The sequence below is a fragment of the Macaca fascicularis genome, chromosome 14 (assembly GCF_037993035.2).
Source record: "Macaca fascicularis isolate 582-1 chromosome 14, T2T-MFA8v1.1".
Classification (NCBI taxonomy): domain Eukaryota; kingdom Metazoa; phylum Chordata; class Mammalia; order Primates; family Cercopithecidae; genus Macaca; species Macaca fascicularis.
The window spans coordinates 16,016,641-16,131,136 of NC_088388.1; the positions used below are offsets into that span (position 1 = coordinate 16,016,641).

The 114,496-nt window shown below is 48.6% G+C and overlaps 4 protein-coding genes and 1 pseudogene across 34 annotated transcripts; 4 read left to right on the forward strand and 1 right to left on the reverse strand.

Annotated features, from left to right (window-relative positions):
* The first annotated feature begins 21,560 nt into the window (after positions 1–21,560).
* LOC102135330 (small ribosomal subunit protein eS4, X isoform-like) lies at positions 21,561–22,349 on the forward strand (annotated as a pseudogene).
* An 8,077-nt stretch (positions 22,350–30,426) lies between these two features.
* Positions 30,427–48,148, forward strand: UBE2L6 (ubiquitin conjugating enzyme E2 L6). 3 transcript variants are annotated; one of them, XM_015434702.4, is made up of 4 exons: positions 30,427–30,901; positions 39,024–39,119; positions 45,186–45,372; positions 47,307–48,148. In XM_015434702.4, exons 3-4 carry the CDS (start codon positions 45,261–45,263, stop codon positions 47,456–47,458), a joined length of 264 nt encoding a protein of 87 aa, XP_015290188.1. In that variant the 5' UTR covers positions 30,427–30,901; positions 39,024–39,119; positions 45,186–45,260; the 3' UTR covers positions 47,459–48,148. The 3 variants fall into 3 exon arrangements, with proteins under 3 accessions (XP_015290188.1, XP_005577909.1, XP_073869698.1); XM_005577852.5 differs by lacking the exon at positions 30,427–30,901 and adding an exon at positions 31,058–31,157; XM_074013597.1 differs by lacking the exon at positions 30,427–30,901 and adding an exon at positions 32,449–32,940.
* Positions 47,935–62,234, reverse strand: SMTNL1 (smoothelin like 1). 5 transcript variants are annotated; one of them, XM_074013596.1, is made up of 9 exons: positions 62,189–62,234; positions 56,491–57,209; positions 56,090–56,222; positions 55,927–55,978; positions 53,789–53,944; positions 53,474–53,588; positions 53,169–53,320; positions 49,666–49,814; positions 47,935–48,216 (listed from the first exon to the last, which is right to left on the reverse strand). In XM_074013596.1, the coding sequence occupies exons 2-8, from the start codon at positions 57,205–57,207 to the stop codon at positions 49,670–49,672; spliced, it is 1,470 nt and encodes a 489-aa protein (XP_073869697.1). In that variant the 5' UTR covers positions 57,208–57,209; positions 62,189–62,234; the 3' UTR covers positions 47,935–48,216; positions 49,666–49,669. The 5 variants fall into 5 exon arrangements, with proteins under 5 accessions (XP_073869697.1, XP_073869696.1, XP_005577907.3 ...); XM_074013595.1 differs by having other exon boundaries at positions 56,482–57,209; XM_005577850.5 differs by having other exon boundaries at positions 56,470–57,209.
* Positions 62,235–66,958: 4,724 nt separating this feature from the next.
* TIMM10 (translocase of inner mitochondrial membrane 10) lies at positions 66,959–69,561 on the forward strand. 2 transcript variants are annotated; one of them, XM_005577854.5, is made up of 3 exons: positions 66,959–67,067; positions 67,432–67,607; positions 69,123–69,561. In XM_005577854.5, the coding sequence occupies exons 2-3, from the start codon at positions 67,537–67,539 to the stop codon at positions 69,322–69,324; spliced, it is 273 nt and encodes a 90-aa protein (XP_005577911.1). In that variant the 5' UTR covers positions 66,959–67,067; positions 67,432–67,536; the 3' UTR covers positions 69,325–69,561. The 2 variants fall into 2 exon arrangements, with proteins under 2 accessions (XP_005577911.1, XP_005577910.1); XM_005577853.5 differs by having other exon boundaries at positions 67,492–67,607.
* A 12,599-nt stretch (positions 69,562–82,160) lies between these two features.
* On the forward strand, positions 82,161–113,217 carry SLC43A1 (solute carrier family 43 member 1). 24 transcript variants are annotated; one of them, XR_012423211.1, is made up of 17 exons: positions 82,161–82,456; positions 82,670–82,801; positions 83,775–83,941; positions 97,442–97,619; positions 97,728–97,783; positions 97,916–97,992; positions 100,899–100,991; positions 102,611–102,744; positions 104,635–104,813; positions 106,608–106,754; positions 106,844–106,882; positions 107,116–107,254; positions 108,679–108,820; positions 109,081–109,154; positions 110,471–110,530; positions 110,864–110,987; positions 112,489–112,812. XR_012423211.1 is itself a non-coding variant. In XM_045371865.3 (16 exons), exons 2-16 carry the CDS (start codon positions 82,767–82,769, stop codon positions 112,633–112,635), a joined length of 1,731 nt encoding a protein of 576 aa, XP_045227800.2. In that variant the 5' UTR covers positions 82,161–82,456; positions 82,670–82,766; the 3' UTR covers positions 112,636–113,217. The 24 variants fall into 24 exon arrangements, 19 of the variants coding, with proteins under 19 accessions (XP_045227800.2, XP_065384249.1, XP_045227802.2 ...); XR_012423213.1 differs by lacking the exon at positions 100,899–100,991; XR_012423212.1 differs by lacking the exon at positions 82,670–82,801.
* The last annotated feature ends 1,279 nt before the right edge of the window (positions 113,218–114,496 follow it).

Below are 114,496 nucleotides of genomic sequence, written 5' to 3' on the forward strand. Positions count from 1 at the left end.
GTGGGTCTACCTCCTTCAGCGGTCTATAATAGCTCTCTGGCCAAAGCCATTCTTGCACTCTGGACATTTAAAGGATGTCTGCTTTGTGAAGTCTCCCCTGCCTGCTGAAGCTGGAGCTGAAACTGACTTAATCAGGATGTTTGCAGAATTTCTCCCTAGTGTGGGTGTTGAGATATTCAATCACAGTAAGATTGTGAATTCAGTCCTCTTCCCACTGGGAGCAGGTCTAGGATTTCTCTGTAGCAAGGACTTTTCCTTCTGGTGACTGAGGAGAGTTGAACCCACAGAAGCCCTCTTCCCTCATGTTGTAGGTGCACATGGCTTCTCTCCCCCGTGAATTTCCTGATGTTGAATGAGGTTCAAGTTATCACTAAAGCTCTTCCTACTCAGAGCATTTTAATCAGGTTTTTTTCCTAGGTGAGTCCTCTAATACTGAAGGTACAAGTTGCTGTGGCTGAATTGTCTCCCATTATAGAGTGTGAAAAACTAAACATCTTTAGTTTTCCTTCTTAAGAAAAATTTTTTGACTGGACGTGGTGGCTCATGCCTGTAATCCCAGCACTTTGGTGGCTGAGGTGGGTGGATCACTTGAGGTCAGGAGTTCGAGATCAGCCTGGTCAACATAGCAAAACCCCGTCTCTACTAAAGATACAAAAATTAGCCAGGCATGGTGGTGTACTCCTGTAGTCCCAGCTACTTGGGAGCCTGAGGTGGGAAGATTGCTTGAACCCAGGAGGTGGAGGTTGCAGTGGGCTGAGATCGCGCCACTGCACTCCAGCCTGGGCGACAGAGTGAGGCTGTCTCAAAAAAACGAAAAAGAAAAGAAAAATTATCCAAAACTTTGAAACAGGGCAAAATAATTCTGAGAAATCAGGGTCACTCCATTCTTGGAACACAGAAAATGGTTGGAGGGATTATTTTTTCAACTCTCCCACAGATAGTACACAACTAGCACCATTCTAGTTTCAGAGGAGAGAAGTTGATTGATTATCAACAAAGAATGCGCTGGGCATTAGGGCTCAGTCCTTTCTTTGGAATCTTGGTTGATAAATGCCATTCTAGAAGAATAGAATTTTCTTTTTCTTATTTTTCTAGATTAGCTCTCAGAGTCTGTAATGTCAGATGTTGACCTATCAAACATGGATAAGATGCAAAGGGTCTTTGTATGGTAGAGATGTGAATGAGATAATAATGATAATCCCAAAGGTAATGGTCTTGATGCAGGGCAGGTGAGCCCCAAAATGGGGCTTAGCCGGTGAGGGCTCTTAGCTTTGCCCAGGGAAGAATTCAAGGACAAGCCAGAGGTAGAAGAAAACAGTTTTATTGAAGAGGCAGTGTTATAGCTCGGTGACTGTTCCTGCAAAGGAGGGCTACTCTGTAGGCAGAGAATAGCAGCAGCTCAGGGCAGTTTTGCAGTCGTATTTATACCCACTTTCCATTATATGCAGATTAAAAAGCAGTTTAGGGCAGGGCGCAGTGGCTCACGCCTATAATCCCAGCACTTTGGGAGGCCGAGTTGGGTGAATCACCTGAGGTCAGGAGTTTGAGACCAGCCTGGCCAACATGGAGAAACCCCTTCGCTACTAAAAATACAAAAAATTAACTGGGTGTGGTGGCAGGCTCCTGCAATCCTAGCTATTCGGGAGGCTGAGACTGTAGAATCGCTTGAAACCGGAAGGTGGAGGTTGCAGTGAGCCGAGATCGCACTATTGCACTCCAGCCTGGGCAACAAGAGCGAATCTCTGTCTCTAAAAAACAAACAAGCAAACAAAAAACAAAACAAAATATAAAAAACAAAAAGTTTATGCAGAAATTTCTAGAGAAGGGAAAGGAACTTTTGGATCATCAGGTCATTGCCATGGAACGGGGAAGTGACTCCCAGGTGTTTCCATGGCAATGGTAAACTGACATGGCAGACTGGCTGGCAAATCTTGTGGAAAACTGCTTCTGCCCCAGCCCTGTTTTAGCTAGTCCTCAATCTGGTTGGTATCTGAGCCCCACCTCCGGAGTCGAGTCCTACCTCCTATTGCCTGCAGGGCAATAGCCAGTTTTGTAGCTAACTTAGCTGTGTTATTCCAGCACGCACGCGCGCGCGCACACACCGGTTTCTCAAATCATTCTTTGAACCAACTTTGTCATCCTGACAGTTACCTTGTGAAGGTTCTCATTGTGTATTTGTGTGAGAATGACGTTTCTACCATTTTGAGAATTATATGGTGGCACACCCTTTTGTGAGGCTGTTGATGCTTTGTAAGTAAGAACAGACCATGGGCTGAACTTTGTCCCTTATTTCCTACAAATACAGTAGTGTTCTCTGGAGAAGGGCACAGGTTTGGCAGCCATGAGTGAGGGAGCTGTGGGGGGTTACTGTTCCCACTGTATCCCCAACCACTTCACCGATTCCCTTTCTCACCAGCCCTGACTCATTCACGTGGGCTGTTTCCTGCCCAACTCTCCAGGGACTGGACCTTCCCGGGAACCTCACTAGAGAGTCCTCATGCACAGTACCCTTCTACTAACGACCCTCTTCTCTTCCTCTTCCCTTCAGTCTTTAACTGGTATGAGGAGGTGGATGGGGATCAGAGATGAAGACAGGGATAAGATTCAAACAAGTGTTGAGACACAAACCCCCTAAACCCAACTCACACCCTATTTGCAGACCCTGGCAGGCCTAGGAGTACAAAACTTTTTCGGGTAGAGTAGATACATTTGATGACTACTCACAGATATTCTAAATTGGTTCATTCAATCATTTTTCTAAAGATACCTAAAATTATTCTTTTCCTGGGTGCGGTGGCTCATGCCTGTAATCCCAGCACTTTGGGAGGCTGAGACGGGGATTGTTTGAGCCCAGGAGTTTGAGACCAGCCTGGACAACATGGCAAAACCTTGTTTCCACAAAAAATAAAAAAATTAGCCAGGCTCAGTGGCGCATGTCTGCAGTCCCAGCTACTCAAGAGGCTGAGGTGGGAGGATTGCTTGAGCCTAGGAGTTCGAGGCTGGAGTGAGCCGTGATCACACCGTTGCACTCCAGCCTGGGCGACAGAACGAGACCCTGTCTAAAATAAAATTAAATAATTCTTTCAAAGTTATCACTACAATGTCATATATTTGCTTTGTTAAACTTTTCTGGCCGGGCATGGTGGCTCATGCCTGTAATCTCAGCACTTTGGGAGACCAAGGCAGATAGATCACCTAAGGTCAGGAGTTCGAGACCAGCCTGGCCAACATAGTGAAACCCCATCTCTACTAAAAATACAAAAATTAGATGGGCCTGGCGACACATGCCTATAATCCCAGGTACGTGGGAGGCTGAGGCAGGAGAATAGCTTGAACCCAGGAAGTGGAGGTTGCAGTGAGCCGAGATCATGACATTGCACTCCAGCCTGGGCAACAAGAGCAAAACTCCATCTAAAAAAACAAAACAAAACAAAACAAAACTTTTCTAACAACTTGGACACTTACAAAATTAAAAGTTACCACAGACAAAACTGCTGTTAATAATTCTGAGATTATGCTTTTAGATTTGCCTCTCTATTTATAAAATCATATATACTTCACCTCTCCCCACACACATAATTATTACTCTTCCATAATTTCTTTTCTGTGTTTTGAGACGGGAGTCTTCCTCTGTCGCCCCGGCTGGAGTGCAGTGGCGTGATCTCGGCTTACTTCAAGCTCTGCTTCCCGGGTTCACACCATTCTCCTGCCTCAGCCTCTGGAGTAGCTGGGACGACAGGCACCGGTCACCACGCCCGGCTAATTTTTTTTGTATTTTTAGTAGACAGGGGGTTTCACCACGTTAGCTAGGATGAGTCTCAATCTCCTGACCTAGTGAGCCATCCGCCTCGGCCTCCCAAAGTGCTGGGATTACAGGCGTGAGCCACTACGCCCGGCCTAATTTATTTTCTTAATTAAGTAGCATGGACATTGTTCCATGTCATTGCAGGCAGCTCTATCTCATTCTTTCTTACAACTGCATGGTATTCCATTGTACGGATGTATTACAAACTATTTCTTTGATCTCACCCTGAGAGAGACATTTGGATTGATTCCCAAACCAATCCCCTTAACTGCATGCTGGTTCCAGAAGTTTCCCTCTCGCTTACTGTCTTTTCCACTCTTGCACAGCAGCTTACCTGCTTTCTCTGCCACCTTTCTATTTCTAACCTTTGTTTCCAATTCTCCGTTGCCAGCTCTGTAATGGAAACACCAGGTTTGGACTATTGACTCAGCTGTGAATTTGGCTCCACTCAGATTGTGGTCTCTTGCTTTGACCTGCTGTTTCTGCTTCCATGCACCTCTCCTGAGGGTAAAAATGCCTGCCCCACTTCCAGAAAAGCCAAAATTCGCCCCGCACTCCTCAATGCCTGATGAGGAACAGGGGGCCACCCTCCTTGCTCTGCCCGACTTGAACATGAAGGCCCCATGGTCACTTCTCCAGTTACAGACTTTTCTTTGTTTCAACCTGTAAAATGGAACTACTCTTGCCCTACAAACCATGTATGTACCACTTTATCTAAATATTTATGTGCCTCCAATGGTAATGTTTTCAGATAGAAGAGTGGCTATATTCCCCACAACCCGTAGCATTATATGTGATTAGATGCAGTGCAAAAAGGTGAAAGGGTGTGTGTCTTTTTATTTTTGTTTTATTTATTTTTATTTTTTGAGATAGAGTCTCACTCTGTCACCCAGGCTGGAGCGCAGTGACACGATTTCGACTCACTGCAACCTCCGCCTCCCAGGTTCAAGCGATTCTCCTGCCTCAGCCTCCCAAATAGCTGGGATTATAGGCTCCTGCCACCATGCTTGGCTAATTTTTTTTGTATTTTTGGTAGAGATGAAGTTTCACCATGTTGGCCAGGCTGGTCTCAAAGTCCAGACTTCAAATGATCCACCCTCCTCGGCCTCCCAAAGTGCTGGGATTACAGGCGTGAGCCACCGTGTCCAGCCTGATTTAGGAATTCTTTCCTTCTTCTCTCCTTTCCTCCTCCTTTCCTCTCTCCCTCTCCCCTTGTATTAGTTTATTTTTGCACTGCTAATACATATCCAAGACTGGGTAAATTTTTCTTTTTGTTTTGAGATTGAATCTTGTTCTGTCACCCAGGCTGGAGTGCAGTGGCATGATCACGGCTCACTGCCTCACTGCCTCACTGCAACCTCCATCTCCTGGGTTCAATTGATTCTTCTGCCTCAGTCTCCCTAGTAGCTGGGACTACAGATGTGTTTCATTATGCCCGGCTAATTTTATATTTTTAGTAGAGATGGGGTTTCACCATTTTGGCCAGGCTGTTCTCAAACTCCTGACCTCAGGTGTTTCACAAGACTGGGTAATTTATAAAGGAAAGAGGTTTAATTGACTCACAGCTCCACATGGCTGGGGAGGCCTCACAATCATGGGGGGAGGCCTCACGATCATGGTGGAAGGCGAATAAGGAATAAAGTCATGTCTTACATGGTGGCAGGCAAGAGAGCTTGTGCAGGGGAACTCCCATTTATAAAACCATGAGCTCTCATGAGACTTATTCACCATCATGAAAACAGCGTGGGGGAAACTGTAGATTCAATTATCTCCACCTGGCCCCACCCTTGACACATGGGGATTATTACAATGCAAGGTGAGATTTGGGTGGGGATATAGCCAAACTCTATGATCCCTCCTCCTTTTCCTTTCCCCTTCCCTTTCCCCTTCCCTTCCCTTTCCTTCTCTTTCCCCTTCCCTGCCCTTCTCTTTCCCCTTTCCTTCCCTTCCCCTTCCCTTTCCCTTCCCTTCCCTTTCTTTTTTTTTTTTTTTTTTTGAGACAGAGTCTCACTCTGTCGCCCAGGCTGGAGTGCAGTGGCCAGATCTCAGCTCACTGCAAGCTCCGCCTCCCGGGTTCACACCATTCTCCTGCCTCAGCCTCCCGAGTAGCTGGGAATACAGGCGCCCACCGCCTCACCTGGCTTAGTTTTTTGTATTTTTTGGTAGAGACGGGGTTTCACCGCGTTAGCCAGGATGGTCTCGATCTCCTGACCTCGTGATCTGCCCGTCTCGGCCTCCCAAAGTGCCGGGATTACAGGCTTGAGCCACCGCGCCCGGCCTTCCCTTCCCTTTCTCCTTCCCTTCCCCTTCCCTTTCCCTTCCCTTTCCCTTCCCCTCCCTTTCCCTTCCCCTTCCCCTCCCTTTCCCTTTCCCTTCCCCTCCCTTTCCCTTTCCCTTCCCCCTTCCCCTTCCCTTCCCCCTTTCCCTTCCCTTCCCTTTTCCTTCCCTTCCCCCTTTCCATTCCCTTCCCCTTCCCCTTCCCTTCTTCTTTCCCTTCCCTTCCCTTTCCTTTCCCCTTCCCTTCCCCTTCCCTTTCCCTTCCCTTCCCCTTCCCCTTCCCTTTCCCTTCCCTTCCCCTTCCCTTTCCCTTCCCTTCCCTTCCCCTTCCCTTCCCTTCCCCTTCCCTTTCCCCTTCCCTTTCCCCTTCCCTTCCCTTCCTTTTCCTTCAGAGGGTCTCACTCTGTTGCCCAGGCTGGAGTGTAGTGGTGTGATCATAGCTCACTGCAACCTTAAAGTCCTGGGCTCAAGTCACCCTTCTGCCTCAGCCAGGTAGCTGAGACTACAGGTGCTCACCATCGCACCTGAAAATTTTTGAAAAATTTTTTTGTAGAGATGAAATCTCACTGTTGCCCAAGCTAGTCTCAAACTCCTGAGCTCAAACCTTCCTCCTGCCTTGGCCTCCCAAAGCATTGGGATTACAAGCATGAGCTGCCACACCTAGCCACTTCTTTCTGATTACAAACTTTTGGTCAGTTATATATTTTGTAAATATAATCTATCGTATGTCAATCTATTCCATTCTATTAATACCGTATTTTGAAAAACAAAAATTACTCATTATAATAAGATCAAATTTATCACTCTTCTCCTTTATGGTTAGTATGACTTTGCATTGCATCATAAAACTTTCCCATCTATTCATACACCTACTCAGCCATTTGTGCTGTAACTGAGTCAGGAATCCCCTCCAGGGGAAGGACCACATCTCAATTTGCTGTGTTGAAACTGCAACTATTTTGTGTGCACCTAAAGAGTGATGATCTAAGTCAGAACCTTTTGTGAACACCACTCTGGAAGCTTTACCTCCAAGGAGAAATGGGGCACCTGCCTCAGCTCAGAGACTTGACTCCACAGTCACCTTGTCTGGGTCTTGCAGTGTGTATTAACAGGACCACTTACCTGTCAGTGCCGTTTGTTGAAATAAAGATGGTTACTGAAAAAAATACCCCAAGTCTTTCCCATCTATGATCAAAAATGTGTTCTCTTATCATGTAAGCTTTTTTGGCCTTTCACATTCAGATTTACAATTCACCTGACACTGATTTTTTTGGTGTGGCGTAAAGTAGGAGTATAACTTTATGTTTTAATAGGTGAATATCAGCCGGGCACGGTGGCTCACTCCTGTAATCCCAGCACTTTGGGAGGCCAAGGTGGGCAGATCACGAGGTCAGGAGATCGAGAGCATCCTGGCTAACACAGTGAAACCCCCTCTCTACTAAAAATACAAAAAAATTAGCCGGGTGTGGTGGTGTGTGCCTGTAGTCCCAGCTACTCAGGAGGCTGAGGCAAGATAATTGTGTGAACCTGGGAGGCGGAGCTTGCAGTGAGCCAAGATCGCGCCACTGTACTCCAGCCTGGGTGACAGAGCAACGCTCCGTCTCAAAAAAAAAAAAAAAAAAGTCCAGGCACGGTGGCTCATGCCTGTAATCCCAGCACTTTGGGAGGCTGAGGCAGATGGATTATCTGAATTCAGGAGTTCGAGACCAGCCTGACCAACATGATGAAACCTTGTCTCTACTAAAAATACAAAATTAGCCAGGTGTGGTGGTACATGCCTGTAATCCCAGCTACTTGAGAGCCTGAGGCAGGAGAATCACTTGAACCAGGGAGGTGGAGGTTGCAGTGAGGTGAGATTGCACCATTGCACTCCAGCCTGGGCCACAAGAGCGAAACTCCATCTCAAAAACAACAACAACAACAACAAAAAATTGTGACAGCACCATGTTTAAGTTCTGATATTCAGTAGATCAAGTCCTCACATTTTATTCTCCTTCAAGAAGATCTCTGCTATTCTTGATCCCTGAATTTCCATATATGCTTAGAATCAGCTTACCAGGTTCCACGAAATAAAAGGCAAAAATATGTTGGGATTTTGACTGGCATTACCTTACATCTATAGATCATTTCGGGGGTGAATTGACATCTTTGTAATAGTAAGTCTTCTAATCCATGAACATGTTATAGCTTTCCAACTATTTGGATCTTCCTTAATGTTTCTCTGCTGGGATTACAGGTGGGAGCCACCGCGCCCGGCCTGTTTCTCAATACAGTTGTTGATGTGTTTAGGCTTTGTGTCCCCACCCAAGTCTCATCTTGAATTGTAATCCTCACAATCCCCATAATCCCCACGTGTCAAAGGACAGACCAGGTGAAAGTAATTGAATCATGGGAGAAGTTTCCCACATGCTGTTCTCCTGATAGTGAGTGAGTTCTCACCAGATCTGATGGTTTTATAAGGGGCTCTTCCCTCTTTGCCAGCACTTCTTCCTGCCACCTTGTGAAGAGGGTGCCTTGCTTCCCCTTCACCTTCTGCCATGATTGTAAGTTTCCTGAGGCCTCCCCAGCCATGCACAACTGTGAGTCAACTAAACCTCTTTCCTTTCGAAATTACCCAGTCTTCAGCAGTTCTTTACAGCAGTGTGAAAACAGACTAATACAGTTATATAGTTTGCTCTGAAGATGTATTCCACCTATTTTTGTTTATTTTATTCCCAGGATCTTGATTTTTTTTTTTCTGCTATTGAACACTGTGTATATTTTAGTTCAGTTTATATCATTAAAAAATCATTTTTGTGGCAGGGCACAGTGGCTCATGCCTGTAATCCCAGCACTTTGGGAGGCCGAGGCGGGCAGATCATGAGGTCAGGAGTTTGCGACTAGCCTGGCCAACATGGTGAAACCTCGTTTCTGCTAAAAATACAAAAATTAGCCAGGCATGGTGGTGTGTGCCTGTTATCCCAGCTACTCAGGAGTCTGAGGAAGGAAAATTGCTTGAACCTGGGAGGCAGAGGTTGCAGTGAACTGAGATCATGCCACTGCACTCCAGCCTGGGCAACAGAGCAAGACTCCGTCTCAAAAAAAAAAAAAGTAATAATTTTTGGGCCTTGTTTTCTCTCTGCTTTATGTAACAAGGCCTAGTTTTATCACTGGCCTAAAAGTCTCAGATTTTGTATTTACTTTTCAGTTCCAGGTTCCTTGAACTTGATTGGGTTTAGGTCTTTAATCTTTGGTCCTAATTTGAACCCTTTATCTCCACCTCAGGTCACCATAGGAGGTGGTAGAAGTTGAATTAGCCTCTCACCCAGAGGGACCAGAAGAGATTGATCTTTCCCTACATCCAGCCCATCATCAGACCTTTTGGTAGTATTTTCAAAATGTATCCTGAATCCACTCAGTTCTCTCCATCGTTGGGGCCACAACCCCAATCTAGCCACAACCATCTCTCCACCTGGGCCACTGAATAGCCTCCTGCCTGGTTTCCATGTTTCCACTCTATCCCTTCCAGATATTCTTCAATCCACAGACAGAATTATAATAACTAATATAATATATTATAACCAATATAAATTGGTTTTCCGTGGGAGATCATTTTTTTTTTTTTTGGAGACAGGGTCTCGATCAATTGCCCAGGCTGGAGTGCAGTCGCACAATCTCAGCTCACTGCAACTTCCGCCTCCTGGGTTCAAGCAATTCTCATACCTCAGCCTCCCAAGTAGCTGGGATTACAGATGCTCACCACCATGCCAGGCTAATTTTTTATTTTTTATTTTTATTTTTTAGTAGAGATGGGGTTGGCGAGGCTGGTCTCAAACTCCCGACTTCAGGTGATCCACCCACCTCAGCCTCCCAAAGTGCCGGGATTACAGGTGAGCTAATGCACCCAGCCAGGAGACCATTCTTATGATAAGTCATTTATGAGGCTTTCTCTTCACTCTTGTAATAAAATCTAAACTTTTGACCCTGGCCTACAAGACTAGGTCCAAGTTGACCTCTGCCTCCCTGTCCAACCTCTGCCTGTATTACTCAACTCCTCTTATTACATCTAGTGCCTGGCCTTCTGAAAGTTTCTAGAATACCTGTATTAGTCCTTTCTCACATTGCTATAAAGAACTGCTTGAGACTGGGTAATTTATAAAGAAAAGAGGTTTAATTGACTCACAGTTCCACAGGCTGTACAGGAGGCATTGACTGGGGAGGCCTCAAAAAACCTACAATCATGGCAGAAGGGCGAAGGGGAGGCAATCGTGTCTTCACATTGCAGCAGGAGAGAGAGCAAGTGAAGGGGGAAGTACCACACACTTTTAAACCATCAGATCTCATGAGAACTCACTAACTATCATAGAACAGCAAGGGGGAAATCTGCCTCTGTGATCCAATCACTTCTCACCAGGTCCCTCCCCCAACACTGGGGATTATATTCAACAGGAGATTAGGGTGGAGACACAGAGTCAAAGCATATCATTCTGTCCCGACCCCTCCCAAATGTCATGTCCTTCTCATAGTTCAAAACACAATCATGTCTTCCCAATGGTCCCCCAAAGTCTTAACTCATTCCAGCATTAACTCATTCCAGCATTAACTCAAATGTCCAAGTCCTCTGCAGGGGTTGAGAGAATTCAAATAAAAAAACAAAACAAAACAAAAAAGTCTAAGTTCAAAGTCTCATCTGAGGCAAGTCAAGTCCTTTCCACCTATGAGCCTGTAAAATCAAAAACAAGTTAGTTACTTCCAAGATACAATGGGGGTACAGGCATTGGGTAAATGCTTCCATTCCAGATGAGAGAAATTGGCCAAAACAAAGAGGCTATAGGCCTCAGGCACATCCAAAATCCAGCAGGCAGTTATTAAATCGTAAAGCTCCAAAATAATCTCCTTTGACTCCATGTCTCACTTCCAGGGCATGCTGAAGCAAGGGGTGGGCTCCTAAGGCCTTTGGCAGCTCCACCCCTGTGGCCCTGCAGGGTACAGCTCCCGTGGCTGCTTTCACGGGCTGATGTTGAGTGCCTGTGGCTTTTCTAGGCGCACAGTGCAAGCTGTTGGTGGGTCTACCATTCTGGAGTCTGGAGGATGGTGGTCTTCTTCTTACAGCTCCACTAGGCAGTGACCTAGTGGGGACTCTGTGTAAGGGCTCCAATTCCACATTTCCCCTCCACACTACCCTAGTAGAGGATCTCCAGGAGGGCTGTGTCCCTACAGAAGACTTCTGCCTGGATGCCAGGCATTTCCATACATCCTCTGAAATCTAAGTGGAGGTTCCCAAACTGCAACTCTTGCCTTCTGCGCATCCACAGGCCCAACATGACATGGAAGCTGCCAAGGCTTGGGGCTTGCAACCCTCTGAAGCAATTGCCTGAGCTAAAGCCCTTCATGGCAGAAGGGCAAAAGGGAGGCCAGCCTGTTTTCATATGGTGGCAGGAGAGAAAGCTAGACAAGAGGGAAGTGCCACACACTTTCAAACTATCAGATCTTGTGAGAACTTACTCACTATCATGAGACCAGCAAGGGGGAATTCTGCCCCCATGATCCAATCACCTCCCACCAGGTCCCTCCCTCAACATAGAGGATTACAATTCGACATGAGATTTGGGTAGGGACACAGAGTCAAACCATATCAATACCTTTGCTGTTCTCTCTGACAGGACTGCTCTTTCAGCAACTTTCTTTCTTTCTTTTTTTTTTTTTGAGACAGGGTCTCCTCTGTCCCCCAGGTTGGAGTGCAGTGGCCCCACCTAGGCTCACTGCAACCTCTACTTCCCAGGCTCAAGCAATCCTCCCACCTCAGGCCACTGAGTAGCTGGGACTACAGGTGTGTGCCCTCATGCCTGGCTAACTTTAAAATTTTTTGTAGAGCTGGGGTTTCACCATGTTGCCCAGGCTGCTCTCAAACTCCTGAGCTCAAGCAATACACCCGCCTCAGCCTCTCAAAGTGTTGGGATTACAGGCGTGAGCCACTGTGCCAGTGGGCACTCTGTGTGGGGGCTCCAACCCCACATTTCCCCTCCACAGTTTGGCATCTTTAAAAGTTTCTCTGCAGATAAACCTTTCTGACAACCCTCCTTATTCTCTACTATCATGTCTCTTTGGTTTTCCAAATCACATTGATCACAAGAGGGACAATCGTTTCATTTGCTCATTTGCTCTTTGCTGGATTATTGTCCTCTTTTCTGTCTTATTTACCATTGTATCTTTGGCACATGGTACTGTGCTTACCATCTAGAAAGTACATGCACACATACACACACACACACACACACACACACACACGCACACACACACACATATATTAGACAGGGTCTCTGTCACCCAGGCTGTAGGGCAATGGTGCGATCTCAGCTCACTGCAGCCTCAACTTCCCAGGCTCAAATGATCCTCCCACCTCAGCCTTCTGAGTAGCTGGGACTACAGGCACACACCACCACACCTGGCTAATATTTGTATTCTTTCTTGAGACGAGGTTTCGCCATGTTGCCCAGACTGGTCTCAAACTCCTGACCTCAAGTGATCCGTCCACCTTGGCCTCCCAAAGTGCTGGAATTACAGGCATGAGTCTCTGCGCCTGCCCTATAAGATATTTCATAAATGTTTGTTAAATGAATGTATACACCTTGCCTAAGCCAGAAGACAGAAGTTGGAGCACAGGGATCCCTGACAAAGGCCACAAGAAATCTTTCAAGAATCTCAAGTGATTGTGCATAATGATTAGTAATGATGACATGTATGTCTGGGAGAGGGGATGGGTGAATTAATTGAGAATCAACCCAGCACAAAAAAAGTTCCTCACCTAGTCAGAGGCCACTTGAGAGGCCCATCTGTTGGCCCCCTAACAATTCCATCTTTCTAATATGTCTCCCTCCTTCATCTGAGTAAGTGAAAGGAAGAAGAATACCAAAAAACAGGAAGAGTGGGGTGTTAGAAGAAGCAGACTGTGCACACTGGTGCCACCTGCTAACTTCTGCTGTGGCTGGGGGCTACTGTGGGGCACTCATGGGGATGTCCATTGTGGTTCAGGGTCAGAATTCTTGCCTGCCTTGTGGGAGGCTCAGATTCCATTTCTGGTCTATGCAACTTCCTTTCAGCCCACCAGCTGGCACACAGCAGAAACTCAATAGATATTTGTTGAATGATTGAATGAGCAAGGTCCTTTGATATTGGCTATCAAGGACACAGATTAAATGGTCCAACTCTGCCTTCTAGCAGTTATTTTCTCCTATACACTATCCATTTCTACAGCCTCTTCTAGCAGCTGCTGCCAGGAGACTGGTGGTGCTTGTTACCTCCTCTAGGTAACTGATAAGAAAAAGAAAAAGAGAGAAGAGACACAAAGATATTGCGTGGAGATGGGGATGGAGCGGGGAGAGCAGGACCTCCCCCAAATTCCAGAGAAACAGCTGCGCCAAGAGAATATTAACACTTCAGGTTGAAGGCATGTTTTGGACTCCACGGCCCCCACCCCAGTGTACTTCAGTCATCCGATCATTGTAACTTCTCGTCTTGGGTTATTTTCATTTTCCACACCAGTTTATCACATAGATACAGAAAACGTAAACACGTGAGTTGCCTACATTTATGTGAGTGCTACAACAAAATGATCTTTTGGCAAAAATTCCTTTAAAAACCACCATGACACACAGAGCCAGACCGATGCTTTCTCTCCAGCCCCCAGTTGTATTCCATCATGGCTTAACCTCATCCCAGGTTTACTTGCTCAGTTTAGTGTTCATTTAGGATTCCAACCTGGCTGGGTCTTTTCATGTAGTCAGAAGCTTCGTAGGGCCTTTCTGGGTTCTGCTTCAGGCTGCAGAACAGCTTAGACTAGTGGCAAAGCTCTTAACTCACAGGACTTTTTCCTCTGTCCGCATTTTCAAAGAGGACACTTTCATCTCCCACTGCCATTCTAATTTGCCATCCAGATAGCTGACCTGGAAAGCTGACCCGGAAATCGCACCCATTGGTGGATTCCAGCTCTCCCGCTAGGCCTCTGGACTTTTTCTTCAGCCTCTTCTCTGTTAGGTTAAAATAGAAGAGTAGGCGAGAACGGGGCGGGGATGCGGAGGTCAGGGGCCCTGCTTTCTACCTCAGGGGTGTGTCCTCTGATCAGGACGTGGTTACCTGGGTGACAGGAGTCAGTCTTCAGGCCTTTGAAGAAGCCCCCTAGTTTGAATGCTAATTTACACTTCAAAGCTCCCTCATTTTTTTCTTTTTCTTTTTTTTAACAAGGTGAGTCAGCTTGGATTTAAAGGAACTTTGTCCTTTGTTGGCCTTCGAATGGTTTTAAAGCGTGTTCTGATGGGAGCAAAACCCAATTCTGAAGTAGTTTTCTTCGAGGGTCCTCCGGGAAGCCTACTGCCTAGGCCCTAGGTCTTGGCAAGGGCAGGCTGTGGGGTAACTTGGGAGCTTCCCGCATCACCGTGGGGTTGGTCCCTGCCTGCTAGGGAGGGATCGTCTCATTCCCAGGAATGTGCTCGGGGAGCTGCAAAGTGTCCTGAAGTGTTCGGACACCCTAGGAATTTCTGTCGCGCCTCCACTAGGTATTATATCGCTAGACCTCAGTCTCTTCTCCTCTGTAAAATGAAGGGCTTTCATTTTTGCCATATTATTACTACCCCTTGTACTATTATTGAGTTTCCTGTTGTTTAATGGACTCATTTTTGTTTACTTGAATACACATACAAAGGAAACGATGTCTCCTCTATAAACGGAGAACTGGCAGCACTCTTCATAAATAGAATAGATCAGGGCCAACCAGGCACAGGACCTTGAGTCTATTAGCTTTTTGGGGACCAATGGAAATGTTTTAATTGTAATTTCTTTTCAAATTAGGAGGAAAAAAATAAATATAATAGCAATGCATAAATAATAAGGCCTGGTGCCGTGGCTCACACCTGTAATCCCAGCACTTTGGGAGGCCAAGAGCATGGATCACTTAAGCTCAGGAGTTTGGGTTCAGCCTGGCCAACATGGTGAAACCCTGTCTCTACTAAAAATACAAAAATTAGCCAGACATTGTGGTGGGCGCCTGTAATCCCAGCTAGTCAGGAGGCTGAGGCACGAGAATTGCTTGAACGTGAAGGTTGCAGTGAGCCAAGATCACGCCGCTGCACTCCAGCCTGGGCAACAGAGTGAGACCTTGTCTCAAAAAATAATAATAATAATAATAAAATAAAATAAAAATAAGGCCAGGCATGGTGGCTCACGCCTGTAATCCTAGCACTTTGGGAGGCTGAGGCGGGTGGATCACTTGAAGTCAGGAGTTCAAAACCAGCCTGGCCAACATGGTGAAGCCCCGTCGCTACTAAAAATACAAAAAATTAGCCGGGCGTGGTAGTGGACACCTGTAATCCCAGCTACTCGGGAGGCTGAGGCAGGAGAATAGCTTGAACCCAGGAGGCGGAGGTTGCAGTGAGCTGAGATCGCACCACTGTACTCCAGCCTGGGTGACAGAGTGAAACTCTCTCTAAAATAATAATAATAATAATAATGATGAATCTAGCCAGGATTATATTCTTATTTATACCAATGCAATCATAAGATATAATTTTAAATAATTTTTTTGGCTGGGCACAGTGGCTTATGCCTGTAATCCCAGCAGTTTGGGAGGCCAAGGCGGGCCGATCACCTGAGGTCAGGAGTTTGAGACTGGCCTGGCCAACACGGTGAAACCTCATCTCTACTAAAAATATAAAAATTAGCTGGGCATGGTGATGCGCACCTGTAACCTCAGCTACTCAGTGTAGGAGGCCGAGGCAGGAGAATCGCTTGAACCCAGGAGGCAGAGGTTGCAGCAAGCCGAGATCACGCCACTGCACTCCAGCCTGGCTGACAGAGTGAGACTCCAGCTCAAAAAAAAAATTTTTAGGCAGGAGTCTCACTCTGTTGCCCAGGCTGGAGTGCAGTAGCATAAGTAGCATAATCACAGCTTACTGCACCCTCGACCTCCTGGGCTCAAGCAATCCTCTTGCCTCAGCCTCCTGAGTAGCTGGGACTACAGGTACATGCCACCACACATAGTTCATTTTTAATTTTTTTTTTTTTTTTTTTTTTTTTAGAGATGGGGTCTCACTATGGAGAAAGAGATTCACCAAGGCAAAAATGCTTAGGGCCCATGACAGTCCAAATGCAGCCCTGGAATGAATGAAACTGTAAAATAAACGAAGCGAAAACAGAATGGTGTTACTAAATTCTAGCTGATTCTGCCTGCTGACATCCCTGTAGTAAAGCCTCCTCCTTCTGTGTTAAAAATGGAGTTAGCATGTGTTAGCTATTAAAGAATGAAGAGCGTTAAACTGACACTTAGTCCTTGAGAAATCAAAGAGGATCAAAAGAAACTGAAAAAGAAAAAAATGTTCTCAATCTGTGATTTTTGTTGTTGTTGTTGTTATTTAATACCACCTAAAATCGCTTGACAGGCCTTTGGCGGATCCATCCTGTACTTGGGAGACACTGGATTTGATGATGATGACAATGACAGTTATGTCTATTATATGATTGTGGTCCAGGTTTGATGTGAGTGTTTACTATATGCCAGCCCCCGGGCTGGAAAATTTAATATGCAAATCTCATTTTTTCCTCACAGTGACATTGGAAACAAGGTATCATTATCTCCACTTAACGAATAAACTACAGTTTAAAGAGGTGAAGTAATTTGCCCAAAGTCACTTAGAAAATGTCAGACCTTTAGGGCTCAGTGCGATGGCTCACGCTTGTAATCCCAGCACTTTGGGAGACCAAGGCAGGTGGATCACCTGAGGTTAGGAGATCGAGACCAGCCTGGACAACATGGTGAAACCCTGTCTCTGCTAAAAATACAAAAATTAGCCGGGCGTGGTGGTGGGTGCCTGTAATCCCAGTTACTTGGGAGGCTGAGGCAGTAGAATCCCTTGAATCTGGGAGGCAGAGGTTGCAGTGAGCCGAGATTGCCCACTGCACTCCAGCCTGGGCAACAAGAGGGAAACTCTGTCTCCCACCAAAAAAGAAAGAAAATGTCAGAGCCTTAAATCCAACTTTGGCTGACCTTAAATCCCATATTTTTACTCACTAGGTTATGGTTCCTATTTTTAGTTCCCTCTATTTAACTAGTTTTATTTTTAATTAATTCTTTGAAAAAAAGAATATAAAAATTGTACTTGTTTATAGTTTTGAATGGATACTTATTCTATTGAAAATTTCTATTCAAATTTTTGACGGGCACGGTGGCTTACACCTATAATCCCAGCATTTTAGGAGGCCGAGGCAGGTGGACCACTTGAGATTAGGAGTTTGAGACCAACCTGGCCAACGTGGTGAAACCCTGTCTCTACTAAAAATACAAAAATTAGCTAGGTGTAGTGGCATGAGCCTGTAGTCCCAGCTACTCGGGAGGCTGAGGTAGGAGAATTACTTGAATTGCTTGAATCTGGGAGGCGGAGGTTGCAGTGAGCTGAGATGGCGCCACTGCCTTCCAGCCTGGGCAACAGAGCGAGACTCCTTCTCAAAAAAAAAAAAGAAAAGAAAAGAAAAGAAATTTTCTATTTAAATTTTGTAGTATGAAAAATTTAATGTGCAAAACAGTGGAAAGTAAGTCTCCTTTCTACTCCATCCCTAGACCCCTGGTTTCCTTCTTCAAACTGATAAATCACTCTTATCCATTTCTTAAGCATCCTTGCAAGTTAGACTATAATTGTTCAAAGATAAGTTTCAGAAAAAGGTAAAATAATGACTCTCATATAGATACAATACGAACACTTGTTAAAGACTTCATTCTACTCTTTTATCAATGAGAGAACCAGACAAATGTTAGAATCAAAGAGATGTTAGAATCAAAAGAGATTCTGAAAACAGACACATTTATAGATCAAGAGCATTGAGATGAATACATAAATAAAGGCAAATTGGTTCTTCCATGGGGTGAGGGGAAGTAAGTCAATGAAGCCTCCGTAATAACTTAAAGACAGTGAAAGGCAGACATGAAAGGATACACTGTATGTAGACAAAATTGTTTTCCTCCCAAATCGATAACCACTCTATCAGGTGTTTAGGTACCTTTCCAGGTTAGTCTCTAACATGCCAACATAAATATATTGTAGGAGTTTTTTTTTTTTTTTTTTTTTTTTGAGACGGAGTCTCACGCTGTTGCCCAGGCTGGAGTGCAGTGGCGCGATCTCGGCTCACTGCAAGCTCCGCCTCCTCGGTTCACGCCATTCTCCCGCCTCAGCCTCCTGAGTAGCTGGCACTACAGGCGCCTGCCACCGCGCCCAGCTAATTTTTTGTATTTTTAGTAGAGACGGGGTTTCACTGTGGTCTCGATCTCCTGACCTTGTGATCCGCCCGCCTCGGCCTCCCAAAGTGCTGGGATTACAGGCTTGAGCCACTGCGCCCGGCCTGTAGGAGTTTTTTATTTTGTTGTTGTGGTTTGTTTTTTTGAGATGGACTCTCGCTCTGTCGCCAGGCTGGAGTGCAGTGGGGCAATCTCGCCTCACAGCAACCTCTACCTCCTGGGTCCCAGTTCAAGCAATTCTCCTACCTCAGCCTCCTGAGTAGCTGGGATTACAGGCGCACACCACCACACCCAGCTAATTTTTGTATTTTTAGTAGAGATGGGGTTTCACCATGTTGGCCAGGCTGGTCTTGAACTCCTGAACTCATGATCTGCCCGCCTTGGCCTCCCAAAGTGCTGAGATTACAAGTGTGAGCCACCGTGCCTGGCCTTGCTTAGTTTTCTGAAACAAGGTCCTGCTCTGTCACCCAGGCTGGAGTACAGTGACACGATTACAGCAGACTGCAGCCTCGACTTGCCAGGATCAAGTGATCCTCTCACCTCAGCCTCTCAAATAGCTGGGATTATAGGCACGTGCCACTATACCTGGCTAATTTTTAAATTTTTTTTAGAGACAGGGTCTCACTATGTAGCCTAGGCTGGTCTGGAACTCCTGGCCTCAAGCAATCCTCCTGCCTCGACCTCTCAAAGTGCTGGGATTATAGGTACGAGCCATTGTGCCCAGCCTATGCTGCTGTCTTTGAACACACAGGTATGGTGCCATGCCATCTACAGTGTCTGAAAAGCCTTCCCCCTCATTTATTAATATATTTCTTGACTTTTTTTAGGAAGTCTCTAAGATTCTCTCCAACTCTGTAATTGAGCCTCCCCCAACCCAGACAGAGCTGTGAAAAAAGATGTTTATAGCCAGGCACGGTGGCCTGCATTTGTAGTCCCAGTTACCCTGGAGGCTAAGGCAGGAAGATTGCTTGAGGTCAAGAGTTCAAGGCTGTAGGGTGCTCTGGTTATGCCTGTGTGCCTGTGAATAGCTGCTGCATGCCAACCTGGGCAACACAGTGAGACCCCACCTCAAAAAAAAAAAGTTTGTCTGATTCAGGGGTGGTAGATGACAATAGTTCTCCCCCATGAAGTACCTGAGAGAGACCTGAGCAGCGACCGGCCACTGCCACACCTTCTAGGACAGGTGCACAACTGTGCCTGCAAAGGCCACAGATGTCGTGGAGCATAAGAAACCCTGACCCTAAGGAAAGGAAAGAATCAGAGGTAGGAGGTTAACAAGTGAAAAGAGACTCCAGAACACCTGTTACCTTACAAGGCCAAATGGCTAAAAAAAAAAAAACAAAAAAAACAAAAAAACAGGTGATGCTGGCTAGGCCAGGAAAAATAGGAGGTGATAAAGACTGTGGCATACAGGGGTACGCATTCCTGGTGTAGAGTGGCAGCCCTGCTGAGCTCCAGCCAAGGACTACCCTGAGGGAATGTTGGCCCTGTATTGCCAAGAGCCTCATGGTTTTCTTTTCTTTTTTTTTTTTTGAGACAGAATTTTGATCTGTCCTCCAGGCTGGTGTGCAGTGGCACAATCATGGCTCACTGCAGCGTCCAACTCCTGGGCTCAAGCAATCCTCCTACCTCAGCCTCCCAAGTAGCTAGAAATATAGGCATGTGCCTCCATGCCTGGCTAATTTTTTTTTTTAGTTTTATAGAGACAGGTCTCCCTATATTACCCAGGCTGATCTCGAACTCCTAGCCTCGAGTCATCTTCCCACCTTGGCCTCCCAAAGCACTGGGAATATTTTTTGAGATTGGCATGAACCACCACGCCTGGACTTAATTTTTCAAGAGAAACCAGAAATAAATATTTTACTTTCTTTTAAAAAACGTTTTTCTTTTTAGGATAGCAAAGAAATAGACATTTTAATGCAAAAATTTTTTGGGTTAAAAAGAGAGAATCTTTATATTTAATTGAAATAGGTTTTTGTTTTTTGTTTTTTTTTGAGACAGAGTCTCACTGTCTCGCTCAACACGATTTCTGCTCACTGCAACCTCCACCTCCTAGGCTTAAGCGACTCTCCTGCCTCAGCCTCCTGAGTAGTTGGAATTACAGTCATGCGCCACTATTGCCCGGCTAACTTTTGTATTTGTAGTAGAGACAGGGTTTCACCATGTTGGTCAGGCTGGTCTCGAACGTCTGACCTTAAATAATCCATCCACCTTTGCCTCTCAAAGTGCTGGGATTACAGGTGTGAGCCACCGTGCCTGACTGAAACGTTATCCATTTTTAAAGAGGTAGTTCATTCACCTTATTCACAAAATGAAAGGAAATAGGGTATAAAGTAAAAAATCCCCTCTATCTCCTCCAACCTGATCACCGTGTTACCCTCTCCAGAGATCATCACTGTCACCAGTATCTTGTATTCTTCCAGAAATGTTCTAAACATATGAGGCAAATGTTATTTTTCCTTTATTCACACAGATTATAACATACTTTTCACAGGATACTATATTTTGTCTTTTCCCCTTAAAATTTATCTTAGCCTTCTCTATCAATATATAAACAACTTCCTTATTCTTGCTTACAGCTGCCTGATATTTATTTATTTTTATTTTATTTTAAAAAATAGAAAAAAGTAAAAATAAAATAAATAGACATGGGATCTCACTATGTTGCTCAAGCTGGCCTTGAATTCCTGGACTCAAGGGATCCTCCTGCGTTGGACTCCCAAAGTGCTGGGATTACAGGCTTGAGCCACCGCTGGCATGCCTGATATTTCTTTGCATGAATGTACCATAATTATTTAGCCAGATCCCTTTTGATAGACATAGAGATTGCTTCCAAAGTTTTGCTATGATAAACAAGCCTATATTTATAGTATTTCACACATTGATAATATATCCATTGGATAAAATGCTTAGAGGCAAAACTGATAGGCCAAAGGAATTCATATTTATGATTTTGATAGATACTGACAATTTACTCATCATAGAGATTGTACACATTTACATTTCTTTTCTTTTCTTTCTTCTTTTCTTTTCTTTTTTTTTTTTGAGACAGAGTCTGGCTCTGTCACCCAGGCTGGAGTGCAATAGCGCAATCTCATTTACATTTCTATCAGGAATATATGAGAGTGACTGTGTTCCCACGCTCTCCCAAAGATATGCATTATCAAACTTAAAGAAAAATTCTTTTTTTTTCTTTCCATGCCTAATGCAGCCACGGCTCGTGGTCCCAAGAAGCATCTGAACCAGACAGCAACTCCAAAACATTGGATGCTGCATAAATTGACCAGTGTGTTTGCTCCTTGTCTATCCACCGGTCCCCACAAGTTGAGAGAGTGTCTCCCCTTCATCATTTTCCTAAGAAACAGACTTAAGTATGCCCTGACAGGAGATGAAGTAAAGATTTGCATGTAGCGGTTCATTAAGATCGATGGCAAGGTCTGAACTGATATAACCTACCCTGCTGGATTCATGGATGTCATCAGCATTGACAAGATGGGAGAGAATTTCTCTCTGATCTATGACACCAAGGGTTGCTTTGCTGTATATCATATTACACCTGAGGAGGCCAAATACAAGTGGCGCAAAGTGAGAAAAATCTTTGTGGACACCAAAGTAATCCCTCATCTGGACGCTCAGGATGCTCGCACCATCTGCTACCCTGGTCCCCTCATCAAGGTGAATGATACCATTCAGATTGATTTGGAGACTGGCAAGATTACTGATTTCATCAAGTTCGACACTGGTAACCTGCATATGGTGACTGGAGGTGCTAACCTGGGAAGAATTGGTGTGATCACCAACAGAGAGAGGCACCCTGGATCTTTTGACGTGGTTCATGTGAAAGATGCCAGTGGCAACAGCTTTGTCACTCGACTTTCCAACATTTTTGTTATTGGCAAGGGCAACAAACCATGAATTTCTCTTCCCCGAGGAAAGGGTATCCGCCTCACCATTGCAGAAGAGAGAGCCAAGAGACTGGCGGCCAAACAGAGCAGTGGGTGAAATGGTCCCTGGGTGACATGTTAGATCTTTGTACGTAATTAAAAATAATGTGGCATGATTAATTAATTTTTTTTGTCAATATGGTGAAAAATGGTACTTTGGTGTGTTTTTCATGTGTATTTCTCCTATTATGAGCATAGATGATGATCTTTTCACACGTTTAGGAACAATTCATATGTTCTTTTCATTGAATTATCTTTTACATGCTTTGTCTTCTTTTTTTTTTTTTTTTTTTTTTTTTTGAGACGGAGTCTTCTCTATTGTCCAGGCTGGAGTGCAGTGGCTTGATCTCAGCTCAGTGCAACCTCTGCCCCCTGGGTTCAAGCAATTCTCCTGCCTCAGCCTCCCAAGTAGCTGGGACTACAAGCATGTGCTACCACAGCCAGCTAATTTTTGTATTTTTAGTAGAGATAGAGTTTCGCCACGTTGACCAGGCTGGTCTTGAACTCCTGACCTCAGGTGATCTGCCCACCTCGGCCTCCCAAAGTGCTGGGATTACAGGCGCGAGCCAACACACCTGCCCCCCCCCTTTTTTTTGAGACAGAATCTCGCTCTGTCTCCAGGCTGGAGTGCAGTGGTGTGATTTCAGCTCACTGCCAACCTCTGCCTTCCGGGTTCAAGCAATTCCCCTGCCTCAGTTTCCTGAGTAGGTGGGACTACAGAAATGCACCACCACACCCAGTTAATTTTCGTATTTTTAGTAGAGACGGGGTTTTGCCATGCTGGCCAGGCTGGTCTCAAACTCCTGACCTCAGACGATCCACCCACCTTGGCCTCCCAAGAGCTGTTGATATTTTTATCCATTTGTAGGTGCTCTTTATATATTAGGGAGATTAATCCTTTGCTGCTTGGAATAAGTTTCCTAGATTGGTACTTCGGTTGCTTTTTTTTTTTTTTTTTTTGAGATATGGTTTCACTTTGTCACTGAGGCTAGAGTTAGGTGGCATGATCATGGCTCACTGCAGTCTCAACCTTCCAGGCTCAAACGATCCTCCCATGTCAGCCTCCAGAATAGCTAGGACTACAGGCATGCACCACTGCTCATGGCTAATTTTTTTTTTTTCTTTTTGAGATGGAGTCTCACTCTGTTGCCCAGACTGGAATGCAGAGGCATGATCTCGGCTCACTGCAACCTCTGCCTCCTGGGTTCAAGCAAGTCTCGTGCCTCAGCCTCTTGAGTAGCTGGGATTACAGGCATGTTACAGGCATGTGCCAGCACGCCCGGCTAATTTTTGTATTTTTAGTAGCGACGGGGTTTCACCGTGTGGCCCAGGCTGGTCTTGAACTCCTGACCTCAAGAGATCCACCCACCTCCGCCTCCCAAAGTGCTGGGATTACAAGCATAAGCCACTGCACCTGGCCAAATTTTTGAAAGAAATTTTTGTAGAGCTAGGATTACAAGCATGAGCCACCATACCTGACCAGTTCTCTCATTTCTAAAAATGTTGCATTGATGGGGTTCAGGATATGCTACTCTAATATGACCAGAATATGTCATCCCAAAATACGCTTCTATCACTGGAAACTCTCATGAAGGGAAAAAGCAGGGACTCAAATCTGCATAACAAATCTTACCCTTGTTTATGGTGTTTTTCCTGGCCACCTCACTTTTCTTCTTTGCTTCAGCAGGCAAGAGTATTTAGGGCACCTCTTGGAGATTTACTCATTTCCCTCAGTATCTCCCATGTATCCATAAAGTGTATATGTTGATAAACTTGTTTTTCTCTTAATCTGTCTTTTGTTACAGGGGTCTGTCCCAACTAAGAACGATGAAGGGTAGTGAAAAAGGTATTTTTGTTCCCCTATGACATCATATTTTAAAACATGTATAAGCCACAAAAAGCCTACAAAATCAAACTTGTTTCTGAGCCAGCAGTTTGCCACCTGTACTTGCTAGTCATAGGAAAATGGATTGGAAAACCAAGGTAGGGAGGCTATAAATTGCATGGGCCGGAGTCATGCAGCTGTGACCATGGCGCTCACCATATCCTGGTTCAGGACAAGGGGATGCTTCCTGAATACCAACTGTCCCTGATGGCAATCCAGCAGTGAGGTGGAACCCCGCTGCTCCCACCAAATGGCCCAGTTTGGAAAAATTCATGGATGAGACTGAGGCTGAGCCTGTTGAGAAGAACCTGTGGAGCAGTAAGTAGACCAGGACTGTTTCCCTGAGTTCTAATCCGTGGCCTGGGGCAAGGCATTTCCCCTATCTGGGCACCTGTTTTCTTATCCCACCCGGTGGGATGTGGTGGGGAGTGGTTATATAACACTGCAGTTGACCCTTGAACACGAGCTCGAACTGCGCAGGTCCAATTACAGGTAGATTTCCTTCTGCCTCTGCCACTCCTGAGACTGCAAGACCAACCCCTCTTCTTCCTCCTCCTCCTGAGCCTTCTCAGCATGAAGACAACAAACATGGAAAAACGTTATGATGATCCACTTCCACTTAGTGAATAGTAAATATATTTCCTCTTCCCTACGATTTCCTTAATAACATTTTCTTTTCTCCAGCTTACTTTAAGAACACAGTATATAATCTCTGTAACATACAAAATATATGTCAATCAACTTTATGTTCTCAGTAAGGCTTCTGTTCAACAGTAGGCTATTAGTAGTTAAGTTCTGGGGGTGTGAAAAGTTATCTGTGGATTTTCAACTGAGCACGGGGGTCAATGCCCCTAACCCCCGCATTGTTCAAGCGTCAAGTGTAAATGATCTCAAAGTTCCCTTCCAGTTCTGAGATTAAGGGGGGCTAATTTTAATGACCTGGGACAGCCACATTTTAGAACACTTCTATCACTGGATATTTTCTGCTTAACGAAAACAACTTATACATGCACATCACTTTCCTGGAATCAAAGTCTTCCAGGTAAAACCACATGAAGTAGACAGGGCAGAGATTCTCACTTCTTTTTTTTTTTTTTTTTTTTTTTTTTTGAGACAGAGTTTTACTCTTGTTGCCCAAGTGTGAGTGAAATGGCACAATATTGGCTCGCTGCAACCTCCACCTCCTGGGTTCAAGCAATTCTCCTGCCTCAGCCTCCCAAGTAGCTAGGACTACAGGTACATGCTCCCATACCAGGCTAATTTTTTTGTATTTTTAGTAGAAACAGGGTTTCACTATGTTGGCCAGGCTGGTCTCAAACTCTTGCCCTCAGATGATCTGCCTGCCTTGGCCTCCCAAAGTGCTGGGATTACAGGTGTGAGCCAACATGCCCGGCCTTCTCATCCTCATTTTTAACATGAAAAACTTAAGGCCCAGACAGATGTGGCAGTTAATAAGCAAGAAGTCAGTAGTTCTGGGTTTAAGTTCCATCTTAGAGAGTGAACAGCTGTGTGACCTTGGGCCAGTAGTCACCTAGCCTCCGTTTCTTTACCTATAAAATGGAGACAAGGCTGGGTACAGTGGCTCATGCCTGTAATCCCAGCACTTTGGGAGGCCAAGGCAGGAGGATCAATCGAGTCCAGGGGTTTGAGACCAGCCTGAGCAACACGGTGAAACTCTGTCTCTACAAAAATACAAAAATTAGCCAGGCATAGTGGTACATGCCTGTAGTCCCAGCTACTTGGGGGACTGAGCTGGAAGGATCGCTTAAGCCTGCAAGGTTGAGGCTGTGGAGAGTAATGATCATGTCACTGCACTCCAGCCTCGGTGACAGAGTGAGATTCTGTTTCAAAAAAAAAAAAAAAAAAAAAAAAAAATCTGGTAACAATAAAATAACCTATTTTAGGAAGTTAGAGAGAAAATTAAGCAAGCATTATTGAATGGATCAATTATGATACTGCATGTCAAGCACTTAGCACAAACCTATGTTATGGAATAAATGTTTGTGTCCCTCAAAATTCACATGTTGAAGCTGTAACCTCCAGTGTGGTTGTATTTGGACATGGGGCCTCTGAAGAGTAATTAAGATTAAATGAAGTAATCAGGGTGGGGCCCTGATCGGACAGAATTCGTGTCCATGTGAGAAGAGACACTGGAGAGCTCACTTTCTCTAATACCCACATTGCCTGCACAAGCACCTGAGGAAAGGCCACGTGAGGACATAGCAAGAAGGCAGCTGTTTGCAAGCTGGGAAGAGAGCCCTCATCAGAAATCAACTCAGTTGGAATCTTAATCTTGGACTTCCAGCCTCCAGAACTGTGAGAAAATAAAACCTGTTGTTAAAGCCATTTGGCCTGTGGTATTTTGTGATAGCAGCCCAAGCTGCTAATACATCCTTGCACATCCAATATACATTAGCTATTGTTGTTATCTGTTGTTACTGATACTTCTCATGTCCAAAGTCCCACAACAAGGAAGTCAGTGAGTGGCTGAGGGCCCAGCTGAGGAAGCAGGTCCTTCACTCATCAGGCCATCTTCCTGCTCTTGTGGCAGGAATCCCCCCAGTCCCCTCCTGGGACTCCCTGTCTCCATGATTGCCTCTATCCATCCCTCCACCTCAACCACAAGGGCAGGGCTTATGGTACAGGAGGGGTGTGTGTGTGTGTGTGTGTGTGTGTGTGTGTGAGACTAACCCAGAGGAAGGGGGGCTGTGGGGTAAGCAGGAGAAGGTTCCTTTCCTGATCAAAAGAAGCAGGAAATTCTCTTCTGTTTCTGGTTCCTGGGAACAACTTCTTCTTCTTCTTCTTCTTCTTTTTCTTTTCTTTTCTTTTTTTTTTTTTTTTTTGAGACAGAGTTTCACTCTTGTTGCCCAGGCTGGAGTGTAATGACTCGATCTCGGCTCACTGCAACCTCCACCTCCCAGGTTCAAGCGATTCTTCTGCCTCAGTCTCCCGAGTAGCTGGGATCACAGGCATGCGCCACTACACCTGGTTAATTTTGTATTTTTAGTAGAGACAGGGGTTTCTCCATGTTGGTCAGGCTGGTCTTGAACTCCCGACCTCAGGTGATCCACCTGCTTTGGCCTCCCAAAGAGCTGGGATTATAGGCATGAACCATTGCGCCCAGCCCGGGAACTTCTTTAAGCTCTAGGAAGATAGGGATTGCTGGGGTAGTTCTGAGATTAACCGTCCCTAGTCCAAATAGGAACAAGCCCAAGGAATGGGCATGGAAGGAAATCAACTGATCCTTCCTGATCCAAATTCTTCCCTTGAAGATGCACTGCAGGTTTTTGGAGACATTTGAAAAACCTGAACCGGCCGGGCGCGGTGGCTCAAGCCTGTAATCCCAGCACTTTGGGAGGCCGAGACGGGCGGATCACGAGGTCAGGAGATCGAGACCATCCTGGCGAACACGGTGAAACCCCGCCTCTACTAAAAAATACAAAAAACTAGCCGGACAATGTGGCGGGAGCCTGTAGTCCCAGCTACTTGGGAGGCTGAGGCAGGAGAATGGCGTAAACCCGGGGGGCGGAGCTTGCAGTGAGCTGAGATCCGGCCACTGCACTCCAGCCTAGGCGACAGAGCGAGACTCCGTCTCAAAAAAAAAAAGAAAAACCTGAACCTCTTGCCCAGAACTCTAGAGGCATTATAAACAGATTACATACTTTCGCACCTTCAAGGTGTCTCCTAACATATACCATCTCATTTTATCCTCATAAGAGACTGGCAAGCCTTACAGTTGGCAGAGCTCAGTCTTGGAAGAGACGTACCTTATATGTGCATGTCACTTAAGAGGCCTTTCTCCCACCTTTTGTCATCACACAGATGGGTGTCTTTTCCTCTCAATGGTGAAGACGAGCCAGCCTAACCCATGCCTGAGTCCCATAGAGTACCCCATACAGGGCCTTGTGTAAGTAGGTGCTCAATAAATTTTGTAGATGGATGGATAAATGCCAGTGACTAGATCAGAGAGAAGTAAAACAGGTATTGGAGTTTTGGCCTATTGGAGAGGATAGTGTTGCCATTGTTCTAAGGAAGCAAGCTCAGGTATCTGTTCCTATAGCCTGGAACATCCACTCCTGCGCAGGCACCTGACATCATTTTAATCTTTATTATGTTATCATTATTATAACTGTCACTTATTGTCCACCGTTCAAAGTTAAAGTTCTTTGCAAATATCAAATCATTGTTCCTCACATCCACTATTAGGAGTTCCATTTAACAGATGAGGAAATGGAGGTACAGACTAGTTAAGTAATTTGCCCAAGGTTATTTAGCCAAAAATAGTGGAGCTGGGATTCAAACCTGATTGTTTATATCCTGGCCTTACGATTTTCTCTTTTTATCTTTTTGAGACGGAGTTTCGCTCTTGTTGCCCAGGCTGGAGTGCAATGGCGCGGTCTCGGCTCACACCTCCCGGGTTCAAGTGATTCTCCTGCCTCAGCCTCCCCAGTAGCTGGGATTACAGGCGCACGCCACTACGCCCGGGTAATTTTTGTATTTTTATTAGAGACGAGGTATCGCCATGTTAGCCAGGCTGGTCTCCAGCTCCTGACCTCAGGTAATCCGCCCGCCTCGGCCTCCCAAAGTGCGGGGATTATAGGCGCGAACCACCACGCCCGACCTTGGACTTAACAATTTTCAAAGTTCCTCCACTTCCCTCAGCTGAGCCTCACAATGGTCCTGGGAAGTAGACAGGAGTTTCCACGGACCACCCAAGGCCATACTGCACGTGGGAGCAGATGTGGAGCTAGAACCCAGGTCTCCCTGGGGCTTGTTCTGACACACAAAGGTCTGCATTGTGAAAGGACATGAAAGTCACACCTGCGGGGACTTAGGACCCAGCTAAATCCATGGCTGTGAATTCATCTCGGGATGCAGAGTTCCTGTAAGAAAAGAAAAGAAAAGAAGCAAAGAAAAGAAAAGAAAAGAAAAGAAAAGAAAAGAAAAGAAAAGAAAAGAAAAGGAGAGCTAGGACGCGTGGACAGACGCTTTTGCTCCAGTTTCCATAGACACTGCCCCATTGGCTCATGCTGTTCCCTCCTGTTAGAACATCTTCATCCCACGCTCTTACTCTTGCTGACTCATCATGTTTCACAATACACTTGAATTTTTCTCTCTTCCAGGAAACCTCTGCCCTTCTCTGAAGAGGGAAAAAGTGACCCTCCTCATACTCCCAGAGTACCAGGTGATTCTCTACAGCATTATCATTAAAAATCAGGGGCTGCATTCTCTCCCTCTGTCCCAGTAGTCGGGGAGCTCCTCAGGGGTGAGGACTCCCCTTCCTCATCCTGGTGTTTCCTATTGGCAATGCCTGCCACTCAGTAGTAGGTGCTTGTTGACTAAGACTATTGATCACAGGCAGGTTTGAATGTCTTTGTTCCCTCATCTCTACCCCTGTTAAGGGATTACGGAGCGTCCTATTCATTTCGGGCATATAGAAGATGCTGTTAAAGTTTATTGAATTGAATGTAACAATCATTCTGCAAAATCTGAGCAGAGAAGTCATTAGGTTTCAAAATACTTAGATAAAAACATTAAGGTGGCTCACGCCTGTAATTCCAACACTTCGGGAGGCCGAGGCAGGCGGATTACTTGAAACCATAAGCTCGAGACCCTGACTACTAAAAATACAAAAATGAGCCGGTCGTGGTGGCGCGCGCCTGTAAATCTCAGCTACTCAGGAGGCTGAGGCACGAGAACAGCTTGAACCGGGAGGCAGAGGTTGCAGTGAGCCGATATCGCCACTGAACTCCAGCCAGGGTGACAGCGAAACTCTGTCAGAAAAACAGGAAACAAAAAACCTGTGAGGTACTGAGACCACAAACTAGTGCTCAAAATATAGCTATTTCCTTTCTTGTCTGGACTAAAGCGGGGTAGGGAAGGGTGAGAAGGAGGGGATCGGCCCTCCCAACAAGTCTCATCCTCCCCAGATGCTGCTCGGTGCTCAGGGGCTGCAAGTACTCTGTCTTTGCACAGAGGAGTGGGGACTCCAGCTGTGCATGGGGGCGCACACTAGGCCCATAGCTTGATAATGGACCAGATGTAAAGTAAGGGAGGCGAAGCAGACGCTCTCTTGGAAAGGAGGCTCCTGAGTCCGTCTTGGGGCTTCCCCCAGCCAACTGTTTCCCAAATCAGTATACAGTAGGCACTTGGTAAATACTAAGCCTAGTAAAGGACTGAATGATGGTAGACCGAACCCCCAAAGCAAAAGAGAAAGGGTCCAACAGCGCCTCCTTGAGGTGCTCTGCCCCAAGCCACTGGGAGAAACGTTGCAGCCCGCGCCGAACGCCGGACAGCATAAAGGATTCCCGACCGCCGGGCAGCGGTGCTTGGAGGGCACAGGTCTACGCCGTCCCTCACGCAGTTTCGGAGAAGGAGCGCTGGGCCCATGGAGGGAAGGCGGCAGGCTCGGCGGCTGCGGATGCTCGCTGGGGCAGGGGCTCAGGGCGGAGGTCTGATGGTGGAGGCCACCGAGAACTGTCACGGAGCCGCGTCCGCACAGCGAGCCTCCCTTATTCATTCAGGGCGAGTGTGTATTTGGGGCGGCGCGCGGGGGTGCTGACCAAGACCGGAGAGCTCCCGGCGCGGCCGCCGGCGGAGCGAAGGCTAGAACCCCTATGAGCGCCCCCCAGCGCCCCTGAGCGCTCCCTGCCGGTGCACGACGCCCCCAGCGGGAGGCAGGGATCAGCAGAGCCTCGCGCCCCGAGGCCCGCCCCCGTCTCCCTACAAGGACCGTGAGTCCCGGGTCCGAGCCCTCCGCGCGGGGATCGGGCGGTTGCCCGGCGCGTTGTCCCTCGGCGGCCTTCTGGCCCCGCCAGCGCGGATGCCGGGAGGTCCACGCTGCGACCGCGGGAGGAGGGGTGGGCGGGGCTGCCGGGGGTGGGGGCCCCGGGGCGGGGCGCGCTGTTTGGCGTGTAGGTGCTCGGTCCTGCTGGAGGACGCCAGTGGCACACACTCGGTCCCGAGATGGCGAGCATACGAGTGGCTAAGGTAACCGCGTATAGGATGACCCCTTTCTCTTGGCTCCCCTCGCCCCGCGCATTCCCTCCTCTCTCCATCCCCTCCGCGGCTCTCCGAGCACATTCATTTATTTGTCTGGGCATCAGAGCTGGCTGAATCCCTGTCCTTCCCGCGCTCTACTCAGAGGAGGACTGGCCTGCAAGAGTGGCCAGAGCTAGAGTTTTGGGGGTTTGGGGGCCTCCGCTTGAGCCGTTTGCGTGGTGAAGATGAGCTAGCTCCTCCAAAACTGGTTTCAATTTCGCTTTTCCTGCCTGAGACTTGTGATAATAACTGGGTGCATCTCCAGTGCAGGAAAGGTCCTTGGCATCTTGGTGCCAGGCATTCTGCTACTGCTTGTGGTGGGTTATGAACACAGATGACCAGGATGAAGTCCTTGCCTTGGAATAAGCCCATGGCCCATCCCATAATTTGATGCCTGTATTACTAGAGTCCTGAGAAACACGGAATGCTGATTAGAATTTGGGGCAAAGTTCCCTGGGTATTCTCTGGAGGCAAGATGCGGAGGTGGACCTGGAAGGCCTCCTGGAGTAGGTGGCTTGCATTCGTGAGTTCTACAAGTGTTGAATGCCTACACGTGCTGGCCCTGTTCTAGGAGGTGGGGGTGGGGCGGGCAGAGATGAACACAAATCCGGCCCTTGTTGAATTTTATTCCTATCAGGGACACAATTTGAAATAAGATCTGGAAGGATGCGGAGGGGGCAGTTCCCTCCAGAAGGTGGGAAAACCCAGGGTGTTTGGAGATGGATTAGGGAGGAAGGTGATCCTGGTGAAGTGAGTATGGCACCGCAAGTCTCTCAGAAGTGCCCCTTCCAGTCTGCAGGGTGGAAGGGCAGGCTCTAGGCGAGGAAGAGGGTGCCTGCTACCCACAGCCTCTGAGAAGAAAATGGCCTCAGACTGGGACGCCCAGAGCAGGCTTGGCCTAGATCCTAAATCTGGAGGTTGGCAGCAAAATGAGTCAGAGGGTCTTTCCAGCCAAGGGGAAGAGAGATGGGAGCCAGAATTTACTGCACTGGAACCATTACATGCCAAACAGTGTACATGGTTCTTTCATCTAATTCTCACAGCAGTTCTGTGAGATAAGTAATATATACCTGCATTTTACAAATGAGGAAATTGAGGCGCAGAGAAAATAACTTGCTTGTCCAGAGTCTTTCAGTAAGGAACAATGGGACTGGACTATGAAGCCAGGTCTACAGGCCTCCAGCCTGCAGGCTCTTTCAATGGCCTTTCTACTTTCATTTTCTGTTCTGGTTAGTCAGGTGATTTCCTATTAGGCAGTAGGAAAGAACTGTGTGTTTTAAGTTGGGTTTCAACTTCCTCAGGCTTTGGGAAAGTTTTGGCAGAACTCACCCTAAATAGATAAAGTCCAAGTGTGCCCAGTTATAGTAAAGTCAGGGAAATGTTTATTCCAGTTCTTCTCTGGTCAGCCTTGGGCTTTGTTCTTGCCAAACAGTCACAGATGATAGAGAAACTCTTAGGAGTACAGGTGCTTCTAGTTTGGGGTAAAGATAAATGAGGGCCCATTGACTCTGGGTGGGAGGCACCAGAAGCAGCTTATTGGTTGAACAGAGATGGAAGGTAGACTGAGAGAGAGGAGGGGGGCATGGGATGTGTTTATATTATATGCTGGGGGTGGGGAGAAGGCAGAGAAAGTTCAAATGGTCCCCAGTGGTAAAGGACCCCTCCTCAACTGTGGACTGGGTTTGGAGAGCTTCCGTTTCTCAACATCATCACTGCTGACATTTTGGGTCAGGTAACTCTTATGTATCTGTTGTATGTTTTTAGATTTGAGGTTACTGCAAGGTTTATAAATAATATCTTATAACCCGTTATTTTAAACTAATGACAAGTTAACACTGATTGCATAAACAAACAAGCAAAATGAAACCTAATAAAGGCCAGGTGTGGTGTCTCACTCCTGTAATATCAGCACTTTGAGAGGCTGAGGTTGGCGGATTGCTTGAGCCCAGGAGTTTTGAGACCAGCCTGGGTAGTACGGGTGGATTGCATGAGCCCAGGAGTTCCAGACCAGCTTGGGTAACACAGCCAAACGCCATCTCTACAAAACGTACCAAAATTAGCTGGGCATGGTAGCATACTGCTGTAGTCCCAGCTACTTGGGAGGCTGAGGTGGCAGGATCACCTGAGCCCAGGAGGTTGAGGCTTCAGTGAGCTGTGATTGTGCCACTGGGCTCTAGTCTGGGTGACAGAGTGAGTGTCTAAAAAAAAAAAAAAAAAACCAAAAACCAAAACAAAAACCTAATACAAACTGTACACTTTAACTTCGTCTTTCTGCTTTTTAACTTGTTCTTTCTTTTCTTTCTTTTTCTTTCTTTCTTTCTCTTTCTTTCTTTCCTTCCTTCCTTCCTTCCTGCCTTCCTTCCTTCTTTCTTTCTCTCCTCTCTCTCCTCTCTCTCCTTCTCTCTCTTTCTCTCTCTCCTCCTCTCTTTCTCTTCCTCTTTTCTCTCTTTCTTTCTCTCCCTCTCCTCTCCTTTCTTTCACAGAGTTTCACTCTTGTTGCCCAGGCTGGTGTCCGCCTCCCAGGTTCAAACAATTCTCCTACCTCAGCCTCCCAAGTAGCTGGGATTATAGATGCCCGCCACCACGCCCAGCTAATTTTTGTATTTTAGTAGCGATGGGGTTTCACTATGTTAGCCAGGCTGGTCTTGAACTCCTGACCTTAGGTGATCCACCGGCTTCAGCCTCCCAAAGTGCTGGGATTACAGGCGTAGCCACTGTGCCCAGCCCTAATCTGTTTTTCTGTGCACTTACTATTACCAGTGAGTTTTGTACCTTCAGATAATTTCTTTTCTTTTCTTTTCTTTTTTCTTTCTTTTTTTTTTTTTTTTGTTTGAGACAGAGTTTCCCTCTTGTTGCCCAGGCTGGAGTGCAATAGTGCAATCTCGGCTCACCACAACCCCCACCTCCCGGGTTCAAGTGATTCTCCTGCCTCAGACTCCTGAGTAGCTGGGATTATAGGCATGCACCACCACGCCTGGCTAATTTTGTATTTTTAGTAGAGATGGGGTTTCGCCATGTTGTCCAGGCTGATCTCGAACTCCTGACCTCAGGTGATCCACCCGCCTCACCCTCCTAAAGTGCTGGGATTACAGATGTGAGCCACCCGGCCTGGCCCAGATGATTTTTTATTGTTCATTAAATTTTTAAAAAAATTTCTGATTGGCCGGGCGCGGTGGCGCAAGCCTGTAGTCCCAGCACTTTGGGAGGCCGAGACGGACGGATCACGAGGTCAGAAGATCGAGACCATCCTGGTTAACACGGTGAAACCCCGTCTCTACTAAAAATACAAAAAACTAGCCGGGCGAGGTGGCGGGCGCCTGTAGTCCCAGCTACTCGGGAGGCTGAGGCAGGAGAATGGCGGGAACCCGGGAGGCGGAGCTTGCAGTGAGCTGAGATCCAGCCACTGCACTCCAGCCTGGGCGACAGAGCGAGACTCCGTCTCAAAAAAAAAAAAAAAAAAAATTTCTGATTGATAGGCCGGGCGCGGGGCTCACGCCTGTAATCCCAGCACTTTGGGAGGCCGAGGCAGGTGGATCACGAGGTCAGGAGATCGAGACCATCCTGGCTAACACGGTGAAACCCTGTCTCTACTAAAAATGCAAAAAATTAGCTGGGCGTGGTGGTGGGCGCCTGTAGTCCCGGCTACTCGGAGGCTGAGGCAGGAGAATGGCGTGAACCCAGGAGGCGGAGCTTGCAGTGAGCCAAGATCCTGCCACTGCACTCCAGCCTGGGCGACAAAGCGAGACTCCGTCTCAAAAAAAAAAAAAAAAAAAAAAAAGAAAAGAAATTTCTGATTGAAGAACTCCTTTTTAGCATTTCTTATAGGACAGGTCTGATGTTGATGACATCTCTCAGCTTTTGTTTGTCTGGGAAAGTCTTTATTGCTCCTTCATGTTTGACGGATATTTTCACTGGATACACTATTCTATGGTAGAAGTTTTTTCCCTCAGTCATAGTTTATTTAAATATGTCATACCACTCTCCCTTGGCCTGTAAGATTTCCACTGAAAAGTCTGCTGCCAGACATATTGGAACTCCACTGTGTGTTGTTTATTTTCTCTTGCTGCTGTTAGGACCCTTTCTTTATCCCTGACCTCTGGGAGATTGATTATTAAATGTCTTTGAGGTAGTCTTCTTTGGGTTAAGTCTGCTTGGTGTTCTATAATCTTCTCATATTTGGATATTGATATCTTTCTCTAGATTGGGGAAGTTCTCTGTTACTATCCGTTTCAATAAACTTTCTAGCCCTGTCTCTCTCCCTACCTCCTATTTAAGGCCAGTAACTCTTAGATTTGCCCTTTTGAGGCCCTTGTCTAGATCCTGCAGGCATACTTCATTCTTTGTTTATTCTTCTTCTTTTTTTTTTTTTTTTGAGACGGAGTCTCGCTCTGTCACCCAGGCTGGAGTGCAGTGGAGCGATCTTGGCTCACTGCAAGCTCCACCTTCTGGGTTCACGCCATTCTCCTGCCTCAGCCTCCTGAGTAGCTGGGACTACAGGTGCCCACCACCACGCCCAGCTAATTTTTTTTTTTTTTTTTTGTATTTTTAGTAGAGATGGGGTTTCACCGTGTTAGCCAGAATGGTCTCGATCTCCTGACCTCGTGATCCGCCAACCTTGGCCTCCCAAAGTCTTTGTTTATTCTTTTATTTTTTTGCTTCATCTGACTGTATTTTCAAATACCCTGTCTTTAAACACTCTAATTCTTCTGCTTGATCAATTCTGCTATTAAAAGGCTCTGATGCATTTTAGTATGTTAATTGCATTTTTTTCCTTTCTTTTTTTTTTTTTTTTTGAGACAGAGTTTCGCTCTTGTTGCCCAGATTAGAGTGAAATGGTGTGATCTCGGCTCACTGCAACCTCTGCCTCTCCAATTCTCCTGCCTCAGCCTCCCAAGTATCTGGGATTACAGGCATGCGCCACCATGCCCGGCTAATTTTTGTATTTTTAGTAGAAATGGGGGTTTCACCATGTTGGCCAGGCTGGTCTTGAACTCCTGACCTCAGGTGATCTGCCCGCCTCGGCCTCCCAAAGTGCTGGTATTACAGGCGTGAGCCACTGCACCCGGCCTCAATTGCATTTTTTGACTCCGGAATTTCTGCTTGATTCTTTTTAATTATTTCAATTTTTTTGTTAAATTTGTTGATGGGATTCTGAATTCCTTCTCTGTGGAGGAAATATTTAATTTCTTTGAGTTTGCTCAAAACAGGTATTTTGATTTCTGTGTCTGAAAGGTCACGTATCTCTGTTTCTCTGGACTTGGCCCTTGTGCCTTATTTAGTTCGTTTGGTGAGGCTGTGTTTTCCTGGATCGTCTTGAAGCTTGTGGATGTTTGTTGGTGTCTGGGCACTGAGGAGTTAGGTATTTATTATAGTCTTTGTAGTCTGGGCCCGTTTGTACTCATCCTTCTTGGGAAGGCTTTCTAGGTATTCGAAGGGCTTGGCTCTTGTGATCTAATTTTTGGTCACTGCAGCCATGTCTACATTAGGGGGCACTCTAAGCCTAGTAACACTGTAGTTCTTGCAGACTCTTGGAGGGCACTACCTTGGTGGTTTTGGATAACATCAGGAAGAATTCTCTGGATTACCAGGTAGAGACTCTCATTTTCTTCCCTTACTTTCTCCCAAACAAATGGAGTCTTACTGTGCTCCCTGGAGCTGGGTGAGGTGTGACACAAGCGTCCCCATGGTCACTAGAACTGGGACTGCACTAGGTCAGGCCTGAAGCCAACACAACACTGGGTTTTGCCCAAGGCCCGCTGTAATCACTACCTGGCTATGCCCTATGTTCGCTCAAGGCCCTAGGGCTCTACAATCAGCAGGTGGTGAAGCCAGTCAGGGTTTTTGTCCTTCCCTTTAGGGCAGTTAGCTCGCTGCTGGGCCCCAGATAGGTCCACGGTTACTGTCCACGGGCCAGGGCCTGCAGTCGGAAACCTTAGAAATTTACCTGGTGCTCTGTTCTACTGCAACTAAGCTGGCACCGAAACCACAGAACACAGTCCTTCCCACTCTTCCCTCTCCTTTCCCCAGATATGGGAGTCTCTCCCCTTGTCCACCACCACCATGGGTCTATGAGGAGTACTGTCAGGGTACTAGTGCTGATGTTCGCCTAAGGCCCAAAGGCCCTTCAGTCAGCTTGTGATGAATGTGATCAGGCCTGAGACTCACCCTGCAGGTCAGCGGTCTCCCCTCTTGTTGGGCCTGATAATGCTTTGTTAGGATGTTTATCAGCATCTCTGGCCTCTACCCACTCTCCCAATTTGTGCAAACGGAAAAATGTTCCCAGATATTACCAAATGTCGCTAGTTAGATAAAATTGCCACTGGTTGAGAACCACTGGTTTGTACCAATTCATTGTTCCAGAGAAATGTGACCTGCCCTTGAGTGTCTTTTTATCTTCCCCAAAAAGAAAAGGCCTGTAGTCCCACAAGATGGACCCTAAAAGAGGGGCAGCATTCCTTTGTCAAATACATTTAAGAAGTACTGCATGCTGTGGGCCCACATCTTGGTCAATCACCATATACAATAGCATATTAAAGGCTAGGGAAGTTCTACAGTGAAGAAATCTCTTTAGCCTAGATTTCCTGTACTTGACCTTGGAACGCTTTTCCTGTACTACCTATTAACCTTCTGCAGGACATACTGTACACATTTGCCCCATCTGGGCCCTCTACCCTGGTGCTTCTCCCCTTCTCTGCATGGATTCCTGCTCATTCTGCATGGCCCAGCTCACAGAGTGTACCCTCTATGAAGCCTTCTTTCTCCCCTCTCATCTCCCTCCCTACTGTATATCCATACACATTCACATAATCACATCCATGTTTCGTCCATTACTCTACTGAAATTCTTGAGGACTGGGTCCTGTCTCAGTTACATGCCAGTAGAGAATGCTCAGTGATAGCAGTTGGGAGAATTCAAAAGGGATATTCAGGTGCTTGGGCCACAGTTCTGGGAAGGTGAGTCACTCCTTGCCCCCTTGTTTCCCTGCTTGGAGTTCTTCTCTGCTGTGGTCTTCTGGAGTCATTTCCTTTCTCCAGCCCTGATCTGGCAGAGTTTGAAGCAGTGGGGTCCTGTCTGCTGTAGATGCTCAGTAGATGCTTATGGAAGGAAGAAAGGAAGAGAGGCAGGGAATTAGAACCTAGTGACTTTTTAGGAAGAAGGCTAGAGAGCAGAGGTTAAGTACCCTGCTTTCAAGAGAAAAGCCTCCTAAGAGCACTTACTCTCAAGTTTTAATATCTGGGAGAAGTGATCTATTTTTCCCTGCACTGAGTACCTAGGTGTACCAGAGTTGTGGTGAGGCCACAGTTAGAAAATTCACTTAAAGCACCAGCACTGGCTGGGCGCGGTGGCCCACGCCTGTAATCCCAGCACTTTGGGAGGCCAAGGCGGTGGATCATGAGGTCAGGAGATCGAGACCATCCTGGCTAACATGGTGAAACCCTGTCGCTACTAAAAATATAAAAAATTAGCCAGGCGTGGTGGTGCGCGCCTGTAGTCCCAGCTACTCAGGAGGCTGAGACAGGAGAATGGCGTGAACCTGGGAGGAGGAGGTTGCAGTGAGCCGAGATTGTGCCACTCTACTCCAGCCTCAGCGACAGAGCGAGACTCCATCTCAAAAAAAAAAAAGAAAAAAGAAAAAGTTCCAACACTGTGCCTGATACATACTAAGTGCTCAGTAAATGCAGGCTCTGACTTTACCGGCTTCTGCCCCTAAGATGGCCAGTTTTGGACTTGGGACAGCTTGCTGCTGGGACAGGGGGAGGGGGCTGAAATAGGGAGGACTAGGTCAACTGCCCACTCAACTTGTGTCCCCTGCAGGAGCTGGAGGATCTTCAGAAGAAGCCTCCCCCATACCTGCGGAACCTGTCCAGCAGTGATGCCAATGTCCTGGTGTGGCACGCTCTCCTCCTACCTGTGAGTATCCATGGGGACTGTGGCTTTGGATTGGGGACAGCTTAGGCCAGGGACATGGGCAGGGAGGGTTAGGACTAGGCAAGAATTTTCCCTGCCTTGGGATCCTTTTACTGGACGTTATCATTGCTGGAGGGGTCCTCTCTCTGAACTGATTGCTTCTGAGATCCAGATACTTCTGAGGTTCATCTTCCGATAAAGATGCCAAAGGACTTTTGGACTTAGTAGGAGACCCCTTCCTTAAATCAGTAGCCACCAAGCCCACCACAGAACTTCAGGAGACAAACAGCATCAAAAAGAAGAAGAAATAAAGATCTCTTGGACCTTTGTCAAGGGGTAGGGATAAACTTCCAGGCTCCCACCATTGGTAGAATTTGCTCCCGCGAACTTAAATTGTATTTTGTTTTTCTTTAGTCTTATTTCAGAAAATTGTTACATATGAAAACACAAATGCTCATTTCTACTGTTCTTATTTTTCTCTGTTTATTATTTGGTATTTTTTTGATAAAGTCTCTCTGAAAGCAGTATTCCAAAATAGTTATCAGAGTACAGATCTCTCTTTTTTTCATCCGATTATTAGTGACTAAAGATACTTTGAGAAATTAATCTACACTTTTCGTTACTTGGAAATAAAATTGAAGACATTGAACTTTTGGTTAGTCAAAGCTCTTTGGAATGTCAAGGGAATAATTCATCTTATTATTTAGGATTTGGACTTTTTTTTTTTTTTTTTTTGAGACAGAGTCTCACTGTGTCACCCAGGCTGGAGTGCAGTGGTACGATGTTGGTTCCCTGCAACTTCCACTTCCCGGGTTCAAGCGATTCTCCTGCCTCAGCCTCCTGAGTAGCTGCGACTACAGGCACGTGTCACTATGCCTGGCTAATTTTTGTATTTTTAGTGGAGACAGGGTTTTGCCATGTTGGCCAGGCTGGTCTCAAACTCCTGGCCTCAAGTGATCTGCCCACCTCGGCCTCCCAAAGTGCTGGGATTACAGGTGTGAGCCACCGCACCCAGCAGGGTTTACTTTTTATTGACAATGCAATGGCCTAGGTTGTGTCATCTTCTCTTTAAACTAAACTGTAGTCCAGAAAAGTAGAGAAAGGCCTGAGTCAGGTCACCGTAGGAATCTGTCAAGTCCCTTGGATTACTGTGTTGAAGCAATCCACTTACCTGGCTTAGAGTGAGCACACCTGTTCTAGACCTCAGGTGCCAGGAGAAGATGCTCAAAGGAGCTCCAGGAACTGATTATATCTCCAAGGAGACCAACTTTGAGATGATGAAAGTAAAGCGGGGGTGATAGGAAAACCTAGGAAAGGTCTCGTTTAGCAGAATACTATGAAATCAGAGGACCTCAATGGTTGGCAAGACCAAGGTGGTTAAGTGTGCCCCAGGAACTGGCCACAGACCTTCCACCCATATAGGTGTCCTGAAGAAACATGATACTTGGGAGGAATCCCAGAACTGGAGAACCAAAGCTTGATGTAAGTCATCAGCTAACCTGAAGGTTCCTGATGAGGCCATAAAGGAGGGGATGGTTGACTGGCAGAGGAAGGAGAACCAGGAAAGGTCTTTTGGAATAGCAGAGAAATTCCTCCTCAAAGACTCGGTCTCAGTTTATGTGTTCACCAAAGTGGCCCCACTTGTCACATCTTGGTCATGAAAGGTTTCAGCTCGATGAGCCTTTTGAAGCTGATAGTAAGAATTCTCATTCCTTGAGAGTCTCCTGTGGACCAAGTGCTGTTTTAAGCACACGACATATGAGGTCATATTGAATCTTCTCAACCGTCCAATGAGGAAGGTTGTCTTCCTCTTAAAATTGCGGAGATAGAAACCAAGGAGGTTAAGTAACTGGTCTGTGGTCACTCAGAGTAAGGTAGCAGGAGTGGAATTCAGCAGACTCCAAGGTCTTCTCTTTTAACCACTCCATGAAAAACGAATAGTTTTCAAAATTTTTTCAAAAGTAGCAGGCTGGGCACGGTGACTCACACCTGTAATCCCAGCACTTTGAGAGGCTGAGGTGGGTGGATCACCAGGGGTCAGAAGTTTGAGACCAGCCTGGCCAACATGGCTAAACCTTGTCTCTAGTAAAAATACAAAAATTAGCTGGGCATGGTTGTGGGCACCTATAATCCCAGCTACTCAGGAGGCTGAGGCATGAGAATCTCTTGAACCTGGGAGGCGGAGGTTGCAGTGAGCTGAGAATGGGCCATCGCACTCCAGCCTGGATGACAAGAGTGAAACTCTGTCTCAAAAAAGCAACAACAAAAAGTAGCAGAATACTTTATTTAACCTAGAACTTAGAAGGTAGTAGGACTTTCTCAATTGACTGTAAGATACAGTATGGAATCCTCTGGTCCAACTTCTTCATTTTACAAACACGGAAACTTATCCTCAGAGAAAGCTTAGTCACACAGCAAGCCTGAGGCAGAGCTGGGACAGGTCCCCAGAGCTCTCAGCTCCATGACTCTGCTACCTCCTTCCTCTGTTAAGACCTACAAAGCCCAGAAAGAAGCCCTTTCAGGCAGGACACACTGATACTCCTGTCTTAGTCCATTTGTGTTGCTGTAAAGGAATACCTAAGGCTGCATAATATATAGAGAAAGGTTTATTTGGGTCAAGCTTCTGCAGGCTGTACAAGAAGCATGGCGCCAGGTGCAGTGGCTCATCCCAAAATCCCAGCACTTTGGGAGGCCGAGGCAGGTGGATCACCTGAGGCCAGGAGTTCAAGACCAGCCTGACCAACATGGAGAAACCCCGTCTCTACTAAAAATACAAAATTAGCCAGCCATGGTGGTGCATGCCTGTAATCCCACCTAGTTAGGAGGCTGAGGCAGGAGAATCGCTTGCACCCGGAGGCAGAGGTTGTGGTGAGCTGAGATCATGCCATTGCACTCCAGCCTGGGCAACGAGAATGAAACTCCATCTCAAAAAAAAAAAAAAAGAAGCATGGCACCAGCATCTGCTTCTGGTGAGGCCTCAGGAAGCTTCCACTCATGGTGGAAGGCAAATGGAAGCCACATGTACAGATCACATGGCAAGAGTGAGAGAGAGAGAGAGAGAGAGCAGGTGCCAGGATCTTCTAAACAACCAGCTTTTTCAGTAAGTAATAGAGTAAGAACTCTCTTATTACTGTGAGGATGGCACTGAGCCATTCATGAGGGATCTGCCCCCAGGACCCATACACCTCCTACTAGGCCCCACCTCCAACACTGGAGATCACTCTGGAGTGCAGAGTGAGACTCAAACTGCAACCTCTGCCTCCCAGGTTCAAGCAATTCTCATGCCTCAGCCTCCTGAGCAGCTGGGACTACAGGCGCACGCTACCACGCCCAGCTACTTTTTTGTATTTTAGTGGAGACGGGATTTCATCATGTTGCCCAGGCTGATCTCGAACTCCTGAGCCCAGGCAATCCACCTGCCTCAGCTTCCCAAAGTGCTAGGATTACAGGCATGAGCCACCACCGCACCGGTCTTGGGGATAAAATTTCAACCTGAGATTTGAGGAGACAAACATCCAACCACAGCACCCTCCCATCCTGCTCTGAGGCCTCAGCCATAGGCCTTCTCTGACTGATAGGCCCAGCCTTTTCTTCTTGAGACCATAAAAGGTGAGATATTTTCTCTTTATCTTCCTACTCTTTTATACTCTATCTTTTTTTTTTTTTTTTTTTTTGAGATGGAGTTTTGTTCTTATTGCCCAGGCTGGAGTGCAGGGCTGTGATCTCTGCTCACAACGTCGGCCTCCCAGGTTCAACTTCCACTTCTCAGTTCCTGCCTCCGCCTCCCGTGTAGCGGGTATTATAGGCACACGCCACCATGCGCAGCTAATTTTGTATTTTTAGTAGAGACAGGGTTTCTCCATGTTGGTCAGGCTGGTCTCGAACTCCCGACCTCAGGTGATCCACCCACCTTGCACTCCCAAAGTGCTGGGATTACAGGCATGAGCCACCGCGCCCGGCCTAGTTACTCCATCTCTCATCTCAGTGTGCTCGAGGTCACCATGATTTCTGTTTTGCCTATTAAGGAGGAGGAGCTCTGAAAATCTTGACTCTCTGCTTAACCACATATGCCATTCTTGCTGTCTTTGCTCTGTCTTTTCAATAACAAAGGCTCTGAAAAGATTTGGTAATTTGGAACCAACCGGAAGTCCCCTTTGTTCCGCACTGGGGTCACCCAGGTTCTGGGGTTTCTCCCTCCTAGGGCTGTGAGTAGTCATCTTGTGTAAAGGTGTAGGGTTGACAGTGCCGGGTTCCCATCCCTGCAAGGCTGCTGTGGTCCTAGGTGAGTTACTTACATACACTGAACTTGAGTTTTCTCCTCTGTAAATAGAGACGCTGGTAATTGTTTTTATACCTATTGTAGTAACTGACACATATGTAGTACTTGCCATGTGCCAGGCGCTGTTCTAAATCCTTGGCATAAATTAAATCATCTCATCCTCACATATGCCTTATGAAGAAGTCTATTATTATTGTCATATGGAAGCATGGAGAGGTGAAGTTACTTGCTCAAGATCACATTGCTAGTGAGTGTCAGAGCCGAGTCACACCCAGGCATGGTGGCTCCGGAGTCTGTGTGACCCGCATACTCTGTTGCCCAGGCTAATGCATGTCAAGTCCTTAGCACAGGACAGCACAGATAGGCGCTCAGAAAAGTGTTCAGGTCGCTCAAAGTCTAGAGGGTCTTCTCTTGGCTCCTTGCAGCTCCCAACCCCTCGGTCACTCTAGCCCCTGAGTTTGTTTGTGTTTAATTATGGTAAAATACATATAACACAATTTACTATCTTAACCGTTTTTAAGTATACAGTTCAGTGTCATTAAATAGGATTACAGCTGGGCATGGTGGCTCATGCCTGTCATTCCAGCACTTTGGGAGGCCAAGGTGGAAGGATCGCTTGAGGCCAGGAGTTCAAGACCAGCCCTGGCAACATAGTGAGACCCTATCAAAAAATTTTTAAAATTATCCAGGCTTAGTGGTGGGCTCCTGTAGTACCAGCTACTCAGGAGGCTGAGGTGGGAGGATCACTGGAGCCCAGAAGTTTGAGATTACAGTGAGCAATGATAATGCCACTGCACTCCAGCCTGGATGACAGAGCGAGACCCTGCTTCAGGAAACAAACAAACAACCATGGTTGCACAACCATCACCATCGTTCATCTCTAGAACTTTTTGTCCACCTGTACTGAAACTCTGTACCCCTTAGTAACTCCCCATTCCTTTCTTTCCCCAGCACCTGGTGACCACTTTACTATTTCGTTTCTATGAATTTGACTATTCTAGGTGCTGTACTTCAGTGGTATCTTGCAATATCCGTCCTTTTTTGTCTAGCTTATTTCCCTGAGCATAGTGTCTTCAAGGTTCATCCAGATTGTAGCATATATCAGAATTTCTTTCCTTTTAAGGCTAAATAATACTCCATTGTGTGTATATGCCACGTTTTGTTGATTGATCCACTTGGTTTGCTTTCACCTTTTGGCTGCTAGAAACATTGGTATACAAATACCTGTTTGTTTTCAGTTCTTTGGGTATCTACCCAGAAGTAGAACTGCTGGATCATATGGTAATTCAGTGTCTAATCTTTGGAGAAATGGCCATACTGTTTTCCACTGCAGCTGCACCTTTGTATTTTCCTGAGTTCCTGAGTTCTTAGGATTTCCTCATTTTCTCCATTTCCTCACCCCCATTCTAATGTTCTAAGAAAGGATGTTCCATCCTTTTCTTCCATAATCTCAGAAATCCATGAAAGCTGAGATGGTCCTTAGAGCTCATCTAGTCCATCTTTATCCACTTTACAAATGAGGAAACTGAGGCCTAGAGGTGGGAAGTGGCTCAACCGTGGTCACACAGCAAAAGCCTGGATCAGACTTCTCTGCCTCCCAGGCCAGTGCCCTTTGGTGATTTCACATTTTCACTAATCCATGACTCAGTTGTCAAATGAATGCAGGTGCTGTGCGTATCCTGGCTCATGTGTCCCCCTGGGAGTGAAGCAGAGGATGCCTAGGACCCTGGGATGGGGGCAGGAAGGGAAGAAAACCAGACCGGAGCTTGACCCCTTTTCTCTCTGCACAGGACCAACCTCCCTACCACCTCAAAGCCTTCAACCTGTGCATCAGCTTCCCGCCTGAGTATCCGTTCAGGCCTCCCATGATCAAATTCACAACCAAGATCTACCACCCCAACGTGGACGAGAGCGGACATGTTTGCCTGCCCATCATCAGCAGTGAGAACTGGAAGCCTTGCACCAAGACTTGCCAAGGTGGGGCTGGGCTTTGCCCGGAGGAGGGACTGATACTGGGTAGAGATTACTGGAAGGGGGTTTCACAGACTTATTCTGAGCTTGAAAAGCCCCGAAGAGAGGAGGTGAAAATTGTGAGTCTTGGCTGAACTTACTGTGAGATAGAAGGGATGCTTCCTGGACAGACTGACCTCTCCTGCCTCTGTTCCTGTACCTGGGCAGTTGTGACAGAGGAACATTGCTGTGGTTCACGAGAGAGGCAGCCTGGCTGTACAGGGAAGGGCTCGGGATAAGAAAGCCCGCTGTTCCCTCTGTGGACTTTGGGCAAGTTTTCGTTCCTTTCTGGGACTCGGTGTCCTAAATGACAGTGGAGGGAACTGGCCTCATAATGAGAACAGCTGTCACTTGACTGAGCACTTTCAGCGCTGTGCTGAGAACATCACATGCGGACTTCATTTTCATTTCCTCCACCACCCCGTGAGGTAGTGTTGTCGTTAGCCTTGTTGAATAGACCCGGACATTTGAGGCATGTGAGAGGCGAAGTGGTTGCCTAAGGTCATACAGATGGCAAACGGCAGCACTTGGCTGAGTCGCGAGCCACATGTGACTGTTGCAACTGAGGAACTCAGTTCTTTTCCTTTTTTAAGACGGAGTCTCGCTCTGTCGCCTAGGCCGGGGTGCAGTGGTGCGATCTCGGCTCATTGCAACCTCTGCCTCCCAGGTTCAGGCGATTCTCTGGCCTCAGCTTCTCGAGTAGCTGGAATTACAGGTGTGTGCCACCACATCCAGCTAATTTTGTGTTTTTAGTAGAGAGGGATTTTGTCATGTTAGCCAGGCTGGTCTCGAACTCCTGACCTCAGGCGATCCGCCTATCTTGGCCTCCCAGAGTGCTGGGATTACAGGTGTGAGTCACTGCGCCTGGCTGGAACTCAATTCTTAATGGTACTTAATTTTAATTTTTTTTTTCTTTTCTTTTGAGACACGGTCTGTCTCTATTGCCCAGGCAGTTAGTTCAATGGTGCGATCTTGGCTCACTGCAACCTCTACCTCCTGGGCTCAAGCCATCCTCCCACCTCAGCCTCCCGAGTAACTGGGACTACAGGAGCATGCCACTACACCTGGCTCATTTTTGTATGTTTTGTAGAGACCAGGTTTTGCTATGTTGCCCAGGCTGGTCTCAAACTCATGAGTTCAAGCCATCCACCCATCTTGGCCTCCCAAAGTGCTGGGATCACAGGTGTGAGCCACCGTGCCCAGCCTGATTTTGATTCATTTAAATTTAGATGCCTGCCTGTGGCTAATGGTTACCATATTGAACAATGCAGCTGTAGAGCCTGTGACTGAGTCAGTGTGCAATCCTCTACCTGGACCACCTCAGGAGTTTTTAACTCAGGAAACAAAAGTCCTTTGCTTGGTGGGAGTGGGAGCAGGGAGAGGAGTGGTCCTTGGATGAGCTTCAAGGGGTCTGGGAACTATCTGTTTTGCACGTGGAGTGTGCGTCTGTCTCAGGAGATGGGCTGCTACCTTCACCAGGTTCCCAAAGGCATCTGTGAAAGATGAAGAGCCAGGGGGCCATGGTGGTTTTCAGTCTTTAGCCTTAGACCCCTTTTGCCCAAGGAAAAGTTTATTTGGACTATCAATATAATGGAGGAAAACAGAGTAGTTTCTGTTGAAATGGGGATAAGACCCAGAAACCTCACTTATTTCAGTGGCTCCCATGATGAAGAGCTTCTCTGAAGCCATGGAATGTAGTTGTTTGAAAACCACTGATGTCATCAGTCAAGGTCTTGGGTGTCACCAACCAAGAATGAGCGGGGTGTTTGATCCGGTCATAGAGTCAGCCTAAGAGATGGAACCTTTCCTCCAAGGAGTGGGTGTGGAGTGTCAAGGCATTGGGAGTGGGCAGCCGTGACCCCCTTCCCTCTGCCCTGATGTCCTGGCCTGTCTCTCCCCAGTCCTGGAGGCCCTGAATGTGCTGGTGAATAGACCGAATATCAGGGAGCCCCTGCGGGTGGACCTCGCTGACCTGCTGACAGAGAATCCGGAGCTGTTCAGAAAGAATGCTGAAGAGTTCACCCTCCAATATGGAGTGGACCGGCCCTCCTAACTCATGTTCTGACCCTCTGTGCACTGGATCCTTGGCATGGTGGATGGACACACCTCATGGACTGAGGCCAGAGCCCCCTATGGCCCATTCCCCACTCATTTTTTCTTTCTTAGGTTGTTAGTCATTCGTTTGTGTGTGTGGGGTAGAGGGAAGGGAGCTGTGAGTGTGTGTGTTGTGTGTGGACTCACTCCCGGGTTCACCTGGCCACAGGTACACCCTTCCCACAGCCTTTGCATCCCCCAGAGCCAAGGGAGTTTAAGTTTGCAGAGTTACAGGCCAGTTCTCCAGCTCTCCATCTTAGAGAGACAGGTCATCTCGCCGGCCCGCTTGCAGGAAATGAGCCCAGCAGCCAACTCGAATCCCCCTAGGGCTCAGGCACTGAGGGCCTGGGGACAGTGGAGCGTATGGGTGGGAGACATATGGAGGGTACCCTATTTACACCTGAGTCAGCAAAGCCACTGATGGGAATCTACAGATTTAGGTGCTAAACCGTTTATTTTCCACGGATGAGTCACAATCTGAAAAATCAGACTTCCATCCTGAAAATCTGTATGTTTCAAAACCACTTGCCATCCTGTTAGATTGCCAGTTCCTGGGACCAGGCCTCAGACTGTGAAGTGTGTGTCCTCCAGCATCCAGTCCAGGGGGAGCCACAGAAACCATGATCTTGCTTAAGCCATTAAAGTCAAAGATGAATTCTGGAGTGCAGCTGAGTCTTTGATGAGGCGATGGGGTAGTTTCATCAGGACCAGAGAGGACTAGGGATTTAAGCATAAATTTCTGACCTTGCTTCCCCTGGATGTTCCCCAAACATCAAAAGGAATGTTGGCTATGGAAAAATAGGCCATCCTTGGACAGAGGTGCTTTCAGAAGGTACACAGGGATGACGTCCCCATTTTATTTTTTTTATTTGAGAGAGAGTCTCACTCCGTCACCCAGGCTAGAGTGCAGCAGTGCGATCTCGGCTCACTGCAACCTCCGCCGCCTGAATTCAAGCGATTCTCCTGCCTCAGTCTCTTGAGTAGCTGGGATTACAGATGCCCACCACCACAACTGGCTAATTTTTGTAATTTTAGTAAAGATGGGGTTTCACCATATTGGCCAGGCTGGTCTCGAACTCCTGACCTCAGGTGATCCACCTGTTTTGGCCTCCCAAAGTGCTGGGATTACAGGTGTGAGCCACCACGCCCAGCCAACATCCCCATTTTAAAGATGAGGCAATTGAGGCACAGAGCACTTCAGTGGATTGCTGGGGTCCACTCTGCCAATCCACACCCCTGCAGGTGAGCCAGGGTTGTGGCTGGGATGTGTTTTGTTTTCTGTATTTTTCATGAGCTGCTTTTATCAGCACATATGCCCCAAATGGCTGATAAAACCAGACTGGATAGTTAGCAGGAAATTGTAATCAGCTCAGGAGTTTGTATCTCATGAGCAATGGAAAAGCAAAACAAGCCAAAACTTCAGCCAGATAGAGGGATTAACTTAACCCAGAGGAAGAACTTTCTGGTTGCAATTGTTGTAAGCTCCTGGAATACTGCTGGCTTTTCAGAGACAGAATATGGGGTGATTTGAGTCAAGGAAGTCAACCAGATCCCACTTGTTTCTAGAGAATCTTCTCCAGCTCTTGCCCTGGAGTGCCCTTACCTGAGAAGCGTGGACAGAGGGGAATATAACCAGAAGAAGTGCCACCAGAGTCAAAATGTAAGTTTGTTTTTTATTTTTGGCGACCACTTACTGAACACTTGAGTGGTAGGACTGGGCAAAGCTTTTTGCCCTTTTCATTATCTCATTTGACTCTCGCAACACCTTCATAAGGTTGCAACTCCCATTATCCCCTTTCAGCCTGTAAACTGAGGCCCAGAGAGGTTAACTGTATGGCCCAGTGTCACACAGCTGGTTAGTGGTGAGACCCAGGCCATTGTCCTTTCCCAGACACCTTGCATAGTTATTGATACCTCAGCCGGTGAGGAAACCCCTGTGTCCAGAGTTTATCATCCCAGAGTGCAGACGTTCCTGGGCCAAGTATGGAGCGGGCACTGAGGGGCCAGAGAGGATTTTACAAAAGTACTTTTAATGCGGTTAAAACCAACGCCACATGCCCTTGCCTGAGCCCCTGGCTCTGGTGCCTCCATCGAGCAGAAGGGAGCCCCCAGGCCACAGCTGGTGTGCTGGGCACCCTGCCCATCTCTGCCCACAGAGCCAGTCACCTCCTCATTTCTTCTTGGTCTTCACCAGTCCTTTCTGCACAAGGCTGCGGTACAGTTCCTGGATGTAGGTGTAGACGCACTTGGAGTCGGGCACAGCCAACCGCACCATGTCATCCACGTCCAGCAGCTGAGCACAGTCAGCCAGTTTCCTAAGGAATGGGGTAGAATGAGGAGCAGAAGGTCAAAGGTGAAGGATATGGGAGCAGAAGGTCAAAGGTGAAGGATAAGGGGATGGGTGCCGGCAGCCCAGCAACGATGAAGCTCATAGGATGGGCTGGGATGTTGGAGCTGGGAGATCATCTAAGCCAATCATCCCATTATATAGATGAGATAACTGAGGCCACAGCAGAGTTAAGACAAACCCAGGCCAGGTGCCGTGGCTTCCTTTAGCTGTGATCCTCCTATAGGTAGGTCACAGGATGTAGACAGGTAACGCCAAAGCCAACCCCAGTGAATACTTCAATAATGAGTTTGAGGCCAGGCACAGTGGCTCACACCTGTAATCCCAGCACTTTGGGAGGCCAATGCAGGAGGATCCCTTGAGTTCAGTAGTTCGAGACCAGCCTGGACAACCTAGTGAGACCTTTTTGGAGAATGGGAGCTTCTCAAAAAAATAAAAACAAAAATTAAACTAATAGAAGACTCAAACCCAGCTGGGTCTGATTCCAAAGCCCACATTTTCATTGCACTTCTTGTCCTCACCTGGGAGCAGGACCCTCTGGTGTCTAGTTCTACATTAACCCACCACTTTCACATGCATGTGTATCTGTCCTCTGGAACGGGGGAGCTTCTGGTAGGCCAGGCCCCTCAGGAAGAACTTAAAGGGGCCGGGCGCGGGGGCTCATACCTGTAATCCCAGCACTTTGGGAGGCTAAAGCAGGTGGATCACCTGAGGTCAGGAGTTCGAGACCAGCCTGGCCAACATGGTGAAATTCCATCTCTACAAAAAATAAAAAAAATTAGCTGGGCATGGTGGCGGGCACCTGTAATCCCAGCTACTTGGGAGGCTGAGGCATGAGAATCACTCAAACCCAGGAGGCGGAGGTTGCAGTGAGCTGAGATCATACCACTGCACTCTAGCCTAGGCGACAGAGTGACACTCTGTTTCAAAAAAGAAAAAAAAAAAAAAAAGATAAAGGACAGAAACCAAATCCTAGCCAGAGTCCTGGCTTGCAGCTGCAGCATCTCCAGGAGCATCATTCATTCAGTTTCTATGTATTTATCAGGAGCGTATTATGTGCCAGGCCCTCTTCCAGGCTCTGAGAATTCATCAGTGAATAAAACCAAAACTTCCATACTGTCATGGCATGGACATTCTTGTGGCGGGAGACAGCAAGCAACACACAAAGTAGGTGGTACATCAGATGGTGAGAGGTGCTCAGGAGGAAAATAAGGCAGGAAGGGACACAGGGTATGTTCTTATGTTGGAGGAGATCTGGTATTTTTTATTTATTTTTAATGTATTTATTTATTTTTCAGATGGAGTCTTGCTCTGTTGCCCAGGCTGGAGTGCAGTGGGGAGATTTCGGCTCACTGCAACCTCTGCTTCCTGGGTTCAAGTGATTCTCCTGCCTCAGCCTCCCAAGTAGCTGGGATTACAGGTGTGTGCCACCACGCCCGGCGAATTTTTGTATTTTTGGTAGAGATAAGGTTTCACCATGTTGGCCAGGCTGATCTCAAACTCCTGACCTCAAGTGATCCACACGCCTTGGCCTCCTGAGGTGCTGGGATTACAGGTGTGAGCCACCGCACCCAGCTGTGGTATTTTTTAATAGGGTGCTCAGGGTAGGCCTCTTAGAGTAAGTCATATGCACATCTGGGGAAGGGAGTCCAGGCAGAGGAAACAGCAGGTGCAGGGGCCCCGAGGCAGGAATTCTTGGTGTGTTTCAGGAGCTGCTGGCACTTGGCAACAAGTCCTCTTTTTCTAACTTCGCAGCTGCCCTTTGGGGCTCTGTGACACCACTGGCTTTGCTGAGTCCGATAATCTGAGCTAATCAGTGTTGAGGCCTCACGCCAATCTCATGCTTTATCAGACGCTTCCCCTTGGACGTTCTCATAGACTCCTTCCCTCCATCCTCACCCAGCAGAAGAGGAAGCGGAGACTCAGAGTGTTTCGGTGGTTTGCCCAAGGCCAAAGTGAGCAACACAACCCCGGGGGCCTGTCTGACACCTCTGGCATCCTCACTCTGAAGCTGTGTCTCAGCAGTCCCTGCCTACCAAAGCCAGCCATAGGTGCTGGCATAGGAGAAACCAGGGCCCCAGTGGAAATCCTCCCTTGGGGCTGAGACTGCAGGGTCAAAATCCACGCTGGACTGGGAGCCGTGGGAAGGACACACACTGGAGGATTTTGGAGAATGGGACAAACTCCCTGCAGCCAATGCAGTGGCCCATGGTTGTGGGTTCGGATGCTGTCCCTCTGTGTGGGAGAGGCAAAACCTTCATTCCCACTGAGCCGGGGGAGTGGGTGGGGAAGGGCTCCGCCACTGGGGGCTTCAGCATTGGCCACTCCCTCCCCTCATCCCCGGACTCCATGGGAATCGGAGGAGAGTTCTGGAACAGGCAGTGGGGTGTGATGGCTGTGGCAGACACTGTTTCCTCTTCACACTGAATCTTTACAGCAAGCCCTGTGATGTGGGGCCTCTAGAGAGGCTAAGACAGCTGGCCAGAGTCACAGAGCTGGGGAGGAGGAGGCGGGATTCAAACCCAGGCACCTCCGCTTCTATTCTCCTCCCTCCTTCTCCACACATCCCCATGACCTCCTGGGCTTTCAGCTGCCTGATGCCTCCTGTCGGCCTGTCATTGTCATCTGATGACTCCTCCCACCTTCCAGCGGCTCTGCCTGGCTCAGAACCAGAGTCCAGGCAGCTGCAGGAGCAGGACAGTGGTTCACAGCCTGCGGTTCAGGAGCACTTGGTCAGAGCAGAGCTGCCTGCCCTTCTGATATTCACTTAGAGTTGTAAATCCATACTGTGAGTTTCCCTGTCATTTTTTAAAATTGTAGTTTTTTTGTTTTGTTTTGTTTTGAGACAAGGTCTTGCTCTGTCACCCAAGCTAGAATGCAGTGACTCAATCATGGCTCACTGCAGCCTTGACTTCCTGAGCCCAAGTGATCCTCCCATCTCAGCCTCCCGAGCAGCTGGGACCACAGGTATCCACCACCATGCCCAGCTAATTCTTTGATTTTTTGTAGAGATGGGGGTCTCGCTGTGTTGCCCTGGCTGGTCTTGAACTCCTGGCCTCAAGCGATTCTCCTGCCTCGGCCTCCCAAAGTGCTGGGATTATACAAGTAAGCCACTGCGCTTGACCCAAGCAGAGATTTTTGTCTGTTTCACCCACTGCTGTATCCCCAGAGCCTGAAACAGTGCCTGGCCCTCAAAAAATGTCTGTTGGGTATATGAATGTGTGGCACCAGCATCAGTGTAACTGCCCACTACTCAACCCCTGTGAATCCAGTCCTCGCCTAGGATCCCATCCAGCTCTGCCAGCCCATGGCTGAGGCTTACTCTGCTGTGGAGAAGGCCAGGGTGAAGTTGTGCCGGCGCTTCGTGGGGTCCAGCTCTGCGTAGTCAAAGGCATCAGGGAAGAACTTGTGGATGAGGGCACAGAAGGCCATGCCACTGCTCCAGCTGGAGGAGAAGTTCTGGATGTCCACGTGCTGTGGCAGGCAGGGCACAGGGGAGGCCTCAGTGAGCCTCAGCCAGATGGCCTGGACTCGGCCCCCTTCCCACCCTCCCGCCCTTTGGGGTTTGCACCACTCGAACCTTCCTTGGACCCCTGCCTCACCCATGCAGCTCTGTCCCATGCCCACCTCGTATTTTTTTGTCATGGCTCGGCACCACTCCAAGAGCATGTTCTTGACACCACCAATGGCTGCCCCAGCTGCCTTAGTGTTCCGGAACAGGGCCGTAGGGCCGGACGCTGCCCTGTGAGGGGAGAGGGGTGCAAGGCCAAGCCAGAGAGGCAGGAGGCCATGAAGGGCCCTACTGGGAGGATCCCCAGCCCTCAGGTGTCATTCCTCCTGCCTTGGTCTGGGCTGTTCTCACAGCCCCTGAGGCCACCCTCCCACCAACCCAGGGCTCCTACGTACGGGAAAACCCAGCTCAGCCCCTGGCCTGTGTCCTACCCGCCAAACTTGTCCACGATGGCTTTGCGGTTCTGTGCTCGGGGCCCCCGGGGCCGAGCAGGGGTTGATACCCTGCGCTCTGGTGCCTTCTCCTTCTTCTCCCCTGAGGGAGGGGACTCAGGGGGACTCTGGGGCACATCGCTGGGTGAAGACTCACTATATGGAGAAGTCCAAAGAAGCATGAGAGAGGCTGGGACCAGCACTGCAGGACGCAGGGAGGGGGCTGTGGGGCTGGAGGGTGGGCAGCACTGCAGTCTAAAGGGGTGTGTGCAGTTGTTACACACATTTTTTTCTGTGCCCAGCACTGGGAGGACATTGAGAAGGAATCGTGAGTCTCGGTCTAACCTGAAGGAGCATGTGGTCTGGTGAGGACATGTGGGTGGAGCTAGGACACCTCTGAGGTCTGACCTGAGTTTGGAACCTGGCTTTGCTCCTTTTTTTTTTTTTTTTTTTTTTTTTTGAGACAGAGCTTTGCTCTTGTTGCCCAGGCTGGAGTGCAGTGGCATGATCTTGGCTCACTGCAACCTCCGCCTCCCAGATTCAAGCAATTCTCCTGCCTCAGCCTCCCAAGTAGCTGGTATTACAGGTGCCCGCCACCACACCCAGTTAATTTTTGTATTATTAGTAGAGATGGGATTGCGCCATGTTGGCCAGGCTGGTCTTGAACTCCTGACCTCAGGTGATCTGCCTGCCTCAGCCTCCTAAAGTGCTGGGATTACAGGTGAGAGCCACCGCACTCGGCACAGCTTTACCTCTTATTTGCTGTGTGATCTTGGGACTGTCAGATTGTTTGAGCCTTAGCTTCCTCATCTGTAAAATGAGGACAAGAATACCTACCTGTCCTATGTAGGAAGGTGAATGTAAAGCATCCAGCGGTGCCTGCTCAGTGACTATTCACTGGTCATCTTTCCCTAAGAAAGGGACAAGGAGGCCGGGCGCGGTGGCTCACGCCTGTAATCCCAGCAGTTTGGGAGGCCAAGGTGGGTGGATCACCTGAGGTCAGGAGTTCAAAACCAACCTGGCCAACATGGTGAAACCCCGCCTCTAGTAAAAATACAAAAATTAGCCGGGCATGGTGGCACGCGCATGTAATCCCAGCTACTCGGGACGCTGAGGCAGGAGAATTGTTTGAACCTGAGAGGCAGAGTTTGCAGTGAGCCGAGATCGCGCCATTGCACTCCAGCCTGGGTGACAGAACAAGACTCCATCTCAAAAAAAAAAAAAAAAAAAAAGGGAGGACAAGGAGGCAGATTTCAGCTCCATATAATTCCTCTAATGACTGAAGTTGTGCAATGGCAAGCATAAGCCTCTTATTTTATCCAGCACCTGCCACGGACCAGTCACTGGGCTAAAGTGCTTTGCACTTGTTACTCATTGAAGTCTGAGAATAATCCTACGAGTTAGATACAATTGGTACGCCCACTTCACAGATGAGAAGAGGTTCAGTGATGTGGCCAAGGTCACACAGCTGGTATATGGCAGAACCATTGTCTCAAGTCAGGCTTTCTGATCATGCTTTTTGGGTGACTGGCACCATGGAAACATGTTCAGCTGAAAGATAAGGAGCTCCTGTGAAGTGTCAGGGATGCTGCAGGGCAGACTTCAGCTATGACATGGGAAGTGGACCAGGTATCCTTCGTGTTCCTTTCTGCCTCTGGTTTTTTTGTTTTTGTTTTTTTTTTAGAGTGTCTTGCTTTGTCACACAGGCTGGAGGGCAATGGCACGATCTCGGCTCACTGCAACCTCCGCCTCCCGGGTTCAAGTAGTTATCCTGCCTCAGCCCTCCAAGTAGATGGGATTACAGGCACCCAACACCATGCTCAGCTAATTTTTGTATTTTTTGTAGAGACAGGGTTTCACCATGTTGGCCAGGCTGGTCTCGAACTCCTGACCTCAGGTGATCTGCCCACCTCGGCCTCCAAAAGTGCCAGGATTATAGGCATGAGCCACTGTGCCCCGCTATGCCCCTGGCTTCTTTGGTTTCCTGGGCTCTGCCCTGGGATAGGAAGCTGAATGCCAGGAATCCTGGAATATCTTGAAATCAGGTGCTGGGGGAGCCCAGACTGAGGTGATGGTGGATGCTGAGGGAAGCAGGAGGTAGGGGGAATTGGAGCTGGAGCCCCAGAGTTTGACATTACCTGGCTGAAGGACTGGTCTCTCCAGAAGCTACGGAGTCTGGACCCAACCCATCTGGAGGAGAGGGAAAGGAGGGAGGGAAGCTGGGGCTATCCATGACACGTTCCTTGCTCCCTCCCGCAGGTGGCCCCTGCAGGATCCTGTGGGCTCTGGGTTCTCACTCACCTGTGCTGAGGTTGTGCCCCTCCCCCGTGGGGCTCTCAGGCCACTCCTCTGGGGAGCTGGGAAGCACCCCTGCCCCTCCCTCTGGCTCTTTTTCCACATCCTGCTCCTGCTCTTCACTGGGACTGCCTGGCTCCTGGAATGAGCATGATCTGTGTGAGCTCATGGTCACACAGCACCTGCCCTGGCTTCGAGGACTTCAGAAAGATCTGAAAGGCAGTCTGGGACTACGGTGCTGCACCCCTTGTCCCCCCTCCCCCACCCTGGGCTCTGGAAATCATCGGGAGGAAGACCAGACTTTGCCAACGGACTAAAGCAGAGGGGCCTTGTTTCCAGGAGCAGGAGATGACAGAGCCTCCTTCCCCCTTTCCCGCCTCACTCACTGCCTCCTCCACCTCCTCCACCTCCTCCTTTGCATCAGCCTCCTTTGTTGTATCATGTTTGGCCTCCTCTTTCCCATCGGACTCCTTGGGTTCAGCCTTAGCCTCATCCTCCACAACAGCCTTCTTCTGTGATTCAGCCTTGGCCTCTTCGTCAGTAGCCTTCTCCTTGGGTTCAGTGCTGCGCTTCTCCCTCTGGCCTGTCTCCTCCTGAGAGGCTGTCTTGGCCTCCTCCTCCTCAACAGTTGCCTTAGGTTCAGGCTTGTCTCTGTCGTTGGCATCGGCTTTCTGCCCAGATTCAGGTTTGGCCTCTTTCTCCTCCGCCTTCTGCTTCTCAGAGGCCAGCATGCTCTCCTCCTTTTCCTCAGCCTCCTTGGGTTCAGATTTGGTCTCTTCTTTCCTGCCAGTCATCTCCTGAGAAGCCGCAGTGGTCTCTTCCTTCTCACCATCCTCCTCTTTAAGTTCAGCCTCAGCGTCCTCTTTCCCACCAGCCTCCCCCTGAGATTCCACCTTGACCTCATCTAATCCATTTGCTTCCCCCTGGAGTTCCACTGAAATGCCATCCTCGGCTGGTGCCTTTTCCTGCTTTCCTGCCTCGGCAGGAGGCCCCTCATTGATGGCCTTTCCAGCTGTGCCTTTGGTCTCCTCTGCAGGGGCTCCACCTCCTGACATCTCAGGGTTGTCTGCAACTGGGGAGACGGTGGTCCCATCCTCAGAGGGCTTCCCTTCCTTCTGCTCCATCTCTGGAAAGAGAAGACAAGCAGACCTTGTCATGCCCCATCCCAGCATGAGGTGAAGACCCCATCCTCAGAGAGCTCTGGTCTGGGAGTCAGGAAGTCCGTGGTTCAGTCTTGGCTCCTACTTGGACATGAGACCCAGGCATGAAGGACAGAGAAGTGCTTCCCCAAAGCTGGGATGGTTGGGCTACATTGACATGATGTTAGATGGTGTTCACCTGATGCCCCTCTGTAGGTTCTGGCTTTGGCTTTAAAGAACATTGAATCACATAATGCCTTTTCAGTCATGTTGCCTCTTTTTGATTAAGCCACTGAGCTGGTCACAATTTTATTGTATTATTTATTTTTTGAGAGGGGGTCTTGCTCTGTCATCCAGGCTGGAGTGCCGGAGTGCAATCTCAGGTCACTGCAACCTCTGCCTCCTGGGGTCAGGTGATCCTCCAACCTCAGCCTCCCGAGTAGCTGGGACTACAGGTGCTCACTACCACACTTGGCTAATTTTTGTATTTTTTTGTAGAGATGGGGTTTTGCCATGTTGACCAGGCTGGTCTCGAACTCCTGAGCTCAAGCGATCCGCCTGCCTTGGCCTCCCAAGGTTCTGGGATTACAGGCATGAGCAGCGCCCGGTCACAATTTTATACTGGCATCCTAGAACACCTGTGGAACAACAGCTACTCTCCCCTGAGAGCCTAGGCAAGCAGAAGTATCTAGATAGAATTGAATAACACCATTTTATTTCCATTGTATTTATTTTTACAGTTACTTTCTATTTCTGGTAAGTGATATTGAGTTTCCATTTCCAACAGTGATACAGTGTCTTTTAAAAATACATTTACTGAATTTAAAAATAAGTTGATTCAAAGGAAGTCATTCAGGAAACTGGAATATAGGTGGTGCAGAGGTAGCAAAATCATGAAGGTGGTGTATAAAAATGGCTGAAATTTAGGAACCCCAGGGCCAACTGGTCTCTGGAGCCTTGCCAGCTCTGCCAGCCTATGGTTTTCGGAATAGGTGGGCCTGGGCAAAGAAGTGTTTCCTTGAGTGAAGAATGAGGCTGTACTCTCCCTGACCTCTGCTTGGCAACCTGACCCTCCTACTGCCCCCAGAAAGCATGGGGGTAGATTATGACATCTGAACTCGGAGTTGCCTATTTAAGTACTGTATATACTAGAGGAGCTAGTATAAACAGGTGTGTAGGGGCCTCGGGTTAGCTCCTTCATGCCCCTGCCCTTCTTGGGGGGTGTAGTTACAAAGAAAACAATCCCCAAATAGGGCTCAGGGCATGACTCAGGCAGTAAGAAAAGTGGGCACTCCTGTCACGCACTAAAAATACCCCTTGCCCTTGGCAGTACCATCTTTCTCAGTGATTGTACCGAGGGCACCTGGGTAAATGGGCAGAGGACAGGAGGCAAGAAGACGGACAGGGCTCTGTTCCCACCACCCACTCGGGTCTTACCTAGAGTCCTGGGGTTCCTGAATTCGATGCCCTCACTGTTTCCTAAAAGTAGGCTGGGATTTGTAAAGATACTCACACTGTCCTATGATTCCTGCTAGAGCCCCCTTCCTGGTTCAGTGGCTCCAGCAATGTCTTAAAGTAAGAGAGAAGATGACACCAGGCATGGTGGCTCACGCCTGTAATCCCAGCACTTTGGGAGCCCGCGGCGGGCAGATCACAAGGTCAGGAGTTCGAGACCAGCCTGGCCAATGTGGTGAAACCCCATCTCTACTAAAAATACAAAAATTAGCTGGGTGTGGTGGCGGACGCCTGTAATCTCAGCTACTTGGGAGGCTGAGGCAGGAGAATCGCTTGAACTTGGGAGGTGGAGGTTGCAGTGAGCCGAGTTCGTGTCACCGCATTCCTGCCTGGGTGACAGAGCAAGACTCTGTCTCAAAAATAAAAGAGGGAAGTTGAGCCAGGGCGATGGATATACATCAGCAGATATGCTGGGAGCCGGGAAGTTGTGGAACTGGCTGTGACCTGCATCTTCCAGTCCCGACTGAGACCTGAGCAAGTCCTTTTCCCTCTCTGGGCCTCAGTTTTGGCTGACAATGATGAGGTTCATTTGGGTCAGGTTCTCCACACTGTGTTCTGTGGAAAACTAGGGTCTCCCGTGACATGGAGAGGGTTTTCTGTGGGGTTGGGAGAAAGAGTATTCTCTGGCTAAGGTTGCTCCACAAAAAAGCCTACTCTTTACCCTCTTAGAGATATACAGTTTCAGCCAGGCGCAGTAGCTCATGCCTGTAATCTTAGCATTTTGGGCCGCCGAGGTGGGAGGAGTACTTGAGCCCAAGAGTTCAAGTCCAGCCTAGGCAACATATGAAATTCTGTCTCTATAGTAAAGAAAATAAAATTAAACAAAACAAAACAAAAACAGATACACAACTTCATTAGCAATTAAGTAGATTTTAGAAACCAGATAGTCAAGAAACCTTAACCTTGCTTATACTTCATTTAACTCACTTTTCTCCGAACCTATTTGACCATGACTTTTTTTCCCCCTCCCTTTGTTTTCTTTTCTTTTTGCTTTGTTTTTCCTGAGGAGCATCTACTGCCGTCTCTAGCAGCAGAAGAAAGCATGGCAAATGCTGGTCTAACACAATCCCTTCCCCTCCTGCTCTCTGCTCTTGTTTGGAAGGTGACATGGACTAGTGGTGAAAATCATTGATTCTGGTGTCTTCCTGTGACGGGATCCCAGCTGCCATGGGTTACTAATTGTGTTAACCTTGAGCAAGCTATCCATCCTCTCTGTGTTTTGATTTCTGCAGATAACAATAGGTCCCATCCCATAGGGATGGTGGAGGATTAAGGCAGCCCATGCTTAGAAAATATTTGGAGCCAGGCGTGGTGGCACATGCCTGTGGTCCAGCTAATTGGGAGGCTGAGGCAGGAGGATCACCTGAGGCCAGAAGGTCAAGCCTGCAGTGCACTATAATGATGCCTGTGAATAGCCACTACACTCCAGCCTGGGCAACAAAGTGAGACCTTAGCTCTTAGAAAAACAAAACAAAACAGGATTCGGAGGCATGCTTGGCATGAATGAGTACTCAGCACCCATCAGCTCGTATGGTGTAGGTTGGCTGTGACCAGCCCTGGGCCAGGGCAAGGTCCTGACCCAGCCTTGAGGGCATTTATCAGTGAGTCAAGGCGGAGAGAACTGAATGCCAGTAGGATGATAACAAACCCTTTTTATACCTCAAAGTGTGACACTGTTTGGCTAAGACATAGCTAAGTGCTCCAGTCATCTTTTTTTTTTTTTTTAAAGAGACAGGGTCTTATTCTGCTGCCCAGGCTGGAGTGCAGTGGTTCAATCATAGCTCCTTGTGATCTCGACCTCCTGGACTCAAGGGATCTTCCCACCTCAGCCTCCCAAGGAGCTGTGACCACAGGTGTGCGTCATCACAGCTGGCTAATTTTTTTTTTTTTTTTTTTTTTTAATAGAGATGGGGTCTCACTATGTTTCCCAGGCTGGTCTCAAACTCTTGGCCTCAAGCGATCCTCCTGCCTTGGCCTCCTAAAGTGCTGGGTTTACAGGCATGAGCCACTGAGCCTGGCAGCTCTAACCATCTTTCCTTCTGTCTACATGCTGCATACTTAGAGTGGTAGAGGGGACGGGTAGATGCACACACACGCACGCACACCTCGGCTATCCTGCATGTTTATCACCTCAGCTTTCCACCCTCCAGGCTTGTCACAAATAGAAAAGCAGTGAATATGCTCAGAGTGCTAAGAAACCAGGACGCCACCACCCACCCCCAACATTCATAGCCCTACTGTAGTTTACAGCTTACACTGCGGAGGCCCTGCTTTCTCTTGGTCGTTTTTTGCTGTGACCCTTCAGAATAGGTTATTGGGCCCATTAGGGAGCCAATAGGAATTTGATGCTCAGGGAATTGAAGTCCCTTGACTAAAGTTATAGGACAAATGGCCTGGCCCTATCTAGAATCCAAGTGTCCCAACTTCCACTCCAAAGCTCACACCAAATATATGCTCCCACTAGCTCCTCAGCCCAGTGTCCCTCCAAAGGCCCCGGCCCAGAGTTGGGGCACCCCACCAGTTGGGAAGGGCAGTCAGATTCAGCTGAGGAGTTTCTCTCTCTTTCTTCTAGGTGCACAGTAGGCCCTTTGTGAAAGTTTCTCCGCCCCTCCTATCTTTCTCTACTTTCCTTCCTCCTTCCTTCCCCAGGAAGCCTCCAGACCATCCCTGTTTTGTGTCCAAAGCAGCAGTGCAGATATCTCCCCTCCCGCTCTCTTCCTGTTTCTTCTGGCAGACCAGGAGGAAAGGGATCCAGGAGCCCAAGAACCAAGCCCCCAGTAGTATAAACGCTGGATGTTCTGTGATGTGTCCACCATCCACTGCAGCCTCCTCTGTCATCTCATTGTCCTAAGGCTTCCACCTTCCCCACTCAGCCAGGGGCCCTCCCTTGGAGAGGCCGATCTCAATTGCTTAGCCTAGGAGTGCCCAATCTTTTGGCTTCCCTAGACCACACTGGTAGAAGTAGAAGTGTCTCGGGCCACATGTAAAATACGTTAACACTAACGATAGCGGATAAGCCAAAACAAAAATTGCAAAAACAAAACAAAACAAAAACAACCAAAAATCTCATAATGTTTTAAGAAAGTTTATGATTCATATTGGGCCACGTTCAAAGCCATCCTGGGCCGCAGGTAGCCCACGGGCTGGACAGGCTTGGCTTAGACAGTCTATCCCCCAACCCAGCTTGACTCTTGAGACTCCCAAGGTCCCCTCCCCTGCTCTGAGGCCTCCTCATTGATGGCCACTGGCTGTCTGCTCTGTAGGTGCTCTGGTGCAGGGCTGAGACCCCTGGCATCTAAAGCGAGTAGATATCGTGGTGGAGAGAATTAGAAAGGAGCCTGGATTTCTCTAGCTGGGGGGCCCTCCTGGGAGGCTCTGGCCCTTGGAAGGTGGGAGTGAGAATTGGCAGATGGGGAGGGGCCCTTAGGAAGAGGCCCAGGGCTTCTCCTACCTGTGGGGCTTCTGCCTGTGGCTCAGGAACTGTCTTTCCTCCAGCTGAGCGGCCTCACTCCCAGGCTGCCTTTAAGCCCCAGTGGCCTCTAGCCCCCAGCTCTTTGGTCCCGCCTCCCCCCTTCCTCTCCCTCTTCCACCCCACCCCACCCCCACTTCAAGAGGCTTGGGCTGCCTGAAGAGCATTGTTTACTAGCCTGTTGGTACAACACTTTCCCTTAGACTGGGAGGCTCGGATTTCCCGTGGAAGATCTGACAGGTGGCACCTTTCAATCACGGCACGTCCCTCCCGCCCTGAGCCTGGCAGCATCCGTCCTGTGGTCACCTTTCTTCCCAATGGACTCTCCTAACCATAGGGACCTTGACAACCATCTTCAGGACCCATTTGGAGCATGGCCCTGGCCTCTGCTGCTCAGCCAGAGCCCATGCGAGGCCTCCTGTGCTCCCTTCACACCCGCCCCTGCCACGTTCCTTACATAGGCCCTTTCCGTCGTCCTCAGACAAAAGCAGCTGCTTAAGGCTGGGCTAAGGAGGGGATGAGTGGGGCAGCTGCCAACACAGGGGATGTGTCTCGGGGCTCACAGCTGACTGAGAGATTTGGAGGGGGAGGGGCAGAGAGGGCAAAAGTGATGGGACAAGCTGACAGATCACTGGATGGAGCCTGGAAAATACAAAACTCCTGAGTTCTATTTTGAGTTGAAGTGACAGGTACACATTAGGCTCTGAACACATTTTTATACTAAGAAAAAATTGAGTATTTTGGCACATTTTGCTGAGAAAAAAACAAAACAAGCCTGGGCTCAGTGGCTCATGCCGGTAATTCCAGCACTTTGGGCGGCCGAGGCCAAGTGGATCACTTGAAGCCAGGAGTTCAAGAACAGCATGGCCAACAGGGTGAAACCCTGTCTCTACTAAAAATACAAAAATTAGCCGGGCGTGGTGGCGCACGCCTGTAATCTCAGCTATTTGGGAGGCTGAGGCACAAGAATCACTTGAACCTGGGAGGCAGAGGTTGCAGCAAGTCACACTGCACTCCAGCCTGGGTGAGAGACTCCATCTCAAAAAAAGTCTTCACTTTCTCTGTGCGTTTTATGATCTAAGAAAGGCACTGCTTTTGGAGAATGGGTGCAGGGGACACCCTTACTACTACGAAGCTTGGGACCTCCCAGTCCTCCTACCCGAAGTCCCACCACTGGGCCACAGTGGCCTCCTTCCTATTCCTTAAATAAATCCATCCCTTTTCAGACTCAGGACTGGTTTTCCTTCTACTCTTTGTAAGACTGGCTCCCTCTCACTCTTCTGGACTCAGCTGAAATTTCATTCCCTCAGGTTTTCCATGACCTTCAATTCCTCTCCATCATTTCAGCTGTATTTATGGTCCTCATAATACTGTTTTTATTGTCCTCATAATACTAAATCTAAAATTACCTTATTCATTTCCTTATCATCTGTCTCTCTCAGTAGGCTTTAAGCTCCATGAGGGCAGGGATTTTATCTACCATGCTCATGGCTGTATGCCCAGAGCCTAGCAGAATTGCCTGGCTCATAGTAGGTACTTGATAAATACATATTGAATGAAATAACTAATTAATTAACAGAAATATGACAGGAACTTGGAAGTCTTGCCCGGGATGATCTGAAAGAGAAATCTTTTTGTGCATCTGTGTTTGGGTACTAGTGATTAAATAGTCCAATATTAATGGTTGCCGGCTGGTTCTAGTAATACTTGAAACCCGGCTGGGATTATAGGCATGAGCCACCACGTCCAGCGTATTTTGCTCTTTTCAATATTTAATGACAGTAGGACTAGAGAAATGAATTTAAACAAAAAACCAGTAAGCCAGAGAGAGATGTGGAAGAACTCACCAGTCTTGGGCAGATACACCCTGGATGGGTGCTGTTTTGAGAATAAAGTGAAGAAGCATGGATAGAAGTGGGGAGAGCAGTCAGGAGACAAACTCAGTGACCCTGGTGCAGGATGGTGGTGGCTTGGACCACAGTGTCAGCCATGGAGGTGAGAAGAAGTGATGGGAAACAGTAATAGTGCAGACAGTGATTTGTTTTCTTTTTTGTAGTGATTTTTAAAACTTTTTATTTAGAAATAATTATAGGTTCACAGGAAATTGCATTAATAGTACAGAGAGGTCCTGCACACCCTTTAGCAACTTCCACTAAAGGTTAAATCTCACATAACTATATTCAATATCAAAGCCAGGTAATTAACATTGGTCTAATGTGTGTCTGTCATAGTTCTATGACTTTTTTTTTTTTTTTTTTTTGAGACAGAGTCTCATTTTGTCACCTGGGCTGGAGTGCAGTGGCACAATCTCAGCTCACGGCAACCTCCACCTCCCAGGTTCAAGCGATTCTCCTGCCTCAGCCTCCCAAGTCACTGGGGTTACAGGTGCCTGCCACTACACCCAGCTAATTTTTTGTATTTTTAGTAGAGATAGCGTTTCACCATATTGGCCAGGCTGGTCTCGAACTCCTACCCTCGTGATTCGCCCGCCTCGGCCTCCCAAAGTGCTGAGATTACAGGCATGAGCCACTGTGCCCAGCCAGTTCTATGACATCTTATCACCTGTGTAGATTCTTGTAACCACCACCACAATCAGGATACAGAATTATCCAGCAACACAAAGATCTCTCTTGTGCTACCCTTTATAGGTACACTTCTGTCTCCCCATCAACCCTAACACTAGGCAATCAGAAATCTCTTCTCCGTCTCTATAATTTTGAGATTTTGAGAATGTTACTTAAATGAAATCATACAGTATGTAACCTTTCGTAAGGCCCAGTAAATATTGCAAGATTCCTCTTGTAAGAACCCATCTCCTTTTCCCACGCAGTTTCTTAACTTTCCATAATGTTGCCTATATTTTTTCTTTTTTGCAGGGGGATCAGAGTTTCACTCTTGTTGCCCAGGCTGGAGTGCAATGGTGTGATCTTGGCTCACTGTAAACTCTGCCTCCCGGGTTCAAGCGATTCTCCTGCCTTAGCCTCCTGCTTAGCCTCCTGAGTAGCTGGGATTACAAACACCCGCCACCATGCTGGGCTACTTTTTTTTTTTTTGTATTTTTAGTAGAGATGGGGTTTCACCATGTTGGCCAGGCTGGTCTTGAACTCCTGACCTCAGGTCATCCACCCGCCTCAGCCTTCCAAAGTGCTGGGATTACAGGCATGAGCCACCACACCTGGCCAATGTTGACTATATTTTCAAAAGCAAAAACCAAGGCAAGATATGTCCATCTGTACAAGAGTATCATAGCAGCATTACTGCATAGTAGGCAAAAACTGGAAACAATCCAAACATCCATCAACAGGAGAATGGATAAATGAATTGTGGCATGCTCATACAATCAAACACTAGACAGCAATAAAACAGAAGGAATAACAGATGCACACAACAATATGGAGGAAACCTTACAGGTACATTGAGCTAAAGACGTCAGGCACAAAATAGAAAATAATGTGTAATTCCATTTACATGAAGTTCAAGAACAAGGAAAACGAATTGATGGTGATAGAGGTCAGAATAGTGGTTAACTTCAAGAGGGAGTATTGATGGGGAAGAAACACAAGATAACTTTTTGGGGTGCAGGAAGTATTTTATATCTTGATCTGGGTGGTGGTTATACAAATGTATATATACACATATATATTTAATTAAGCTTGAGATTCGTGTATTTTATGCACTTTATGAATATTATACCTCAATCTTTAAAAATCAGGGCACAAGGTTTGACAAAGATGAGTCTTCAAAGCAGAAAGGTCGATTGTTTAAAATCAGGATGGTCTTGGACAATTAGGGAAGCATATGATGACCACACATATAAAATGTCTAGCCCACCTTTTCCAATGAGCAATGTGCCCTTGCGTCATCAATTTACATCTTGTAAATTTATTTTACTAGGAAATTGTGTGACAAATCAAGGGACTGAGTGTTGTTTCCTTCTTTTTAGTGGGGAATGAGTGAATGGTGCAGTTTGAAGAACACATTAAGTCTTGAAAGTTGAAAAGTTCACCAGTACCCTCCTTCTCCCTCACCCATGATTAGCCTCGGTGGCAGCCGAAATTGCTTTTATTAATCTCTTTGTGGCTCAGGACCTCTGACTGTTGAAGAAAACATATTTTACACGTCTTGTCTTTCTACGAGCAGGAAGCCTATCTCGCTTATCGTTGCAACACCAGAAGGGGCTTAGTGTGACCTACACACAGTAGTAATCGCACAACGTCCCATGGAGCACTGCTTCTCAAATTTGGCTGTACATACGAATCACCTGGGGAATTTTAAATTGTATTGATGCCTGGGTCCTACTCCCAGAGATTCTGATTTAATTGAAATGAGGTGAGTCCTGGGCACTGGGACGTTTAAAAACGTTCCAGGGATTTTAACGCGAAACAAAAACAGAATCGCTGTTTGGGGGCGTTCTTCCTTCTCCACGCCTGATTTACGCTCAGGAGTCGGCTGTCCGGAACTGGGATGAGATTCACTGATATCTGTCACCACGCCTCTTCCTACAGAACCAATAAACTGAAGCGGCTCTGTGACATCCCAAGGGACTTGAATTGTAAGCGGGCTGCAGACGCTCTGCACCCCGCCCAAGCCTCTATGGTACTTTGGCGTCCCCTCTAGCACTGGCAAGTCGCCTTCCTCTTCGCCCGGCGCCGGCCGCTCCCTCTCTAGGATCGCCGAGTTCCCGGCGCCGTCTCGTTGGTATTTAGTTCCGGAAGCGAGTTTGAATCAAAGGAGAGGCGGGACTTCCCTCCCGGAAGTAACCCACGTGCTTCCGCTGGAGCCTTCTGGAGAGGCGGGTAACGTTATAGTTTTTGTCAGAAGTTGGGGTCTCCGTGAGCATTGCGATCCGTCCCAGGCAGTGGTGAGTGACCCATGACCTCTGAATTCAATGTGGCTCTGATTATGGCGTCGCCATTTCAGAGGCGCAGCCTTTAGGCTGCGTCCCGGTCGCCTGTGTTCAGCGTACGATCTCATTCCCAGGGCCCTGGAGGTTCAGGCTTATGGGTTAGAGCGTTCTGCCTCGGTCCTCGATCTTCTGAATAGAGGTGACCTCCAGGGACTGGGGCATCAGAGATCCGGGGCTCGATTTCCAGGCTCGCCATGGACGTCCTGTGCGACCTTGGGCGAGGCCTCAGTTTCCACATCCGTGAAATGGGGTGGTTAATCTTACTGAGGTTAGTGGCCCGTGGTGGTCTGGCGCCCTGTGAGTCCTCTGTATCCTCTAGCCCCAAGGGGTAGGAGAGTGAACGGCGGCGGTGGGTGCTGATGGTGATGTCTGCTCCCAGGATTAGGAGGCCAGAAGGAGATACCTTCCACGGTGCTAGGCTGAGATGGATCCTCTCAGGGCCCAACAGCTGGCTGCGGAGCTGGAGGTGGAGATGATGGCCGATATGTACAACAGGTAAAGAGAACTATGTTCTACCCTGTCTTGGAAAATAAGTCTTGGTCACCCATATCGAAGGTGAATGACTTACAACAAATTCCTTCCTGAATGTAGGGGAGCCTGAGGCCCATGCTTACCCTCCCCATACGCACCTCCAAGGTTGATCCTAATGTAGACGCAGTCACTAGAATGAGTTGGGCATTTAGATGGGGATGGAACTGGCAATGCAGGAGCCAAGCAGGAAGAGAAACTCCAATCCAGGCTCTGGTTAGGTTCCAAGAAAAGCTGAGTATTTGCCTCTTGATAAATAGCACATAGCCAGCCCATTTAGTAGTTAACATTTTAAAACCCTTTATTCTGTGTCAGGCTCTTGTTAATCTTCAAAATAATCCAGTGGGTTAATTTTATTAGTCCCATCTTAAAATGAGGAAATTGATGCTGCTAGAGGTTAAGTAACTTCCTTAGGGTCCGCAGCTGGTGGGTAACAATGCCAGAACTAGCACCTCAGTCTGGTTCTGCAACTAGTGCTCATAACCATTTGGCACATTTGGGAACAAATCCTGGCTCCACCAATCACCAGCAGTATACTTGGACATGTTACTTGCACTGTTTGACAATTGGTTTCCTCATTATGAAAAAGACATAATGATACCTACCTCATAGGGCATCATAAATATTAAATCTAAAAATATATGAAAGTCCTTAGCCTCAAGCCCAACACTTAGTAACAGTGAAATGTCTGCTATTTTTATTGGCTTAAGCTCTCTTGATTGGTTTATCCTGACGACTATAAATTAGAAAGATTGTTAAGTGTAGACTGTGAGGTCAGATGACCTGGGTTCATATCTCAGCTCTATGTGATTCTTAGAAAATTACTGAGCCTCGGCCGGGCGCGGTGGCTCAAGCCTGTAATCCCAGCACTTTGGGAGGCCGAGGCGGGTGGATCACGAGGTCAGGAGATCGAGACCATCCTGGCTAACACGGTGAAACCCCGTCTCTACTAAAAATACAAAAAGAAATTAGCTGGGCGTGGTGGCGGGCGCCTGTAGTCCCAGCTACTTGGGAGGCTGAGGCAGGAGAATGGCGTGAACCCGGGAGGCGGAGCTTGCAGTGAGCCGAGATCGCGCCACTGCACTCCAGTCTGGGCGACAGAGCGAGACTCCGTCTCAAAAAAAAAAAAAAAAAAAAAAATTACTGAGCCTCTGTTTGCCTTAATTTTCTCGTCTGTAAAATGGGGATAAGTATCTCTTGGGGTAATTGTAAGCATTGCGTAACAGAATGCAGGTAAAGCACTTAGCATGATGCCTGGCACATAGCCAGTCCTTAACAAATTGTTTCTACTTAATTAGTCATATACATGGGCTCAGGCAAGTTTCCTACTTGCAAGGACCTTCCAGTGGTTGAGGTGTAAACTGAGGATTTACACTGCTTTCTTGGGGAAGGTGACATCAATATAGCAGGGCTGGAATGGTCGAGGGTTCCTGGGATGTCACAGGATGCTGCTGACATGACCTTGCCCCTCCCTCCCTCCAGAATGACCAGTGCCTGCCACCGGAAGTGTGTACCTCCTCACTACAAGGAAGCAGAGCTCTCCAAGGGCGAGTCTGTGTGCCTGGACCGATGTGTCTCTAAGTACTTGGACATCCATGAGCGAATGGGCAAAAAGTTGACAGAGTTGTCTATGCAGGATGAAGAGCTGATGAAGAGGGTGCAGCAGAGCTCTGGGCCCGCGTGAGGTCCGTGTCAGCATACACCCTGGGGTACACCCCACCCCTTCCCACTTTAATAAAAGTGCTCCCTGTTGGGTGTCATCTGTGAGGACTGCCAGGCCTAAGCTCTCTGTAGCGAGTCTTCAAGATCCTGGAGTGGTAGCGCTGTCCCCTGGTGAAGGAGTATTTGTCACACTGGAATGTGACTGTGTGTATGTATGTATGTATGTATATATATATTAAAACAAGTTTGTTGACACCTACTATGTGCAAAGCAGTGTGCGTGGCATTTGAGAGTAAACAGACACAGCCCCTACCAGCAGAGGGAGACTAATGTAGTGTTTAAGAGTAGGACAGGCCAGGCACAGTGGCTCACGCCTGTAATCCCAGCACTTTGGGAGGCTGAAGTGGGTGGATCACTTGAGGTCAGGAGTTCAAGACCACCTGGCCAACATGGCAAAACCCCGTCTCTATTAAAAATACAAAAATTAGCTGGGTGTAGTGGCCGGTGCTTGTAATCCCAGCTACTCAGGAGGCTGAGGCAGGAGAATCGCTTGAACCCAGGAGGTGGAGGTTGCATGAGCCGGGATTGTGCCACTGTACTCCAGCCTGGGTGACAGCGAGACTCCATCTCAAAAAAAAAGTAAGACAGCTTAGGTTTGCCTGTTGTCTGCCGCTTTTTGTGTGGCCCTGCACCTGTCACTTTTGTGTGCTTTAGCTTCTGCATCTGTAAAATAGGGTTAGCCCCCTGACTAATCCTGTTATACAGATGAGGAAGCTGAGGATTTAAGAAGTAAGTTGCTTGCTGGAGGTCACACAAGCAGAGCAATAACATGGAGGCCAGACCCAACTGCTGCGTTTGCTGTGTCCAGATGGGACTGTGGTTGACACCGGTGCCACAGTGACAGCGGTACCTTCAAAGTGGAGCTTCCTGGTAGAAGTGTCCGGGATGTAACTAGATCATTGGAGTAAAGGAGATAGAACAGAGGCAGTGAGTTTGGGGCTTGTGAGTGCAGGTTCAAGCCAGACTGCTTAACTTTGAGTTTCTACTGAAATTTTCTAGCAGTGTGATCTTGGGTGAGGCATTTTAACTACTATGTGCCTCGATTACCCCATCATAAAATGGCAGTAAGGTTACCTACCTCATTAGGTAGTTGCAAAAATTAAACGTGTTAATAACCAAAGCACTTAGGAGAGTACCTAGCATACACTAAGTATGCAATAACATTAGCTTTTTTCATTGCTAAGTTTGGTGGGAGTGAAGATACCGGATGTACTGGAAAACTTCAAAGCCATTACTCATGTCTTAGGGGTAGAAAGCAATAAAGCTCCTTTCCAGGTACTGAAGTGCAGATTTTGGTCAACAGGTGGCGCTGTCTGCTCATGGTCAGCGCTGCTGTGGACAATTCCGCACATTTTATCATTTGCCTATTCTCTGCCGGCCTTGTTCTTGGAAGAGAGGACAGGTGAGGAAAATCGATATTGTGCATGCCCTCAGGTTTAGCAAGAAACATCAAGAATTCTCTGTTAGCACATAGACGGAACATCTAGAAGGGGTGGTAGGAGGCGGGATTAGAGGTTCCAGCTGGAGGCAATGGCACTTGCAAAGGCTTTGTTGAAGTGGTGGTAAGTGTGGAGGTGGAGCGTTCAGGAAAGGAGAGCTTCAGCTTCAGTGTGGCTGGAGTGCTGAGTGTGAAGGGAGGTGAAGATGAGACTTGGAGCCTGGGCAGACAGCTCCACAACAGCTTGGTGAGCTGTGATAAGGAGTTTGGATTTTCTCCTACTAAGGGCAACAGCAAACTATTGAAGAGTTTAAATCGTTCAGTGATAATGACAAGTTTGCGTTGTGGTGGCTCACTCGAGCTGCCAGCCAGGTAGACAGTGGCAGAAGATGGTCGATAAAGGACTAAAGGGTGATGAGGCAGGAAGCCAGTGAGGAGAGAAAGGGAATGGATGATGTGAGTGACAGTAAATCATTTATTGAGTTTCTGTTGTGCGCTAAACTCTGTGAAATTCTTCACGTGTATTATTTCAGCTAATCCATCTAACAACTCTCTAAGGCAGGTACGATTGTTCCCAGCTGAGAAAGCTGAGGCTCTCAAAAGCTAGTAACTTGCCTAAGGTCGTGCAGCATGCAAGTCATCCAGCCAGGATTCTAACTTAGACACCAGAGACCACTTTTAACCCCTGCTCTAGGACAGGGGGAAATGGCCCCTTGTGAGGTATGTGTCGAGTTTCATATTTCATTCAACAATATTATTGGCCTGCTACATGCAAAGAGCTGCGGAAAGTGCTCAAAGTGAATTAGTTAGATCCCTATGAGCAAGTGGGACAGGGGTGGAGTGGACAGTAAGAGGGCTGGAACACACATAAAAGGGTATAAGAAATAACAATTAGGCCGGCCAGGGGTGGTGGCTCACGCCTTTAATCCTAGCACTTTGGGAGGCCGAGGTGGGTGGATCAGTTGAAGCCAGGAGTTTGAGACCAGCCCGGCTGACATGGTAAAACCCCATCTCTACTAAAAATACAAAAATGAGCTGAACTGGTGGTGCATGCCCATAATCCCAGCTACTTGGGAGGCTGAGGCATGAGAATCACTTGAACCTGGGAGGCAGGGGAGGTTACAGTGAACCGAGATTGTACCACTGCACTCCAGCCTGGGAGACAGAGTGTGACCCTGTCTCAAAAAAAGAAAACAAAACAAAACAATAAAGTAGGTACTTTCTGCCATAGGGAGGAGTCATAAACTGCTATAATAAATAATTAATAAAATAATAAACGGTTGTATTTTTGCTTATCCGTTTTAAAAATCAGAAAATATCTCAAAAAATTAGGATGTTGGCTTCTTTTGAAAATTTGGGCCGGAAGCGGTGGCTCGTGCCTGTAATCCCAGCACTTTGGGAGGCTGAGGCGGGTGGAGGGTAGATCACCCAAGGTCAGGAGTTGGAGACCAGCCTGACCAACATGGCGAAACCCCGTCTCTACTAAAAATACAAAAATTAGCTGTGCTGGTGGTGCATGCCCATAATCCCAGCTACTCAGGAGGCTGAGGTATGAGAATCACTTGAACCCAGGAGGCAGGGGTTACAGTGAACCGAGATTGTACCACTGCACTCCAGCCTGGGAGACAGCAAGACCCTGTCTCAAAAGAAAAAAAATTTGGAAGATCTGACAACAGTTGACCTGCATTCCTGCTTGGCATCAGCCTGATGGAGGGTGGGCAGAGGCTCAGTTGTCTGCCAAACCTCCCCACTGATGCCTTCCCTCCCTGTCATCATCTGCTTGACCTGTAGGCATTTGGTGTGTGCCTTCCGCTCTGGGTGCCCAGATAAATCGGATGCTATATGAGAAAACATTCTGTATATGTCTTGCAGTAGGCAGCCTCAAAGATCACTGGGGCCTCCAATGATCCCTCCTTCCTGGTATTCATGCCTGTGTATAATCCTCTCCCTTGAGTGTGTACTAGACCTAGATACTTGCTTCTAATAAGCAGAACACAGCAAGGGTAATGGGGTGCTACTTTTAAGGTTAAATTACGAGAGTGTAAAGTCTGTCTTGTTTGTTTCCCTCTCTTGATCTTCCTCTCATTCTCTCTCTCCCTCTCTCTCACTCTCTCACTGTCTTGTTCTTCCCTCTTGTTTACTCTGATGAAGCAAGCTAGCAAGCATCCATGTTGTGAGCTAACCTATGAAGAGGCCCATGTGGTGGTAAGGAATCGAGGGCAGCCTCTAGCCAGCAAGGAACTGAGTCACTCACCATATGGGTGAGCTTGGAGGCAAATCCTTCCCCACTTGAGCTTTCAGATGACTGCAGCCCTGGCTAATGCTTTGCAGGCTTGTGAGAGACCCTGAGACAGAACACTCAGCTAAGCTATACCCTATCTCCTGACCTAGACAAACTGAGAATACATGTAGTTTTAAGCCACTGTGTTTTGGGATAATTTGTTACTCAGCAATAGATAACCAATACATATACTGTCTACATAACTGTTTCAGTTGTCTGAGACTATATTTAGTCATTTTACACCTACATCAAGAATGTGCCAGGCACCATTCCAGGTACTTGGAATACATCAATTAACAGAATAGGTAAAGAGGCCAGGCACAGGGCTCACATCTGTAATCCCAGCATTTTGGGAGGCCAAGGTGGGAGGACTGCTTAAGCCCAGGAGTTGAGACCAGCCTGGGCACAATAGTGAGACACTGTCTCAACTTAAGAAAAAAATTAGTTGGGCATAGTGGCACGTGGCTGTGGTGCCAGCTGCTCAGGAGGCTGAAGTGGGAAGATCGCTTGAGCCCGGGAGTTTGAAGCTGCAGTGAGCCATGGTCACAAAACTGCACTCTAGCCTGAGCAACAGAACAAGACCCTGTCTCAAAAAAAAAAAAAAAAAAAGGTAAAGGTCCTTGATTCTTGCCCTCTTGGAACGTGTATTCTAGAGGGGGATGGTTTTTCATAGTAGAAGTCTGTGTTGGCAGCGCTGTTTGAAGCTCCTTTAGCATCTGGGGAAAAGTTCTTCTTTCAGATCTTAGGCCACTTGGAAAATCTGACAGAAGTCACAGCCTACCTCCTGAATGCACATAGAATTTTGCATGCAATTTTAGAGATTTACTTTTTTTTTTTTTTTTTTCTTTTTTTTTTTTGAGACAGTCTTCGTCTGTCACCCAGGCTGGAGTACAGTGACGTGATCTCAGCTCACTGCATCCTCCGCCTCCCAGATTCAAGCAATTCTCCTGTCCCAGCCTCCCAAGTAGCTGGTATTACAGGCACCTGCCACCGTGCCTGGCTAATTTTTGTATTTTTAGTAGAGAGGGGGTTTCACCTTGTTGGTCAGGCTGGTCTTGAACTCCTGGCCTCAAGTGATCCACCTACCTCGGCCTCCCAAAGTGCAGGGATTACAAGCGGGAACCACTGTGCCCAGCCTACAGTTTAGAGATTTTCATAAGCGCTCTTGTGGGCTGACCTGAGAGGAGTCTTGTGACAAGCATTGTTTTAGGTGCTGGGGCAAAGAAGATAGAAAATCTAAACCAGTTGTGGCCAGGTACGGTGGCTCACGCCTGTAATCCCAGCACTTTGGAAGGCCGAGGCAGGAGGATCGCTTGAGGCCAGGAGTTTGAGGTCAGCCTGGGCAGCACAGTGAGACACTCATCTCTACCCGCCCCCCAAAAAAGAGATGTTCAGCAGGGTGTGTAAAGGAATGTGTCCCGTTGTCTTGGTGCTCAGGGAAACTGCCCTCCAGAAAGTAATAGGTGAGTGAGATTTGAAGGATGGTTAGGAATTTGTCAGGCAGGAGGCATGGTGGGTGGTGGGTTCTGTGTTACGTGGTGAGAGGATAGTGGTGAGGAAGGTGGGCACAGGCCCTTGCCCTCTGAACTGTCGGAGGAACAAATATATGATGCGTTTTATCAAAGGGAAACTCAGATGTTACGTAGGTTACATTGCAAAAGGATTTATTGCTGGAGTCAGTCAAGTTACTACAAGAGGTCAGGCACTTAAAGGAAATGACCATTAAGATCTGAAGAGTTGCCTGGGCGCAGTGGCTCACGCTTGTAATCCCAGCACTTTGGGAGGCCGAGGAGGGTGGTCATTTGAGGCCAGGAGTTCGAGACCACTGGCCAACATGGTGAAAACCCACCTCCACTAAAAATACAAAAATTAGCCAGGCGTGATGGTGGGTGCCTATAGTCTCAGCTATTCGGGACGTTGAGGCAGAATAATTGCTTATAATAATTGCAGGAGACGGAGGTTGCAGTGAGCTGAGCTAGATTGCACCATTGCACTCTAGCCTGGCAACAGAGCGAGACTCTGTCTCAAAAACAAACAAACAAACAAACAAACAAAAGATCTGAAGGGTTAGTTGGCTAGGCTAGTGCAGAGAATGTTCCAGGCCCAGGAAGAACTTGAGGTAGGAGAGAGCATGGAGTATTAATGGGTGTGAAGGAGGTTACCATGGCAAAAACACAGAGGGCAGACCCAGATGGCACAGGACTCAGGGGCCATCATTGGGAGTTTGTGCATTTCCCCGAGGGTCACAGGAAGCCTTTCAAGGGATGTGGCCTGATCAAATCTGCATCTCGAGTAGTCCATTCCGATGGGCTGGTGGGGTCATGCGTGGGTGGTAGGATTGGGAAGACCAGGTTAGAGGGTTGCAGGAGTCCAGGCCTGAGCTGATGGTGATCTGTGCTTGGGGGACAGTAGTGGCTGGAGATGACAAGTCTTTACGTGGTAGGACCCACAAGCTCGCTGATAGGCTGGATGTGGAGAGTGAGGCAGGGAGAAAGCCTGGGATGACTTGAGTTTCATGTCTTAAGCCACTGGGTGGAAGAGGGTGGTGCTTTTATGATACGGGCAACAATGGAGGCAAGTTAAGTTAGGGAGGAGGAAGGCCAGTTTCGGTCATTTGAGATTACTGCATACTCTTTATTGTCTCAGAAGATCCAGTGTAATCAGCTTGTTACCTTTCCAGCTGGAACGTCACACCACAGGCCCTGTATCCTATGTGTTTTGTTCACATCATCCCTCTTTTAGCTCTCGGAATATCTCTGCATCCTCCTGTTGTAAGATTTTTCATTTGCTGTTTACTCCTCTGGAGGGTTGATCAATTCTACTGATTCTGACATGGAAAATTCTTAGCATAAGCCTCACCCTGAAAGATTCCTCCCTGAGCCCCAGTCTAGATGAAATCCCCTTCTCTAAGCATATGTTCTCGTGGCACCATGTCTCTCCTCCATGGTGCTTCCTGTAGATGGTGTAACACTTGATTTGTCTGTGACTCTCTCCCCCTGGGCTCTGTGTTCTCTGAGGATAGGGTCTGTGTCTTATTCACCATTGAATCCCTAGTGCCTGACACATGCAAAGGTTGTTGTTGTTGTTGTTGTTGTTTTTAAATTGAGATATAATTCACACACCATACAATTCACTCTTTTAAAGAATACAATTTAGGCCGGGAGCAGTGGCTCACACCTGTAATCCTAGCACTTTGGGAGGCCAAGGTGGGTGGAGCACTTGGGTCCAGGAGTTCAAAATCAGCCTGGGCAACATAGCAAAACCCCATCTCTACTAAAAATACAAAAATTATCCAGGCCTGGTAGCACATGCCTGTAGTCCCAGGTACTCGGGAGGCTGAGGCAGGAGGATTGCTTGAGCCTGGGAGGCAGAGGTTGCAGTGAGCTGAGATCTTGCCACTGCACTCCAGCCTGGGTGACAGAGCGAGACCTTGTCTCCAAAAAAAATAAAATATAATAAAGTATACAATTCAGCGTGTTGTATATTCACAAAGTTTTACAATGATCACCATTATCTAATTGTACAACATTTTCATCACCCCAAGAAGAAACCCCATACCATTAGCAGTCATTCCGCATTTCCCATTATCTCCCCTCTCCAGTCTCTGGCAACCACTAATCTACTTTCTGTCTCTATGGATTTGCCTATTCTGGGCATTTCATATAAATGCAGTCATACAATATGTGGTCTTTTGTGTCTGGTTTCTTTCACTTAGCATAACGTTATCAAGGTTCATCCATGTTGTAGCATGTATCAGTACTTCCTTTTTATGGCCAAATAATATGACATTGTATGGGTATACCACATTTTGTTTCTCCATTCATCAGTTGATGGACTACTGGGATATTTGCACTTTTTAGCTCTAATGAATAATACAGCTATAAACACTTGTGTACACATTTTTGTGTTAACAGATATTCTCAATGCTCTTGGGTGAGTGGAATTGCTGGGCTATAGTGGTAACTCTATGTTTAACTATTTGAGGACCTGCCGGACTGTTTTCCAAAATGGCTGTACCATTTTATGTACATTCCTCATGCAGATTTATTTTTTTTTCTTTTTTGAGACGGAGTCTTGCTCTGTTGCTCAGGCTAGAGTACAGTGGCACGATCTTGGCTCACTGCAACCTCTGTCTCCTGGGTTCAAGCGATTCTCCTGCCCCAGCCTCCTGAGTAGCTGGGATTACAGGCACCTGCCACCACACCCGGCTAATTTTTTGTAGTTTTAGTAGAGATGGGGTTTCACCATGTTGACCAGGCTGGTCTCAAACTCCTGACCTCAGGTGATCCACCCGCCTTGGCCTCCCAGAGTGCTGGGATTACAGGCATGAGCCACTGCGCCTGGCCCAAAGATTTATAATAACTATTTGTTAGGCTAAATAATTCATTACATACCGAATTGAATTGGATACTTTTATTTTGAGCACTTAACAGACTGGAAGAATGAGGCTCGTGAGATGGAGTGATTTGGACAAAATCGCACAAATAATCAGCTGCAGAGCCAGGATTTAGACCCACCCTGTCTCAGTGTTCTTGTCCACTAAGCTGTGAAGCAGCCGCTAGCCAGGAGCCCACATGACAGCAAATGTGATAATGCTGTTATACGTAACCTATGAGTAGTGTCAGGAGAACAGAGTTGAGGAAGGAATTTGTTTTGAGGGCAGGGGAGAAGGTTGATAAATCCTATTGATTCAGATTTGGAAATGTATCTTAGGTCTCTTTCCTCTTCTCTGTTTTTTATTATTTTATTTATTTATTTAAAGACAGTCTTGCTCTGTTGCCCCGGGTGGAGTGCATTGGCGTGATCTCAGCTCACTGCAACCTCCGCCCCCCAGGCTCAAGTGATTCTCGCACCTCAGCCTCCTGAGTAGCTGGGATGACAGGCATACACCACCACTCCTGGCTATTTTGTTTGTTTGTTTTGTACTTTTTGTAGAGACAGGGTTTTGCCATGTTGCCCAGGCTGGCCTTGAACTCCTGGGCTCAAGAGATCTGCCCGCATTGGCCTCCCAAAGTGTTGGGATTATAGACTTGAGTCACCATGCCCGACCTATTTTTTATTATTTTAAATGTGAATCATTTTTGTTTGCTTGTTTCTTCTTTTTCTTTGTTTTTTCTTTATTTCTTCTAAAAACAAAACAAAACAGGATTCATGTGCAGAATGTGCAGGTTTGTCACATATGTATACGTGTGCCATGGTGGTTTGCTGCACCTGTTGTCCCATCCTCTAAATTCCCTCCCCTCACCCCCCACCCCCCACTCCTCAACAGGCCCTGGTGTGTGAAGTTCCCCTCTCTGTGTCCATGTGTTTTCAATGTTCAACTCCCATTTATGAGTGAGAACATGCAGTTTTCTATTCCTGTGTTTTTGGTTTTCTGTTCCTGTGTTAGCTTGCTGAGGATGATGGCTTCCAGCTTCATCCATGTACCTGCAAAGAACATGATCTCATTCCTTTTTCCTTTTTTTTTTATTTTTTATTTATTTTTTTTTTTGAGACAGTTTCGCTCTTTTTGCCCAGGCTGGAATGCAATGGCGCCATCTCTGCTCACCACAACCTCTGCCTCCCAGATTCAAGTGATTCTTCTGCTTCAGCCTCCTGAGTAGCTGGGATTACAGGCACGTACTGCCACGCCCGGATAATTTTGTATTTTTAGTAGAGACAGGGTTTCTCCATGTTGGTGAGGCTGGTCTCAAACTCCCGACCTCAGGTGATCCGCTCGCCTCCGCCTCCCAAAGTGCTAAGATTATAGGCATGAACCACCATACCTGGCCTCATTCCTTTTTATGGCTGCAAAATGTGAACTATTATGGTGGTCTCCTACTGCTTTAAGGTTTCTGTCCTTTCCAGTATATCCTCCATTAATTAAACACAAAAACCTGACGATAACTCTCGCCTTCATTAAAAACAAACAAAACCGGCCGGGCGCGGTGGCTCACACCTGTAATCCCAGCACTTTGGGAGACCAAGACGGGCGGATCACAAGGTCAGGAGATCGAGACCATCCTGGCTAACCCGGTGAAACCCTGTCTCTACTAAAAAATACAAAAAACTAGCCGGGTGAAGTGGTGGGCGCCTGCAGTCCCAGCTACACGGGAGGCTGAGGCAGGAGAATGGCGTAAACCCAGGAGGCGGAGCTTGCAGTGAGCTGAGATCTGGCCACTGCACTCCAGCCTGGGTGACAGAGCAAGACTCCGTCTCAGAAAAAAAAAAAAAAAGAAAAGAATAGAAAAAAAAAAAAAATCAGCCCGGGGGTGATTCGTGCCTGTAATCCCAGTTACTTGGGAGGCTGAGGCATGAGAATTGCTTGAACCTTGGAGGCAGACGTTGCAGTGAGCTGAGATTGTGCCACTGTACTCCAAACTGGGCAACAGAGCTGGAATCTGTCAAAAAAAAAAAAAAAAAAAATGAAGGAAATCTGTCGTTCCCACAAGAAGGGATAGCAGGTAGAAAGACTGGGAGGTGTCTTCATTGCACATATGCTGAGTGCACATATGCTGAGTGCCCCTTAGGTGCGGGTGCTGTTCTGGGCGCTGGGATACACAGCAGTGAATGAACACACCAAATGAGGCCTGTGTCCTCATGTAGCAGGCAGTCCAACCCCATGGAAATGTGGGTTGGGATGAGGAAGAGCAAGTGTTCCAGCCATGGGGGTCCATGGACCACTAGAGTCTCATGGAAAGGGTCCATGAAAATCTTGAAATGTGAATGTCAATGAGTGTGTGTGTCCATGTTCACGCAAGCATTTTTGTCGAGAGTAGATCAATAACATCTTTATTCTTTTTTTGTTTGTTTGTTTTGAGACAGGGTCTCTGTCGCCCAGGCTTAAGTGCAGTGGCGAGATTTTGGCTCACTGCAGCCTCGACCTGCCGGGCTCAGGGATCATCCTACCTCAGCCTCCCCAGTAGCTGAGACTACAGGCACATGCCACCATGCTCAGCTAAATTTTTTGTAGAAATAGGGGTCTCACTATGTTGACCAGGTAGGTCTTGAACTCCTGGGCTCAAGTGATCCTCCTGCCTCAGCCTCCCAAAATGCTGGGATTACAGGCATGAGCCACTGCCACCGCGCCCACTGTCTTTTGTATTCTCAAAGGGATCCATGACCCTCCTAGCTTAGAAAGTTGACTCTAGGGCCCCCTGTGCAGAGCTGAGGAGTTTGACCTTGATCTGGAAGTTCTGGGAGGCAGTACTGCATTTTAAGAAGTTAAACCGTCAGAGCCTGACGTGTGCTTTGGCCAGCGAGAACTCCTTGTGCCTTTCCCACTGCTAAGCCTTTGCTCTTGCCGTTCTCCTTCTGGGAGGGGCCATACTTAAATGCCAGGCCGACCTGACTCTGCATCCTACCTCTAACCTTGCTCCAGCTGCAAGCCTACAGTTTTCTCCCTCTGTGAAAAGCTATGAGGTTCAAGTGAGACCATGATGTCTTCAGGAATTAATAACAATATTTTTATTTTAAAAAATGCCCTGTCTATGGTAGCCATTAGTTCCTCTCTTGGCTTGGTGGCTCATCTGTTCAGGGGTTCCCTTTTATCAAAGGCCTTCTTGGAGCTTTCTGTAGTCACTCTTGTTTTGTTTTTGAGACAGAGTCTCACTCTGTCACCCAGGCTGGAGTGCAGTGGCATGATCTTGGCTCACTGCAGCCTCCATCTCTCCAGGTCTAGTGATCCTCCCACCTCAGCCTATTGGGTAGCTGAGACTGCAGGTGCACGCCACCATGCCTGGCTATTTTTTTTTTCTTTTTTGTAGAGATGGGATTTCACCATGTTGTCCAGGTTGGTCTGGAACTCCTGAGCTCAAGCGATCCTCCTGCCTTGGCCTCCCAAAGTGCTGGAATTACAGGCATGAGCCACCACACCTGGTCACCACTATCACTCTTTTTTTTTTTATTATTTTTTATTTATTTTTTATTTTTTTATTTTTTTATTTTTTGAGACGGAGTCTCGCTCTGTCGCCCAGGCCGGAGTGCAGTGGCCAGATCTCAGCTCACTGCAAGCTCCGCCTCCCGGGTTCACGCCATTCTCCTGCCTCAGCCTCCCAAGTAGCTGGGACTACAGGCGCCCGCCACCTCGCCCGGTGTTTTTTGTACTTTTTGTACTTTTCAGTAGAGACGGGGTTTCACCGTATTAACCAGTATGGTCTCGATCTCCTGACCTCGTGATTCGCCCGTCTCGGCCTCCCAAAGTGCTGGGATTACAGGCTTGAGCCACCGCGCCCGGCCTCTTTTTTTTTTTTTTTTAATTTTAATTTTAATTTTAAGTTCTGGGGTACATGTGCAGAATGTGCAGGCTTGTTACATAGGTAAATGTGTGCCATGGTGGTTTATTGCATCTATCAATCCATCACCTAGGTATTAAGCCCAGCATGCATTAGCAGCACTCTTAACACACAATTAAACTCACATGTAATGAGATTACTTCTCATTACTCCACACCATAGTAGTCTATTTTACAGATGAGGAAACTGAGGCTCAGGGAGGCTGAGAGATTTACCTTGAGTCAATCAATTATTGATCTGGAAGCGTCCGATCACCAGGTCTTCTGAAATAATGACAGCAGCAACAATTAACATTATGCTTACTATGCCAAATGCTATGCTCAGCATTTTACCTGCATCACAATCCTAATTCCTTTGGGCAGTTAGGTTCCGTTTTAACCGAATTTAGGGAGGAGGAAGCAGAGGCTCCGAGAGGTAACTTGCCCTAGGTACCCAGGGTAGTCAGTTGAAACGTCAAGACTCAGACCTCGATCTGACTAACTCCAAAGAAACCCGTGCCATTCTGCCTCGGAAAACACTGCTCCCAGCTGCACAGTTCAAAACCCCACCCAAGCCGGCCCTGAATCGCTGTCAGTCGGCTTCAGCCGAATCGCACTTTGTTTTGAACAACGATACAGAGGGCGCTGCCTGACGTCAGTGTGGGGGCTTGGGGGAGAAGATGGGGGTCCAGGGTGGAAGTGTAGGTGCTGGGGCTGTGCCAGAGGGAGAGTGTCCGGGACCAGCGGGCGAGTCACGTGCGCGTGAAACTCGACCTAAGGGGAGGGGAAGGGAAGGGAGCCCCCGCCCCCACCTCGGGGCGCAGCTCTGGACGCGTGTAAATACAACTATCAACTCCGCAGATCCACTTCTTCCAAGCCCGGCTTCGCAGACCTCTGGCCCCCGGCGGGTTCCCAGTTCCCCTGCTTCTTCCGAGGGGACAGCGGAGGGGAGGCCACCGGGCTGTCAGGCTGAAACTCCGTGGCAGCCGGGTCCCGCACGCAGAGAAGACCCCAGCGCGGGCGCGGCTCAGGGCTGGGCCCCCGGGACTCCGGACGCGCCGCGAAAGCGTTGCGCTCCCCGAGCCGTCCGCTGCTGCTGGCTGCTCATTTGCCGGTGACCGGAGGTGAGCAGCGTGGGCAGGGAGGAGGGGGCGCGTAGGGTCTCCGTCTGTGCGTCCGCTGAAAGACACCCAGGCCGGCTCCCGCTGACACTGCCAGGTTCCCCAAGGAAAGCCCGTTACTTGCGCCCGTGGTCCCGCGGCACAGTGTCCAGTCTTGCCAAGCAGGTCCTTCCCTTTTCTTTTCTCTGACCCCTCCGACTCTTCTTTTCCTCCCAGGCCCCCGCTTGCTGCACTTCCTCTGCTTAGAGCTGCGCGTTTGCCAGAGTTCCAGTGGACCTCCGGGAGCGCTTAAACCCAAAGCCCCATTTCACAGATGAGAATACCGAGACCCCCTGGAAGAAGTGACTGGTGCTTCCTCCGCTCGCTCTGGGTCTTTCTTGCCCTTCTCCTCTCCGCTTTCCTCGGTCTCACCCCGGTTGTAGCTCCCCGCCCCCGCGCCGCCCGCGTTCCCTATCCTCCCGCCGAGGCTGCAGCGGCCGTGGCGGGGGGAGCTGGGGCTCCTTCCCTCCCTCTGGTAAACACACCCGCCCGCCAGCCCATCCGCCACCGCTGCCCTTATAAAGTCAGCAGCCGCCAGACTTCCTGCCGAAGTCCCAGCCCCCTCCCAGGGCTGGAGGGGGCAGGTGGGTTCCGAGGTGCAAAGCCTGGTGCCCCGCGCCCTGCGGAGTGAGTGAGGGGCGCGCAGGGGAGGAGGGAACTGGGGAGAGCCCGTCCTGGGTCACACTCCACGTGGCAGCTGTTGGCTTGGCCGGAGAGACTCTAGGGTCGTGGGTCGCCTGATACGGAAAGGGAGAGAGCTTGTTGTCGCCCGGCCCCAGAGGGGAGGAGAGGTCTTGGAGGGGCAACTGGAAGATGGGGTCGTAGGGTAGCCTGGAACTTGCCCTTCTTCCTGCAACTTCTAGGGGTCTTTCCTGGCGCGAGAATCCGGACATGGGCCAGCGGTGCTTCAGAGCGCGCTCTGCCTCTTGCTGCCCTCTGGGGGCTTGGGCAAATGCGGTCTTGCTCCCCAGCAGCCCGGCCCTGCGTGCCCTGGCCTGGGTGGGAGAACCCGGCAGCCTGCCAGGAAGCTGCGGCGCGCAGACAGGACCTTCCTTGTTTCCGATAGTGGCCCAGCGGGAGCCTCGTGCCGCGTGCACCCCTGGCACTGCTAGTGTGCGCGGAGCCAGCTCCGTGGCACCGGCTGGGAAACCCAGGGCTCTATGGGGCCCCCATGAGGGGCTCCTCGAGGGCTGGCCCGAGAGGTCTCGGGTGCCACCATGATGCAGGACCCCTCCCTGGGGCCACTGGGGGGCCCTTCACCCAGCGCTCTGTTTCTGTGCAGGCTCGCGGCCAGCATGGCCCCCACGCTGCAACAGGCGTACCGGAGGCGCTGGTGGATGGCCTGTACGGCTGTGCTGGAGAACCTCTTTTTCTCTGCTGTGCTCCTGGGCTGGGGCTCCCTGCTGATCATGCTGAAGAACGAGGGCTTCTATTCCAGCATGTGCCCAGGTATGCCTGAAAATGGGTTGGGTGGGCTCTGGGGAGGGATGGCAAAGGGGTAGGTGGAAGCCGGAGAAGGTTAGGTGGCCAGGTGGGCCAGGTTAGGTGCAGAAAGCAGGGTCTGCAGTTGGACAGCCTCACTTCTCGACCTCTTCAAACTTCAGGGGAAGAATGGGTGGCACTCTGCCCACTCTATCTCGTTTATCCAATCCAGTGGTCACTGAATGCCAGGTGTCCTGCTAGGCATCCAGACCCTGGGACTAATAGGCAGAGTCCTAAGCCTCTGACAGCCCCAGGCCTAGAGCTCTTTGAAGGAGAACTGCTGGGAGAGGAATTTCTTAATAAGCCTATCATTAAGACAAGGGAGAACTGCACAAAGTGGAGTATGAATGTAAAGGGCCCCACATTCTTCCCTTTTCAGGACCTGGGAGTCCCCAGGTTTTCACATTACTCATTTGGACAAAGTTACATAGCCTTATTTCCTCTAGGAGGGCATTGTTGGGGGGCTCTGGTTTCCACTTCAATCACCTTGTGTGAGTGGCCGGGAACCTGGGAGTGGGAATTCTGACACTCTTTGGGAGCAGTAACTACAGCCATAGGCTGTCTGCAGCTGCCTTGGGGCAGGGAGTTACCCCTGCTGGTGTCTGGGACTTGTCTCTGATGGGTGTCTTCCTATTCTGGGAAGGAGAGAGCTGTGCTGACAAGCTCTGCCTAAGGAAATGGAATTTGGCTTTCCTCTCTTTTTATCCCCTTTCCACAACCTCCGTGTTATGGAGTAAGCTTGGAAGGAAGGTTAGCTTGGATTTGAATCCCAGCTTCCATCACTTTTATCAGTTGGTGACTTTGGTGAGTTCCTTAAGCACTGAGCTTCAGTTGCCTGGTCTTCAGAATGGGGATAATGATATCGATTCCATGGGAGTGCTGTGAAAGTCCACAGTGCTTAATAAATATTAGTGTCCTTCTGGTTGCTCCTTGCTGCACAGCACCTGATGTGACTATGGGAGAAAACCGATTCCTTGAGGGGTGGAGATGGGGAGGCCTTGATCACTGCTCTGAACAGCAGCTGCTCCACCGCAGGATCTGCCCCATCCAGCCATGGTTATCTGTAAAGATGCAACAGGTGGCACCGAGAGATGGCGACTCTCCCATGCCTCCTGGCCCCAATTATGGGGTGATAGGGGCTGGAGGAGGTGGGGTTGGCAGCCAGGCTGGGATGGCTGGGTGGGTCGGGAAGAAGAGGCCTGAGATGAAATGATACACATACCAGGGTGGCTGCAAGAACCAAGTGGAGGGCTATTAGGGACCCACATGACATCTAAGTCCCCTGTGAGTTTATCCTGGAGATAGGAGAGACCCTGCCTGCCCTTGACACCTGCCACTGCCTCCCATGTTACTTCTTTTGTTTTCTTTTTTGAGACAAAGTCTCACTCTGTCACCCAGGCTGGAGTGCATTGGCATGATCTTGGTTCACTGCAACCTTCTCCTCCTGGGTTCAAGCGAGCTCGTCTGGCTAATTTTTGTATTTTTAGTAGAGATGGGTGTTCACCATGTTGTCCTGGCTGGTCTCGACCTCCTGACCTCAAGTGACCCACCCAGCTCAGCCTCCCACAGTGCTGGGATTATAGACATGAGCCACCACGCTTGGCCTACCCCTTGTGTAACTTCTTCCTGCCTTCTCCACCTGGTGCTGGTGGTGTTTCTTTAAAATCAACTTTCTTGAAGATTACATCATACATCTGACAAATTTATATGCCTCAGTACCCACCACACAGTATTTAGAACCCCCCAAAACTCCTGCTTCTCTTTTGAGGGCTCATCCTTCCACCTGCACTTTTAAATATGTAAAATATGTAAAACAGCTTTATTAAGATATAATTTCCATGCCTTACAAGTCACCCATTTCAAATATATAATTTAACGGTTTTAGTGTATTCAGAATAGTGCAACCATCACCAGAGTCCATTTCAGAACAGTTTCTTTATCCCCAAAAGTAACTCTGTACGGATTAGCAGTACTGACTCCTCTCACCCCCCCCTCCACCCCCCAAAGCACTAGGCAACCACTCATCTATTTCCTGTCATAGCTTTGCCTGTGATAAAAGTTCGATTTACCTATTCTGAACATTTCATTTAAATGGAATCTTGTAATATGTAGCCTTTTGTGATTGGCTTTTTTCACTTGGCATAATGTTTTCTTTTTTTTTTTTTTTTTTTTTTGAGACGGAGTCTCGCTCTGCCGCCCAGGCTGGAGTGCAGTGGCCGGATCTCAGCTCACTGCAAGCTCCGCCTCCCGGGTTTACGCCATTCTCCTGCCTCAGCCTCCCGAGTAGCTGGGACTACAGGCGCCCGCCACCTCGCCCGGCTAGTTTTTTGTATTTTTTAGTAGAGACGGGGTTTCACCATGTTAGCCAGGATGGTCTCGATCTCCCGACCTCGTGATCCGCCCGTCTCGGCCTCCCAAAGTGCTGGGATTACAGGCTTGAGCCACCGCGCCCGGCCTGGCATAATGTTTTCAAGGTTCATCCTTGTAGCATGTATCAGGACTTCTTTTTATTGCTCAATAATACTCCATTGTATGGATCAACCAGCATTCTATTGTCAGTTGATGGACATTTGGGTTGTTTTCACGTTTTGGCTATTATGAATAATGGTCTGGCTGGGTGTGGTGGCTCATCTGTAATCCACGCTCATTTCAAGGCCAAGGCAGGAGGATCACTTGAGGCCAGGAGTTTGAATCTGCAGAGAGCTATGATTGCGCCACTGTACTCCAGCCTGGGCCACAGAGTGAGACCCAAATGTTCTTCTGGATTTTTTTTTTTGAGACAGGGTCTCAGTCTGTGACCCATGCTGGAGTGCAGCGGTGCAATCACAATTCACTGCAACTTCAACCTCCTGGGCTTAAATGATCCTCCCACCTCAGCCTCCAGAAGAGTTGGGACTACAGGCCCACATCACCACAGCCAGCTAATTTTTAAATTTGTTTTGTAGAGACTGGGTCATGCTATGTTGCCAAGACTGGTCTCGAACTCCTGGGCTCAAGTGATCCTCCCTCCTGAGCCTCCCAAAGTGTTGGGATTATAGGCTTGAGCCACCACACCTGGCCCTTGTACAAGTTTTTAATGTCAACATATTCTTTCATTTTTCTTAGGTATTGCTGGTCAATTGTAAAGGTAACTATGTTTAACATTTTGAGGAGCTGCCAAATTGTTTTTCAAAGTGGCTACACTATTTCACATTCTTAAAAATAAATTTTTTTTTTCTGAGATGGAGTTTCTCTCTTGTTGCCCAGGCTGGAGTGCAATGGCGCTATCTCAGCTCACGGCAACCTCCGCCTCCTGGGTTCAAGCGATTCTCCTGCCTCAGCCTCCTGAGTAGCTGGAATTACAGGCGCCCGCCACCATGCCCGGCTAATTTTTGTATTTTTAGTAGAGACGGGGTTTCACCATGTTGTCCAGGCTGGTCTTGAAATCTTGACCTCAGGTGATCCACCCCACCTGAGCCTCCCAAAGTGCTGGGATTACAGGCGTGAGCCACTGGGCCCGGCCTCCCTTAAAATTTTTTAAATTTAATTTTAATTTTTTAATTTTTAATTTCTCATATATGTATTTTTAAGACTAGCCAAGTGAAGCAGTGGGAGTGGAGAAGGAACTGGTTTTGATCGATTAGGTGTAAACACCACTGCAGTGGGACCAGCCTATTTTACATTCCTGTTAGCAGTGATGTGTGTTCCACTTTCTTTGTAGCCTGAACAATATGTGTCGTTGCCCATCTTTTTGTATTTTTTATTTTTATTTTTTGAGATGGAGTCTCACTCTGTCGCCCAGGCTGGAATGCAATGGCATGATCTCAGTTCACTGCAACCTCTCCGCCTCCCGGGTTCAAGCAATTCTCTGGTCTCAGCCTCCTGAGTAGATGGGATTACAGGCGTCCACCACCATGCCTGGCTAATTTTTTGTATTTTCAGTAGAGATGGGGTTTCGCCATGTTGGCCAGGCTGGTTTTGAACTCCTGACTTCAAGTGATTTTCCCACCTCAGCCTCCCAAAGTGCTAGGATTACAGGCGTGAGCCACCGCGCCCGGCCTGCCCATCTTTTTTTTTTATCATAGCCATCCTAGTGGATGTAAAGAGTATTTTTGTGATTTTGATTTGTGTTTCCCTGCTGACCAATGATGTTGAGCATCTTTTCATGTGCTTATTGGCTTTTGGTATATCTTTGGAGAAAGGTCTATTCAGATCCTTTGCCCGCTTTAAAATTAGGTTATCTTTCTATTACTGAGATGTAAGAGTTCTTTATATTCTAGATATAGGTCTTCTATATATGATTTGCAAAAATGTTTCTTCCATTGCTGGGTTGTCTTTCAGTTTCTTTTGGTGTCCTTTAGTGCACAACAGTTTTTAACATTGAAGTCCAATTTCCTATTTTTCTCTTTTGCCACTTGTGTTTTGGTGTCATGTTTAAGGAACTATTGCCTAATCTCAGGTCACAAAGATTTACACCTGTGTTTTCTTTTTTTTTTTTTTTTGAGACGGAGTCTCGCTCTGTCATCCAGGCTGGAGTGTGGAGTGCAGTGGCACGATCTCGGCTCACTGCAAGCTCTACCTCCTGGGTTCACGCCATTCTCCTGCCTCAGCCTCCCGAGTAGCTGGGACTACAGGCACCCGCTACCGCGCCCGGCTAGTTTTTTGTATTTTTAGTAGAGACCGGGTTTCACCGTGTTAGCCAGGATGGTCTCGATCTCCTGACCTTGTGATCCGCCTGTCTCCGCCTCCCAAAGTACTGGGATTACAGGTGTGAGCCACCGCGCCCGGCCTGTGTTTTCTTTCTTTCTTTCTTTTTTTTTTTTGAGACGGAATCTCGCTCTGTCGCCCAGGCTGGAGTGTAGTGGCGTAATCTTGGCTCACTGCAGCCTCTGCCTCCTGGATTCAAGCAATTCTCCTGCCTCAGCCTCCTGAGTAGCTGGGACTACAGGCGCCCATCACCATGCCTGGCTAATTTTTGTATTTTTAGTAGAGACAGGGTTTCACCATATTGACCAGGATGGTCTCAGTCTCCTGACCTCGTGATCCACCTGCCTTGGCCTCCCAAAGTGCTGGGATTACAGGTGTGAGCCACCACACCCGGCCTGTGTTTTCATAGAGTTTGGTAGTTTTAACTCTTATAGTTAGATCCTTGATCCATTTTGAGTTGATTTTGTGTATAGTGTGAGATATCCACCAGGTGTTGTAAATTGCCCAGAAGTGGGTATGCTTCTAAATCTGGCTGTTAGGGATTACTAGAGGTGACCACAGTGAATTCCTCTCTTTTTCTCAGAATTAATTTCTTTTCTTTTCTTTTCTTTTCTTTTCTTTTCTTTTCTTTTCTCTTTCGACAGAGTCTCTGTCACCCAGGCTGGAGTTCAATAGCTTCATCTTGGCTCAGTGCAACCTCTGCCTGCTGGGTTCAAGCAGTTCTCCTGCCTCAGACTCCTGAGTAGCTGGTATTACAGGCATGTACCACCATGCTTGGCTAATTTTTGTATTTTTAGTAAAGACGCAGTTTCACCTGTTGGCCAGGCTTTTCTGAAACTCCCGGCCTCAAGTGATCCATCCGCCTCTACCTCCCAAAGTGCTGGGATTACAGGTGGGAGCCACCGTGCCCGGTCCTTTTCTCAGAATTTTTTGTTGTTTTTTTGTTTTGTTTTCTTTTTGAGATGGGGTCTCACTCTGTCAGCCAGGCAGGAGTGCAGTGGTGCGATCATTGCTGCAGCCTCGAACTTCTGTACTCATGTGATCTTCCCACCTCAGCCTCCTGAGTAGCTAGGATTACAGGCGTGTGCTTCCACACCTGGCTAATTTTTTAAATTTTCCAGGACTTATTTGTCCATTCTTGCAAAGTAGGGTACAACATGCCTATCTCTACCTACCTCTCTTCCCTTCAAGGGACCCCAGCCTTAATCCTTGAGGCTGTCGGGCTGACTGCGGTTGCTGTTCCCTGATCGGCCTCAGTCATGCTGCATGATCAAAAGTGTCTGCTTTCTGCTTCTTGGAACTTTATTCACTTTGGGTGTCAGTCTTCCTCTATAGTGTCCCAAGAACATAGACCAGGAATGTATGTTGCCATAGTGTGTGGCAAGAGGCAGGCTTCCAACTCCGCTATGTGCTGTTGGGTGATTGAAGCCAGTTACTTAATTTTCTTTTTCTTTCTTTCTTTCTTTTCTTATCTCACTCTGTTGCCCAGGCTGGAGTGTGGTGGTGCGATCTCACCCCACTGCAACCTCCGCCTCCCAGGTTCAAGCGATTCTCCTGCCTCAGACTCCCGAGTAGCTGGGACTGCAGGTGCATACCACCACGCCTGGCTAATTTTTGTAATTTTAGTAGAAATGGTGTTTCACCATATTGGGCAGGCTGGTCTCGACCTCCTGACGTCAGGTAATCCACCTTCCTTGACCTCCTAAAGTGCTGGGATTACAGGCATGAGCCACCGCACCGGCACCTAATTTTCTTAATACCTCAATTACCCCATATGGTAAAATGGGGCCAGTAATCCCTACCTTATAGCACTGTTGTGAAAATGAAATGAGAGGAAGCAGATAACATTTCAGACTACAGATGGGATTGTTACTACCTTCTGGACCTGGCTTTGCTGTTATTTGCATATGACCTTATCTTCTCTGGATCTCCATTCTTTCCAAGTCTATAAAACAAACTGGACAATTGTCAACCTTTCTCCCAAAGAACAGTGATGTAAGGATCAAATGATATCATTTAACAAAAATATAAAGAGTTCAACAAATGAGGAACTCATTATTATTATTACAATTATTATTATTTTAGAGATGGGGTCTTGTTCTCTTACCCAGGCTGGAGTCCAGTGGTACAAACACGGCTCAGTGCATCTTCGGCCTCCTGGATACAAGTGATCCTTAGGTCTCATCCCCCTAAGTAGCTGGGACCACAGGCATGTACCACCATGCACGGCTAATTTTTTATTTTTTATTTTTATTTTTTGAGACAGTCTTGCTTCATCACCCAGGCTGGAGTGCAGCAGCGCAATCACTGCTCACTGTAACCTCTGCCTCTCAGGTTCAAGTGATTCTCCTGCCTCAACCTCCCGAGTAGCTGGGATTACGGGCCTGTGTCACCACACCCAGCTAATTTTTTTGTATTTTTGGTAGAGACGGGATTTCTTTTTTTTTTTTTTTTTTTTTTTGAGACGGAGTCTCGCTGTGTCTCCCAGGCTGGAGTGCAGTGGCGTGATCTCGGCTCACTGCAAACTCTGCCTCCCGGGTTCACGCCATTCTCCCGCCTCAGCCTCCCAAGTAGCTGAGACTACAGGCGCCCGCCACCATGCCCGGCTAGTTTTTTGTATTTTTAGTAGAGACGGGGTTTCACCATGTTAGCCAGGATAGTCTCGATCTCCTGACCTCGTGATCCACCCACCTCGGCCTCCCAAAGTGCTGGGATTACAGGCTTGAGCCACCGCGCCCGGCCTAGACGGGATTTCATCATGTTGCTCAGGCTGGTCTTGAACTCCTGGCCTCAAGTGATCCACCTGTCTTGGCCTCCTAAAGTGCTGGGATTACAGGCATGAGCCTCTGCACCCAGCCTCGGCTAAATTCTTTATTTTTATTTTTTTGTAGAGACAGGTTCTCACTATGTTGTCAGGGCTGGTCTTGAACTCCTGGGCTCAAGTGATCTTCTCACCTTAGCCTCCCAAAGTGCTGGGATTGCAGATGTGAGGCACTGTGCCTGGCCTGGAACTCATTATTGAAGCATTCGCTAATATTGGCTTTGGGGTTACCTGGCCACGTCCTCTGACCTACCTATAAGGGTATCACAGCTAACGGAGCCTCTGTTTCTCAGAATTTAGGCAGAGGCAGTTCAATTTATCACAAACTATATCCAGCATAAGTGCCCAAATAAAACAATTGCTAAAGTTCTTTAGGCGTTTACTATTTGTTAGTTAGATATTTAGTTCTCACAACAAATCTGTGATACAGATATTATTATTATTAACTCCATTTTATAGAAGAGAAACCTGAAGCTCAGAGATGCTAAGTAACTTGTGTGAGGTCACACAGCTAGTAAATAAAGGGTGGAGTAAAGATTCAGTTTCACATTGGACTCCAGAACCTTTCTACTGGGACTCATGGGAATAATGTGGATGTCCCCAACCTCCAATGGCCCAGGGCTCTCCTGGGGGAATCCAGCCATAGACGAGAAACCAGCCAGAGCCCAATCCTAAGATTTTGTTGTTGTCGTTTGTTTTTGAGACATGGTCTCACTCAGTCACCAGGCTGGAGTGCAGTGGCATGATCAATGCTCACTGCAACCTTGACCTCCCAGGCTCAAGCAATCCTCCCACCTCAGCCTCCTGAGTAGCTTGGACTACAGGTGCACACCACCACACCTGGCTAATTTTTAAATTTTATTTGATTAATTTATTATTATTTTTTGAGACAGGGTATCACTTTGTCACCCAAGCTGGAGTGCAATGGTGTGGTCTCAGCTCATTGCGGCCTCCACCTCCCAGGTTCAAGTGATCCTCCCACCTCAGCCTCTGGAGTAGCAGGGACTACAGGTGTGCACCACTATGCTCAGCTAATGTTTTTATTTTTTGTATAGATGGGGTCTCACTATGTTGCCAGGGTTAGTCTCAAACTCTTGGACTCAAGCGATCCTCCTGTCTCGGCCTCCCAAAGTGCTGGGATTATAGGCATGAACCACCACCCAACCCCTAAGGTGTTTTTGCTGAATGTGACCTTGTCTGAGGCAGGAAAGGGAAGCATCATGGGGTTAGGAAAGGAACGGTAAGCAGGGAGACAAAGAAAATAGGATCATTTTGTGAGTGTTCGCTGTGCATGTATGTGTGACAGTTCTCAGAGCCAGCCTCTCAGGTGGTTGAGACCACTGTCCCCATTTCCCAGATGAAATAATGGAGCCTCAGAGAGTTTCTGCAGCACAGCTAGTGGAATTAGAATTTGAACCCAGCTCTTCCAGACTCCAGACGCTTCACAACCATCCCATTTTCCATTGTTTCCTAGACCTAGTCATTTGCAGTTCACCTTCATGATTTTACCATTTCTATGTGCCATAGCTACTGTTATTTACTAATAATTCCTTTTGAATCAGTCTACTTAAAAAAAATAGCTTCATTCTAAAGTGTAATATTCTTGGAATACTGAGTTAGCTGTTACCCACCCCCACAAGTTATACATATACATATATGTTTCTCATACATATATATGTACATATATACATCGTTTTTTATTTTATTTTGTTATTTTATTTTTTATGTTATTTTATTTATTTTATGTTATTTTGTTATTTTATTTTATTTTTTTTGTTAGTTAGTTTTTTTAGATGGAGTCTGTCTCTGCAGCCCAGGTTGGAGTGCAGTGATGTGACCTCAGCTCACTGGAACCTCTGCCTCCCAGGTTCAAGTGATTCTCCTGCCTCAGCCTCTGGAGTAGCTGGGATTACAAGCACCCACCATCACACCCAGCTAATTTTTATATTTTTAGTAGAGACGGTTTCACCATGTTGGCCAGGTGAGTCTTGAACTCCTGATCTCAAGTGATCCACCTGCCTTGGCTTCCCAAAGTGCTGGGATTACAGGTGTGAGCCACTGCGCCTGGCCAATGTATGTTTTAAATAAACATTCAAATAACAATTAACTATGAAACCTTAAAAACTGCTCCATGTTACTTCCTGAACCCATCTTGAGTGCCTACATGCTATGCATACCACATATTAGGAAACACTGCTTTCCCTGGCTTCGAATCCCATCCTATGCTTTGCTTTATTTGTCTGTAAATGTTGGGGTGGGGGGTTGATGCCAAAGACCTTTTGTTTTTTTTTTTGAGATGGAGGTCTCACTCTGTCGCCCAGGCTGGAGTGCAGTGGTGTGATCTCAGCTCATTGTGAGCTCCGCCTCCCGGGTTCACACCATTCTCCTGCCTCAGCCTCCCGAGTAGCTGGGACTACAGGCACCCGCCGCCACGTCCAGCAAATTTTTTTTTTGTATTTTTTTAGTAGAGATGGGGTTTCACCGTGTTAGCCAGGATGGTCTCGATCTCCTGACCTTGTGATCCGCCCGCCTCGGCCTCCCAAAGTGCTGGGATTACAGGCGTGAGCCACCGCGCCCGGCCCCGCCGAAGACCTTTTCTGTTGTCATTAACATGGACACAGCTCTAAGAGGTCTTGGCATCTTGGGCTGGCTCCCCTCTTAGTTCAGAATCTGGATTTTATCCAACTGCTCAGAGTGATCAAGCCTTATGAATGAACTCATTGGTGAAACTCATAAAAGGCTGATCCATAAAACAGGAATAGATGTATGAATTGACACTAAGTCATTAGCAGTTCATGGGACTGGATTCTCCTTTAGGGGAAGAGCACATGTCGTTTCTGGCACTGACGTGTGCTTGAGAAACTTACTAAGCAAACTGGCCCATGTAACACAGAGGCCCTTTGGTGCAGTGGAAAACTGTTGACTTTGGAGATTATCTTGAGTTTGAATCTGAGCCTGCCTGTTAAAAGCTGGGTAACTGAATTGCTTTGCATCTTGGATCTTTTACCATTTATAAAATGGGGACCATTGTACTCACCTTTTAGGGTTGTTGCAAGGTTTAAATGGGATTCTCTATAGAAAATACTAGCATGAAGTAGGTGTTAATTTGCATGCTAGTGGGATTGTTTGTGAGGGAAATTGTCATTTGATTATCAAACACTTAGGAACAGGAACAGTGTCTAATTCAGGGACTGCAAATGGAAATGCCAGTTGGGGCCAGGCATTTGCTAATAATTGGGTAAAGCAGGGCAGGTGTAGGATAGCAAATGTATGGGAATTAAAAGAGGTGAGGACGTGTATGACCTTGAGAAGGCAAGCCCTGGCAAAAAGGATGGCCTCCACTCAGCTACAGTCATGCCCAGATCTTCTAAGTTTTTAAAGAGAAGACAAAAATCTGGATTTTTATGTGATAACTCCTGAATTTAAACTGGCACCCAATTATAATTTACAACACTATAAGGATGGATCAACATTGCCAACCAAGCAAAACATGAATGGGGGCCATTTCTTGTCACCGGTGTGCAGCTTCTGGTCTAAATCATTTTTGCATTTCTTCTTGCTTTACACATTGTCCCAACACAGTGCTGGGGTATAGTAAATATCTAGTAAGTGGCTGTAGAATGAATAAACCAATGCAGATAAACCTGTAGAGAGGCCGGGCACAGTTGCTCATGTCTCTAATCTCAGCACTTTGGGAGGTCCAGGCAGGCAGATCACTTGGGCCCAGGAGTTTGAGACCAGCCTGGGCAACATGTTGAAACCCCGTCTCTAGAAAAAATACAAAAACTAGCCAGATGTGGTGGCGTGCACCTGTAGACACACCTACTCAGGAGGCTGAGGTGGGGGTATCACTTGAGCTCGGGAGGTCAAGGCTACAGTGAGCTTGGAAGTCAAAGGCGCAATGAGCTGTAATTGTACCATTGCACTCCAGTCTGGGTGACAGAGTGAGACCCTGTCTCAAAAAAAAAAAAACAAAACAACACCTGTAGAGAAATGAACAGTGATCACAAAGATCACTAAATTATAGGGCTAGCCTGATACCCAAGGCTGTGTGGTCCAACCCCCTAAGTGCTTCCTGGAGGTGTCTGAGCATTTTCTCCACCTCCTTGGCAGCTGGTACTAAAGAAGACTCTCTGTTGCCCAGTACGGTTCCTTCCCTGGTTGGTCAGCACTCAGGATCTGCCAGGCCTTTGTGTTCTTCCTTATGTTAACACACAGATCCCTTTACCCTTACTCTTCTGCCGCCTGCACGCCCTTTGGATACATAAAGTCAGGTTGTTTTCACCACTGAGGGCAGATGTTCTATACCACCCCCTCGTATCCAGGCATTGTCACATCCCCTTTTCCCCTTGTTGGTTTTTTTGTTTGTTTTCTTTTTCTTTCTTTCTTTCTTTCTTTTTTTTTTTTTTTTTTGAGACAGGGCCTTGCTCTGTCACCCAGGCTGGAGTGCAATGGTGTGATCACGGCTCACTGCAGCCTTGACCTCCCGGGCTCAAGCAGTCCTCCCACCTCAGCCTCCCGGGTAGCTGGAACTACAGACATGCATCACCATGCTCGGCTAATTTTTAAAATACGTTTTGTAAAGACAAGGTTTCCCAGTGTTGCTCAGGCTGGTCTTGAACTCCTGGGCTCAAGAGATGCACCCACCTTGGCCTCCCAAAGTCCTGGGATTACAGGTGTGAGCTGCTGCATCTGGCCTGGTTTGTTCTTTTAGCAGCACCTGTCATTCTAGAGCTGAGAACTTCCTGTCTCATGCAGTGTGGATGCCCAGCTCCTAGAGTACATGCTTACCACATGACCCACCAGGAGGGTCAGCTACCCCTTCGTCAGATCCTTCAGGAGCACTTTCTCTGGGCCAGGCACTGTGCAAAGCTCTTGGTTTACTGTCTCCAGTTGAATCCTCCTAAGCAGGTCATGGGTTAGGCATTCTTTGGTCCAGTTTACAGACAAGGAGGAAGTTACTTGGTCAAGGGGCACAGCTAGTAAGGCTGGTGGTGGGAATTCAGACCCTGGTCTGTCTGCCTGCCCCAGGTGTACCCAGAGTTTGCCCTTGGCAATGCTGCCAAGTGACAAATTGGAGGCCTGGGGCAGCCACCTCATGACTCACTGAGCACTGAGTAAAGCGAAGCAACCCTTTATCTCCTATCACTAGCTTTTCTCCTTAACTTGTCACAACTCCGAGTTGGTGGTTTACCGTTAAGGACAAGTCCTCCAGGTGGACTTTTAGAGGGGACTGGAGGGCAGTGACTGGTCCTCGTTCTGTACCTCAGCTATCACCTGGGGAATGGGATAACTGTATTAACTGACTCATGGGGCTGTTATGTTTAGAATAGTGCCTGGAACACAGTTAAGTGCTCAGTAAGTGTTAGTAATTATTTTTCAGACTATCATTTATCGGGAAAGCGTCCTCTAAGTTTTAGTGAATTCTTTCTAAATGTCTTTTATCTTTTTGTATTTAGAGATGGGGTTTTACCGTGTTGCCCAGGCTGGTCTCAAACTTGTAGGCTCAAGCGATCTGCCTGTCTCAGCCTCCCAAAGTGGGGGGATTACAGGCATGCACTACCACGCCTGGCCATTTTAATGAATTCTTGTTATAGCCATTAGAGCACCACTCACTGCCTTTGCCTTTGCCTCTAGATATGGGGGCACTTCTTGTTGGGGGTCCACAACCCCCTAAGCTTGGACACTGAGTGCATATTACAACTTGGTAAATACTTATGTCCAGTATTTCATTTGAGCTAGTTGAAGCCTCAGGCCGTGTGTGTGCAAGACTCTCGCAGGGTCAGGTACTAACTGCTGCCATTTCTAGAGCAGCCCCGTCAGAGGAGATGTGACTCTAGGGTACCCCTAAAGGCACCTGGCATGGGATTTGAAAGCAGGTCCCCTGACTGCAGGCTGCTGTCTCCTGTGCCCAGCTGTTCCTGTTTTCATGTGCTGAGCCCTCCCTTTCCCCTCCTCAGCTGAGAACAGCATCAACAGCACCCAGGATGAGCAGCGCAGGTGGCCGGGCTGTGACCGGCAGGATGAGATGCTCAACCTGGGCTTCACCATCGGTTCCTTTGTGCTCAGTGCCACCACCCTGCCATTGGGGATCCTCATGGACCGCTTTGGCCCTCGACCTGTGCGGCTGGTTGGCAGGTGAGGTGGCTGGGCTACGGGGAACTGGAGGACAGAGACCATGCTGCAGGGGAAGGGGAGGGGAGGCGCTCACAGGCCAACCCCTTGCCCTTCCCTGTGTCTCCACAGTGCCTGCTTCGCTGCGTCCTGCACCCTCATGGCCCTGGCCTCCCGGGACGTGGAAGGTGAGCTGTCTGTCCTCTTGTGGCTCCACAAGAAAAGAATGGGTGGGATGAAGGTGGATGTTTACCCCAGCTCCTGCCCTTGGCTTCCCACAGCTCCCCAAATGCCCTCATCTGCTGCTTTCCCCTTTCCAGTTCTGTCTCCATTGATATTCCTGGCGCTGTCCCTGAATGGCTTTGGTGGCATCTGCCTAACGTTCACTTCACTCACGGTGAGTGTTACAGGCCTGGCCTGGCCGCAGAATTCCCCCGAGTGGGGTGAGGGCAGAGTGAGTGGGCTGGGGGAGGGGCCTGTGGACGCAGATCACTAGATCAAGTGGATGTGTGGAGAAACTGCAGGGTGGCTGCAAAGAGCAGGTGTGAGGCTGTGCGTGTGTGGATGAGGCTGTGTGTCAGGCTGTATGTTAATGTGTGTGTTTGTGTGTACAGAGCCCATGAATGTCTATGGAGCTCTGTTCTAGGTCCTGGATTACAGCACTGTCAGGACTGACCACGTCATCCTCCCCGCTGGAGGTTACCTTTCGGGGGTGAGGGGCACAGACAACCGAATAAACAAGTAAACTAATAAATTATGTCAGTAGTCATAGGTGCTGGGAAGAAAATAAAACTGGGTAACATGATCGTGAGGGGGAGGGAGCAGCTTGAGACAGCGTGTGCATGCTTGCCATGCCGTGGGAGAGTGGGTGTGTGACCCTGTCCCTGTAAAAGCCATGAGTTGGTAGGTGTGTTTGTGAGTGTACCAGGTTGAACCATATGAAACTGTCGACACTTCATCGTGCACGTGGCTTGACCTTTTATTACATGTGGTGAGTTGTGTATGTGTGTTGTTCTAAGTGTGTTTATTTATGTGAGTGTGTACACGCGTTAAAAGCTTAGGAGTGTCGGGAGGGTGGAGGGGAAGGTTCCTGGCCGGGCTGGCTCGGACTGTTTCTCTCTGAGAAGGGCTTCCTGACTGGGTGGTTTTGGCTGAATTTCACCTCGCCCCAGCAGCCGCCTTTAATTCCAACCGGGAGCATTTCACAACTCTCAAGGAAGGAAGCGGATCCCTTTCTCCCCGCCCCTCAGCGCAGCCCCTTCTCCCTGCTGTGCAACTTGGCCCAGGGCCCTAAATCCCTTCTCTCCGGGGCTTGGCCTCAGACCCTCAGTGGCTGCCGGGTGGGGTTTGACCAGTGGCTCCTTCCCGCTATATCCCCGCCTCCTGTAACCTCCAGCCAATGGCAGGGTCCGGCGCCGGCGCCGCCCCTCAGCCACTCCCAGCTCCCTCTGGCCGGCCCCGCCCCCTGGGCCGCTGCTCTTGGCCTAGACTTGGAACAGCACGTATGGTGCTGCGTCCTGCGGGCCCAGCTGCTGTTGCCACGCGCGCTGCAAGGCCGCCAGCCCGGGGTTATCCGGCCGGCCTCGCTCTACCCACGGTACCGGGCGGAGACAGCGTTTGTGGCCCCTTGGAGGAGAGAGGGCCCTGCCCTCTCCAGGCCTGGCACCCTTCCCTGGCGTCCTTGGCAGCGGTGCCTCACAGATGCAGAGTGCAGGAAAACCTCTGCCTGAGTGGGTAGAGGTTTTTCCTGAGCCAGCCACTTCGGTAGGAGGGGGAAGGAGAATTTAGTTATCGTCTGTGTTTAAACACTTTTTTTTTTTTTTTTTTTTTTTTGAGACGCACTCTCGCTGTGTCGCCCAGGCTGGAGTTCTGTGGCGCGATCTCGGCTCACTGCAACCTCCGCCTCCCAGGTTCAAGCAATTCTCCTGCCTCAGCCTCCCAAGTAGCTGAGACTACAGGCGTACGCCGCCACGCCTGGCTAATTTTTTTGTATTTTAGTAGAGACGGGGTTTCACCGTGTTGCTCAGGCTGGTTGCGAACTCCTGAGCTCAGGCAATCCACCTACCTCGGCCTCCCAAAGTGCTGGGATTACAGACGTGAGCTCCCGTGCCCGGCCTAAACGCCTTCTTTACCAGAGCTATTGAGGCCTCCTTTCAGAGTCTCAGTTTCCCCCTCTGTGGAATGGGTTTAGGCTTTGTACGAATCCTAAGGTCCTTCTCAGCTGTGGGATCTAGTGACTCGGGGAGGATGGTGGGGCCAGAGGAGGGTGTGTGCGAAGGGCATCCTGACTTTGCCTTCCCCTGCCCTGAGGGCTTGGCTGAGGCAGGTGAGCGGAACACATGATCAATTAAATTCTCTCCTGGTGGGGGTTCTGACCCTGCTGTGCGTCAGAGCCACCTCCTCTGGAGACTTGGTCTGCCCTGCCTCCATTCCCTCCCTTATTTCCACCCTCACCTCCCAGGACGTGATTTGTCCTGATTAAGCAGAAACTGGGCTGGGATGCCAACCGAGAGGGTTAAGAGGCACCGCCTATTACCGGGACACAGCCATGGTCACAGCCTTGGGTTAGGGCTGGGACAGTCTAACAATGGGGAGAAAGCCATTAATGTGCTCTGTGAACTTGAGTACACTTTTCCTCCCTGGGTGTCAATTTTCTCATCTAAAATGGGTTGGATAAGATCACTGTTTCTTTCTTTTCTTTTTTTTGGTGGGTGGGGACATAGTGTCCCTGTGTCACCCAGGCTAGAGGGCAGTGGAGTGATCTCAGCTCACTGCAACCTCCACCTCCCAGGTTCAAGCGATTCTCCTGCCTCAGCCTCCCGAGTAGCTGGGATTACAGGTGCCTGCCACCATGCCCAGCTAATTTTTGTGTTTTTGGTAGAGATGAGGTTTCACCATGTTGTCCAGGCTGATCTTGAACTCCTGACCTCAGGCTTCCCGCCAGCTTCCCAAAGTGCTGGGATTACACGCGTGAGCCACTGCGCCCAGCCCAGATCAGTGTTTCTTAAGCACCTATTCCATGCGTTGCCCAGAGGTGTTACGTAACAAACTTGGGAAATCTGGGATTAAACAAAATTAACAAAATGTCTCTCTGAGGGGTGTCTGGGAGCCTTTTTGAAGCTAAAGTGCACTGTGAGTGTGTAGGCAGGGGGCAGAGTACAGTTTCCCACATTGATTTTTCTGTTTGTTTTGCCTTGGGGCTTTGCTGCTGCGTCTCCCGGGGCTGTTGTATGGAGCAGGGCTGGGAACGCTGGGCGAGGGTCAGGGTGTCCCCACCTCATGGGTGCTGCTTTCCCCCCTCAGTTGCCCAACATGTTTGGGAACCTGCGCTCCACGTTAATGGCCCTCATGATTGGCTCTTATGCTTCTTCTGCCATCACATTCCCAGGAATCAAGGTATGGAGCTGCTTGGGGGGCCAGTGAGGCCACCTGGGTTTTCTTTTTGTCTTGACACAAGAACTGGGTGGGGCTGAGTGAGCAGCAGCTAGTGCTGACCCACGGGTCTGACTTCTGCGCTCTCCTTTCTCTGTCATCATCCCAGTGCAGGCCTTCCCCGTCTCTCCTGGGCCAAGGCAAGCTTTCTCAGCTGGTCTCCCTGCCTCTGATTCTTTTTCTCTGTAATCTGTCACTCACATGACTTCCAGAAGGATCCCAGATGGGGAACTGGCTCACACACTGCGGAAAAACCTTCAGTGGTTTAGCTTCACCTACAGAATCAAGTCTAGCCCCTTCACACGCATTCAAGGTCCCTGACTCGCTGGCTTTATTCAGCCTTTGGGGCCACATTTTTCCACACCTTCCAGAGAGGCTGGGTGGTTTGGTTCAAGGTCACAAAGTGAGTTTATGCCAGGCTGGATCCTGGACAGGTCAACCTGGTGTCCCTGGAAGCCAGGAGACCAAAGTTTTAGCTCAGTGCAACTGGGGGCCCCTATTTCCTCTGTCAAATATCAAAGCACCCTTTGACTGAGCCATGCCATGCTCCTCAACCTCCATTGTGGGCAGTACCAAACTGCATACCGTTTTGCACTTTACAAAGAGTACCAAAGAAGGTACTTCTGCTCAGTGTCTCCAAAGGAGTTTGAGAGAGCGCATGGGTGGGAGGCCATCAGTTGTTCTGGTGGGCAGGCATGGAGGGTGGGCAGTTCTCCCTTCTTTTCAACTGAAGTAGTGTTTGAGGAGCCAGATCTTACCTCCACACATTTGGGTGTGTGGCCCTTTGAAGCTCTGTCCTGCCCCTAGAGAGGAAGAAGCCCCAAGGTCCAAGACTGCAGAGAAAAAGGTTTGAGCAGGAGCCTAAGGGGAGAGCAGACATTAGTCATCCTGTTCACATGGCACGGGGAGGACGAGAAAACAGAAGGTCTTCTCTGTGCACCAGCTTCTTCCATAAGAGGGGCTGACGCATTTGCACAGAATCTCATTCAAATGAGAACTTACCTGCCCTGGGGTTGAGAGCCCTTAGGCAGAGCACTTGCACCTCCCTCTCCCCGACCCCGACCCCGAGTGATTGCACTGGGAGCACCTGGGAAAGGTGAGATAAGGCTGAGCATGAGCAGTCTGGGTTTGCCTTTTCCCCCGGGGAACGTGCCAGGAAAGGGCACGATAAACACAGTTAGGCCCGGTAAACCCAGAGTTCTAAGTTTCCTTTGTACATACTATGAAGTGGACATTTTTGTGTGAACATGAACATGAATGTTTGTGGAGTCATAGGCAAAAATGTATGTATCTTTTTAAGATAATGGAAATTTCAGAGACATTTTGAGCCAGTGGCCAGCAGCTTCAGGCTTTGTGGAGACTACTTCATAGCTCTCTAGGGGAGCTCAAGTGAAAAAGAAAGAGGAATGATGGGTCTTCTGAGTCTGACTCTAAACTTCTGGTCTTGGTTTCCTCATCTGCAAATTGGGCACAAGGACAAGGGGAGAAGAGACCTTCTTTAAGGCCTCTGAGGCCTGGGATCTACCTTGGTGGGGTCTGGGGCCAGGCAGTCTCCCCCACGGGCCTGCCCCCTCCTCTCACAGCTGATCTACGATGCCGGTGTGGCCTTCGTGGTCATCATGTTTACCTGGTCTGGCCTGGCCTGCCTTATCTTTCTGAACTGCGCCCTCAACTGGCCCATCGAAGCTTTTCCTGCCCCTGAGGAAGTCAATTACACGTGAGTGGCTGGAGTGGGCGGAGACTCTCCCTGGGGCAGAGAGGGTGGTCAGGGGTGTGGTGATATGATAGATGGAATTAACTTGGGATTCAGAGAGACCTCGGCTTGGACCTCTGCTTGGCAAATCGCTTGAGCCCTCCAAGCTCTGCTTTCTCATCTGTACTGTAAGCCTGTTCCTACCTACCCACAGGTCGCTTTTGTTTGTCTTTTTAGAGGCAGTGTCTTGCTCTGTCACTCAGGCTGGAGGGCAGTGTCTTGGTCCTGGTTCACTGCAGCCTCAAACTGCTGGGCTCAAGCGAACCTCTCCCTCTGCCTCCCGAGGTGCTGGGGTTACAGGCACATACCACCATGCCCAGTTAGTTTTGTAATTTTTTGTAGAGACGGGGCTTACTGTGTTACCCAGGATGGTTTTGAACTCCTGGACTTAAGTGATCCTCCCCACTTGGCCTCCCAAAGTGCCAGATTACAGGTGTGAGCCACTGTGCCCAGCCTCCCATGGGTGTTTTTAAGTGATAGAGTTGGTACATAACAGGTGGTCAAAACATGGTAACTATTTATTTATTTATTTATTTGACAGAGTCTCACTCGGTCACCCAGGCTGGAGTGCAGTGGTGTGATCTCAGTGAACTGCAACTTCTGTCTCCTGAGTTCAAGTGATTCTCCTGCTTCAGCCTCCTGAATAGCTAGGATTACAGGCACGCGCCACCACACCTGGCTAATTTTTGTATTTTTTAGTAGAGACAGGGTTTCACCATGTTGGCCAGGCTGGTCTTGAACTCTTGGCCTCAAGTGATCTGCCTGGCTCGGCCTCCCAAAGTGCTGGGATTACAGGTGTGAGCCACCATGCCCAGCCTATGGTAACTATTTATGTGAGTGCAAAAGTAATTATGGTTTTTGCCATTAAAAGTAATGGGCCAGTTGCAGTGGCTGATGCCTGTAATCCCAGCACTTTGGGAGGCCAAGAAGGGCGGATCACCTGAGGTGGGAAGTTCTAGACCAGCCTGACCAACATGGAGAAACACCACCTCTACTAAAAATACAAAAGTAGCTGGGCGTGGTGGTGCATGCCTGTAATCCCAGCTAGTCGGGAGGCTGAGGCAGGAGAATCGCTTGAACCCTAGAGGCTGAGGTTGCAGTGAGCTGAGATCACACCATTGCACTCCAGCGTGGGCAACAAGAGCAAAACCTCCATCTCAAAAAAAAAAAAAAAAAAAAGTAACGACAAAATATTGTTTTCATCCTTTCTGGGTTTGGAGATCAGAGTAGGAGGTACCTCAGTAATAGCACTTGATGCCATGTGGTTCCAAAAAGAGGGACATAAAAGAATCCAGCACTCTGCCTTTTGTGGGGCCACCTGAACACCAACTTTTTCCAGCCCCCTATCAGTGCAGCCGAGGCAAGAGGTGATGTTCCCCACCAAGCGCATAAGGTGACATTACAGAGCTGACAGTTATGCCAGGCACTGTACTTAGCCCCTATCCCATCCTCAAACAGCTGTATGATGTAGATTCGGTATTAACTCCATTAATAATGAAAGTGCAGGGAACAAAGTGACTTTCCAAAGGTCATGCCATTCAAAGGAGGGTGAATCTTAGGTTGGACACAGGCTGTCTGACTCTGGAGTCTGAGGTCTTAATGCCGCCTCCGCCATAGGAACAGCCCAAGTGAAAAACAGCTGATCCACTCTTCATTTACTTGGCATCTGTGCTAAGCTGGTCCCTGAGCCAAGCTCTGAGCAACAAACCAGGAGCTCTGCATTAGGGAGCTTGCAAGCACGTCAGTGCCGGGTAAAGGGGTGCTGGACACCGCTGGGACGGCGGCCAAGCACTAGGCTGTTGAAGGTGGGCTCTGTGTGACTGGTTCCCTACACTCTGGCCTGACTGCCTGCAGGAAGAAGATCAAGCTGAGTGGGCTGGCCCTGGACCACAAGGTGACAGGCGACCGCTTCTACACCCATGTGACCACCGTGGGCCAGAGGCTGAGCCAGAAGGCCCCCAGCCTGGAGGACGGGTCGGATGCCTTCATGTCGCCCCAGGATGTTCGAGGCACCTCAGAAAACCCTCCTGAGAGTGAGTGGCTGGTCAAGGTGCCGGCCTTGGGGAACAGGGACGGTGGGTCCTCATATTCAGGGAGCACTCATGCTTGAGTATTTATTCGCGCCCCTCTTCAGTCCTTACAACATCCCATGATGTAGGTGGGGCGTGCTCTCCATTTACAGATGGGCAAATCAAAGCTCAACTAACTCTGGGCAGTTCAGATGCAGGGTTACCCTGCTGGTTTCCTGGGATGGGGGAGGGAGGAGCTCCTTGTACCCATGGAGTACAAGAGGGATTGGTCTCTGGGGCCTGTCAGGGACAAGGTCTCTGGGCCTGTCGGGTAGCTGGTTTCCTCAGGGCCCCTTGCAACCTCTGAGCTTATTGCATCAGGTGCAGGTAGGCCCACAAGCCTCCTGGCAGGGGTCCTCCACACCTGGCTGGCTTTTGCCCCCTGCTGGTCACAGGAGGAGCTGCAACCTGCCTGGGCTGCTTCTCAGGAGGGACATGAAGATCCCAGGACTGCCAGTTCCATAAGTGGAAGGAGCTCCTTGGAGTCAGTTGAGGGTTTGAGTCCTGCTCTCCAGTTATAGGCTATGTGGCTTGGGTAGATCACTTAACCTTGCTCTTGATTTCCTTACCTCTTAAACTAGCACTAAAAGCACCCTACGAACTGTAAAGTTAGTTGTGATGACTGAATGACACCATGGATGTGGAAGCTCTCTGTAAAGTGCAAAACGGTGTGCAGTTTGACGGTGGTTACCCCCAGAGCCGATTCTCAGAGGGCGGCATGGCTAAGGGCATGAGCTGGAGTTAGGCTGACCTGCTGCTTCCCGCCCTGTGAGCTTGGGCAAGTCATTTAACTTCCTGAGCTGCAGTTTCCTCATCAGTAAAATGTGATAAGGACAGGGTTGTTGTAAGATTGATTAAATGGGATAATAAATGTCAAGTATGTAGCCCATAGTGAGTGCTTCAGAGTTTTTTTTGTTTCTGTTTTGTTTTTTTTTTTTTTGAGATGAAGCCTCGCTCTGTTGCCTAGGCACACAATCTTGGCTCACTCCAACTTCCACCTCCTGGGTTCAAGCAATTCTCCTGCCTCAGCCTCCCAAATAGCTGGGACTACAGGCGTGCACCACCACGCCTGGCTAATTTCTGTATCTTTAGTAGAGATGAGGTTTTACCATGTTGGCCAGGCTGGTCTCAAACTCCTGACCTCATGATCCTCCTACCTCAGCCTCCCAAAGTTTTGGGATTACAGGTGTGAGCCACCGTGCCCTGCCAGTTTTGTTTTTTGTAAAAATAGACAGGGTCTTGCTGTTGCCTGGGCTGGAGTGCAGTGGTACAATCATAGCTCACTGCAGCCTTGACCTCCTGGGCTCAAGCGATCCTCCTGCCTCAGCCTCCTGAGTAGCTGGGAATACAGGTGTGCACCACCATGCCTGGCTAATTATATATGTACTTTTTTTTTTTTTTTAATTTTAGAGATAGGATCTCGCTATGTTGACCACCAGGCTGGTCTTGAACTCTTGGGCTAAGTGATCCTCCTACCTCTGCCTCCCAAAGTGTTGGGATTACAGGCCTGAGCCATGGTGCTCAACTGAGTTATTTTTACCACACAAAGCATAGGACATACATCCAGAGGGCACCTAAAAATGTTCTGAGCTGGGCAGGAGCCTGGAGGCAAGTGAATCTGAACTTTCCCATCTTTGAAGAAACCAGTCCCTCTCCAAAGTCACATAGTGTCACTCCCCTCAAGAACTGCTTGAGCTGGGACAATCAGAGGGCAGTGGAAGGTCTGGGGCTCAGGGGCGCCCCCTGCTGTCTCCCCAGGGTCTGTCCCCTTCCGCAAGAGCCTCTGCTCCCCCATTTTCCTGTGGAGCCTCCTCACCATGGGCATGACCCAGCTGCGGATCATCTTCTACATGGCTGCCATGAACAAGATGCTGGAGTACCTTGTGACTGGAGGCCAGGAGCATGGTGAGGCACCGCTGAGGCCCCTGGGGGTTGGGGGCACAGGAGGGTCACCCTGGCTGAGCTCCCCTCACCATACCTTTCCCTATCCACAGAGATGAATGAACAGCAGCAACAAAAGGTGGCAGAGACAGGTAGGGCAATGAAAGCAGGGCCCTGGCCCACGCCCACCCTGCTGCAACCCGCTTCTCAGGGGGTGGGACTCCTCTAGGCCTGGGCCCACCCAGGTAACCCTGGGCATTTGGGGGATGTAAGAGTCTGGGTTCAGAGGAGGGCTATTTTGGTGCTCTCTGGCCTCTGCCGGAAGGGGTGGTGGTGTCCACTGAGTGCCAGTTTCTGACCCCACTGCCCTTCCCATCCTGCCCAGTTGGGTTCTACTCCTCCATCTTCGGGGCCATGCAGTTGTTGTGCCTTCTCACCTGCCCCCTCATTGGCTACATCATGGATTGGCGGATTAAGGACTGCGTGGATGCCCCAACTCAGGGCACTGTCCTCGGAGATGCCAGGTGACCGGCCTGTACAGGGATGGTGACAGCAAGTGGTCAGGCAGCGCTCTTCATTTTCTCTGCACGTTTACATCCAGCAGCTCATTTCTTTCTCCCAAGAACCCTAAGAGAGCAGAGGTACCTCCCCATTTTACAAATGAGAAACTAAGGCTAGGAAGGGACCTGGCTTGCTTAATAATAAGAATAGCTAATGCAGCGTGCTGACTGTGCACCGCTCGGCACCTTGCCTTGTTTAGTCCTACAACACCTCTCTGAGGTAGGTGCATTAATATCTCCATTTTGCGGATGAGGAAACCGAGGTACAGGGTTGCCCATTTAAGTCATTACATGAACATTACATAATGTAACATTGTGTTACATTCTATTATAGGCACAGAGTAACCCTGATATACTGTGGAAGGAGACCACACAAAACAGGGGATACCAGGAGGCAGGATCCTTGGGGGCCATCTTGTTGGCTGGAGACCACCATTGAGGGTTTGGTTTTGTTTTGTTTTTGAGACAGAGTCTTGCTCTGTCACCCAGGCTGGAGTGCAGTGGCAGGATCTCAGCTCACTGCAACCTCTGCCTCCCAGGTTCAAGCGATTCTCCTGCCTCAGCCTCTCGAGTAGCTGGAGTTCACCACGGAGTCTTGAACCCGGATTCTGTGACTGCTTTTGCTCTTTTTGTGTTCATCCAAACAGTCCCTGTTTATCCTGAGAGGGTGGGAGAAAGAGACTGGGAGAGAAGGAAATCCAGTGGCTTCCCTCCCTGCCAGCAGAGCCTGGCCCTGGCACTGAGCCTTCCTCCTCTACCCTCTGCTCCTCATGGCGAGGGTCCTTTAGTAGGGTCCTTCTGTCCAGGACACATGGACCACCTGCCCTCACCCCAGCCTGCCGACCTGTCTCCTGGGCTGGCCTCAGAGCCCTTGTTTGTGCCAGCGAGAGGAAGCGCTGGACAGTCGGGCCAAGCTGCTGTCCCCAGGAGGACATCTGCTTTTGTCCAGGGCAGGGACACCTTCTTGAGGACTTCTGATGACAGACGATGAGAGATGGTGCGAGAGCTTCCCACTTTCCACCTTCTTTCCCATCCTTGGTTCTCAAACCTTCAAGTGTGCATGAGAATCACTTCGTGGGGGGTGTTTGTCCAAATGCAGATCTGCAGATCTCCCTGCTGAGATTCCGGGGGCTGAGATGAGGCCTGTGAATCTGCATGTGAAGAAAGCATCCGCTTTGATGCTTGTGTCATGGGGTAGGGGAGCAAAACTTTGAGAAACATGGAGCTAGAGAACATGGGTTTCTATGGGTTTCCCATAGAAACATGAATTTCTATGTTTTCTGCTTCCCTGACATCGAAAGCACATCTGAAGGGGGAGGGGCCAGGCCAAGAACCAGGGAGTCCTGGGAATGTAGAGGCAGCAGCCAGTGACTTCCCGTTCTCCTCAGGGACGGGGTTGCTACCAAATCCATCAGACCACGCTACTGCAAGATCCAAAAGCTCACCAATGCCATCAACGCCTTCACCCTGACCAACCTGCTGCTTGTGGGTTTTGGCGTCACCTGCCTTATCAACAACTTACACCTCCAGGTACCCACCTCCATCCTTCCCTCTCCCTGCCTCCCGAGGCTCCTCCAAAGGGATGGTCCACCCAGCACCTGCTTTTCAGGAAGCGCAGTTCTGGTCTTCTGTTCTGGATCTATTTTCCGGGTTCTCCAGGAAGTGTTTCTAGTAGATTGGGTTGGCGAGGGGGTAGGAATTGAGGCCCAGTTGGCTTCTTCGCCCTACCCCTCCTTCCTCCAGCCTCCACACACTCTCCTAACCTCTTCACTCTCTCTTTTTGCCTTTAGTTTGTGACCTTTGTTCTGCACACCATTGTTCGAGGTTTCTTCCACTCGGCCTGTGGGAGTCTCTATGCTGCAGTGTGAGTCTGTTCGGCTGAAACGCCTTCCTGAGCTTTGCAACTGTGATCAGAGTACCCCAGGGCAGGGCTGGAAGGGCCCCAGGCATCCCCTAATGCGCCCCTCTCTGAGCCCCTCTGATGGCAGGGAGCTCACTTCCTTAAAGGCAGCCTATCCCGCTGTAATTGACTCCCCCTGTTGGAGTCTTCCCTTAGAGGAAGCTGAAATACCTGGCTTGATGACACTTTAGTCCTAAGTCTGCTGTTTGAAACGGCCCCCAGAGTGGCCTCCCCTCCATGCCCACCCTGAAGAAATTTCCTAAGGGCAGCCATTTGCCTTATAATTTTCCTCTTCATGTTGGGGACATGTTGGACAGTCCCCACTTGCCTGTCTCTCCTGGTTTCCCCTGCCGGCTGCTGAGGGCCTCTCCCCTGTGTATGTGATGGAGTAACAGGACATTACAATAATGATGACAAAATCAGAACCATTATCACGTGCTCCGTTGGTGTAGGCAGTAGGCAGGATCCTGGACCATCACTCCCTGAGTTCAGCCTCACTGCAGAGGTCTCGGCAGAGGGCAGTTCTGTTTCCTTCATCTGCTCAAGCCAGAACCCTGGAGTTTCCTTGATTCTTCGCTCCCCCACCCTCCACGTTCACTCCATCTTCGGTGCAGCCAGCAGCAGCTCCCACACACCCCAAATCTGACCCCTCTTGTCACCTCCACTGCTGCCTCTCCAGTCCTAGCCACCAACATCTCTAGCCTGGATTATTGTGGCAGCCTTTAGTCTCCCACATCTGCCCTGGCCCCCCCGCCTCAGTCTATTTTTAACACAGGGGCTGCAGTCACCTGTCAGGACATAAGTCTCTTCACATCACTCTGTGGCCTCCCATCTCATCTGTCTCAGAGTAAAAGCCAAAGGCTTTACTATGGCCTAAAAAGCCCTGCAAGCTCTGGCCCCAGCACTTCACTCCTCTCTAGCTCCCCCTCCTCCCTTGCTCACTCTGCCACAGCCACAGTGGCTTCCTAGCGCTCCGGAAGTCTCAAGTGTGTTCTCTGCTTGGCATCTTTGCATGTACTTCTCCCTGTTTCTAGAACATTCTTCTCCAGATATCTGCAAGGTGCCCAGTCTCACCTTCTATCCTTCAGGTCTTTCCCTGACTGTCCTCTTCTCAGTGAGGCCTCCCTTGGCTGTCCCATGTACAACTGCAACCTCCCTACTGCCCCCTTCTCTGCTCGGCTTTTCTCCTTAGCATTTGTCACTGTCTAACACTCTGCATTTCTCTTGCTTATTGTCTCACTGCCACCTGCTCCATGGGAATGCCACCTCCTCGACGGCAGGAATCTGTTGGCTTGCTTGATCGCGATATCTCCAGCACCTAGAACAGTGCCTGGCACATAGTAGGTTCTCAGCTAAACATTTGTTGACAGAATACAGTGGACAGTCCTGCGAGGTCGGTGCCATCCCTGTTATTAGTGGAGGAGTGGGGCTCAGGAAAGTTGAGCCGCTTGCTAATATCACACATCCAGGAGGTGTCAGAACCCAGCTCAGTGGCCCCGAAGTTGCAGCATTTACCCTCAAGGCTGGGGACCAAAGAGCCCATGCAAAGAGCTTGAACGCTCAAGCACCACCCTGCCTGGCCAACGGGGATCATGGTGGGGAGGGAATAGGAGAGGTGCCGGCCTGGGCTGGAGAGGGCCACACACCCCTGATGCTCCCCATCTCGTGGACAGGTTCCCATCCAACCACTTTGGGACGCTGACAGGCCTGCAGTCCCTCATCAGTGCCGTGTTCGCCTTGCTTCAGCAGCCACTTTTCATGGCGATGGTGGGACCCCTGAAAGGAGAGCCCTTCTGGGTGAGAGCAAGGGTTGGCATGGGGGGAGCAGGAGCCACTCTCCTGGGGGCAGGGGTAGGGCCTTGTATGTGGTGCCATCCCTCACTCATCTCAGCCAGAGGCACCTCAGAGGTCTTTAATCTGCAGGTTCCCAAGTTGTCTGCCTTTTAGAACCCCTCACAGAGTGTAATTCCCCAGCCCCCTGAATCAGGATATCTCAGCCTGACCCTAGGAGTCTGTTTTTGTTTTTAATTTATTGTTATTTTTTATAGAGATGGTGTCTCGCTCTGTTGCCCCATCTGGAGTGCAGTGGTACAATCACAGCTCACTGCAGCCTCCGACTCCTAGGCTAAAGCGATCCTCCAGCCTCAGCCTTCTGAGTAGCTGGAACCACAGGTGATGGCTACCATACCTGGCTAATTTTTTAAAAAAAATTGTGTAGAGATAAACAGGGTCTTGCCATGTTACCCAGGCTGGTCTTAAACTCCTGGCCTCAAATAATCTCACCTTGGCCTCCCAGAGTGCTGGGGTTACAGGCATACGCCACAGTGCCTGGCCTCCTAGGAGTCTGTATTTAATAAACTCCAGGTACTTTGTGAAGTGGCCAGTCCTGACTCTTGGGCCTGTGTTCAGGTACCATTGGTCCAGTCCAGTTCTACCTAGTGTGGGATCCTGTCTCCAGCACCCCTGAAAGGAGATTCTTCTCTCTTAGCTTAGATACCCTCAGTGGTAGGGCACCCACTCCAGCATGAGGCAGCCCTGCTGCTGTCAGAAAGTCTTTTCCTTACATTGAACTCATCTGCCTCCCTGATGCTGATCTTGCATCTGCCCTGTGGGGCCACCCACACATAAACCCTCCTCCCACAAGAATTGTGATGAAATAACCGCTTCTGTTTACCGAGCACTCGTTATGTGCTAAGCATGATGCATACTTTTTTTTTTAACTTACATCTTTGCCACAACAGCCCTGAGAAGGAGGCACTCAGTAAGCATTGCCATTATTTGCCCAAAGTCACAAAGTGAGTAATGCAGAGTGGGATGTGAACCGAGTCAGAGCCCGTGTGTCCTGGGCCTTCCAAGCCTTCTGTCTGCCAGGCTGTACCTCCCAGCTCCTTGAACAGTGTCTGAGACCCTCCTCTCGCCACCCTGAACGGGATACCGTTGGTTAACATCTGCAAAGGTCAGAGTGGTGAGCCCACAAGGCCCCATTTCTGGAGCAGCCTGACCAGCCCAGACTCCTACAGTGCTGTGCCTTCCTCATACCTACCCAGAGAGGTCCATATGGTGTGGGCACCCACCAGGCCCTGCCACTTGTTAGGCCTGAGCGGTCTTATCTCAGCCACTTTGCAGAACTGCTGAACATTAAGTGAGATACTGGTGGAACGATGACAACACACCATAAGTACTAGCTGTATTTATTCTGGCTCAGGACCTGGAGAAAATGGCCACCTTCTCCTCCCTGTGGGAGGCTAAGGGCAGATGAGTACCTACTTGACTCTGTTTCTCTCTCCTTGCCCTAAAGGTGAATCTGGGCCTCCTGCTATTCTCACTCCTGGGATTCCTGTTGCCTTCCTACCTCTTCTACTACCGTGCCCGGCTCCGGAAGGAGTACACTGCCAATGGGATGGGCCCACTGAAGGTGCTTAGTGGCTCTGAGGTGACTGCATAGACTTCTGAGACCAAGGGACCTGCATGACAGGCAATCAAGGCCTGAGCAACCAAAAGGAGTGCCTCATATGGCTTTTCTACCTGTAACATGCACATAGAGCCATGGCCGTGGATTTATAAATACCAAGAGAAGTTCTATTTTTGTAAAGACTGCAAAAAGGAAAAAAAAAAAAACAAACCTGCAAAAAGGTCCCCCAAAGCAACGCTCCATTGATTGAAGACAGTCCCTGTCCTAGAGGGGTTGAGCCTTCTTCCTCCTTGGGTTGGAGGAGACCAGGATGTGGAGCTGCCTCTTATCTCTTTCTAGGGGTCTGCTTCCTGGTGCCTCTTGGGGGGGATTGGCAAACAGGCTATCCCTAAAGTCCCATGTGCCATGAGTATGCACACGTGCATGTGTCTGTGTGTGTGAGAATGTGAGAGAGACACAGCCCTCCTTTCAGAAGGAAAGGGGCCTGAGGTGCCGACTGTGTCCTGGGTTGGGGGTTGGGGGTCGGCCCCTTCCAGGGGCAGGAGGGCGGGTTCCCTCTCTGGTGCTGCTTCTTGCAAGTCTTAGAGGAAATAAAAAGGGAAGTGAGAGACTGGCTGGTGTGCGCCTGTCTTTGGTGGTGGGTGGGGGGTGTCATCCCACACCCCCATCCTTCTTCACCCAGGCTCAGCTGGGCATTAAGTAGGACACTTGGCATGCCAGCCTGTTTGCCTCTGGCTGTCTGGCTCACCTCCCTGTTCCCAACCATGCCCTGCCCTTAGTGCTTGGAGGGAGTCCAGATTCTGCCCCGTACTTCCCGGGATTGGGGTACATCCAGGAAGCTGGCTCTTCTCCATACAGAGGATTAGGACAGAATGCTTTAGAAAGAATGCTAAGGTATGACTCAAACTTTCCCACCATAGCATCCCTAGGGCCTGCCGAAAGTAACTTTTTTGGAGTCTCCTATTTTATCTTAAAACTTTATGCAAATCTTGAGCTTCCTTGTTATACTATATTTACATTTACCTTTAACATTAAAGTGAGGCTTTAAAGTAAATAAATAAAGTGAGGCTTTAAAATTATCTACATCAAGAGAAGACACAATCAGTGAGGACAAGAGATACTGCAGAAAGACTACCTTATTTATCCAGCCCCGCACCTGCTTGTGTACCTGGGACATAAGCCTTGGGGGTTAGAGCAAGTCCCCGAATGAAGGGAAAACTAACATTGGTTTAGGGTCTGTCTGTTCTACACAGCTATCTCATTTTATCCAAACTATAGCCTAAGAGGTTGGTGGTGTCATTCTTGTCGCTCTAGGAAACAAGCCCAGAGAGTTTAAGGCACACACCCAAGGGCATACAGTGGTAGGTGGTGGAGCTCAATTTGGAACCTCGGCAGTCTGTGGAAAGGACAGCTCTTCAGAAAGGAGGTTCCAAGCTTCCAGTTCTCAGCTGCTCCTGGGGCCAAGAGTGACCTCAGAGGCCTTGGCCATCCCCCCACCTCCAAAGGTTGACTTTGTAAGACAGCATTCCAGATACAGTCATTTTCCCTCCCTTTATCTTTGTTTCTCTTGAGAAGTTAATAAGAGAGCCCGACCCCCCTATTTTCAAATAGGTAAACCTGTCCACAGGGGTCTGGAGACTTGGCAAAGTCACATCGCAGATCCCTGCCGCTCTGAGCCCAGACTCCCGACTTCCAACACTGATTTTTTTTGTTTTTGCAAAGTACAAAATCAGAATTGGACAGCACCCACCAACGGGTTCGGCTGGCTTTCAGTGGGCTTGCCGGGGTCTCTGCACTGTCTGTCTGGGATCCTCACTTTGCCAATAGTCTGGGGAGGCTGAGCGCGAGCCAGGAGCGGGCGGGGGAGGGAGAAGGGGGAAGCGCCACGTTCGCG

Coding starts and splice junctions, on each gene's coding strand:
- UBE2L6 (XM_005577852.5), top strand. CDS start 31,134: ATGGCGAGCATACGAGTGGCTAAG. Junction 39,120..45,185: donor GGCACGCTCTCCTCCTACCT/GTGAGTATCCAT, acceptor CTCTCTGCACAG/GACCAACCTCCCTACCACCT. Junction 45,373..47,306: donor TTGCACCAAGACTTGCCAAG/GTGGGGCTGGGC, acceptor GTCTCTCCCCAG/TCCTGGAGGCCCTGAATGTG.
- SMTNL1 (XM_005577850.5), bottom strand. CDS start 57,207: ATGGAGCAGAAGGAAGGGAAGCCCTCTGAGGATGGGACCACCGTCTCC. Junction 56,223..56,469: donor TGGAGGAGGTGGAGGAGGCA/GTGAGTGAGGCG, acceptor TGCTCATTCCAG/GAGCCAGGCAGTCCCAGTGA. Junction 53,321..53,473: donor CCATGACAAAAAAATACGAG/GTGGGCATGGGA, acceptor TGCCTGCCACAG/CACGTGGACATCCAGAACTT.
- TIMM10 (XM_005577854.5), top strand. CDS start 67,537: ATGGATCCTCTCAGGGCCCAACAGCTGGCTGCGGAGCTGGAGGTGGAG. Junction 67,608..69,122: donor ATGGCCGATATGTACAACAG/GTAAAGAGAACT, acceptor CCCTCCCTCCAG/AATGACCAGTGCCTGCCACC.
- SLC43A1 (XM_045371865.3), top strand. CDS start 82,767: ATGAGAATACCGAGACCCCCTGGAAGAAGTGACTG. Junction 100,992..102,610: donor TCACATTCCCAGGAATCAAG/GTATGGAGCTGC, acceptor CTCCTCTCACAG/CTGATCTACGATGCCGGTGT. Junction 106,883..107,115: donor ACAAAAGGTGGCAGAGACAG/GTAGGGCAATGA, acceptor CATCCTGCCCAG/TTGGGTTCTACTCCTCCATC.